Source organism: Bufo bufo, chromosome 9 (genome assembly GCF_905171765.1).
Source record: "Bufo bufo chromosome 9, aBufBuf1.1, whole genome shotgun sequence".
NCBI lineage: Eukaryota > Metazoa > Chordata > Amphibia > Anura > Bufonidae > Bufo > Bufo bufo.
In genome coordinates this window covers 172,481,957-172,626,135 of record NC_053397.1, presented here as the reverse complement: position 1 = coordinate 172,626,135, position 144,179 = coordinate 172,481,957, and the positions used below count along the sequence as shown (strand labels likewise).

Sequence of the window (144,179 nt, the reverse complement as noted above, 5' to 3'; positions counted from 1 at the left end):
AAATTTGGCAAAAAATTTAAATTCTGAAATTTCATCTCCATTTGCCATCAACACTTGGGGAACACCTAATGGGTTAATCATGTTTGTAAAATCAGTTTTGAATACCTTGAGGGGTGTAGTTTCTAGAATGGGGTCACTTTTGGTGGTTTCTTTTATGTAAGCCTCACAAAGTGACTTCAGACCTGAACTGGTCCCTAAAAAGTGGGTTTTTGAAAATTTCTGAATATTTTCAAGATTTGCATCTAAACTTCTAAGCCTTGTAACGTCCCCAAAAAATAAAATGGCATTCCCAAAATGATCCAAACATGAAGTAGACATATGGGGAATGTAAACTAATAGCTATTTTTGGAGGTATTACTATGTATTATAGAAGTAGAGAAATTGAAACTTGGAAATTTGCACATTTTTCCAAAATTTTTGTAAATTTGGTATTTTTTTATAAATCAAAATGATTTTTTTTAAATCCATTTTACCAGTGTTCTGAAGTACAATATGTGACAAAAAAAACAATCTCAGAATGGCCTGGATAAGTAAAAGAGTTTTAAAGTCATCACCACATAAAGTGACAGTGGTCAGATTTGCAAAAAATGGCCAAGTCCTTAAGGTGAAATATGGCTGAGTCCTTAAGGGGTTAAAGTGTAACCGTCATGCTTTCATAAAAGAAAAATCAATTTTAGCATATGTTACTGCTGCAGCAGCATTATGCATAAAGCAATCTTTAGTTTCTTCACAAACCACTGTTTTCCTTGAGTTTTTCCCAGTTACGGCTGTTTAAACATTTACAATATGAGGACCTTCTCAAAATGACTCCTCTGCCAGTTCTCTGAGGCCAAAACTGCCTTCCCTCACTTCACATACACACTTGCTTTAGCCAGCAGCTTCCTGCCAGCCAATTAGACTGGATTACTTAGAGACACGCCTCCTCACTCTGAAGCCTGATGCAGGCATGCAGTGTGAAGGACAGTCCCTCTGTCTTCTGTTTACATTAAAGGGAAGACAGAAAAGACATAGCAACAATCTTTTAAGGGAGCAGTGGAAAGGGACAGAGGACATCAATGAAAGCTGTTATTGTAAGGTAATTACAGATCTTTTGACAATCATTTACAGACAAACTCAGGTATACATGCCTAGCTCTAATAAACTAGTAAAAAAATAAAAAATGACAGTTACACTTTAAGTCTGGTTACTGTACTTTAGGACTGTCCTGGTATCCTTGGATGGGGTGCCGTCGACTGTTATTCCCCTCCTAACGCTCAGTAAAACTTATATTCAGTCGAACAACTCTTCCTCTTGCTGATTTCTCTTGGTGGCCGAAGAACTATTCCTCTGGCCCCTATGGCTTCCAGACATCTTTCTTCATGGCCAGCAGAGCTTAGGGTGCTCTGGCTGGCGTAGGCACGCCTGAGCATGCCCCTGCTCACACTCCACTCCTGTCGAGCTCAGAGCTAACCCTAGAACTAACTGGAACTTCTGCCCCACCCTTTCCGGCAAGAAGCAGATCTCGCCGCTTCTGCCCAAAGGGGGGAGAATGGAATGGTAAGTTCCATTCTCTTTAACTATAGCTCTGCCATTTGCGCTGCCACCTGCTGGTGAACCAGGCACATTACATGTAACAAAACAGTTGCATAAAGATATAATCATTGCACCATGTAGTGGACCTGGACAGAAATACACAGATGATATTCAGGTTAGCCCATTAGAGATAGTAGCCGGGTGCAAGAGTGGTAACACCACTTTGGGGTGTTACAGTTGCACATGGCTGTTTTCTTCCGAATACAGTGCCACATCTGTCCACAGTTTGTGTGTGGTATTGCAGCTCAGATGAGTCAGTTTAATGGAGCTGAGTGGAAATACATGACACAACCCATGCAGAGGTGTGGTGTGGTTTCCCAAAGTAAGCAGCCATGTTTTTTTAAGGCTACTTTCGCATCTGCGTTTTCTTTTCCAGTATTGAGATCCGGCAGAGGATCTCAAAACGGAGTGAAACTCTTCAGTTTTGTCCCCATTCATTGTCAATGGGGACAAAACTGAACAAACCGGAACGAAGTGCACAAGAATGCATTTCGCTCCGTTTTGTTGCGTTCTCATGCCGGACACAAAACTGCTACAAGCTGCGTTTTTGAGTGCATCATGGGATACTGATCAAGACGGATCCGGCATGAAGCACAATGTAAGTCAATGGTGCCAGATCTGTTTTTCTGGACACGGCGCCCATTGACTTACAATGGTTTTAGTGCCGGATGCTTCTTGGTCATTTTAGAGATAACACAACCCGATCCGTTCTGAATGGATTCTGCCGGTTATATTATCTAGACAGAAGCATTTCTGCTGATCCCTGCCGGATCCAGCAAAAAACGTGTGCCAGTAACCTGGTTGTATTATCATAACGGAAGCGTTTTTGCTGATCTCTGCCGGATCCAGTAGCCTTATTAATCTGTCTCCACCTCATAATTGAGCATAATATTAGTTAGACAACCAGTGGTCGACCTGGTGCTGGGATATTCGTGATAGGGGGCGACACTGTGAGATTGGCTGCTCTTGGGATAACCCACCTCCCTCATTTCTCCCCTAGTTGTTCTATACGGTGTATCCCCGCTCACGAGGTTTTGAGACAACATGCCCCCTAAATATAATAGGAGATCTGGGGGTACGGGATCCCCTAGGGCAGGTGATGGTAATAGTCCTCAGGCGAGAATGGATAGATATTTGAAATCCCCTCCACCTAAACAGCGGGGGGGGGGAGAAAAATACCAGACCCCGTGGAAGCACAGACAGATCCACCGGGACAGACAGAACAGTGCTTGAGATTTGATATGATTGAGAATAAGCTGGCGGATATACTATTGATTGTGCAGACCACCAACCAATCAGTTTTGGATATCTCTACCACTATACTGACACTGCAGACTGAGCTTACTCTCATTAGAGATGATATGAACAAAGTTAGGGCCGGCATCTCATCTGTAGAAACCGGGTTATCCAAGGTCCAAATAGAACAGCGACAGATGACCATAAAAATAGATGATTTGGACAAAGAAAATAAACGGATCAACGCGAGATTAACAGATATGGAGGATAGAGCACGCCGTAACAACCTTAGGATAGTAGGTTTCCCAGAGGGGGTAGAGGGGGGGAACCCTGTGGCGTTTATGCAAAAATGGCTGATTGATGCACTCGGACCCTGTGGGGATACTCCTGCACTACGTGTGGAAAGAGTGCATAGAATGCCTGCTAAAAAACCTCCACCTGGTGGCCCCCCTCGACCCCTCTTAATTAGGATAGTATCCTCTAGCGATAGAGACTGGGTGCTTCGACGTAAGAGGGAATTAGCAGATGTTGTTTTTAATGGTCATCTGATACAGATTTACCCCGACTTCTCCAAGGATACACAAAATAAGTGTAGGGAGTATTTTGATATTAAGAAAAGATTACGGGATGGAAACATCAAATACTCTATGTTATACCCCGCAAAGCTAAGAGTGGTTTATAGGGATACTGTAATGTTTTTCCATTCACCTAAAGAAACCCTGGAATGGTTAGATACTGTCAGGGACTAGGAATTGGATTTGACCCGATACGGCAGGAGATTGATCTAATGAAGGGGGAGGTAGAATAGTGGGGGTGGCCCTTGGACGGATGGGCGAATTGTGAGAGGTTGACAACGATGCTTTGCATCAGTGAACCAGTAAGGGGGATATGTTGGGGTGGGAAAAAAAGGGGGGGGGGGGGGGGGGTGGATCCTGGCCTGGCTGCGGTTGCTTTGGGGGGGCGACGGACGTCTCCTCTATAGCTTACAGCATGACCAATAATAGAGTGATGATATGGAATGTGCGTGGACTGGCTGATAGAACGAAACAGGTAGTGGTGTTCGATTTGATTATTCGACACCTCCCCGCAATAGTGGCCCTACTCGAAACGCACGCTGCACCTGATATCCCTGAATACCTAACAAAGAGGTGGGCGGGACATCAGTTCCACTCCGGCTTTTCGTCATATTCCCGAGGGATAAGTGTGTATGTACACCAAAGTATTGACTTTATTTTGTTAGATCAGTCGATCGATAGAGATGGGAGATTCATCTTCCTCTACGCCCAATGTAATGGTAGGAAGTGCGTCCTTGCTTTTCTGTATATCCCGCCACTTTTTGCAATGACAGTCCTAAATCAGCTGATGGTCTTTATCCATAATAGAGAGCGGTCTCCGGTACTAATATGCGGCGACTTTAACTGCGTGCTGGACCCGGTGCTGGATAGAATCTCAGTTGCGGGGAAAAGTGCACAGGGAAAACACGCCTTATTTCGAGGGTTCTGTGAGGAGTTAGGACTAATAGACGTCTGGCGATGGCTTTACGGTAATAAACAGGTGTTCTCTTGCTTTAGTAAAACATATGGTGCAATGTCCAGGATTGATATTGCCCTGGCCAATGGCGAGATGATCGATTCTATCTTAAAAATGACATATGAGATTCACGGTATCTCTGACCATTCACCGATTCTATTGATGATAAAGACTGGCCAACAATCTGATATTAGTAGATCGTTCAGATTGAACGAGCACTGGCTAACTATATTAAATGACTCGGTAGGGATTGATAAAGAACTCATACAATTTTGGCAAGAGAATATAGGTACAACACACGTTCATTATGTTTGGGATGCCATGAAGGCATTTATTCGTGGGCTATATTTCTCTAGAATAAAAAAAAAAGAAAAGAATTCTTTGAGGAGCAAAAAAAGTTGGAAGTAAACATTGCACACCTGGAAGGCTGTATTAGACTACAGAACGACGTGAGTACACGCACTAAGTTAAAATCCGCTAAAGATCATTATATAACCTTTATGAGGAAAAAAGCTCAGAATCAACTATTTTTTATGGGTTATAAAGATTTCTGTGAGGGCGGCACTCCGGGTAGGTTGTTGGTTTCTATTATGGTGAATCAAAAACCTCCCCAGAAAATTAGACAAATATTGACTGATGATGGGCGCAGATTGGAAAGGGGAGTGGAGATGGAGGGAGAGTTTTTAAAATATTTCGGCAATTTATATCGCTCTGGTATGGATGAAGTAGGGACTAAGACAGATGACTTTTTAGAACAGGTTGAGATCCCGGCCCTCTCGGACTCGGCCGCGGCCCCTCTGAGTGCTCCCATCTCTTTAGATGAGCTACAGATGGCTTTACATGAGACCCGAGGTACCTCGGCACCTGGATCGGATGGACTCCCGTTTGGTATATACAAGAGCCATGCGGGGGTGCTCCTGCCCGGCTTGCTGCAGGTTTTGAACGAATCCAGCAAATGCGGAAAGCTGCCCCCGTCTTTGACGGAGGCAACGGTCACGCTGATCCTTAAGAAGGGGAAAAGCGGCAATAAAGTTGAGGATTATCGCCCTATATCGCTGCTTAATGCAGACTATAAAGTAATTGCTAAAGTCCTCTCTAACAGGCTAAAAAAAGTTATAACCGGCCTAGTCCACATAGATCAGACAGGGTTTATCCCCGGGCGACAGATTCAGACCAACATACGCCGGACCATCCTTAATATTGAGATTGGCGGGGGGGAGGACCGCTCCATCCTGTCCTTGGACGCCGCTAAGGCGTTTGACCGGGTGGAGTGGTCCTTCCTCTGGCGTGTTATGTATAGGATGAATTTGGGCCATGAATTTATTGGATGGGTCAAGTTGCTATATAGTGAAGCAACTGCCAGAATTAAGGTAAATGGGGTGATTACCCCTGCCATTTCCCTTAATCGGGGGACAAGGCAGGGATGTCCCCTCTCTCCGCTGCTCTTTTCAATCTTTATGGAACCCTTCGCCTGTAGGATACGTGCCGACCCCTGCATAGTGGGTTTCGGGGGGAGAGGGATGGATGACAAGATCTGTCTATATGCAGACGATGTACTGCTTTACTTGAATGATGGATGGAGAAGTGTCCCGGACGTCATGCGGATAGCAGAGGAATTTGGTAGAATGAGATAAACTGGGGAAAGTCCGTACTCTTCCCCCTGAACCGGATGCCCCCCTTGAATGACCTTAGGGTCAGAATCATTGCTCCAACAGATCACCTAGATTACTTAGGGATAAAAATTAGCAATTCTATCAGGGATTATAATACACTAAATATCACCCCTTTGGTTGGGAAAATAAGGGAAAAAATAAGGGTCTGGCAGAAACTCCCACTTTCACAGATCAATAGGATCGCACTGATTAAAATGGTCTTACTGCCCTGGATATTGTACACGATGAGCTCCTGCCCTGCTTGGATTGAGGACAGCGTCTTCAATCTGATTGATCGATTGATAAATGATTTGATATGGGGCAGAAAAAGGGTCCGCATTAAGCTACAATATTTGCGAATGGCGGTACCTAATGGTGGCCTAGGCCTGCCCCATTTTCAAATTTATTATTTGTGCTCACAACTACAGTGGTGTATTAATACTGGGGATGGAGTATTATTATCCCATATTCTTGGGCAACGTCAACCGCATATATATAATATATTTAGTATACTGGAAACCGGGCTTCTTAAGCGTGCGGATGGTTCCTGCCCCATTGGGGCCGCGCTACAGAAGACCTGGAATAAAATCAAGGTGCTTATTCAGGCCCCTCAGGTCCTGGACTTCTCCCCAATATGGGATAACCCTGTGCTAACTGAATTCTTGACACTTAACGAAAATGATTATTGGACTCGAAGAGGTATCACGCTAGTTTCACACATATGCATGAAGGGGAAAATTAAATTAGTAGGTGAACTGTTTCAACAGACACCAATCACGGCAATACAACACTATAGATATTATCAATTACAACATGCAATTGCATGCACGTTCAAAAAAATACCCCTGACAACAGTCACTCAGCGGTTTTTACTATTTTGTTATAATATAGTAGGAAATAAGGTTAAGATCTCACCAATATATAGGAGATTTATTGAGGAACTAATTTAAAAGTGTTGATAAATGGAATGTAGATATAGGGGAATGTAGCCCTTCACAATGGCGGGAAATATATCAAAATATTAAGAAGGCTTCTCTCTCACGACAACACCGGCTGACACAATTTAAAATAATACACCGCTTATACGTCACCCCGAGTCTTTTATCTAAAATGTACAGTAATAAGGGCCAGGAATTTAGCTGCTCGAAATGTTCTCTTGTGGCCGCAGGATTTGTGCACATGCTGTGGGATTGCCCAACTATTAAGATTTTTTGGGGCAGCATATTTCAGGCGATGATGGTACAAGGTGGGAACAATCCCCCCCTTGACTATCCAAGTAGCCGTGCTAGGACTTTTTCCCCCCCGAGTATAAAAACAGAACTACCAAAAATGAACAGATTTACTGGTTGAAGGGATTCCTGCTGGCTAAGGTAATAATCCTGCGACAATGGGTGAAAGATAGATCACCAACAATGGAGGAATGGCAGGGTTTAATGGCAAGAATAATAGACTTTGAGGATATGAAACGGCGCGGGATGAACTATGCCACAGAAATAAGCTCATAGAGAGGGGAAATGACGAAGAGAAATCTCCGCACTGGAACTGATGACCACCCAAGTGTTGGGGCTATTCCCTAATACAATTCAATAAACTGTTAAGCTTTTTTCTTTAAATTATAAACATCAGTATGACAGTTCACATCAAACAGGATCTGATACGATGAAGGTTTGAGAAAAATCTAAGAGAAGGATATGGGCGCCCTAAAGCCCCCTCGCGGCAGCCGCACCAGGCCAGGTGTGTAGGGTGGGGGGATGGGGAGGGGGTGAGGGTGGGCCTCTCCGGGTGCCTTGGGGGGGGGTGGGTTTATGGGTTTTGATACGTGTGATAGAGAATCGATACTCTGGATATAGATATCTTTGTAGGTGTGTCGTTTAAGTACTGAAGTGATAAATTGCCTAAATGTACCTGCCATACGTGCCTACTTTCTGTGATCAGATATCTGTTTCATAATTTTTTCTTGTTATATGTAAGAAAAGTAATAAAGATATTTAAAATCAAAAAAAAAAATCTGTCTCCACCTCACTAGACTCTCCCCTCTTCAATCTATACTGAATGCAGCAGCCAAGCTCATCTGTTTGGGAGATAATACAACCAGATCCATTCTGAACGGATACAGACAGTTGTAATTATTAACCGGATGCGTTTTTTCTGATCCTTTGCCGGACCCAGCAGAAACGCAGATGTGAAAGTAAATTAATTGCAGAAAAAAGGACCCTTAAAACATCAACTTTATTTAGATTATATTAAAATTTAAACCCAAAGAAAAAAGGTCACTACTATGGGCTAAAATAGCCCAACTGATTCACATGGCAAAAGGTGTGCCAGTATCCCCCCCAATGTGAAGCATATAATAGATTTACCAACGGGGTGAATCTCCTTTTCCCAGTAGAAAAGTGGAGGTATTTTTAAAGGGGTTTTCCCATCTGAGATGAATGGGGGCATATGGCTAGGATATGCCGCCATTGTCTGATAGGGTTAATGGGTGATGTTATAAATAACCTGAGCCATCTAGGGCATTCCAGGGTCTTGTAAGACAGGTACAAGGACAGGGAGACCCCACCATCAGGGGTCGCCCCTGGGCTGAGGTGTTACTAGGTTCTCCATAGGGAAAGTGTTCCCCTCTGGACATCCCACTCTCCCCAACCTGCACTGCCCATTAACCCTGTGATTTTTTTTTGTCCATTTTACTCTATTATCTGTTTCTATAAGACCTGTTATCATTTGGATACTATATCTACTAAACCAGTTGGGCTATTTTGGCACATAGTAGTGACCTTTATCTTTGGGTTTAAATTTTAATATAATCTAAATAAAGTTGATCTTTTAAGGGTCCTTTTTTCTGCAATTAATTTACTCTTTAGTTTCTAAGGACACCATTACTATTTTTGATATCTTTATTTTTGTTTTTTGCAGATGTGAAATAGCCTAATCCAGATATAAAGAGCAGTAAGTGAAAGTGGTAAGAGCTTTTGTTTGTACTTTTGGAAGATTAGACTGAAAGAACTGGACCACATGCAACGTTACCGTATATTCTACCCATCAAAACAAAATCATAAACCATGACAGAACCCAGTTAAAATACCCAATGCCCTCTTTTATTTCATATTTACTGCTAAAACACCATCTATCAGGTAATAAATAAAATTGCTATTAAACAAGACATACAAGATGAGCAAATCTCCCAAACCCTGTGTGCAGACCGTCTTGGGATTTCCTGAAAGTAGAGTTAACTTCTTGAAACCAAGTTGTAGCATTCTCAACAAACTATTCCAAGGAGTGCTATTTTCGGTCAATATCCATTGTATTTGGCGTTTTAACTATCAGTTTGTATTAAAGGATATACACAGTTTAGCTTTCCAAAATGCTCAGCTATTGAGCATATGCTTGTAGGGGGGATGGGCTGATGGCTTCCGTTCCTTTTTCTGAAACTTCCCAAATCTAGGCACTACCCCCTCACGTCCCCCTGACCACTACCCCTTAGGGGATGCTATTCCTCAGCTTCATAGCAGCAATATTCGCAGCGTGTATGGCAGGTAGATACCAGAACAAATGAGACAATGCTAATTCAATGGCTTTAGGCATCATCCTGAATTGTCTTTTTTCATCTCAATTATGGTATTGGGCTTTAATTGTAACAAATCTGTCACTTCTTCACAGCTTTATGGGTTTCTACAGTTACATTCATTTTTGCCTTAAAAACTAGGCATTGATGACATAGCTGTATTCATATTTCAGATGTAATCTATTTATTGAATATAATTAGAAATATGAATTATGCAGTTATACAAATGGATAATAAAAGTGTCTACTTTTGGTTGATGATCTGCAGCCGTGGTAGAAACACACGTCACAGATTGCTCTACCAGCTAATGCAGCAGCTCATCCGCAAAGCCTCTTATACATACACTGCTCAAAAAAATAAAGGGAACACTTAAACAACACAATGTAACTCCAAGTCAATCACACTTCTGTGAAATCAAACTGTCCACTTAGGAAGCAACACTGAGTGACAATCAATTTCACATGCTGTTGTGCAAATGGGATAGACAACAGGTGGAAATTATAGGCAATTAGCAAGACACCCCCAATAAAGAAGTGGTTCTGCAGGTGGTGATCACAGACCACTTCTCAGTTCTTATGCTTCCTGGCTGATGTTTTGGTCACTTTTGAATGCTGGCGGTGCTTTCACTCTAGTGGTAGCATGAGACGGAGTCTACAACCCACACAAGTAGCTCAGGTAGTGCAGCTTATCCAGGATGGCACATCAATGCGAGCTGTGGCAAGAAGGTTTGCTGTGTCTGTCAGCGTAGTGTCCAGAGCATGGAGGCGCTACCAGGAGACAGGCCAGTACATCAGGAGACGTGGAGGAGCCCGTAGGAGGGCAACAACCCAGCAGCCCGACCGCTACCTCCGCCTTTGTGCAAGGAGGAACAGGAGGAGCACTGCCAGAGCCCTGCAAAATGACCTTCATCAGGCCACAAATGTGCATGTGTCTGCTCAAACGGTCAGAAACAGACTCCATGAGGGCCCGACGTCCACAGGTGGGGGTTGTGCTTACAGCCCAACACCGTGCAGGACGTTTGGCATTTGCCAGAGAACACCAAGATTGGCAAATTCGCCACTGGCGCCCTGTGCTCTTCACAGATGAAAGCAGGTTCACACTGAGCACATGTGACAGACGTGACAGAGTCTGGAGACGCCGTGGAGAACGTTCTGCTGCCTGCAACATCCTCCAGTATGACCGGTTTGGCATTGGGTCAGTAATGGTGTGAGGTGGCATTTCTTTGGAGGGCCGCTCCGCCCTCCATGTGCTCGCCAGAGGTAGCCTGACTGCCATTAGGTACCGAGATGAGATCCTCAGACCCCTTGTGAGACCATATGCTGGTGCGGTTGGCCCTGGGTTCCTCCTAATGCAAGACAATGCTAGACCTCATGTGGCTGGAGTGTGTCAGCAGTTCCTGCAAGACGAAGGCATTGATGCTATGGACTGGCCCGCCCGTTCCCCCGACCTGAATCCAATTGAGCACATCTGGGACATCATGTCTCGCTCTATCCACCAACGTCACGTTGCACCACAGACTGTCCAGGAGTTGGCAGATGCTTTAGTCCAGGTCTGGGAGGAGATCCCTCAGGAGACCGTCCGCCACCTCATCAGGAGCATGCACAGGCGTTGTAGAGAGGTCATACAGGCACGTGGAGGCCACACACACTACTGAGCCTCATTTTGACTTGTTTTAAGGACATTACATCAAAGTTGGATCAGCCTGTAGTGTGTTTTTCCACTTTAATTTTGAGGGTGACTCCAAATCCAGACCTCCATGGGTTGAAAATTTGATTTCCATTTTTTTATTTTTGTGTGATTTTGTTGTCAGCACATTCAACTATGTAAAGAACAAAGTATTTCAGAAGAATATTTTATTAATTCAGATCTAGGATGTGTTATTTTTGTGTTCCCTTTATTTTTTTGAGCAGTGTATTTCGAAGAATATTAGGGAATTGCATTTAGAGTAGTTGTCTCATATGTACCTGTTATATCATGCCCTTTATGAGCAGGAATGATTGTGGTAACAGGCCAGCAGTGGACTCTGTATCCAGCCTTGTAAGTGATAAAGGGGGTTTCTAGCTTAGAAAACCCATTTTTTTTAAATGTACTAAAATTTCTAGTGTATGGTAAAGCTATGGTCCTCTCCCCCAGTAAGATTTTTTGAAGTTGTTGATTGCTGTCAGTTTTTTTTAGATCTTATTGGGAAGCTCTGTAAATACTGATTCACATGGCAAAAGGTGTGCCAGTATCCCCCCCCCTCCAAATGTGTGCCAGTATCCCCCCCCCCCCAATGCATATAATAGATTTATCAACGGGGTGAATCTCCTTTACCCAGTAGAATAGTGGAGGCATTTTTAAAGAGGTTTTCCCATCTGAGACAATGGAGGCATATGCCTAGGATATGCCGCCATTGTCTGATAGGTGCGGGTCCCAGAGGTGGAGCAGGGGAAGTGGTGGCCACCACCAAGCACTCTCCCCATGGTAGTGGATGGGAGCGCACCACAATGGAAATAGGAGAGCCAGTGCTCGGCTATTTTCGGCGGCCCCATAGAAATGAATAGTGGGCGGCTGCGCATGCGCTGTGCTTCCGCCACAACTTTCGGGACTCCATTCTCGGCTTACGTGCGGGTCCCAGAGGTGGGACCCGCACCTATCAGACAATATCCTAGCAATATGCTTCCATTGTCTGAGATGGGAAACCCACTTTAATAAAAAAAAAGTGGTGCTCTACACCTTCCCCATGTCTATGTTTGAAAAAGTGGAAGAAATGCTTTTTAAATATATCATTCTTTATGAACATCATATTTCTCTATGTATTTATACTAGACAGCTGGCATAACTGCATTATTACATTTCCTCTATATCTATCTATTGTGGGGTCTTGCTCTGGTAGACAGGCTAGCGGATGCAGTATAGAGGCAATCACAAAGTCTTTAACTTAAACAGTTCGGTGTTTATTCACACATAAGGAAAAACAAAATGACCGTTCACAGTCTTGGTGTTTGTTCACACTGTGCAATGTCCATAGAACAAAATCTTCACCTGGTTAGCAGTTTTCCATCCACAGTCCACTCAGGCTTTAGGGGCCTGTTTCCCGGCATGCGGCTCTCAGCCCTTTAGCATGGCACAACTTCACAGGTCCCAAAACACAGAGACTCCCCAGCTTCTCTGTCAGATGGAGGATAAACCACACCCAGCTGAGACTGCTGGCTGGGTTTTTTATATAGGCCAAAAAGACCCGGCCTGGAGCGTGGGGAGCAGCCACCCACCCAGCACTTTGGTTACTCCCAGTAAGAGCCGGCCTGGATCGGCTTTACAGCCATACTAACAAAAAACTGTGTTAGTCAGCACTAGCTGCCGCTGACACTTAAAACTACCGGCTCTTACCTCACCGAGGCCAGGAATTGCGCCTTTCTACACTATCTATCTATCTATCTATCTATCTATCTATCTATCTATCTATCTATCTATCTATCCAGTGATCACTGCTAAAGAGTTAATTCACTGTTAAAAGGGTTAATCTAAAACAACACTTAAACCTCTCCAGTTTATTAAAATACCCTGCATATTTGGCCAGTATTAGGGTGCTTGCACATGTTTTTTTTTGTGTTGTTTTTTGCATAGGCACAGGCTCGAACTTGCCTAGCGGGGAGCTGGGGAAATCCTCGGTGGGCCCCGAACCAGCAAGTGAGCTTCCTTGCTTAGAAGCTGTCTGTGATAAGCTCCGCCCCCTGTACACAGTAGAATGCATGCTGCCTGCGATTCATCCTAAATGAAAAGGAGGGCTCCATACCGGAGCTGATTCATGGTAACGGACAAGTTTTGTGTAATCAGCACTCCTGGTCAGAGAAAGGCTGTTTCCACATGATCTGATTTTCATAAAATCGCATTTTGCCACGATTTTATGTAAATTAGATCACGTGGAAACAGCCTTACTGTGACCAGGAGTGCTGATTGGTCTAAAACCTGTCAGTCAATAGCACTGACAGCCTCTCCTCCAATGAGGCAGCTCTGCTAGAAGGACTGCTGCCTGTGTGATCCGTCTGGAGCCCAGCCCTGCTGCTGCGAGGGGGAGGAGTCTGGCTCAGGACCTGGGGACACAACTAGCAACTCAGAGGGCTATAAGTTGCATGTATTGTAATTGGTTTAGGCTACTTTCACACTACCGTTTTGGCTTTCCGTTTCTGAGATCCGTCATGGGCTCTCACAAGCGTTCCAATGCATTCTAAATGGAAAAGGAACCGCTCAGAATGCATCAGTTTTCCTCCGTTAAGTCACCATTCCGCTCTGGAGGTGGACACCTGTCCGCCATGTGATGCGGAGCAAGACGGATGCATCCTGAAACACAAAGTAAGTCAATGGGGACGAATCCGTTTTCTCTGATACAATAGAAAACGGATCCGTCCCCCATTAACTTTCAATGGTGTTCATCACGAATCCGTCATGGCTATAGAAGACATAATACAACCGGATCCATTCATGACGGAAGTATGAAATTGTATTATTGTAACGGAAGCGTTTTTGCAGATCCATGACAGATCCGCAAAGAACGCTAGTGTGAAAGTCATGCATGTATGACAGTGTGTGTATGCAAGAGTACATGCATGCATGATTGTATGTGTATGTAAGAGTACATGCATGTATGACAGTGTGTATATAAGAGTACATGCATCCGTGACAGTGTGTATACTGTGTATGTGAGAGTACATGCATGTATGACAGTGTGTGTATGTAAGAGTACATGCATGTATGACAGTGTGTGTATGTAAGAGTACATGCATGTATGACAGTGTGTGTATGTAAGAGTACATGCATGTATGACAGTGTGTGTATGTAAGAGTACATGCATGTATGACAGTGTGTATATGTAAGAGTACATGCATGTATGACAATATGTGTATGTCAGAGTACATGCATGTATGAATGTATGTGTATGTAAGAGTACATGCATGTATGAATGTATGTGTATGTAAGAGTACATGCATGTATGACAGTGTGTATATAAGAGTACATGCATCCGTGACAGTGTGTATACAGTGTATGTGAGAGTACATGCATGTATGACAGTGTGTGTATGTAAGAGTACATGCATGTATGACAGTGTGTATATAAGAGTACATGCATCCGTGACAGTGTGTATATAAGAGTACATGCATGTATGACAGTGTGTGTATGTAAGAGTACATGCATGTATGACAGTGTGTGTATGTAAGAGTACATGCATGTATGACAGTGTGTATATGTAAGAGTACATGCATGTATGACAGTGTGTGTATGTAAGAGTACATGCATGTATGACAGTGTGTATATGTAAGAGTACATGCATGTATGACAATATGTGTATGTCAGAGTACATGCATGTATGAATGTATGTGTATGTAAGAGTACATGCATGTATGAATGTATGTGTATGTAAGAGTACATGCATGTATGAATGTATGTGTATGTAAGAGTACATGCATGTATGACAGTGTGTGTATGTAAGAGTACATGCATGTATGACAGTGTGTGTATGTAAGACTACATGCATGTATGACAGTGTGTGTATGTAAGAGTACATGCATGTATGACAGTGTGTGTATGTAAGACTACATGCATGTATGACAGTGTGTGTATGTAAGAATGCCTGTATGAAGTACAGTATGTGTTAAGCTGGTACTACAAGGTGGCTGTGGCTACAATACATGTTGAGCAGCGAAAGACTGCAGCAACGCTATACTACATCGCAACGAGTAAAAGGAAATGTGGTCATGCACAGTCACACAAAATCCAACCTACTGGATTTCTTGTGACTTTCAGACTGTGATTGTAAGAAACATACAGGTCGCACCTATATTACACCTTTCATTTTAACTCACTGCAATGTACCAGCGTGCCGCTGTGATCCTTGGTTGCACGGCACATTGTGGGCCAAAATCATGATGCAGCCTTAAAGGGGTTATCTGATTTTTTTAATTTCATGTTCCAACATTGATTAGACTAACAACTTTTTAATTGGCACTTAATAAATATTGCTTACTGGGCCAGAGCTCCTTGGTCTTCCGGGATCATGTGCTGTACAGAACATGTGAAAGACTGTGCATACAACAAAACAGATACAGTCGTGAGCAGAAGGCCTAAAAGAGTGCCGGCATATGTAGCAGTATGCGTGTAAAAGAGTGTCGGAAGAAGTGAATGTATCTATACACACAGCTCGGTTCTGTTACTGTATCTATACACACAGCTCGGTTCTGTTACTGTATCTATACACAGCTCGGTTCTGTTACTGTATCTATACACACAGCTCTTTTCTGTTACTGTATCTATACACACAGCTCGGTTCTGTTACTGTATCTATGCACACAGCTCGGTTCTGTTACTGTATCTATACACACAGCGTGGTTCTGTTACTGTATCTATACACACAGCTCGGTTCTGTTACTGTATCTATACATACAGCTCGGTTCTGTTACTGTATCTATACACACAGCTCGGTTCTGTTACTGTATCTATACACACAGCTCGGTTCTGTTACTGTATCTATACACACAGCTCGGTTCTGTTACTGTATCTATACACACAGCTCGGTTCTGTTACTGTATCTATACACACAGCTTGGTTCTGTTACTGTATCTATACACACAGCTCGGTTCTGTTACTGTATCTATACACACAGCTCGGTTCTGTTACTGTATCTATACACACAGCTCGGTTCTGTTACTGTATCTATGCACACAGCTCGGTTCTGTTACTGTATCTATACACACAGCTCGGTTCTGTTACTGTATCTATACACACAGCTCGGTTCTGTTACTGTATCTATACACGCAGCTCGGTTCTGTTACTGTATCTATACACACAGCTCGGTTCTGTTACTGTATCTATACACACAGCTCGGTTCTGTTACTGTATCTATACACACAGCTTGGTTCTGTTACTGTATCTATACACACAGCTTGGTTCTGTTACTGTATCTATACACACAGCTCGGTTCTGTTACTGTATCTATACACACAGCGTGGTTCTGTTACTGTATCTATACACACAGCGTGGTTCTGTTACTGTATCTATACACACAGCTCGGTTCTGTTACTGTATCTATACACACAGCTCTTTTCTGTTACTGTATCTATACACACAGCTCGGTTCTGTTACTGTATCTATGCACACAGCTCGGTTCTGTTACTGTATCTATACACACAGCGTGGTTCTGTTACTGTATCTATACACACAGCTCGGTTCTGTTACTGTATCTATACACACAGCTCGGTTCTGTTACTGTATCTATACACACAGCTCGGTTCTGTTACTGTATCTATACACACAGCTCGGTTCTGTTACTGTATCTATACACACAGCTCGGTTCTGTTACTGTATCTATACACACAGCTCGGTTCTGTTACTGTATCTATACACACAGCTTGGTTCTGTTACTGTATCTATACACACAGCTCGGTTCTGTTACTGTATCTATACACACAGCTCGGTTCTGTTACTGTATCTATACACACAGCTCGGTTCTGTTACTGTATCTATGCACACAGCTCGGTTCTGTTACTGTATCTATACACACAGCTCGGTTCTGTTACTGTATCTATACACACAGCTCGGTTCTGTTACTGTATCTATACACGCAGCTCGGTTCTGTTACTGTATCTATACACACAGCTTGGTTCTGTTACTGTATCTATACACACAGCTCGGTTCTGTTACTGTATCTATACACACAGCTTGGTTCTGTTACTGTATCTATACACACAGCTCGGTTCTGTTACTGTATCTATACACACAGCGTGGTTCTGTTACTGTATCTATACACACAGCGTGGTTCTGTTACTGTATCTATACACACAGCTCGGTTCTGTTACTGTATCAATACACACAGCTCGGTTCTGTTACTGTATCTATACACACAGCTCGGTTCTGTTACTGTATCTATACACACAGCTCGGTTCTGTTACTGTATCTATACACACAGCTCGGTTCTGTTACTGTATCTATACACACAGCTCGGTTCTGTTACTGTATCTATACACACAGTTCGGTTCTGTTACTGTATCTATACACACAGCTCGGTTCTGTTACTGTATCTATACACACAGTTCAGTTCTGTTACTGTATCTATACACACAGCTCGGTTCTGTTACTTTATCTATACACACAGCTCGGTTCTGTTACTGTATCTATACACACAGCTCGGTTCTGTTACTGTATCTATACACGCAGCTCGGTTCTGTTACTGTATCTATACACGCAGCTTGGTTCTGTTACTGTATCTATACACACAGCTCGGTTCTGTTACTGTATCTATACACACAGCTCGGTTCTGTTACTGTATCTATACACACAGCGTGGTTTTGTTACTGTATCTATACACACAGCTCGGTTCTGTTACTGTATCAATACACGCAGCTCGGTTCTGTTACTGTATCTATACACGCAGCTCGGTTCTGTTACTGTATCTATACACACAGCTCGGTTCTGTTACTGTATCTATACACACAGCTCGGTTCTGTTACTGTATCTATACACACAGCTCGGTTCTGTTACTGTATCTATACACACAGCTTGGTTCTGTTACTGTATCTATACACACAGCGTGGTTCTGTTACTGTATCTATACACACAGCTCGGTTCTGTTACTGTATCTATACACACAGCTCGGTTCTGTTACTGTATCTATACACACAGCTCGGTTCTGTTACTGTATCTATACATACAGCTCGGTTCTGTTACTGTATCTATACACACAGCTCGGTTCTGTTACTGTATCTATACACACAGCTCGGTTCTGTTACTGTATCTATACACACAGCTCGGTTCTGTTACTGTATCTATACACACAGCTCGGTTCTGTTACTGTATCTATACACACAGCTCGGTTTTGTTACTGTATCTATACACACAGCTCGGTTCTGTTACTGTATCTATACACACAGCTCGGTTCTGTTACTGTATCTATACACACAGCGTGGTTCTGTTACTGTATCTATACACACAGCGTGGTTCTGTTACTGTATCTATACACACAGCTCGGTTCTGTTACTGTATCTATACACACAGCTCGGTTCTGTTACTGTATCTATACACATAGCTTGGTTCTGTTACTGTATCTATACACACAGCGTGGTTCTGTTACTGTATCTATACACACAGCTCGGTTCTGTTACTGTATCTATACACACAGCTCGGTTCTGTTACTGTATCTATACACACAGCTTGGTTCTGTTACTGTATCTATACACACAGCGTGGTTCTGTTACTGTATCTATACACACAGCTCGGTTCTGTTACTGTATCTATACACACAGCTCGGTTCTGTTACTGTATCTATACACACAGCTCGGTTCTGTTACTGTATCTATACACACAGCTCGGTTCTGTTACTGTATCTATACACACAGCTCGGTTCTGATACTGTATCTATACACACAGCTTGGTTCTGTTACTGTATCTATACACACAGCGTGGTTCTGTTACTGTATCTATACACACAGCTCGGTTCTGTTACTGTATCTATACACACAGCTCGGTTCTGTTACTGTATCTATACACACAGCTTGGTTCTGTTACTGTATCTATACACACAGCGTGGTTCTGTTACTGTATCTATACACACAGCTCGGTCCTGTTACTGTATCTATACACACAGCTCGGTTCTGTTACTGTATCTATACACACAGCTCGGTTCTGTTACTGTATCTATACACACAGCTCGGTTCTGTTACTGTATCTATACATACAGCTCGGTTCTGTTACTGTATCTATACACACAGCTCGGTTCTGTTACTGTATCTATACACACAGCTCGGTTCTGTTACTGTATCTATACACACAGCTCGGTTCTGTTACTGTATCTATACACACAGCTCGGTTCTGTTACTGTATCTATACACACAGCTCGGTTCTGTTACTGTATCTATACACACAGCTCGGTTCTGTTACTGTATCTATACACACAGCTCGGTTCTGTTACTGTATCTATACACACAGCTTGGTTCTGTTACTGTATCTATACACACAGCGTGGTTCTGTTACTGTATCTATACACACAGCTCGGTTCTGTTACTGTATCTATACACACAGCTCGGTTCTGTTACTGTATCTATACATACAGCTTGGTTCTGTTACTGTATCTATACACACAGCTCGGTTCTGTTACTGTATCTATACATACAGCGTGGTTCTGTTACTGTATCTATACACACAGCTCGGTTCTGTTACTGTATCTATACACACAGCTGGGTTCTGTTACCGTATCTATACACACAGCTCGGTTCTGTTACTGTATCTATACACACAGCTCGGTTCTGTTACTGTATCTATACACACAGCTCGGTTCTGTTACTGTATCTATACACAGCTCGGTTCTGTTACTGGATCAATACACACAGCTCGGTTCTGTTACTGTATATACACGCAGCTCGGTTCTGTTACTGTATCTATACACACAGCTTGGTTCTGTTACTGTATCTATACACACAGCTTGGTTCTGTTACTGTATCTATACACACAGCTCGGTTCTGTTACTGTATCTATATACACAGCGTGGTTCTGTTACTGTATCTATACACATAGCTTGGTTCTGTTACTGTATCTATACACACAGCTTGGTTCTGTTACTGTATCTATACACACAGCTCGGTTCTGTTACTGTATCTATACACACAGCTCGGTTCTGTTACTGTATATATGCACATAGCTTGGTTCTGTTACTATATCTATACACACAGCTCGGTTCTGTTACTGTATCTATACACACAGCTCGGTTCTGTTACTGTATCTATACACACAGCTCGGTTCTGTTACCAGTGGCGTACCTCCAATAGAGGCAGACCACGCAGCTGCTATGGGGCCCCTGGGGGAAGGGGGCCCGCAGTGGAGGATAGGCCCCGCCCACTAATTACACTTGTATGGCTACCTGAGAAAGTAAGAGGTGGAGAAGGACCTTTGGTGATGTCATCAACCATGTGACCAGTGCAGGAAGCCAATGAATAGCAGAGCAGCAGAAGTCTAAAGGACCTTTGGTGATGTCATCATCATGTGACCAGTGCAGAGGATTGGTGAAAGACCTGTGGCATATCACTGTGAGGGGGCGGAGCTTCTGTGTGGCGCCTGAAGGAGAGGTTAGTGGTGTTCTGGGATAACATAACATCCTAGAAAAGCTGGGAGTTGTAGTTTTGTCGTATTATATGTTTCTCAATGTAATTTAAACGTATGCCCTAGTACAGGCTGGTAATGCTGGGAGTTGTAGTTCTCTCCTCTTATACCCTCTCTTTGGAATGTATACTGATGACCCATAATAAGTCTGGCCATACTGGGGGTTATAGTTATTTCTTTTTGAAGCTCTTACCTGGTACAACTAGATGATGTCCTATAATCTGGACATGCTGAGAGTTGTAGTTCTCTTTTCTTAGGCTGGATTCTCATCACAGTTTAGTTTTCCGTTTTGCATGCAGGACTTTTTTCTGTCTAAAATAACGGATCTCCGACAGAAATGGCATAAACGGATGCCAAATGTGCAGAGCTGATGCTTGAAATACAGGATCATTTTTTTTCCTTTATTTTTCTGTTTATCTGACGGATCAGAAGAACTGAAAACTAAACGGTGATATGAACCCGGCCTTATACTCTGTGTAATATCTACTTGTATCTGATCATAACAGCCTGGACATGCTGGAAATTGTAGTTCTCTCCACTTTCACCTCTCCCTGTGTTGCTCCCTAATTTCCAATAATAATCTGGTGATGATGAGACTTGTAGTTCCCTTGTCACTATTATAATGTTCTGCAGCAGCTGAGGTGTGTATTACTTGTTCACTTCTGTGCTGGTGACGTTCGCTGTTCTGCCGTCATAGGAGCACAACAACGAAAATCACTGCAGTTCCGGATCTGGCACTTCATGGACGACAACACCTGACGGATCCCGCTGACTATGATGAGATCTGTCAGGTTTCCATCTTCCAGGCTATAAAATTGTGTCCAGCATTTATGACCTGATCCACGAATGAGGCCCCAACACAGGTGTGAACGAAGCTTTATATGTTCTGCAGCAGCTGAGGTATGCATTAGGAGGTTCTGACAGTTCATAAGGCAAGGGGGGCTATGGTGGCACTGGTATACTATTATGCCAGCACCACCATAGCACCCCCAATGAGCTGTGCCTGTGTGCTGCTTATAGTGGACAGTGCCCTGAGACAATGAATGGGGACAATCAAAAGCGGGTTTTTTCCCGGTATTGAGACCCTATGACGGATCTCAATACCGGAAAATAGAAACGCAAGTGTGAAAGTAGCTCCTAATGTCTACACGGCTGCAACTGCTGGGGGTATGGCAGGGGAGAAGCCAGGGCAGGTGGTGGGATGGGCCAGTGGACGGAGTTAGTGGGGCCCCATTAAGATTCTTGCTATGGGGCCCAATGATTTCTATGTACGCCCCTGTCTGTTACTGTATCTATACACACAGCTCGGTTCTGTTACTGTATCTATACACACAGCGTGGTTCTGTTACTGTATCTATACACACAGCTCGGTTCTGTTACTGTATCTATACACACAGCTCGGTTCTGTTACTGTATCTATACACACAGCTCGGTTCTGTTACTGTATCTATACACACAGCTCGGTTCTGTTACTGTATCTATACACACAGCTCGGTTCTGTTACTGTATCTATACACACAGCTCGGTTCTGTTACTGTATATACACACAGCTCGGTTCTGTTACTGTATCTATACACGCAGCTCGGTTCTGTTACTGTATCTATACACACAGCTCGGTTCTGTTACTGTATCTATACACGCAGCTCGGTTCTGTTACTGTATCTATACACACAGCTCGGTTCTGTTACTGTATCTATACACACAGCTTGGTTCTGTTACTGTATCTATACACACAGCTCGGTTCTGTTACTGTATCTATATACACAGCGTGGTTCTGTTACTGTATCTATGCACACAGCTCGGTTCTGTTACTGTATCTATACACACAGCTTGGTTCTGTTACTGTATCTATACACACAGCGTGGTTCTGTTACTGTATCTATACACACAGCTCGGTTCTGTTACTGTATCTATACACACAGCTCGGTTCTGTTACTGTATCTATACACACAGCGTGGTTCTATTACTGTATCTATACACACAGCTCGGTTCTGTTACTGTATCTATACACACAGCTCGGTTCTGTTACTGTATCTATACACACAGCTCGGTTCTGTTACTGTATCTATACACACAGCTCGGTTCTGTTACTGTATCTATACACGCAGCTCGGTTCTGTTACTGTATCTATACACACAGCTCGGTTCTGTTACTGTATCTATGCATGTAGCTTGGTTCTGTTACTGTATCTATACACACAGCGTGGTTCTGTTACTGTATCTATACACACAGCTCGGTTCTGTTACTGTATCAATACACGCAGCTCGGTTCTGTTACTGTATCTATACACGCAGCTCGGTTCTGTTACTGTATCTATACACACAGCTCGGTTCTGTTACTGTATCTATACACACAGCTCGGTTCTGTTACTGTATCTATACACACAGCTTGGTTCTGTTACTGTATCTATACACACAGCTTGGTTCTGTTACTGTATCTATACACACAGCTCGGTTCTGTTACTGTATCTATACACACAGCTTGGTTCTGTTACTGTATCTATACACACAGCGTGGTTCTGTTACTGTATATATGCACACAGCTTGGTTCTGTTACTGTATCTATACACACAGCTCGGTTCTGTTACTGTATCTATACACACAGCTTGGTTCTGTTACTGTATCTATACACACAGCGTGGTTCTGTTACTGTATCTATACACACAGCTCGGTTCTGTTACTGTATCTATACACACAGCTCGGTTCTGTTACTGTATCTATACACACAGCTCGGTTCTGTTACTGTATCTATACACACAGCTCGGTTCTGTTACTGTATCTATACACACAGCTTGGTTCTGTTACTGTATCTATACACACAGCTTGGTTCTGTTACTGTATCTATACACACAGCGTGGTTCTGTTACTGTATCTATACACACAGCTCGGTTCTGTTACTGTATCTATACACACAGCTCGGTTCTGTTACTGTATCTATACACACAGCTCGGTTCTGTTACTGTATCTATACATACAGCTCGGTTCTGTTACTGTATCTATACACACAGCTCGGTTCTGTTACTGTATCTATACACACAGCTCGGTTCTGTTACTGTATCTATACACACAGCTCGGTTCTGTTACTGTATCTATACACACAGCTCGGTTCTGTTACTGTATCTATACACACAGCTCGGTTTTGTTACTGTATCTATACACACAGCTCGGTTCTGTTACTGTATCTATACACACAGCTCGGTTCTGTTACTGTATCTATACACACAGCTCGGTTCTGTTACTGTATCTATACACACAGCTTGGTTCTGTTACTGTATCTATACACACAGCGTGGTTCTGTTACTGTATCTATACACACAGCTCGGTTCTGTTACTGTATCTATACACACAGCTCGGTTCTGTTAATGTATCTATACACACAGCTCGGTTCTGTTACTGTATCTATACACACAGCTCGGTTCTGTTACTGTATCTATACACACAGCTTGGTTCTGTTACTGTATCTATACACACAGCGTGGTTCTGTTACTGTATCTATACACACAGCTCGGTTCTGTTACTGTATCTATACACACAGCTCGGTTCTGTTACTGTATCTATACACACAGCTCGGTTCTGTTACTGTATCTATACATACAGCTCGGTTCTGTTACTGTATCTATACACACAGCTCGGTTCTGTTACTGTATCTATACACACAGCTCGGTTCTGTTACTGTATCTATACACACAGCTCGGTTCTGTTACTGTATCTATACACACAGCTCGGTGCTGTTACTGTATCTATACACACAGCTCGGTTCTGTTACTGCATCTATACACACAGCGTGGTTCTGTTACTGTATCTATACACACAGCTCGGTTCTGTTACTGTATCTATACACACAGCTCGGTTCTGTTACTGTATCTATACACACAGCTCGGTTCTGTTACTGTATCTATACACACAGCTCGGTTCTGTTACTGTATCTATACACACAGCTCGGTTCTGTTACTGTATCTATACACACAGCTCGGTTCTGTTACTGCATCTATACACACAGCGTGGTTCTGTTACTGTATCTATACACACAGCTCGGTTCTGTTACTGTATCTATACACACAGCTCGGTTCTGTTACTGTATCTATACACACAGCTCGGTTCTGTTACTGTATCTATACACACAGCTCGGTTCTGTTACTGTTTCTATACACACAGCTCGGTTCTGTTACTGTATCTATACACACAGGGTGGTTCTGTTACTGTATCTATACACACAGCTCGGTTCTGTTACTGTATCTATACACACAGCTCGGTTCTGTTACTGTATCTATACACACAGCTCGGTTCTGTTACTGTATCTATACACACAGCTCGGTTCTGTTACTGTATCTATACACACAGCTTGGTTCTGTTACTGTATCTATACACACAGCTCGGTTCTGTTACTGTATCTATACACACAGCTTGGTTCTGTTACTGTATCTATACACACAGATTGGTTCTGTTACTGTATCTATACACAGCTCGGTTCTGTTACTGTATCTATACACACAGCTCGGTTCTGTTACTGTATCTATACACACAGCGTGGTTCTGTTACTGTATCTATACACACAGTGTGGTTCTGTTACTGTATCTATACACACAGCTCGGTTCTGTTACTGTATCTATACACACAGCTCGGTTCTGTTACTGTATCTATACACACAGCGTGGTTCTGTTACTGTATCTATACACACAGCGTGGTTCTGTTACTGTATCTATACACACAGCTCGGTTCTGTTACTGTATCTATACACACAGCTCGGTTCTGTTACTGTATCTATACACACAGCTTGGTTCTGTTACTGTATCTATACACACAGCGTGGTTCTGTTACTGTATCTATACACACAGCTCGGTTCTGTTACTGTATCTATACACACAGCTCGGTTCTGTTACTGTATCTATACACACAGCTCGGTTCTGTTACTGTATCTATACACACAGCTCGGTTCTGTTACTGTATCTATACACACAGCTCGGTTCTGATACTGTATCTATACACACAGCTTGGTTCTGTTACTGTATCTATACACACAGCGTGGTTCTGTTACTGTATCTATACACACAGCTCGGTTCTGTTACTGTATCTATACACACAGCTCGGTTCTGTTACTGTATCTATACACACAGCTTGGTTCTGTTACTGTATCTATACACACAGCGTGGTTCTGTTACTGTATCTATACACACAGCTCGGTCCTGTTACTGTATCTATACACACAGCTCGGTTCTGTTACTGTATCTATACACACAGCTCGGTTCTGTTACTGTATCTATACACACAGCTCGGTTCTGTTACTGTATCTATACATACAGCTCGGTTCTGTTACTGTATCTATACACACAGCTCGGTTCTGTTACTGTATCTATACACACAGCTCGGTTCTGTTACTGTATCTATACACACAGCTCGGTTCTGTTACTGTATCTATACACACAGCTCGGTTCTGTTACTGTATCTATACACACAGCTCGGTTCTGTTACTGTATCTATACACACAGCTCGGTTCTGTTACTGTATCTATACACACAGCTCGGTTCTGTTACTGTATCTATACACACAGCTTGGTTCTGTTACTGTATCTATACACACAGCGTGGTTCTGTTACTGTATCTATACACACAGCTCGGTTCTGTTACTGTATCTATACACACAGCTCGGTTCTGTTACTGTATCTATACATACAGCTTGGTTCTGTTACTGTATCTATACACACAGCTCGGTTCTGTTACTGTATCTATACATACAGCGTGGTTCTGTTACTGTATCTATACACACAGCTCGGTTCTGTTACCGTATCTATACACACAGCTGGGTTCTGTTACCGTATCTATACACACAGCTCGGTTCTGTTACTGTATCTATACACACAGAGTGGTTCTGTTACTGTATCTATACACACAGCTTGGTTCTGTTACTGTATTTATACACACAGCGTGGTTCTGTTACTGTATCTATACATACAGCTTGGTTCTGTTACTGTATCTATACACACAGCTCGGTTCTGTTACCGTATCTATACACACAGCTGGGTTCTGTTACCGTATCTATACACACAGCTCGGTTCTGTTACTGTATCTATACACACAGAGTGGTTCTGTTACTGTATCTGTACACACAGCTTGGTTCTGTTACTGTATTTATACACACAGCGTGGTTCTGTTACTGTATCTATACATACAGCTTGGTTCTGTTACTGTATCTATACACACAGCTCGGTTCTGTTACTGTATCTATACACACAGCTCGGTTCTGTTACTGTATCTATACACACAGCTCGGTTCTGTTATTGTATCTATACACACAGCTCGGTTCTGTTACTGTATCTATACACACAGCTCGGTTCTGTTACTGTATCTATACACACAGCTCGGTTCTGTTACTGTATCTATACACACAGCTCGGTTCTGTTACTGTATCTATACACACAGCTCGGTTCTGTTACTGGATCAATACACACAGCTCGGTTCTGTTACTGTATATACACGCAGCTCGGTTCTGTTACTGTATCTATACACACAGCTCGGTTCTGTTACTGTATCTATACACACAGCTTGGTTCTGTTACTGTATCTATACACACAGCTCGGTTCTGTTACTGTATCTATATACACAGCGTGGTTCTGTTACTGTATCTATACACATAGCTTGGTTCTGTTACTGTATCTATACACACAGCTTGGTTCTGTTACTGTATCTATACACACAGCTCGGTTCTGTTACTGTATCTATACACACAGCTCGGTTCTGTTACTGTATATATGCACATAGCTTGGTTCTGTTACTATATCTATACACACAGCTCGGTTCTGTTACTGTATCTATACACACAGCTCGGTTCTGTTACTGTATCTATACACACAGCTCGGTTCTGTTACCAGTGGCGTACCTCCAATAGAGGCAGACCACGCAGCTGCTATGGGGCCCCTGGGGGAAGGGGGCCCGCAGTGGAGGATAGGCCCCGCCCACTAATTACACTTGTATGGCTACCTGAGAAAGTAAGAGGTGGAGAAGGACCTTTGGTGATGTCATCAACCATGTGACCAGTGCAGGAAGCCAATGAATAGCAGAGCAACAGAAGTCTAAAGGACCTTTGGTGATGTCATCATCATGTGACCAGTGCAGAGGATTGGTGAAAGACCTGTGGCATATCACTGTGAGGGGGCGGAGCTTCTGTGTGGCGCCTGAAGGAGAGGTTAGTGGTGTTCTGGGATAACATAACATCCTAGAAAAGCTGGGAGTTGTAGTTTTGTCGTATTATATGTTTCTCAATGTAATTTAAACGTATGCCCTAGTACAGGCTGGTAATGCTGGGAGTTGTAGTTCTCTCCTCTTATACCCTCTCTTTGGAATGTATACTGATGACCCATAATAAGTCTGGCCATACTGGGGGTTATAGTTATTTCTTTTTGAAGCTCTTACCTGGTACAACTAGATGATGTCCTATAATCTGGACATGCTGAGAGTTGTAGTTCTCTTTTCTTAGGCTGGATTCTCATCACAGTTTAGTTTTCCGTTTTGCATGCAGGACTTTTTTCTGTCTAAAATAACGGATCTCCGACAGAAATGGCATAAACGGATGCCAAATGTGCAGAACTGATGCTTGAAATACAGGATCATTTTTTTTCCTTTATTTTTCTGTTTATCTGACGGATCAGAAGAACTGAAAACTAAACGGTGATATGAACCCGGCCTTATACTCTGTGTAATATCTACTTGTATCTGATCATAACAGCCTGGACATGCTGGAAATTGTAGTTCTCTCCACTTTCACCTCTCCCTGTGTTGCTCCCTAATTTCCAATAATAATCTGGTGATGATGAGACTTGTAGTTCCCTTGTCACTATTATAATGTTCTGCAGCAGCTGAGGTGTGTATTACTTGTTCACTTCTGTGCTGGTGACGTTCGCTGTTCTGCCGTCATAGGAGCACAACAACGAAAATCACTGCAGTTCCGGATCTGGCACTTCATGGACGACAACACCTGACGGATCCCGCTGACTATGATGAGATCTGTCAGGTTTCCATCTTCCAGGCTATAAAATTGTGTCCAGCATTTATGACCTGATCCACGAATGAGGCCCCAACACAGGTGTGAACGAAGCTTTATATGTTCTGCAGCAGCTGAGGTATGCATTAGGAGGTTCTGACAGTTCATAAGGCAAGGGGGGCTATGGTGGCACTGGTATACTATTATGCCAGCACCACCATAGCACCCCCAATGAGCTGTGCCTGTGTGCTGCTTATAGTGGACAGTGCCCTGAGACAATGAATGGGGACAATCAAAAGCGGGTTTTTTCCCGGTATTGAGACCCTATGACGGATCTCAATACCGGAAAATAGAAACGCAAGTGTGAAAGTAGCTCCTAATGTCTACACGGCTGCAACTGCTGGGGGTATGGCAGGGGAGAAGCCAGGGCAGGTGGTGGGATGGGCCAGTGGACGGAGTTAGTGGGGCCCCATTAAGATTCTTGCTATGGGGCCCAATGATTTCTATGTACGCCCCTGTCTGTTACTGTATCTATACACACAGCTCGGTTCTGTTACTGTATCTATACACACAGCTCGGTTCTGTTACTGTATCTATACACACAGCTCGGTTCTGTTACTGTATCTATACACGCAGCTCGGTTCTGTTACTGTATCTATACACACAGCTCGGTTCTGTTACTGTATCTATACACACAGCTTGGTTCTGTTACTGTATCTATACACACAGCTCGGTTCTGTTACTGTATCTATACACACAGCTCGGTTCTGTTACTGTATATACACACAGCTCGGTTCTGTTACTGTATCTATACACGCAGCTCGGTTCTGTTACTGTATCTATACACACAGCTCGGTTCTGTTACTGTATCTATGCACACAGCTCGGTTCTGTTACTGTATCTATACACACAGCTTGGTTCTGTTACTGTATCTATACACACAGCGTGGTTCTGTTACTGTATCTATACACACAGCTCGGTTCTGTTACTGTATCTATACACACAGCGTGGTTCTATTACTGTATCTATACACACAGCTCGGTTCTGTTACTGTATCTATACACACAGCTCGGTTCTGTTACTGTATCTATACACACAGCTCGGTTCTGTTACTGTATCTATACACACAGCTCGGTTCTGTTACTGTATCTATACACGCAGCTCGGTTCTGTTACTGTATCTATACACACAGCTCGGTTCTGTTACTGTATCTATGCATGTAGCTTGGTTCTGTTACTGTATCTATACACACAGCGTGGTTCTGTTACTGTATCTATACACACAGCTCGGTTCTGTTACTGTATCTATACACACAGCTCGGTTCTGTTACTGTATCTATGCACATAGCTCGGTTCTGTTACTGTATCTATACACACAGCTTGGTTCTGTTACTGTATCTATACACACAGCTCGGTTCTGTTACTGTATCTATACACACAGCTCGGTTCTGTTACTGTATCTATACACGCAGCTCGGTTCTGTTACTGTATCTATACACGCAGCTTGGTTCTGTTACTGTATCTATACACACAGCTCGGTTCTGTTACTGTATCTATACACACAGCTCGGTTCTGTTACTGTATCTATATACACAGCGTGGTTCTGTTACTGTATCTATACACACAGCTCGGTTCTGTTACTGTATCTATACACACAGCTCGGTTCTGTTACTGTATCTATACACACAGCTCGGTTCCGTTACTGTATCTATACACACAGCTTGGTTCTGGTACTGTATCTATACACACAGCTCGGTTCTGTTACTGTATCTATACACACAGCTCGGTTCTGTTACTGTATCTATACACACAGCTCGGTTCCGTTACTGTATCTATACACACAGCGTGGTTCTGTTACTGTATCTATACACACAGCTCGGTTCTGGTACTGTATCTATACACACAGCTCGGTTCTGGTACTGTATCTATACACACAGCTTGGTTCTGTTACTGTATCTATATATACAGCTCGGTTCTGTTACTGTATCTATACACACAGCTCGGTTCTGTTACTGTATCTATGCACGTAGAGTGGTTCTGGTACTGTATCTATGCACACAGCTCGGTTCTGTTACTGTATCTATGCACGTAGAGTGGTTCTGGTACTGTATCTATGCACACAGCTCGGTTCTGTTACCGTATCTATGCACGTAGAGTGGTTCTGGTACTGTATCTATGCACACAGCTCGGTTCTGTTACTGTATCTATACTCACAGCTCGGTTCTGTTACTGTATCTATACACACAGCTTGGTTCTGTTACTGTATCTATACACACAGCGTGGTTCTGTTACTGTATCTATACACACAGCTCAGTTCTGTTACTGTATCTATACACACAGCTCGGTTCTGTTACTGTATCTATACACACAGAGTGGTTCTGTTACTGTATCTATACACACAGCTCGGTTCTGTTACTGTATCTATACACACAGAGTGGTTCTGTTACTGTATCTATACACACAGCTCGGTTCTGTTACTGTATCTATACACACAGCTCGGTTCTGTTACTGTATCTATACACACAGCTCGGTTCTGTTACTGTATCTATACACACAGCTCGGTTCTGTTACTGTATCTATGCATGTAGCTTGGTTCTGTTACTGTATCTATACACACAGCGTGGTTCTGTTACTGTATCTATACACAGCTCGGTTCTGTTACTGTATCTATACACACAGCTCGGTTCTGTTACTGTATCTATACACACAGCTTGGTTCTGTTACTGTATCTATACATACAGCTTGGTTCTGTTACTGTATCTATACACGCAGCTCGGTTCTGTTACTGTATCTATACACGCAGCTCGGTTCTGTTACTGTATCTATACACGCAGCTTGGTTCTGTTACTGTATCTATACACACAGCTCGGTTCTGTTACTGTATCTATACACACAGCTCGGTTCTGTTACTGTATCTATATACACAGCGTGGTTCTGTTACTGTATCTATACACACAGCTCGGTTCTGTTACTGTATCTATACACACAGCTCGGTTCCGTTACTGTATCTATACACACAGCTCGGTTCCGTTACTGTATCTATACACACAGCTTGGTTCTGGTACTGTATCTATACACACAGCTCGGTTCTGTTACTGTATCTATACATACAGCTCAGTTCTGTTACTGTATCCATACACACAGCGTGGTTCTGTTACTGTATCTATACACACAGCTCGGTTCTGTTACTGTATCTATACACACAGCTCGGTTCTGGTACTGTATCTATACACACAGCTTGGTTCTGTTACTGTATCTATATATACAGCTCGGTTCTGTTACTGTATCTATACACACAGCTCGGTTCTGTTACTGTATCTATGCACGTAGAGTGGTTCTGGTACTGTATCTATGCACACAGCTCGGTTCTGTTACTGTATCTATGCACGTAGAGTGTTTCTGGTACTGTATCTATGCACACAGCTCGGTTCTGTTACTGTATCTATACACACAGCTCGGTTCTGTTACTGTATCTATACACACAGCTCGGTTCTGTTACTGTATCTATGCACACAGCTCGGTTCTGTTACTGTATCTATACTCACAGCTCGGTTCTGTTACTGTATCTATACACACAGCTTGGTTCTGTTACTGTATCTATACACACAGCGTGGTTCTGTTACTGTATCTATACACACAGCTCGGTTCTGTTACTGTATCTATACACACAGCTCAGTTCTGTTACTGTATCTATACACACAGCTCGGTTCTGTTACTGTATCTATACACACAGCTCGGTTCTGTTACTGTATCTATACACACAGCTCGGTTCTGTTACTGTATCTATACACACAGCTCGGTTCTGTTACTGTATCTATACACACAGCTCGGTTCTGTTACTGTATCTATACACACAGCTCGGTTCTGTTACTGTATGCCAAGGTCATCTTACCCATTTCAGAGACTGCGGATTGACTACATTCAGAACAAAGGTGGAACAGTGTGACTATGTCTGTGTCTATATTGATCTCTTTCCAGGATATTCGGAGATTTGGCCTGTAGCAAAGGCTACAGCTAAAAGATACTGACTGAGGTGGGAGTACCTATCCCTGGGGTTTTTCTTCCTCCGATATACATCTAACCGGAAGATAGGCCTAAGTCCTTATGAAGTACTCTTTGGGAATGCTCCTGAATTAGGTGTCTATTTCCCCAATAGTTCCAGATGCAGCATAGTAGTTTTCCAAATTATGTTGTCTGTTGCACAAGTTATTGTCGAATGTGTATTTCCAAGTTTTAGTTGTTTCCTAGAATCCAGACTGTATAGAAGCGATTCATTCTTCACAATCAGGAGATTGGATAGTGGTGAAACAAGAGACGGGTGGAAAGTCCTAGAGCTACGGTTTGAAGACCTACATCAAGTCCTGATAACCGCCGCCACTGCTGTCGAATTGCAAGGAAAAACTGATCGTATTGCAATCAAGTGTCAGGACTATAAGAGCCATAATGTTGTTTCATGCCTTATTGTTTGTTCCATATTGTACAAAGGGGAAATCACAGTCAAATCAAATTCCAACGGTGTTATATTATCAAGATGAGTCAGGAACAACTAAGTTGACTTTTGCAGTATAGTGGACTGTAAGACAGATGACAGATAGGACACTTGGTTTTGGTCTGATAAGTACATCTGTGTGACGGGGACTGACCCAGTCTATGGTAATTGTATTTAAATATGACCATACCAACTGTGGATATTGGAAATTAACAGAATGGAGTACTAGTCTAAAATGTTAGAAATATAAACTAGTGGAAACTACCTCTAGAGTCAGTAAAGCTGAAGGTTTGTCGCAAAGGATGACTATCCTGAAGGGAACCCCACAAAACAGTTGTAAACATGATGAGTGTAATCCTCTGTTCCTGTCCATTAGAAATCCTATACAACAGGATTCGGGGATATATGTGTTAGGAGCATGTGTAAGTGACCAAGATCCCCTAGGCAAATCTAGAATGTTGGTAAGGGAGAAATCTCAAAGTTCAGTAGCATCTGTGACTCCTACATCCTTACCTATAGTTGGCATTAAATATTTGGCCAAATTTAAAATATAATGACAAACTGACCTTAGAGACAGGATTTATACAGGAAAGCCCTTTGGTGTTTTCCCTCCAGGATATTGTTCTTACATAATTCAGCTGAAGAAGACAAGTAGTGACTCTAACGTTTACTCTGACAGTTGGTTTATCAACCAAAATGATCAAAACGCAGATATCTGGTGATTGTGTGGAGATTTGAAACTCCGAACCAGGATGCAGGTGGAATGAAGTGGTCAATGTACCCTGATCAAGTCCTGATCGGGTACTGATGCCGTTTGTTCTATTCTCACCTCCTGAGTGGGATCAAATCAGAAAACAATGTCCGGTCACGACTAAGGAGGTCACTGCCTACATCTTTTGACTCACGTTTATACATGGATACATGGATGCCATAGGAATCTGTAGAAGAGTTTCTGATGAATTTAAAGCAAAAAGTCAGATAGTTGCAGGATTTGAGTCATTAACTCCCATGATTAGTAAAAATAAAAAATATATAATAATAATTTTTATTGGATTAACATATCTATTGTCATCAACAGAGATTTGTGAATTATATCTGTGATGCTATGCAAGGAATGGTGGAACAACTGAGCTCTTTTCCAGTGATGACTCTACAGAACCGACTGGTCCTTGACAGCAGAAAAAGGAGGGGTCTACAGGAACTGCTGCATCTACATTCCGGACAACACTGCCCCTGATGGAAGGATCACCAAGGATCTGAAGAAACTGATGAACTTTATCAAATGAACTGATGGGAAAAATTCTGAAATTAATATCATGGCCAGAATAATGTTTTGGGAACTGGTTCAGTGACTACAATGTTATTAGAATTTGGTTTTAATGGGCTGTCATATAGTTCTACATTTTAGGAAAATTGTTTTGGAAAATGTATAATACATCCATGCCCACACTATGTATATGTGCTGTGCCCCTGTCAAAGACAAAGATTATTCCATCCTTAAACAAATGAAATCTTGTTGATAGTTGCGGAATAAATAGAACCAGATGAAGGCAAACCCGAAAGGGAGTTGGGGGGACCTGGTGAAGCAATAAGGAAAGTCCAGCTCTTCGCCGTTTAGGGCGTTGGGAGAGTACCTCACATTGCTTATTCATCTTGTATCTATTTACCGCAAAAAGGAGGGATTTGTGAGAGACAAGATTTGATTTCTCCATGTAGTACACATTTGTCTCCACTAGATGGCCGCAAACCATATGTATGAGAAGGTCAATAATGGAGGGGGAAGAGGGGATTACATTACAGTCTTCAAATACACCTATAGACTCAGTGAAACCACTCCTATCAGGTTAAGGAGCCAATAGTCTCTTCTTAAGGAACACCCCTTTTGTGATGTCATGTCTGCTATTTAAGTGAATGTACTGTGAATAAAAGGCTCTCGCCGGCTCTTCTACCAAGGCTCAGGGAGATGAGAAGATGCTATCATGAAACCACCTAGAGTGTCTGGTCTCATTATAAGGCAGTATGGTGTACACATACTTATTCTTCTAATTGATTTGGCACCACACAAAGAAGAAGGAGAGTTGCATGAATTGCGACAACAATCTATACACACAGCTCGGTTCTGTTACTGTATCTATATACACAGCTCGGTTCTGTTACTGTATCTATATACACAGCGTGGTTCTGTTACTGTATCTATACACACAGCTCGGTTCTGTTACTGTATCTATACACACAGCTCGGTTCTGTTACTGTATCTATACACACAGCTCGGTTCTGTTACTGTATCTATACACACAGCCTGGTTCTGGTACTGTATCTATACACACAGCTTGGTTCTGTTACTGTATCTATACACACAGCTGGGTTCTGTTACTGTATCTATACACACAGCTCGGTTCTGTTACTGTATCTATACACAGAGCTCGGTTCTGTTACTGTATCTATACACACAGCTCGGTTCTGTTACTGTATCTATACACAGAGCTCGGTTCTGTTACTGTATCTATACACACAGCTCGGTTCTGTTGCTGTATCTATACACACAGCTCGGTTCTGTTGCTGTATCTATACACACAGCTCGGTTCTGTTACTGTATCTATACACACAGCTTGGTTCTGGTACTGTATCTATACACACAGCTCGGTTCTGTTACTGTATCTATACACGCAGCGTGGTTCTGTTACTGTATCTATGCACACAGCTGGGTTCTGTTACTGTATCTATACATGCAGCTCGGTTCTGTTACTGTATCTATACACACAGCTTGGTTCTGTTACTGTATCTATACACACAGCTCGGTTCTGTTACTGTATCTATACACACAGCTCGGTTCTGTTACTGTATCTATGCACATAGCTTGGTTCTGGTACTGTATCTATGCACATAGCTTGGTTCTGTTACTGTATCTATACACGCAGCTCGGTTCTGTTACTGTATCTATGCACATAGCGTGGTTCTGCTGCTTTATCTAAGTACAGAGCTTGGTATTGTTATGGTATCTAAGTACTGAGCTTGAAGGGGGTGCCTAAGTTCAATTTTTTTAAGCCAAACTACAAGGAGGCTGTTAATTAAAAAAAACACTACTCTGTTCTCTCCGCCAGGCTGCAGCTGGGACATAATATCTTTGCTTGACTGCAGCGGTAAAATGCCTGAGTACCGTACTTGACTGCTGTAACTAATCAGTGGTGTACAGCACCAAGGCCAGTGATTAGCTGCAGCGGTCATGTGCTCTATTACACTACAGCTTCCTACTGTATATAAAGGAATATCTTTAAGGATGTTGATGAAAATCAGAAAACCCCCTTAAAGGGTTTCTGTCACCAGAATTAACCCTATTAAACTGGCTGACATTAGCGATGTGCTAATGTCAGCAGACCCTAACTCTCCTAATCTCATGCTTATGGATGCCCCGATTACTGCACAATTTTAACTTTGATGATATGCTAATTAGCCTCTAGGAGAGGGGGGGGGGGGGCGTTGCTCCTGCTCCTAGAGGCTCCGTTCTCCCACCTCAAGTCACGCCATGCCGTCCTTGATTGACAGGGCCAGCGTTCGTCTTCTTCTGCCGACCCTGTGCGCTGGATAAATCTTGTGCCTGCGCAGTCCTAGCACACAGGGCCGGCAGGAGGAGACAAACGCTGCCTGGCCCTGTCAATCAAGGATGGCAGGGTGTGACTTGAGGTGGGAGAACGGTGCTCAACCTGCGGCCCTCCAGCTGTTGCAAAACTACAACTCCCAGCATGCCTGAACAGCCTACAGCAAGGCATTGTGGGAGTTGTAGTTTTACAACAGCTGGAGGGCCGCAGGTTGAGCATGCCTGCTCTAGGAGTAGGGGCAACGCCCCCCCTGCTCCGAGAGGCTGATTTGCATATCATCAAAATTAAAATTGTGCAGTAACCTGGGTATCCATAAGGCCCCCTGCACACGGCCGGTTTTTTTCCCCGTTTACTGCCCGTTTTTTGCATTCCGTATACGGAACCATTAATTTCAATGGTTCCGCAAAAAAAAAACGGAATGTACTCCGTATGCATTCCGTTTCCGTATTTCCGTTCCATTCTAACATAGAACATGTCCTATTATTGCCCGCAAATCACGTTCCGTGGCTCCATTCAAGTTAATGGGTCTGCAAAAAAAACGGAACACATACGGAAATGCATCCATATGTCTTCCGTTTCCGTTCCGTTTTTTGCTGAACCATCTATTGAACATGTTATGCCCAGCCCAATTTTATCTATGTAATTACTGTATACTGTATATGCCATACGGAAAAACGGAACAGAAACACAACGGAAACAAAAAACGGAACAACGGATCCGTGAAAAACGGACCGCAAAACACTGAAAAAACCATACGGTCGTGTGCAATAGGCCTAAGCATGAGATTAGGAGAGTTAGGGTCTGCTGACATTAGCACATCGCTAATGTCAGCCAGTTTAATAGGGTTAATTCTGGTGACAGAAACCCTGTAAGTATCAATATTTGCATGAAACTATAGGGTGGGCCCCTAGAGTCACTTCTACTGGTGGGCCCTTGGCTCCCCAGTCCGACACTGCATCGGCATATATTAACATGATTTTTTTGTGGGGAAAACACAGCTCCAGATTTTAGCTGAAGGTCTATAGGAAATATGAAACACAGGACAAGCCGTTTTTTTTTTTTTTGCTCCTGGCTAGTGTTGAACGAAGCAAGATTCGGATGCTACATCTGAAGTCGCTTTGTTCAAAACTTCGGATTAATAATGTACGACGATCCGTCTCCGTACAGTATTAGAATGTATGGGCTCCGATGAGCCGGTCAGTTATTCGCGAAGTCGCACGAGTCTTCATTGAATAACTTTGGGTTCTTTTCCCCCTTGCGCTGTCTCTAAGATTCGTCTAATTTATGATGAGGCGCGCGCCTCGTCATAAATTAGGCGCATCTATGGCAGTCCTTGCCCCTGGCTGCTGTCATTTTTTGCCAACACTTACAACTGTTTGCAGACAGTAAATTTGCTGGGGCCAGAGAATACAATGTAAACGGGCTACGTGACTATTGTATATCTTGCTCCTGAGGAAGGGGACATATATACTTCCCCGAAATGGAATAAAGCAACCCTTTGATGCCACATCCTTTGAAGTCCCTGTCTACCATTCTGGGATAAGGAATCCATCACATCTGTAAAGTGACCTTGGCGAGGGTACGAGTGTATTGAGTTTATCTGGTAAAGTAAGTGGATAATATACCCTCCTAAACTATACTAGACTTCACTCGAAATTATATAGTTTCATCTTTTATATACAACTACCAACCAACCAGTAACGCACTATCTCCTTATATTGGCATTTCTTTGGCGCCCCTACACATTTTATACACTTCGTTGTAAACCTTATTTTATCATTTTTATCCCTCATAATATACACAGTTCACCCATCTTGGTTGAATTGATCACGTAGGGTGCAGCCTAAATGTCCAATTCCCCCCAATTCTTCCTACATCTTTGAGTATTCCCTTGGCGGTCTCCCCCCCCAAAAAAATAAAAATCTTCCCTCTTCCTAATTTCCTACCCTATCCCTTTCTAACTCCTTTTTTCTACTCAACAAACAGTCTCCTGAAGTGAGCATCCCTCACTGCTGAGTATTTGGGGCACCGCAGCAGGAAGTGGGCCTCTTGGTGGCACTGCTGGCACAGGCTGCTTCCACTGGGCTTGTAATTCTGCCGGTGCCGCCCAGATTCGATGAGCAGGCTGTTGGCGCTGAGTCTGTCAGTCTCTGGGGTCGGGGAGCTTATCCAGATATGGAGTCAGTTTGTACTCCCTCTGCAGCCTCTGGTAGATTGTCAGCTTCTGTGATGTACTTATGTCATTCCTCCAGATGCTGATATATTTATCTTGTATTGCCTTCTGGATTTCAGGCCGTACTGGTTGGTGGCATGGTCAGGCTGAGTTTGAGTGACTTGTTCCTGGGCGCTGTGTTTTTATGGGGCTTCTTAGTGCAGCAAGGCTTTGTGGTGGTAGGAGCTGGGACTCCTGCTATGTAGCTGGGCTCTGAATGACAGCGCCCTCTTCTGGAGAGCAAAGTATAGTAGGAATCTGCCTTTTTGTTCGGGGTTTTGGTCCTCCCTCAGGATGTCTTTGTAAAGGTCCTCAAAGTACTGGAGACAGATGTTGCCGGTTTGTATGTGGCGGGTAGTGTTCTTACTCTTTTTGTCCATGTCGTTCCATAGTTCCCGGAAGGAGTTGTCCTGAAGAGCGTCTTGGAGTTGAAGGAGCTTGGAGAAGATGCGGCCTTGCTTTTTCTTTCTGAGGATAGTCTTGTATCGCCATTGTATGTTGTTGTAGGTTTCCCTCAGACTGGGGTTGTTTGAGTCTTGGTGTTTTCTGTTTGAGGCCGTTCTTAGTGCCTTCTTTATAGCTTTACACTCCCGGTTAAACCAACCTTTGGGTTGTTGCTCTCTTGGCCTCTTTTTGTTGCAGTCGTACATTTCTGCCATGGTGTAAAGTATATTAAAGTATTTTACTGCAAGATTTACTCCTTTTGGGTTTAGCTCCACACTTGATTATGTAAGCTATGGAGTATGGATTTCTGCTCTGTTTATGGTCTCTTTGAATTTTGGGGCCGACATCTTGGACCATTTAAAAGAATGGAGGTAGGCTGGAGAGGCCGGTCTGCTGTGGTGTTTGTGCAGGTAGTTTGCTTGTGGATTTAGGGGGTAATTTTTTAAGATCAGCGTTTTAGACGCCGGTCTTAACTCCTATAGCTGGCGATGGATCCACATAGCTTTGGGGTATCCAGCACGAGCCTCAATATCAGACAGCCTCCTAGCTATCTTACATTTAGACCATTTTCTATGTCTAAAACAGGCATAAAAAATGATGAATGAGACAGGCCCGCCCCTTCCCTGCTCACACCACGCCCACTTTTTTGGACCTGGCGTGAGCGGGGAAAAGTTGCAAGGTTATTTGTGCCGCAATCTGCTCTAGAAATGTGCCTAATATAGGAGTATTTCTGGATAGTAAATGACTCCTTTAAAGGAGTCATTTACTATCCAGAAATACTTCAGTAAATGGCATTTATCATGTAGGAGGAGGTTAATACAAGGCACTTACTAATGTATTGTGATTGTCCATATTGCCTCCTTTGCTGGCTGGATTCAGTTTTCCATCTCATTACACACTGCTCGTTTCCACGGTTACAACCACCCTGCAATCCATCAGCGGTGGCCGTGCTTGCACACTAAAGGTAAAAGTGCCGACTGTATCTGATAGCTGTGACTGTGGAACCGCACATGGGCTGGTGCTTTTTCCTATATTGTGCAAGCACGGCAACCGTTGATGGATTGCAGGGTGGTTGTAACCGTGGAAACGAGCAGTGTCTAATGAGATGGCAAACTGAATCGAGCCAGTAAAGGAGGCAATATGGACAATCACAATACATTAGGGGTGACACCCCCCTGTCATTGATTACACCCCTGTCATTGATCAACCCCCTGTAAAGCTCCATTCAGATGTCCGCATGATTTTTAAGGATGCACTGATAGATGGATCGGATCCGCAAAACGCATCCGGACGTCTGAATGAAGCCTTACAGGGGCATGATCAATGACTGTGGTTATCACCCCATATAGACTCCCTGATCACCCCCCTGTCATTGATCACCCCCCCTGTCATTGATTACCCCCCTGTAAAGCTCCATTCAGATGTCCGCATGATTTTTACGGATGCACTGATAGATGGATCGGATCCGCAAAACGCATACGGACGTCTGAATGAAGCCTTACACGGGCGTGATCAATGACTGTGGTTATCACCCCATATAGACTCCCTGATCACCCCCCTGTCATTGATTACACCCCTGTCATTGATCACCCCCCTGTAAAGCTCCATTCAGATGTCCGCATGATTTTTACGGATCCACTGATAGATGGATCGGATCCGCAAAACGCATACGGACGTCTGAATAAAGCCTTACAGGGGCATGATCAATGACTGTGGTGATCACCCCATATAGACTCCCTGATCACCCCCCTGTCATTGATCACCCCCCTGTCATTGATTACACCCCTGTCATTGATCAACCCCCTGTAAAGCTCCATTCAGATGTCCGCATGATTTTTACGGATGCACTGATAGATGGATCGGATCCGCAAAACGCATCCGGACGTCTGAATGAAGCCTTACAGGGGCATAATCAATGACTGTGGTGATCACCCCATATAGACTCCCTGATCACCCCCCTGTCATTGATCACCCCCCTGTCATTGATCACCCCCCTGTAAAGCTCCATTCAGATGTCCGCATGATTTTTACGGATGCACTGATAGATGGATCGGATCCGCAAAACGCATACGGACGTCTGAATGAAGCCTTACAGGGGGGTGATCAATGACTGTGGTTATCACCCCATATAGACTCCCTGAAAAACCCCCTGTCATTGATCACCACCCCTGTCATTGATCACCACCCCTGTCATTGATCACCCCCCTGTAAGGCTCCATTCAGACATTTTTTTGGCCCAAGTTAGCGGAATTATTTTTTTTTTTCTTACAAAGTCTCATATTCCAATAACTTGTGTCAAAAAATAAAATCTCACATGAACTCACCATACGCCTCACGGAATCCAAATGCGTAAAATTTTTTAGACATTTATATTCCAGACTTCTTCTCACGCTTTAGGGCCCCTAGAATGCCAGGGCAGTATAAATACCCCACATGTGACCCCATTTCGGAAAGAAGACACCCCCAGGTATTCCGTGAGGGGCATATTGAGTCCATGAAAGATTGAAATTTTTGTCCCAAGTTAGCGGAACGGGAGACTTTGTGAGAAAAAAATAAAAAATATCAATTTCCGCTAACTTGTGCCAAAAAAAAAAAATTTCTATGAACTCGCCATGCCCCTCATTGAATACCTTGGGGTGTCTTCTTTCCAAAATGGGGTCACATGTGGGGTATTTATACTGCCCTGGCATTCTAGGGGCCCCAAAGCGTGAGAAGAAGTCTGGTATCCAAATGTCTAAAAATGCCCTCCTAAAAGGAATTTGGGCCCTTTTGCGCATCTAGGCTGCAAAAAAGTGTCACACATCTGGTATCGCCGTACTCAGGAGAAGTTGGGGAATGTGTTTTGGGGTGTCATTTTACATATACCCATGCTGGGTGGGAGAAATATCTTGGCAAAAGACAACTTTTCCCATTTTTTTATACAAAGTTGGCATTTGACCAAGATATTTATCTCACCCAGCATGGGTATATGTAAAATGACACCTCAAAACACATTCCCCAACTTCTACTGAATACGGAGATACCAGATGTGTGACACTTTTTTGCAGCCTAGGTGGGCAAAGGGGCCCATATTCCAAAGAGCACCTTTCGGATTTCACTCGTCATTTTTTACAGAATTTGATTTCAAACTCCTTACCACACATTTGGGCCCCTAGAATGCCAGGGCAGTATAACTACCCCACAAGTGACCCCATTTTGGAAAGAAGACACCCCAAGGTATTCCGTGAGGGGCATGGCAAGTTCCTAGAATTTTTTATTTTTTGTCACAAGTTAGTGGAATATGAGACTTTGTATGAAAAAAAAAAAAAAATCAGCATTTTCCACTAATTTGTGACAAAAAATAAAAAATTCTAGGAACTCGCCATGCCCCTCACGGAATACCTTGGGGTGTCTTCTTTCCAAAATGGGGTCACTTGTGGGGTAGTTATACTGCCCTGGCATTCTAGGGGCCCAAATATGTGATAAGGAGTTTGAAATCAAATTCTGTAAAAAATGACCTGTGAAATCCGAAAGGTGCTCTTTGGAATATGGGCCCCTTTGCCCACCTAGGCTGCAAAAAAGTGTCACACATCTGGTATCCCCGTACTCAAGAGAAGTTGGGGAATGTGTTTTGGGGTGTCATTTTACATATACCCATGCTGGGTGAGAGAAATATCTTGGTCAAATGCCAACTTTGTATAAAAAAATGGGAAAAGTTGTCTTTTGCCAAGATATTTCTCTCACCCAGCATGGGTATATATAAAATGACACCCCAAAACACATTCCCCAACACGTGACAAAAAATAAAAAGTTCTATGAACTCACTATGCCCATCAGCGAATACCTTAGGGTGTGTACTTTCAGAAATGGGGTCATTTGTGGGGTGTTTGTACTGTCTGGGCATTGTAGAACCTCAGGAAACATGACAGGTGCTCAGAAAGTCAGAGCTGCTTCAAAAAGCGGAAATTCACATTTTTGTACCATAGTTTGTAAACGCTATAACTTTTACCCAAACCATTTTTTTTTTACCCAAACATTTTTTTTTTATCAAAGACATGTAGAACTATAAATTTAGAGCAAAATTTCTATATGGATCTCGTTTTTACAACTGAAAGTGAAAAATGTCATTTTTTTTGCAAAAAAATCGTTAAATTTCGATTAATAACAAAAAAAGTAAAAATGTCAGCAGCAATGAAATACCACCAAATGAAAGCTCTATTAGTGAGAAGAAAAGGAGGTAAAATTCATTTGGGTGGTAAGTTGCATGACCGAGCAATAAACGGTGAAAGTAGTGTAGGTCAGAAGTGTAAAAAGTGGCCTGGTCTTTCAGGGTGTTTAAGCACTGGGGGCTGAGGTGGTTAATGTATACAAGCGGCTGGTTATGTTCTGACAGGTATGGGGGGACTATGAAGCCACCATTTGTGGGGTCCATATATGTGATGGCGTAGTGTACATGGGACTTTAGGGTATGTCTGTAATCTGCCACCTTATGTCACAGCTCCCCTGGACCAGACCTGTGACAGGTCCCAGCTTTGCACTTTAGGATTAACAGACCTCAATCTGACTCCTGGCAGGAGGGGCAGGCACCCCGCGGCAGCTGAAGGGTTACAGGCGTGGCAGACGAGCCTCCCGTGTGTGTAAACAGAGCCCTGTGTGAGGGTGTGCGCCGGGATCTCCTCCCATCCCCGACCCGTCCTATGGCGTGCGGGAGCCAGGCCCCTGGGAGGGTCCTCCAGAGCTACATTCCTCGGGTGCCCCTGCCCGGGCTGTAATAAGGAGGGGGCAGTCACACATGGCAGCAGGCTGGTGGCAGCTGCACTGAGACACACACACAGCTGGGAAGAGCAGCATGCAGCAGGAAGGCGCTGCCCCCGGCTCCCCCATAGCTCCGCTCCGAGGCTGACTCTGGAGGGAACGGCGCTGCTGCAATGAGGGGCAGCGACGGCAGCAACACCGGGAGGGGGCGGAGAGGTAAGGGTTAATGTGTACGTGCTGCTGGGCATGTCAACACGTGTGTGTGCGGCTACATGCTACACGTGTGTGCGGCTACATGCTACACGTGTGTGCGGCTGCCTTGTGGATGAGGGGTCCATATGCATCCTTCATTGCTTTCCTATTCTTGTCACTGACTCCTATAATCTATAGAAATACATGTATTATGTGTAGACATAGGAGTGTGTATATATACGTGTGTACACTTCTATACATTTGTCAGGCTGTGTGTTCCTCCATGTCCCGTGCCCTATATTCCCGCATCTCCTCCTGTGGAGTCGGTACAACAGGTTCCGCCGCTTCTCCTGTTGTTCCCGTACAGTCGCCGTGCCCTTTCAGTGGGGCCTGCAGAGACAGTATTACATGGCGCCCATACACTGCCCGCGGTTCTGACAGAGATGCTCCGGTCCGTGTAGACAGGACGGTGACTGGAGTGACGTGCGGCTCAGTCACTGTGTGAGGCGTTATTTGCATACAGATTCTGACGGGTGCGGGGCGGACCATGGGCCACGGGGGCGTCTGATACAGTTTTAGAGGCTACGTGTTGTCGGCCTGGATTGGATCCAGCTTGCACGCCCCCTGTGGTGGTAAACACCAGCGGCCCGGCCCCGCACACACTGCCTTTGTTTACTGACTCACAGCAGTTATGTACGAGTGTTTATTCCCGACAGACTGGATAAAGTTTATATAAAAAAAAAAAAAAAAAACACAACAAAGTAATTGCGCTGTATTCTCTATCCACAGCATGCTCAGTGTATGGGACTGTTTGCTGGAGACTGTATAAAGTTTGTAGGGGGGAAAAAAAATAGTATTTATATGCATTAGATCTCAGAAGACTGCATAAAGTGTTTTTTTTATTTTTTTTTAATGGTGGGGTCTGTGAACTGTGACCCCTGCATATACCGCCATTGAGTGATACTAGCATAAGAATCTCCGACTGAATCCAAATATGTTTAGGTGTAGATCATGTATAGGGTACACTGCCCCTTCCATCAGGGAAGAGACCCCTTGTACTACATCTCTTGGCAGTCACTGATGTGATGATTTGATTGTGGACTTGCCCTTTAAGGTGTCACGCATAAAGCCGACCCGTGTGCAGAGCCAGCGTCACGCTGAGACCCTTCAGATTCGTATCATGGAGCCATTGGCTCTCAGTGTGCTGCTATATTGTGCATCCAGACTACAGGGAGATCTTCCTCTAAAACCATTGCATCGAGAGAAGAATCCGCTAGGGGACATCTGAAGATAGTGCTGCTGTCGGCCATCTTTGGAATTCCTATAGATTTTGAAGAGACCATGGTTGACCACCCCTCTTCTTGTGTCTGATCAGTCCCAGTTGTCATTCCATTTATTATTTGCTCATTACCTATCCTTCTGGGACACTCCTATCTTCAGGATTCCGGTTTGACACCTGGCACCCATCTCCCCCCCCCCCCCCCCCCCCCATCAGCTGTTTGAAGAGGAGGTGGTGCTCCATGCGAGCGTCCTTCCTGATCATTACACTGACCGTCATCTTCTGTGGAGTGCCGGTGTAGTGTAATTACAAGTACTCGCTCCATTCAAGTGAGCTGAGCGAGTACTCGTCATTACACTGCACTTCTGAGACAGGCAGGAAGCAACACTTGCATGGAGCACCGCCTCCTCTTCTAATAACTGATCGGCGCCCCCGCCGATCAGATATCGCTGACCTATTTAGATAGGTCATCAATGTATATGGTTGCACAACCCCTTTAAAGGGTAACTAAACCTTTGCTGTAAACACGATGGCCCAGGCGCCCCGCTCAGAGCACTGCTTGGATTTTCGAGGTGTGGAGTACAGATCTGAGGGCATGCTATTGCCCCTCTGCCCCTGATCCCATGTATTTTCCAATACAATCTTGATCAGTCATGGTGAGGACGGCAGACCGCACCTGCGCTTAGTCATTTCCACTTCTGGGAATTCTGCCACATTGGGTGTTTTCATGTAATGCCTGTCTCTTATGTAATAATGCAAATTTCCTAGACAACTATATTTCTGTACCAGATCCTATACACTGCAGCATTATGTAGTATGTTAAAGGGGTTGTGCAGCAATTTATAGTGATGGCCTATCCTCAGGATAGGTAATCAATACCTGATCGGCTGGGGTCCCACAACCGACACCCCCGCCGATCAGCTGTTTGAATAGGAGGCGGCGCTCGATGCAAGCCTTGCTTCCTGTCCATCACACTGCACTTTGTCTCGTGTAATGCAGTGTAATGATGAGTAATTAGTAGTATTTGTAATTACACTACGCCGCCGATCCACAGGAGATGGCGGGCAGTGTAATGACCAGGAATCGGTACTCAAGTGGAGCGTCGCCTCCTCTTCAAACAGCCATTCAGCGGGAGTGGCGGTTGTCAGACCCCCACAACAAATATTTAGAGATTTATCAAAACTGGAGTAAGGGAAAACTGGCTTAGTGCCCTTAGCAACCAATCAGATTCTACCTTTGGACCAGTTTTGATAAATTTCCCCCGTTTATCTTTACAACTGGTAGAACTACCGAATCTCCATGGAAACGGTTGTTTTCTAGCGGTAGCTGCCATCTTGGTGAGTCTTCATTACTAGATATGTTTTGTATATTACGTCTGAGAATTGATCATCTTTTTCCTCTACGTTTCCCTTTGGCTATCCTGTTGTCATTCTAATGACCCCTGTAATCTCTTTAGAGCGGCATGTGTGATCCGCCTATAAATAGCTGTCCCAGGACACCAGGCACATGGCATTCCTAATATATACTGTAGTATGGAGCGACTGTCTGGGACGTAATACTGGGCGGTTTTTCTTGCCTCTACTAATAATATTTGGAGAGCTTTATCTCCTTACGCCATTTTTCTGGCAAAAAAAGTCATGAACACAATGTTTGCCGCTTTTTAAACACCATTGCAAAAAAAATGTTGTCAGTGAGGCTTCCACCCTCGGCAGTTTTTTGAAAGGTGCGTGTCCTTTGGACCTATCACATTTATCTTCTCTTACCCCAGTTTTCTGGTAAAAAAATAAATAAAAAATGCTGAAATTTACGGCAACTCCGAGCTGCTGTAGATTTCAGATTAGGAGCACAGACTGCCGGCCGATGCACTAAACATGATGAGGCCTGCGTCTTGCCATAAATTAGGCGCATCCTCCAGAGAATATCATAGACCGCTATAAAAAGCTGGTCTATGCTGAATCTGCCCCTAAGTTACTTGCTCTTTTCCTGCAGTCTCAGAGGATGCAACCAAAAAGGGGCGACACGCTGACCTATAGTTTGACAGAAGATCGTAAACACTGGAGCCATTGTGTGACAAGTCTGTGTGTAGCCCGCCAGTATTTGGTCAGTGTTTTTAATTAGTATTTGGGCCCATGCACAAGGCTGTAGTTTTGGTCCACATCTGATCTATGTTTTTTGCGGCTGTGATGCAGACCCGCTCATTTGAAACAGTCACAAAAGATGCGGTTATCCCATGACTAGTGTAAAAAACAAAAATCAGACATCATAAAGTACACAAATTACTAACAAAGCTAGAACCAGCCCTGTACATCACATGGATCCGGAGATCTCTCCATTCATTGCTCTGCTAGATTTCTGCTGGAGATCAGGGGGCGTGTCCATGTTCTCCGTATCACAGCTCAGGAGGCGTGTCCATGTTCTCCGTATCACAGCTCAGGAGGCGTGTCCATGTTCTCCCTATCACAGCTCAGGAGGCGTGTCCATGTTCTCCCTATCACAGCTCAGGAGGCGTGTCCATGTTCTCCCTATCACAGCTCAGGAGGTAGTTGAAGGATGAAACTGAGCATGTGCGGCCATCTCAGTGAGCAGGACAAAGAAATAAGAAAAGGACCAAACAGCAGGTGGTGCTATAGAGATACATTTTATTGAATATCTCAGTGGCTATGCTATATTTTTTCCATCTTATGGACTCAAGTCTACATGTATTGCTTCCGTAAGGACCAGTTTATATGGAGTTTTTTCAGCACTAATTTTGGAGCGTTTCTGCCTCAAAACAGCTCCCCCCATTCATTTCAGTGGAAAGCAACACTTGCTTTTATTTCCACATGGAAAAAAGAAACTTAGAACAAAGAAGCAACACGTCTTATCTTGGGGCGGGATCCACGCTGAATCTCCCTTTGAAATGAACAGGAAGCATTAAACGGATCCATGTGTGTCCGTGCATTTTCTGCATGGTTTTGGTGCAGATCGGTGCCAAAAACCATGAGCTGAAAATGCAGTTTTGTATTGAAGTGCACATCTATTGGTTAAAAAAAACTTGTGCGTGTTTTGTAGGCAGATTTAGAAAATCCGTTGTGTGAACATACCCTAAGGCACAGAGACTTCCCCAGTAATGCTATACACTACAAATGTTCCTCAGAGATTCCTATGGAACGTCTGTGTATCTGTATAGATTCAGGAAGACATGGAGGTATAGTATAGAGGGCCGAAGAGTGTCAGATATTCTACTGACGCCAGAGAAAGACGGAAAGATTGCAGCCATCAGGGAATTATTGGAGATTGTTGGACTGCGAACAGGCGTTCTTCATGCACAAGGTAAATGGGGTTGATGGTCACCTCATGGATCCCCGCTGCTGTCCTGATGCTTACCAGGCCCTCGCAGGGGATGGCTTCTCAGGCGAGCACTGTGTCTCCCAGGGATGAGCAGAGCCGGCCTTTCTGGGCATTTCCTGCACGAGGAGGAGCGTTGATTCTACCTCTGAGCTCTTTACAGAGGGTTTTGCCCCCAAAATGTTCCACTTGAGGTTCCTCTTTAAAGATTGCGAAGTTGGCACAGGTCATAAGATGCACAAATTTCTGCACAATGTGAAGACTTCTTGCAACAGTAGGAGTATAAAGGAAGTAGTTTTGGCACAGAAAGCTGAAGACACCCAGTTGTAAAGTAATGATGAAACAGATTTTCTAAGCAGTTCTGAGGATGAGCAACCAATAACCAGCGGTCATCCTGATGGGTCAGGCACCTGGAGAAGCTGCACATGGTCCCTGCAGCGGACATGTTTATGTAACGTCCCCCAGAGCAGGAAGGGATCGGTGATGTCCATGTAACCTGTTTGGAAAGCAGTTGCCTCAATGGGATGTGTCAAACTGCTGTACCCAACAAATAAAGGTGGCCAAACACTAGATAATGGTTGGCACAGCTATTGCTCTATATACCCGCAGGAAAGCATGTCTTTTCAATGGGGAGAGCTTTTCCTCACGTTTCTTTACTGATAATCTTATTCGTTTGCTGCACATAAAATCACTGCCGGCAGCAGATCGTGAGAGGGTATGGGGGTGAATGATCGCAGCAGTAATGGCTTAAAGGGGATGTACAGCCTTTTTAAAGTGATGTCCTAGCCTCGGGATAGGCCATCACTAGTTGATGGTCCGGGGTCCAGAACACTTATCCAATTAGCTGTTGGGTGTATCACCATCAAAATTGTAGTGGACAGCCCTGGTCACTGCAACGCTGCTGCCATTGACTTAGACCTCTTGCACACGGCCGTGTTTCCCCCATGGCCGTATTGCGGCCCGCATACGGCAGGTCTGCAATACATGGGGCACCAGCCGTGTGCATCCGCATTCACTTGAATGGGTCCAGAGATACGGAAGCACTACGGAGTGCTTTCGTGGGGTTCCGTTCCGTGCTTCCGTTCTGCAAAAAGATGGGACAAGTTCTATGCTTTTGCGGAACGGACGGATAGTGAACCCTATTCAAGTGAATGGGGCCATGATTCGCATGCAGCATCCCCGCGGTCAATGCCTGTGCATTGCGGACCGCAATTTGCGGTCGGCAGCACGGTCACGGCCAGCGAGGCCTTAAGTGGGAGCTGCACTGTAGTAGCACTCTCCCTCCACTACAGTGTTGATATGCTCTGTACCTCCAGCACCAAGTTTCGGTGATGGAGCTAGGCCAAATAGCTGAACAGCGAAGGTGCAAGGTGCCAGGTCCCCACCAGTCAGCCATTATATGCCATCACTTAAAAAAGGTTGGACAACCTTCTTTAATGCATCTGTCACCTCTGCTAACAATCAGGCAGTTATCAGGAGCGAATGGTTCATTCCTGATAATTGCCCGTGCTTCTGCCCGCATGGCCTTATCTATAGTGAGTATTTCCTACGCCATCTTCTCCAGGAAGTTGTCATTTATAAGTGCCCATACGTGCTATATTGGCTGATATCACATCGTCCATAATGATTAAATAAACAATCATCAGTTCGAATACTGGTCGCACCAGATCTTCATTTATTCCATTTAATGAGTTGATAGAAAGTAACATAAAGGGATAAAGTAACGAATAAACAGTAATAAATGCGAAAGAGCAGATGTCCTCATAGGTTTGTCTTCATACATCCAATCAGTCATTACTGCTCCCACGCAGCTTGTCATCCAGCTTTAGGCCTCATGCACGTGACCGTATCAGTTTTGCGGTGCGCAAAACATGGATCCCAGTCGCGTGCATGCCACCATTTTTTATTTTTTTTCCAAACTTCTGTAGAAATGTCCTATCCTCGTTCACAAAACGGACAAGAATAGGATATGTTCTTTCTTTTGTTCAGGGCCGCAGAATGGCCATGCGGATGCATACTGCACAGTCTGCTGTACGCATCTTCTGCGGCCCTATTGAAATGAATGGGTCCGCATCTGATCTGCAAAAAATGCGAATCATTTTGGATGGAAAAAAGTTGTGTGCATGAGGCCTTGTCAAGCTATAAAGTCTCGTGCACTGGGCAGAGCCATACTTGAAGGTCCTTTAAAGGGGTATTCTGGTTACATAGTTATCTCCTAACTATTGATCAGTGGGGGTCCTACTGGTGGGACCCCAACTGATCACAAGAACGGGAGCTCCATACTCCCTGCAGCCCCCTGAAATGAACAGAGCGGCTGATCGGGCATGTGCGTGGCTGCTCCATTCAGTTTTATGAGAGTTCCAGAGATGGCAGAGTGTAGCGCTCGGCTATCTCTGGAATTCTCATAGAAGTGAATAGAGCAGCAGAGTGCATGCCCGACTGACTCGACCGTTCATTGCAGGGGGTACGAGCCCCCCGGTTTTTGTGATTTGGTGGGGGACCGTCACTGATCTAATAGTTAGGTAGGGGATAACTTGATGTAACCGGAATACCCCTTTAAATGAATGCTTTTCCAGCAGAATGTCTCCATGTCAGACACGGCACATTTTCTATTTTGTGAGATGTGGTGATGTGAATGAGAGATGGCAGAACCTTTTAGCACTTTATACAGTAGGACATAACAAAACTTTTTTCTAGTTTTGAGTGAAGGCTGGCTTCACATAGTTTTTTTTTGCTGAAATTTTCTGCACTTTTGCATTCTTAGCGGCGTCTTCCAGTTTGGACTCTTCCGTGTCTCTTGTCACACATACTGGAGAAAATTCCCCTGTTTTTCCAGACTTTCAGGGAATTTACAGAGGTAACGGCTAGTTCAGTAGTGCTAGACAATGTCTCCATGTGGCACTGCCCTAAATGCCCTACAAGTCTGTTCATGGAGTCTCCATCAGTTGTTGTAGCCATGTTCTGGTTCATAACAAGAAGTCAATCCAGCAGACAGAAGAAACGTCTCCAGGTACTTGTGTCCACATTACAAATATAAAGTTTAGCTGAGCGTCTTGAATCCCCATTAAAAGGCCATATGCATCTCGGGCAAACATGGCCGTGATCCGAATAACCCTTGTATGCCTTGGCCAGCGTTTCGGAAACCTTTTGATCGGCTGTGGTACGTGGGTTCCATAACGCCCATAGAAGTGAATATAAGTTACAGAATGTTTGGCTAAGAGTACAATATCAATGACCTATCCTCTGGAAAGGTTATCCATATATGATCAGTAGCAGGTCTGACTCCAGACACCCCTGCCGATCATACAGTTCTGATCAAAAGTTTAAGACCACTTGAAAAATGGCAAAAAATCATATTTATCATGGCTGGATCTTAACAAGGTTCCAAGTAGAGCTTCAACATGAAACAAGAAGAAATGAGTGAGACAAAACATTTTTTTGAGCATTCAATTAATTGAAAATAACTATTAAACTGAAACGGGCTGTTTTTCAGCTGATCAAAAGTTTAGGACCACACCTCCAAAAAAAACTAAACCCCCCCCCCCTTTCCCAAAACAGAAATCCAACTTCCAAACATGAACTCAGTAATGAGTAGCTCAGCTGTTATTGTTGATCACTTCACAAATTTGTTTCGGCATGCTTGATGCAAGCGTTTCCATGAGGTGAGTGGGAACATTTCTCCAAGTGGTGAAGATGGATGCTCGAAGGCCATCTACTGTCTGGAACAGTTGTCCATTTTTGTAAACTTCCCTTGCCATCCATCCCCAAAGGTTTTCAATTGGATTTAGATCAGGGGAACACGCAGGATGTGCCAAAAGAGTGATGTTATTCTCCTGGAAGAAGTCCCTTGTCCTGCGGGCATTGTGTACTGTAGCGTCGTCCTGTTGAAAAACCCAGTCGTTACCACAAAGACGAGGGCCCTCAGTCATGAGGAATGCTCTCTGCCACATCTGGACATAGCCAGCGGCCGTTTAACGCCCCTGCACTTCTTGAAGCTCCATTGTTCCACTGAAGGAAAAAGCACCCCAGACCATTATGGTGCCCCCTCCCCTGTGGCGCGTAGAAAACATCTCAGGTGGGATCTGCTTGTCATGCCAGTAACGTTGGAAACCATCAGGACCATCAAGGTTAAATTTTTTTCTCATCAGAGAATAAAACTTTCTTCCACCTTTGAATGACCCATGTTTGGTGCTCTCTTGCAAAGTCCAAACGAGTGGCGTTCAAGGAGACTAGGTCTTTAAAGAGGTTTTTTGTTTTTGAAGCCCTTCAGTCTCAGATGCCGTCTGATGGTTATGGGGCTGCAGTCAGCACCAGTAAGGGCCTTAATTTGGGTCGAGGATCGTCCAGTGTCTTGACGGACAGCCAATTGGATCCTCCGACTCAGTGCTGATGAAATTTTTTTGGGGTCTTTTACTTGACTTTTTTGTTCCATAACCCTCAGGATCATTTAAGAAATTCCAAATGACTGTCTTACTGCGTCCCACCTCAGCAGCGATGGCGCGCTGTGAGAGACCCTGCTTATGCAGTTCAACAACCCGACCACGTTCAAAAAGGGAGAGTTTTTTTGCTTTTGCCATCACAACGTGTGACTACCTGACAGAAAATGACAATGAATCCACATCTTTGCACAGATTTGGCCTTTTAAAGGCATGTGGTCCTAAAATTTGGATCAGCTGAAAAACAGCCTGTTTTTGATCAGGACTATATGTGAAAGAGGTCTGAGAGCTGCGGGCTCTTCACAGCTTACCAAGAATAGCACCACACATTGTATATGGCTGTTTTTGGTATTCCAGCTCTAGCCCACTCAAATGGGATTGAGCTACAAATAAGCCATATGACGAATGTACGGTGACATCGCTGGCCTAGGAAGAGGTCCCTGCACTCCCTGGAGGGCCGCAGCCTCTTCAAACAGCTGATTGGCAGGGGTGCTGGGAGTCAGTCCCCCAACTATCTGATATATTAAAGGGGTTCTGCAATTTGTTTAAACTGATGATCTATCCCCTGGATAGATAATCAGCATCTGTTCGACTGGGGTCCGACACCGGGGACTCCCGCCAATCAGCTGTTTGAGAAGGCGGTCTAGCGCAGTCCAAGTGACGTCACAACTAGTATCAACTGGCCTGGGCGCGGCTAAGCTCCATTTAAGTGAATAGAGCTTAGCCCCACCCAGGCCAGTGATACTAGTCGTGACGTCACTGGGCCAGCGGTAAACAGTGAGAAGGCCGCGGCGCTGCTGCCTTCTCAAACAGCTGATCGGCGGGGGTCCTCGGTGTCGGACCTCCGCCGATCAGATGCTGATGATCTATCCAGAGGATAGATCATCAGTTTAAACAAACTGCAGAACCCCTTTAATGACCTATCCTGAGCATAGGTCAACAGTTATTGCAAGAAAACCCCTTTTAAGGGCCCTTTTACACTGGCTGATTGTCACCTGACGAATGAGCAAATGCCTATTTGTCGGGTGACTGCGTTTTTCTCATGTGAAACATTGCAGTGTGTGAACAGGGCATGTGCTGCTGACAAATGAAGATTGTATTACTGATCTTTCGTCCCCATACTAATATAATTGACACGTGCAGAGAGCGATGGTTGACGTGTTGTCATCATTGATCGCGCTGGCAGCATATCTGCCTGGTAAAAGAACCCTAATGGTGCATTTAGACGTGCTGAGTGAGCAGGCGATTATCGGGAAGGCGCTGTTCCATCCTGATAAGTGCCTCCTTGTAGGTGGAGGTTAAGAGCTGCATTTACCTCCACTGTATGAGGGCGAGTGATGGCTACACAGCACGATCTGCTGCCTAGAAACGATTTATTGTAGTGCATGAAAGATCAGTTCACCTGATTGACAAGCGTTTTGCCCGTTCATTATGTGATTGGCAGCACATTTACATGGGCAGATTAACGGGAACTAGCTTTTGTAATTAATTTCCGACAATTGTGTAAATTTGCCTTAAGACCCCATTCGCACAGCCGTATGTTTGGTCCGCACCAGATCCAACTTTTTTGCGGATCCGTTGTGGACCCATTCATTTTAATGGGGCTGCAAAAGATCCAGACAGCAAGTGTGCTGTCCCCATCCACACATCCGTTCCGTTTATACTTCTCCTTCGTGGTGGATCCACTTCTGAAAAAAAAATAAAAATCTGCCTCAAAACCTCCTCCAAAAAATAATGTGTGGCCGCACCCAAAGAGTTAAAAAGATAGGTCATCTTTTAGCTGAATATTTCATTGTCACATGAAGACTATTTCAGTAAAGTCTCCACGTGGCCCTACCCTGGTGTGCAATAGCTTTGTTTTTGGGTTTGTATTGTTTTACTCTCCTCTTTTGATGAGCTCATGATATGACGTAACAGTCCTCGCAGAACAAGAATAGGAGTCCCATAAACGCATTAGATTTTAGGCTGGATCTCCTGGTGATCTATGTATGGAAGGTGTGCCTGCTCGCAATTAGCAGAGTACAGTGCATGACTCTGAGCAGCTTATCCTTTTTCTCATTCTTGGCCCCCTTTTTACTCACTGAAAATGTATCTTTATTTTATTGTACCAGTTTGCACTAGCGGAGTACACAATATTCATTTATTTTTGACTCCTCAGATTGGTGGTGACGATCAGCAGCTGAAGCCCATTGTTAATGGTCATAAGTGGACTTTGATCCCAATTTTAGGATAAATTTGATTCGACCGCAAACCCAAATTTCTTCTTGCTTCACGGTAGTGAATTGATTTTTAACCTGAAATTGTGTAAACAAAAAATAAAGTACTTGCCTGATCCATTCACTCGCGATGGGCCGGCCGCCTGGCGTTTCAGCTTTCCGTTTGTGAGATCTGTTCAGGGCTCTCACAAGCGGTCCAAAACGGATCAGTTTTGCCCTAATGCATTCTGAATGGAAATGGATCCGCTCAGAATGCATCAGTTCAGTCTCCATTCCGCTTTGGAGGTGGACACCAAATCGCTGCTGTCTTTGTCTGACACTGAGCCAAAATGAACGGCATCATGTACGGATCAGTTCAGAACAGATCCGTTTAACATAGCCAAGACGGATCCGTCTTGAACACCATTGAAAGTCAATGGAGGACGGATCCGTTTTCTATTGTGCCCGATTGTGTCAGTGAAAACGGATTCGTCCCCATTGACTTACATTGTGTGCCAGGACGGATCCGTTTTCACTGACACAATCGGGCACAATAGAAAACGGATCCGTCCTCCATTGACTTTCAATGGTGTTCAAGATGGATCCGTCTTAGCTATGTTAAACGGATCTGTTCTGAACGGATCCGTACATGATAGATCCGCACAAAACGCGAGTGTGAAAGTAGCCTTCCTTGAAGATCTCGGCCGAAATCCCATGCACGTATGAAGTCCTAACCGGACCATCCGTTGCGAGCAAATGGATCAGCTTTATTATTATTAATAATAATAATAATATTAATAATATTATTATTATTTTATTTTACACTGTATTCTTATCAGATCCACAATCCGCTATGAACTCCGCATCTGAGGGGTGGGGTACAATGACGGGGAGCGGTGCAATCGCTGCTCCCTGTCATTGCACCCACTACATACAAAGAAATGTGCTTCGTGACAAAGTAATTCACCGCAAAGCGGATTTCTTTGTAAAATTTGAAGCAGCTGAATCGAATCTTACAAAACTTTTCTCATCTCTGTTCATGATGTATTATGTTTGGCCTGAATTTTTTAATTCAAGATGGTTTCATGATATAACTATCGTTATGTGGCATACACTTTTCGAGCAGATTGTTATGAAATTGACCCTTGGGGATAAGTGCCTATATGGCAGCCTCTGACACCCCAGCTCCACAATTATGTGTAAGAAAAGTGCATTACAAATGGTTGTTGTTGTTGTTGTTGTTGTTGTTGTTCCCACAAGTATCTGATAAATTCTAATCATTATGTTGCTCTGTTTTGAGACATTTAGACCTGAAATGGACAAAACTGACCACAGATCATTCCACTCAGGAATTCTCGTTTCTTTGCTTGTGGTTATCAAAAACGGACAGACTTGCTTAGTGCGGAGAACCTCTCATAAGGAAGGGGCTTGAAGGGGTTTTGTCTCACTTCAGCAAGTGCCATTTATCATGTAGAGAAAGTTAAGGCACTTACTAATGTATAGCGATTGTCCATGTTTCCTCCTTTGCTGGCTGGATTCATTTTTTTTCATCACATTATATACTGCTTGTTTCCATGGTTACGACCCCCCTGCAATCCAGTAGGGGTGGTCGTGCTTGCACAGTATAGGAAAAAGTGCTGACCTCTCCGGTGGGAACATGGGAGCGCACATAGGCTGGTGCTTTTTTCTGCAGTGTGCAAGCACGACCACCACTGCTGGATTTCAGGGTGGTCGTAACTATGGAAAGGAGCTATTATGTGATGGGGAAAAATGAATCCAGCCAGCAAAGGAAGCAATATGGACAATCACAATACATTAGTAAGTGCCTTGTATTAACGTTCTCTACATGATAAATGCTATTTGCTGAAGTGAGACAACCCCTTTAAAGGGTGCCTAATTTGTCCCTATGACACTGGCTGACCTGTTAGGCTCCATTCACACGTCCGCAATGTGTTTTGCGGATACACGGAGCCGCGGATCCGCAAAACACGGAAAGCGGCAATGTGCGTTCCGCATTTTGCGGACCGCACATTGCGGACCGCACATTGCCGGCACTAATAGAATATGCCTGTTCTTGTCCGCAATTGCGGACAAGAATAGGACATGTTCTATTTTTGTCCGCAATTGCGGACAAGAATAGGACATGTTCTATTTTTTTGTGGAACGTAAGTGCGGACCCGGAAGTGCGGATCCGCAATTCCGTGTCCGGGCAGCACATCATGCTGCCCCATAGGAATGAATGGGTCCGTAATTCCGTTCCGCCAAATGCATAACGAAATTGCGGACATGTGAATGGAGCCTTACATGTGCACTTAGCAGCTGAAGACATCTGTGTTGGTCCCATGTTCATATGTGCCCGCATTGCTGCGAAAAATGAAGCTTTAATATATGCAACAGGTCATCCAGTGTCATAGGTACAAATCTTCTGAGAGATGCCCAAAATGACTATATATCTATGATGATGAGGATGGTGGAAGGACACATTGCACGTGCCCCAAGCTTCAGGACTCTAGCAGCGCAGAGTTAATATCCTGGTTGAGAGGTGGAGACAAATGTGTGGCAATGAAGAAGCCTACAGATTTGGGGATGAGTCATTTACAGAAGAACAGGAGTTTGGTTGACCTACGTGCAGTCTCTATGGAAACTGTCTCCGAGCCTAGCATTCTTTAGGCCCTTAAAGCAACAGGTACATGTTGTTTTTCCTCTCCTGTTTGGTTCCTTTAACCTCCTAACAAACATGAATGTGACCAAACTACTCATGGTAATGAAGCTGGTCACACAATAAAGAAGGAAGTAACATGAAGTTCTTCAGTGACGGCAGATCACACAGGCCGTTCTGAAGCCATGTAGATAGAAGAGCATACCAAGCTCTCTGTAAAGAGACCAGTCTACAAAGAGTATTTATATTGGATAGTCCATCAATACTGTGAAGCTGGAGTACCTCTTAAAGTTGCCTGGAGATGGGGCTTTCGCACTTTTCCGAATATCTTGTCATCTTGCAGACCAATCCTTCAGCCTGCTCCTTCTTATGTAGGTTTCTGGGCATTGCGTTGCATGGGAACCAGTACAAAAACAACTGCCCACTGTGGCCTGTAGGTGTAGAAGATGTGGCTGGACCCACGGTGATTGAGCACGCAAAAGTTCGACTGACAGCTATTGAGTGTTTATGGCAGCCTTAAAGGGGTTGTCTGACCTGAGACATTGGTGGCACATCTCTAGGACGAAGGTCCCAAAGTGAACAAGAGCACACTGCTCATGCGAGGCCACCCTCTATTCACTTCTGTGGAAGTGCCGAAAATTGTCAAACTTCACGCTTAGATATCTTCGGAAATAATTAGAGGGCGTAATGTGCAAGCGCGCACCACCACCACTCCATTCATTTCTATGGACCTGTCAGAAATAGCAGAGTCAGCGCTCCCTTAGAAATGAATGGAGGGCGGCCGCTCATGAGCAGTGTGCTCTTGTTCACTTTGGGAGCTCTGTTCTAACGATGGGTGCATGCCTCACAGGGGTAGATTGGCCATAGACCCTACAGGGAAATTTCCTGGTGGGCCGATGCCCCAGGGGGCCACCCAAGTCCTCCTCTCTGCCGCTGACTGGGTGCATAATGAGCTCTCAACAGTAATTAACGCTGTGAGAATCAGGTACTCATGTACCCAGCCACATGCCCTTCTGAATTTAACTGCTGCTGTGGCCCACATCTCACTTCCTAAGCCCCCTGCTCCATAGACACCTGGAGGAGGACAGAAGATGGTAGCTATTCATGGCCACCACAGAGGGCCAGCTTTTGGGACAGTATATTGTGCTACACTGTGGTGTTTGGTTCTGCTGGGATGGTATTTTGCACTATGGTATTGTTGACCCCGCCTACTTATGTTGCCCCGCCTTCAGTTAATTTGGGCGTGCCTACAAAATGGGGCCACTTTTAGTTTTTATTTCCAGGGCCACTTAAAGTTTCCAGTCCGCCCCTGGGGCCTCACCTCTCACCTGCACCTATCTGACATTGGTGGCATATCCTGGTGATATGCCACCAATGTCTCAGGTGGAACAACCCCTTTAAAAATGCCTCCACATTCTGATTTGCAACCTCCTCCTCCTCCTCCCTGCTGCTATCTCTAACACAGAGAAGGGAAGAAAAGAGAGCTGACGCAGAGAGTATGACTATGCTGTTTGATCCATGTCCGAAGCAGCAGGACAGTTAATTATGCAAAGTTCTTGCACAGACTCTAACCGCAGCAAAATGTTTGGACATTTTTGAAGAAGACTATTTAGAAAAATAAAGGGGTTCTACAGTTCTTTTAAATGGATGATCTATCCTTCTGGATAGATTATCAGCATCTGATTGGCAGGGGTCAGACACCCGTGACCCCCGCCTATCAGCTGTTTGAGAGGGCAGCGGCGCTCCAGCCTTCTCACTGTTTACCGCAGGCACAGTGACGTCACGACTAGTATCACTGGCCTGGTCGGGGCTAAGCTCCGTTTACTCGACTAGAGCTTAACCGCGCCCAGGCCAGTGATCCTAGTCGTGAGGTCACTGGGCCTGCAGTAAACAGCGTGAAGGCGGCAGTGCTACTGCCAGTGCCGCTGCCTTCTCAAACAGCTGATCGGCGGGGGTCCCAGGTGTCGGACCCCGCCAATCAGATGCTGATGATCTTAATGACTGCTTAACCATGAGATTGACCTCTGTAGGGGCAGGAACACAGAGTTTAAAAGGCCACTACCCACTCTCGCCCCCAGTGTTTTTCTGTCCCTTTGGGGCACCTCACGGAGAGACCTCCTGTGGGAGGTGAAGATTTTTTGTTTTTACCTGTGTTGGGCTGGTTTCACACGGGCGTTGCGGGAAAATGTGCGGGTGCGTTACGGGTGCATTACGGGTGCAAAACATTGTAATGCGTTTTGCACTCGCGTGAGAAAAATCGCGCATGTTTGGTACCCAAACCCGAACTTCTTCACAGAAGTTCGGGCTTGGGATCGGTGTTCTGTAGATTGCTATTATTTTCCCTTATAACATGGTTATAAGGGAAAATAATAGCATTCTGAATACAGAATGGTAAAAGATCATGTGATGACCGGAGTGACGTCACCACAGATCCTTTACCCAGGTCCTAAAGAAAGGACACAGAAGGACATGCCGGGCCGCGGTCAAGTGGATTAAGGTGAGTTAAATTAATTTTATTTATTTTTTAACCCCTCCAGCGCTATCTTACTATGCATTCTGTATTCAGAATGCTATTTTCCCTTATAACAATGTTATAAGGGGAAATAATAATGATTGGGTCTCCATCCCGATCGTCTCCTAGCAACCCTGCGTGAAAATCGCACTGCATCCGCACTTGCTTGCGGATGCTTGCGATTTTCGCGCAACCCCATTCACTTCTATGGGGCCTGCGTTGCGTGAAAAACGCAGAATATAGAGCATGCTGCGATTTTCACGCAACGCACAAGTGATGCATGAAAATCACCGCTCATGTGAACGGCCCCATAGAAATGAATGGGTCGGTATTCAGTGCGGGTGCAATGCGTTCAACTCACGCATCGCATCCGCACGGAATACTCGCCCGTGTGAAAGGGGCCTTAGGCTTTCCCTCTGCCCTTCTTCAGGTTTATTCTAAAGCTGAGGCAGAGGAGGACATATGGGAGTAGATCTCGTCCCTGTAAATCTGGGGCCTGTTATCACTCCTCATGCGCAGGGTCCTCCTTCCCTCTTTCGGTGAAGCTGACCGCACAAATACAGGACACTCTGCACGCCGACCTCAGCGCGAAGCCGCAGCGCTGTAACCTGTTCCTGGCCTGTGGGGGGCGGAGCTTGGAACCCACGTGTGTGTGTGCGCGCGCGCTCTGGCGTCAGACGCGACGCCAGCATGTAAAAAGCAGCAGATTCAAACAGCAAACCGCTACCTCCAGTGTGGTGTTTCCTTCTCCATAGGATGTCAGCCCCTGATACCCCTGCAGGCCAGGTGGATCCTACAGACCCCCCCCCCTCGGCTACTCCAACCATGAATTCCTCTATGGGGAGTATGTGTATCACTTTTGACATGCTTATGTGTATGGTCTCCTGATACCTGGTTGCTCCTCTCTTATAGGGAGTGAAAGAGCCCAGAGTTAAATCCAGAGTCTCTAGATGTGCGACTTGTACCAAGAGACTTCCTGAAAACCATAAAAAGAAGCTCTGTCAATCTTGTATAAATGAGCTTGTAAAAGAAGAGCAACCATCGATCCTTATGGAAGTAAAATACATGATCCAGAACAAAACAAAATCCTCCCTGGCCTCCCTAAGATCCGTTCCTCCTGCTCTACCTGCAAAAAAATCTAAGGTGTCTGTTCCATCCTCCTCTGAAGCAGAGGACATGGACGAGGAGGCTTCCACCTCTAGACAGAACATTGATATGGATGTTCTGTCGGAGGGAGAAATTACGGAAGATAATAAAACATATTATTTCTCCTCCGAAGATATGGAGGAATTATTGGGAGCTGTAAGAGCTACGATGGGCATTGAGGACATACAGAAGCCCTGGTCAGTCCAGGATGAGATGTTTGGGGGACTTAGCTCAAAAAAATCCAAGTTATTTCCAGTAAATGAAAATATTAGAGATGATTCTGGATCTGTCCACTCGTCCAGAAAGGAAATTGGGAGTTCCTAGGGAGTTCAGGAACAGACTGCTGTTTGAGAAAGCTGAAGTAAAGATCTTTAATGAAACACCAAAAATTGACGTCCAGGTAGCAAAGGTCATCAAAAAGACCTCCCTTCCTTTCGAGGATTCCTCTTAACTACAGGATCCAATGGAAAGAAAAGCCGATGCTCTACTGAAAAAATCCTAGGAGGCATCCATGTTTGGAATAAAAACAAACATAGCGGCAACATCAGTGGCTAGATCCATGTATTTTTGGATCAATTAATTAGAAAACCATATTAAAAACAAGACTCCTAAAGAAGAAATACTAAACTTTATTCCCCTTCTCAGGTCAGCCACAGCATTTTTGGCGGATGCTTCTGCTGAATCTGTTAGGTTCGCTGCAAAAGATGTGGCTCTCTAATTCAGCGAGAAGAGCATTGTGGATGAAGGCCTGGGGGGAGATAGAACTTCTTCTAAGGCTAAGTTATGCTCTATTGCTTTCTCTGGAGAGTATGTGTTCGGTTCGGTCTTAGACTCAAAAAAAATAAAAAATCAGCTGATAAAAAGGGTTCCCCCGAAGAGAGTAAAACGAAGCCCTTTCGTGCCTTTAACCCTCAGTCTAGATCCTACAGGGGCAAAGGGAAATCGGGGAGGTGGAGCTATGAAAAAGGAGGGGGGGGGGGGGGGGAAGGCAGAGGTTTCCTGCTCAATCCCCAGAATAAACAATCTGATAAACAATGACGCCAAAGTTGGGAAGGTTGAGGTTTTTTTATCCCAGTGGCAATCCATGACGCGGAATCCCTGGGCCTTGGACATTATAAAAAAAACTGTTACAGGATAGAATTCTCCTCTACCCCTCCAAAGAAATTCAGAATAACTTCACACAGCCAGAGCATGTTAGAAAAAAATTTGTCAGGGAGTCCTAGAATTAATAGACTCAAAAGTGGTAACAAAAGTCCCTGAGCTAGAAAAGGGAATGGGTTATTCAAACCTTTTTCTAGTCCAAAAACCAGACGGGTCTTCCCGTACCATTATAAATCTAAAAGGGTTAAACATAGCCATTACCTACAGAAAATTCAAGATTGAGTCTATTTCTTTCATTATCCCTCTAATCAAAAACTGAGCCGTCATGTATAGATTGAAAGGACGCCTATTATTGCGTCCCCATACACGTCAACTCTCAAAAATACCTCAGATTTGCGTTAGTAGACAACGCCGGTGTGGTAAACCATTTTCAGTTCACTGCTCTTCCCTTCGGGATATCTTCCGCCCCAAGGGTATTCACAAAGCTGGTAGTGGAAATGATCTCCCCTCTCAGGTCAGAAGGATTAAAAATCTTTCCATACCTAGACGACTTCCTTTATTATAGGAAACTCTGAACCAGAAACATCCAGGCAAACGGATTACCTAATTCACAAATTCACCAATTTGGGCTGGTTAATAAATCGGAAAAAATCTTGTCTAGCACCATCCACTCAAATAAAATTCCTAGGGGTGATGCTAGCTTCTATTACCCAAATGTCATCTCTTCCAAAAGAAAAGTTGGTATCATTCAGGGGAAAGATAAGAGTTTCCAATCCCAAAGTCAGTGTTCTATCAAGAGTGCCATGAGCCTTCTGGGAACGATGACCTCGTGCATCACCGCAGTGGCATGGTGCCAGGCCCATATCAGTATAACTCAATCCTGATACTAGGGAAGTAGGACAGAAAACAACCTTCCCTAGAGAAAGATAACAATCCCTTTTTGTGTAAAATCGGATTTGAACTGGTGGACGGAAAAAAAGAATGTCAAGGGGCGTAACCTGGTTAAAAAAAATCCAGAAGTCCAGATAATTACAGACGCAAGCGGTACGGGATGGGGTGCAAAGGTAGCCTCCTCAAACTGCCAAGGAAGATGGTCAAACGAGATGGGACAAAGATCATCGAATTAGAGTCTCCCAGACAGTTCTCAATTCTCGGTAAAAGTATCCCAAGAACTATTATCAGGAAAACATCTAAAGACATTCTCCGACAATGTGACAGCTGTGGCCTACCTAAAACACCAGGGGGGCACAAGGTCTCCTACCCTAGGCAGTCTGTCAGAAGGAATATTCTCCTGGGCAGAAAGAAACGTACTGTCAGTCACAGCAACCCACCTAAAAGGTTCAGACAACATAGAGGCCGACTACCTGAGCAGGAAAATTTTAGACCCGGGGGAATGGTCCCTAAATCAAGAAATTTTTCTGAGAATCGCAAAAAGATGGGGAGTTCCTCAAATGGACCTATTCGCGTCAAAGAACAACGCAAAGGTGGGGTGTTTCTGTTCCCTAAATCCCAGAGAAGAGCCATGGGCAGTTGACGCCTTTTCAGTCAGGTGGACCTGGAACCTTGCTTATGCTTTTCCTCCCTGGGCCCTAATCCTGAGGGTACTGCAGAAAATAATAACCGATCCTGTAACAGTAATACTGGTGGTTCCCTTTTGGCCAAAAATAAATTGGTTCCCCGTCCTGAAGGAAAATACCTCTCCAGAAGGACATTTTATCACGGCCCCATCCTTCACTAAAATCCCAGCCTGTTCACATTATCCGCATGGATCCTGAGCGCGAGATCTTAGAAAGTAAAGGTCTTTCAGATAAAGTTATTAATACTCTAAAATCCAGTAGGAAAAGTGTTACTTCTACAATCTATCTCAAGGTCTGGAAAAAATACTGCAGTTGGCTGGCACAAGATTCACCAATAAATTCTACCTCGAATATCGCAGATTTTAGATTTTCTCCAGAGGGGGCTGGATATGGGCCTCAGACCCAGTACACTAAAAGTACAGATATCCGCCTTGGGGGCATGCTATGATACAGATCTAGCCAGCCATAGGTGGATAAGATTTGTAAGAGCTGCTTCTAGATTAAGGCCATCTATAGCGCCAAGGATTCCCCAGTGGGATTTAAACCTGGTCTTGAAGGGCTTAATGAATTCTCCATTTACTCCCTTACAGAACATTTAAATTAAACATCTTACTTTCAAAGCTGTGTTTCTAATAGCTATAACATCAGCTAGACTCCTGGCAAGAGAGCCTGAATCTCTTCCAAGAGCCCTATTTCTCTCTTTCCAGACAGGATAGTTTTGAAACTGGATCCAGGTTTTCTTCCGAAAGTAGTCACAGAAATCGTCCTCCCCTCTTTTCCGGAAGATGTAAAGAGTTCATCTAAGGAACTATTTCAACTCCTGGATGTCAGGGAGACCATTATACAATACCTGGCAACAACAATTTTTTTTCCCGGGGGGATGACTATCTCCTTATTCAGTTTGCTGGACAAAACGAAGGTAGAAAAGCGTCCAAGGCTTCTATAGGTCGCTGGATTAAGTCAACTATATCCTGCTGTTACCAAATGTCAGGCCTTACTAGTCCCACAAATATAAGAGCCCATTCCACAAGAGCAGTGGCTTCTTTATGGGCCGAAAGAGCGGGCGTTTCCCTAGACAAGATCTGTAGGGCTGCCACCTGGTCTAATGTAAATACATTCATAAGACACTACCGTATTGATGTGTCTGCTTCTGCTGATTTGACCTTTGGACAGAAGGTCTTGCAGACTGTCTCCCTCCCTTCTAAGTAATCTGATAGTTCTCATGGTTAAGCAGTCATGGTGGACGAAATGGAAAAACCGTAATTAGACTTACCAGTAATTCTGTTTCCTTGAGTCCACAATGACTGCTCGTATATCCCCCCCCCCCCCCTCCCTGAGATTATAAGATGGGCTAGAGTATGAAGTAATACTCAGGAAAAAAATAAAATAAAATAATGTGACTCCCGGCCTGACCTCCCATTGCTGCCAGGTGCTGCAATGTGGACTCTCTGCAGGAGGAACGCTCGTCTGCAAGGGGCCTAAGGCCTCTTTCACACGAACGATATGGATTGTGTCAGGATGCGTTCAGTGAAACTTGCACCATTTTGCAAACAAGTTCAGTCCGTTTTTGTCTGCAATGCGTTTCTTACTAAAGCCCCATTGACTTCTGTGGGGCTAGGGCTGCGTGAAAAAGACAGAATATAAAACATGCTGCGATTCTCACAACGCAGAAACGAGGCGTGACAAACACGGACCCATTGAAATGAATGGGAAAGGATTCAGTGCGGGTGCTATGTTTTCACGTCAAGCATTGAACCCCCGCGGAAAACTTGCTCGTGGGAAAGGGGCCTAAATGTTCTGCCATATGGAGGATGGAAGAATCGGGCATTTTAGAGAAAATAATTATAAAGTGGCCAAGAGAGAAACGGAATGAGTAGGTTGCCAAGAAGAGATGGGAACTTGGGTTTTTTCATAAAATTAGCGTAAATGACTATTGAAATCTACTCTACATTCAGGGGCTGGAGTAGATTTCAATCTAAGTGCAGGGACTGGAGGAGGATGCACCTGATTTAAGACCCCGTCATAAATTGGACGCATCCTCTGGCCATGCAGGGGGTATAAAAAAAAAAAATGCGTAAAACACTGATCTTTGCCCTAGTAAAAAAAAAAGTCGTTATTTTTTTATTTTTTACATCCAACTACAGTTAAAATAATACAAAATCTTAAACTGACCTTCTGAAGGCCCCTCTGATCAAGTTCTGTCGTTCAATCTTCTCAGCCAGGCTGCAGCTGTGATCTATCATAATAGTTTGACCACTAAATCTTATAGATTGACACTTTTTTTTTTTTTTTATTATCAACAGGATAGCTGATTAGTTTTTTTGGTGGGAGGGTTTGACTGCAGAGACCCCCCACCGATTGCGAGGCAAGTGGTCATATATCTCCTGTTCAAATGGAATGGCAGCAGAGCTCCATTCAGTCTCTGTAGGACAGTAGAAGATGGCAGAGTACAGCGTTCGGCTATCTTCCACAGTCCCATGGACTTTAAATGGATCTTTACAGCCGTCAAGGGACACAGCTCACCATTCTCATGATCAATCGAGGCTCCAGTGGTCGGGCTACCATTGATCAGACACTTGTCACCTATCTTATGGGTAGGTGATGAGTGTCCGTTTTGGTACAAACCCCATTAAAAGCGTTACACTGTCCGTGAAAAAATCCCTGAAAAGCAATAACTAGAATCAAGTCCTACAACTGGTGAGCACATTTACTGACTCTAAAGAGGAATTTTGATGATTGCTGAAGATAAATTGTAATTTACTTCGTTTACTTATTTTTCTTATAATCGCTCAGCGCCACTTATCATCCAAATGAAAACGTTTTATGCAAGGTGCCAAGAATCCAAGACTCTAGCAGAGGTGGTGTTACATTTCCCAATAAAGTGATTTACATGAGCAAATTTGATGGTGATTTAATATAGAAACATAAAAAAAATCAATCCGTACAAAGTCATTTAGGTTGACTTTTTATGGAATGTTTTTAGGTCAGACATCCGAGTTAGAGTAAGGTATGAAATGGCAAAGGACTGTTTCTGTAGTGAAATGGTTAATTATACATGGGAAGTCTCTTGCAGTGTGGGATATTCAGGCATATAGTAGTCTGGACCTCCGCCAACACCGATCCTTGTGACCTTTCCTCTAATTCCATGTAATAACAGCTCTGGAAAGACACCAGCTCTTCACTAGCAGGTTCTAACACTTTTGGAAAAAGACTGCTCACGTTGCCGTCCTGGTGACCTTCAAGCCACGGTTATCCATAATGCAGACTACAGGCTGCTCGTACTACAGTGGATGCTGTGACACAGCCTTCATCCAGAAAGCTGCCATTATACTCCCCTCAAGACCCACCTCGAGAGAGGTCTGCTTTTGATCGAAATGTCGTGCGACATTAAAGGGGTTTTGTCACTTCAGCAAATGGCATTTATCACATAGAGAAAGTTACTACAAGGCACTTACTAATGTATTGTGATTGTCCATGTTGCTTCCTTTGCTGGCTTCATTAAATTTTTCCATCACATTATATACTGCTCGTGTCCAGGGGGTTACTACCGCCCTGCAATCCAGCAGGGATTGTGTGCGCTCCCACGGTCCTGGCTACTAGAGAGGCCGGCACTTTTTCCAATAGTGTGCAAGCACGACCACTGCTGCTGGACTGCAGGGTGGTCGTAACCCCGGAAATGGGCAGTGTATAATGTGATGGAAAAATTAATCCAGCCAGTAGAGGAGGCAATATGGACAGTCACAATACATTAGTAAGTGCCTTGTATTAACTTTCTGTATATGATGAATGCCATCTGCTGTGAGACAACTCTTTTAATATCTGGATTATCTTATATGGCATTGTAAACATTTGGATGAAGCATATATGTACTGTATTCTTGATGTTGGAATCTAAACACAGTGGGGCAGTAAAAAGACCAAGATGCGCCAAATTTATTGAGAAGCAGGCCCCTCCTGCTGTGCCTCCGTCTCTTCTCACTGTCTATATAATTTGCGATTGTGTTTGTAGTCATATTCATCCCCATTGAATTTGCATAGGAAATTGCATTGTCATAGGAAAATATCCTTTTTATGGCTCATTCACACAACCGTAGGGTCGCCGTTCCCATGCTGCGGACCGCAAATTGTGAACTCTATGCTGTGGTGCGGACTTATTAACTTGAATGGGTCCACGATCCACAAAATATGGCAGAAGATACGACATGTCCTATCTTTAGCGGAGCAGAGGCACGGACCCCGCATAAAAGAGCTAAGCGCCTAATTGAATGTTTGTCGGCTGGTCGCTGAGTAACCCTGTGCAACAACTGGGCACGGGTGCTCTTATGAACGCTCATTTGGCCAATCATTGGTCCTTGTAAAAACGCCCAAACAAAGGGGACATGCTCACAAGAAAACTTCTGTTGAGAGGTTTGCAGAGCAGCCGAGTGGATAAGCCATGGTGGCAGACGTCCAGTTTCTTGTGCCCGGCGTGTGTTCTTCTCTTCTGACTTGTAGCTGTTTGGCTGCTGTTCTTTTGGATGGGGGAAAGACTAATTATGGCCTTCTGCTTGTTGATAATTTGTTCATTTTGCTTGTTATACTGCACTAGCAGAAGGACCCGGCTTCGCATGGGTATATATCATCTATTTCACTTCATCTTTGTGTGTGTCGTTAAAAGATATCGACAGTATCCCCCATAACAGTGACCTTCACAGCCCCCACCCCTTAACACTCACCTCCCTCCCAGTATCCCGCCTCCTTAAAATGTGACTTCCACAGCAGCCCACCCCCTTGACGTTGAGCTCCACAACACCCCACTCGCCCCCCCTAACAAAGTCCTCCACAGCGGCCCGCCCTCTTAACTGTGACCACCACGGTGGTCTGCTCCCTTAACAGTGACCTCCACTGTTCACTACCCCTTTAACAGTAACCTCCACAGTGCCTGCCCCTTTAACATTGACTTCTACAGTACTCCATTGCCTTAACAGTGACCTCCACAGCGCCCACCCCTTTAAAAGTGATCTCCACAGTAGCCTGAGTGGTGTAAATGTACCACCATGGCCTGCAGTGTCTTCAGACTTGTGTGGATATCATTGGTCGACAGGTGCAAAGGATCTTGATGATTTACGTGCCCATGTGCATTCAGAGTGGCAGAGCCTTCCTCAGACAACCATTAATAACCTCATTGATAGCATGCTAAGGAGTGTGGCGCTCATACTACGGTAGATACTGTATAAGTTTAGATGTTTTGAATATTTTGTTTCCTTTTTTATCATTTACATTTCATTAACATATCTATCGATCAATTGATTTCCATAATTCCATGAAATGTAATTCTTGGGGTTGCAATTTCAATGTCGAGGGGTGTATGTTGCCAACAACAAAATACCTTTTTATATAAAATGCAGATCTCAGGTTGACGTCCTGTCAATTATCTGGATGTTGGTTTACTAAAGGGGATTACAGGGGTTAAACCACTCTAGGCTGGTCATACACAACACATGACTGCTGTGTTACCCGCCATGCGTGTTCCGCTTGGCTGAGCACACTTGTTATTTCAGTATGAGGAAGGGTAAAGTGTATGGGTGTGAGGTGTGTTTTTTTTTATTTATTTATTATTTTTATATAGTTTTATTTTGTTAGAGTAACTAAACCCTTGACTAAAACAAGATGTCCCTAATGCCCTAATAAGTTTTTCTAATATACAGTACTTTATTGTATTTTTATTAGACTTTTCCCTACCTAAAGCACATAATTCCCTGTGCGCTTAGTGGTGTATGGAGGACGGGCTGTGAAGTTTATGAATGGGGCCGCAGCAGCATTGCGTACGGGCAGGAGCGCATATTGCTGCTCCTGCCCATGCCCCACGGAGGTATACTAACTCCTGGCTTAGCACATGGGTACCTTGTACCCATGTGCTATGCCAGGATTAGCTGAGCGGAGCGGGCTTTTGCCTGCTCCGCTGAGGCAAAGTCCACAACAATGGATTTTATTTTATTTTTTTGTTAAAGCTTCATTCACACGTCCATGCTTAAATATTTGAAAGGGTGGTCAGTGATGCCTCCGTGAAGATGCCCATGAAGGATCCATGTGTGATCTGTGTTTTTTTTCCCTGCCCGTGTATCATGTGTTTCATGGACCCTATGCAGCTGAAAAATTATTTTCAAAGCATCTCTTCCTAATGATCCGTGAAACACGGATGGCATCCGTGTTTTTCACAGACCCATAGACTATAATGGGAGTTATGGATCCATGGACAAAATGCAGCATGCGTCTGTGCTAAAAACACGGACCGCAGTAAACTGATTAAAATGAATGGGAAAGTGTGCTGTCCGTGGAGAACACTTACAGTACAGCACACCTATGTGGAACACTGACGTGCGAATGAGGCTTAATGCTGGGGTTCTAGTCTGCTCCGTTTTTTATGCGGAGTTCCAAATTCCCCTGTTATGAACTTTAAAGGGGATTTCTGAGATTCAGATATTATATCAGATCGGCAGGAGGGTTGGTGGTCAGTCACCTGGGATCAGCTGTTTGAGGAGGCCATGCCAGTCATGTCTCGTTCATCAATCCCATGACCTAGGCACAGCTTACTCCTATTCAAGTGAATGGGGCTGAGCTGCGGTACCAATTACATCCGCTATACTCTGTACAGTGCTGTGCTTGGGAGGCTGCGGCGCTCACTAGAGCACCATGGCCTCCTCATGCAGTTGTGATGGGGGGAGGGTGCCAAAGCACGATCTGATATTAATGACCAATTTTAAAGATATGGAAAAAGTAGTATAGACAAACTGCTCACTCCCCTTACAATTCTGGATTGGGTGCTCTAGTCTCAAATTGATTCACTCAAATCAACAATGGCGTAATAAAAAGTATATATTATGTAGTATGAGACTGGCACTCCCTCGCATGGAAATATAGTAATAGTGTTACACAATATTTAATTGGCAAAATATATTAAAATACAACATCACAATACAATATTAAAATAACCATCGCTGCAGCGGAGACAAAATCAGTCCCTAAAAATACCTAAAATCTAAAAACTTCAATAAAAACTCAAAAAAAAGTCCAAAAAAGAAGGGGACCATACGTCCTGAATGTGCAAAAAATATCGCAAGCCAAATATGTCAGTCTATTCCTTATAATAGTATTGGCATTCCTTTCTTGTATGCAATATAACATGCAAAATCCATGCAAGGCACCTTTTCAAATATTCGGAATTGTCCGATATAAATATTCAATAAAGTATCCAATCGGACACCAAGTTGTTACTCACAGGTGAATGGCGATTATCCTGCAGTCCCAATATTCAATCCTTTTGATTTTTACTCCCGGTATTTATTCACGTGGTTCTCAGTGTTTAGCGTCCCACCTGGTTCGTTCGCCTCTGGTCTCTCTCGAACGTTATCCACAAATCTCAGATCCGGTTCTACGATCAGGGTGTGATATCGCGAGGGGTGAACTTAAACTTGTACTGACCAGTTTAATTGGCTGAAAATCCGGGTCTTTATCTTTGGAGTGCTCCAATTTCTGTGTATCTCCGGATATTAGTAGCCGAACTTCGAGTGGGGGTCACTTGTTGGGGGATTTCTTTGAAAAGCATCAAACGCGTTTCGGGGGATCTCCTTTCCACTCCACCATTCACCTGTGAGTAACAACTTTGTGTCCGATTGGATACTTTATTGAATATTTATATCGGACAATTCCGAATATTTGAAAAGGTGCCTTGCATGGATTTTGCATGTTATATTGCATACAAGAAAGGAATGCCAATACTATTATAAGGAATAGACTGACACTTTTGGCTTGCGATATTTTTTGCACATTCAGGACGTATGGTCCCCTTTTTTGGACTTTTTTTGTTTTTATTGAAGTTTTTAGATTTTAGGGACTGATTTTGTCTCCGCTGCAGCGATTGTTATTTTAATATTGTATTGTGATGTTGTATTTTAATATATTTTGCCAATTAAATATTGTGTAACACTACTGCTCTATTTCCATGCGAGGGAGTGCCAGTCTCATACTACATAATATATAATTTTAAAGATATGTCATCAGTATCTGAATTTTGGGAAAACCCCTTAAAAGGAAATATGTCATGTATTTTTTTTTATTTTTTTTAAACAAGCTGTTTGAAAATGATATCGTTACTACATTGATTTAATTTTCGTTTCATTGGATATATTAGTCAAATTAAAATATACACTGACCGGTTATAACATTAAAACTACAGAGAGGTGAAGTGAATGGCACGGATATTATCTTGTGACAATGGCCGCTGTCAAGAGGTGGGATATATTGGGCAGCAAGTGAACAGCCAGTTTGATGTGTGGTCATCTGCTTCTGTTTCCATTGTGTATTTTGCCTTGTGAGCGTAGCCTTGTGGAGTGCCAAATAGGGGTCAAGGCGCCTCTCCTCCTCCTGATATATGGGGGACCCAGAGATGGCCACGGAGCGCAGCCGTTAGTATTTGACCACCCCAGCTCCTGATTAGAGTCAAAGGGCTCTATTTATCATAGACCAGCGGCGTGCGCCAATCTAAGAACTTGTGCCCTGCTGGAGGTTGCACCTAATTTTCGGGAAAGTGGCGAAGGCTGTGGACTAAAACGCGTCTTTTTTAGGGTGGCCCATCACATCCCCGGATCTAACTCCTTTCCATATATAGCCGATTTATAATTTCCTGAACCTGATCCTCCACCAAACTCTCCTCCGCACCCAGAAGCACTTCGTATATTGGCTGCTGACGGCTCATGCAGCTTTATATCTGCTCCCCCTATTCTCCCAAGATGGCTGGACCATTGTACATAACAAGCACTTCTACCTTCTGTGTCGCTCCTTTCCCCTCCTAGATTGTAAGCTCTTGCGAGCAGGGCCCTCATTCCTCTTGTTGTAATAATCGACTTGTCTGTTGCTATGTTATTAATGACTGTTTGTACATGAACCCCTAAATCGCAAGGCGCTGCGGAATATGTTGGCGCTCTATAAATAAAGATTATTATTTAATAATAATAATAAAGGGGGTCATAAATGGCCATTTCCAACCTGTTGCTCTCCATCTGTTGCAAAACTACAACTCTCATCATAGCTTGATAGCCACTGGCTGTCAGGACATGATGGAAGTTGTAGTTTTGCAACAGGTTGGGGAACATTGATTTAAAGAGGACCTTTCACCGATTCTTACCCTATGAACTAACTATACAGACATGTAGAGCGGCGCCCGGGGATCTCACTGCACTTACTATTATCCCCGGGCGCCGCTCCGTTCTCCCGCTATGTCCTCCGGTATCTTCGCTCACTAAGTTATAGTAGGCGGAGATACCAGTCCCTAAGTTATGGTAGGCGGAGTCTGCCCTAGCGCTGGCCAATTGCAGCTCAGAGCTCACAGCCTGGGAGGTTATTTTCTCCCAGGCTGTGAGCTCTGCAATGCGATTGGCCAGCGCTAGAGCAGACTCCGCCTACCATAACTTAGGGAACGGAGATACCGGAGGGCATAGCAGGAGAACGGAGCGGCGCCCGGGGATAATAGTAAGTGCAGTGAGATCCCCGGGCGCCGCTCCACATGTATGTATACCTAGTTCATAGGGTAAGAATCGGTGAAAGGTCCTCTTTAATACGGGCAGCAGATTTCAACATGCTTTGTTCTTTAGCGCTTTGTTTCGGCTTACTTCCTCAGACAGTGAAATGCGTGCTCAGCCGATCCAGGCTCATGCACACAGCTGTGTTTTGAGTCCACATCCCATCCGCATTTTTTTGCGGGTCGGATGCGGACCCATTCACTTAATTTTACTCGTCTGCTCTCCGCATCTGTATTTCCGTTAAAAATGGAGCATGTGCTATTCTTTTCAGTTTTACGGACAAGGATAGGACCGTTCCATAGAGGCCAGGACATATAGTTCCGCAAAATGCAGAACACACCTGGACGGTATCGGTGTTTTGCAGAGCGCAAATATGGCAACGGCCGTGTGAATGAGCCCTTAGTATGAGGGAGCTGGAGGCGACAGTCGTCAACTTATATGTATGGCTGGCGTAATATGCTTCACTAGACACATCTAGTCTTTGCCAGCACTTCATGGCGATCACTTACTGCACCAACTTGAGTTATCCACTAGATGGTGCAAGAGGACCATGTAAACATGAGGGACTACAGTGAAGAATGGCTTTCTAGAGGGGGGTTCCTCTCGAAGATGTGAGCCAATATACCGTACACCGTCTCCTCAAGTGGCCTTTTGATGAGGTTTTACTGTAATTACATTGTGTCACAGGCACATATACAAATGTCAGCATTAAATTAATTGCACCATTATTACGTAAACGTAACCTTTTCCACTGCAAATTGAGATCAGGTGGAACGATGGCATTTTCCCCTTTTGATTTCATCTATTCATTGTATAAGAAGAAGAAGAAAAATTTGAAAAAAATGCCACAAATTATATTGGGGGAGGGGTAAAATCATGCAGTGTCTGTCAGCATGAGGTTTCTTCTCTGAAGGTTTATATACAAGGCAGGACACTCAAAGGGCTCAGATTCATGTGGTGTCTATGGAAGTATTTAAAGGGGTTGTCCCACAAAAAATATTATACATTTTTCAAACCAGCACCTGGATCTGAATACTTTTGTAATTGCATGTGATTAAAAATGTATCATAGCCGCTGAGCTATTCGATAACCTGTATCTGTATAGCGCCACCTGCTGTTTGTTCTTTTTCTAAATTCTCAGTCCAGCTCACTGAAGTTGGCCTACAGCCTCAGTTCTATCCTTTAACTGCCACCTGGTGCAGCGCGGGTAGGACCCCCCCCACCCGATCTGCCAGTCTCAAATAAATCAGGCAGAACAATTAGCGCAATGAATGGGGAGATTGAGGCCGTATATTTTAATGCTGTACGGAGACGGATCTCTGTACAGCATTAATCCGAAGTTTTGAGCGAAGCGACTTCAGATCTAGGATCCAGAGCTCGCTTCACTCATCACTACTGAGAAGCAATACCACACACATCCCATAGACAGGGGTGGTGCTGTTTTTGGCAGACTGCATCAATGCACAGTGCTGGTTGTCAGGAGAACATTCATGCCTCTTTAGTTCCGTATACAAAGAGGGATAAATGGCTGCCAAATATCCAGGGTGCCGCTTATCTGCCTGCGGAAACAGGATCAGACATGTCTAGATCTAGTCTGACCCTGACAACATCAGTGGGATCCAACCCCAAAAGCTTCACTAATAACAGACTGTACAGTAATCTAAACAGTAGTCTGATCCTATCAGCTTTAGGGTCCATTCACGGGTCCGTGAATGTGTCCGCACCCGTTCAACAATTCTGCAGAACGGGTGCGGACCCATTCATTCTCTATGGGGCAGGAATGGATGCGGACAGTACACAGTGTGCTATCCGCATTTTTGGAGCGCGCCCCTGATCTTCCAGTCCGCGGCTCCGGAAAAAAAATAGAACGTGTCCTATTCTTGTCTGCAATTGCGGACAAGAATAGGCAGTTCTATGGGGTGCTGGCCGGGTGTGGATCCGCAATACACTACGGACGTGTGAATGGACCCTATAATGGGGTTGTCCGACTCCTTGCATCAAGTGTTTAAAAACAAGGCACTTTTTATTTATTTTTTTATTATAAGAGTCTGAACACTTTTAATTTACTTTTAAATGGGAACTCTACATATACTGGAAGTATACAGGCTCCATAGAAGTCCATAGGAGAGAGTGTGATATATGTGAGTGCTTCTCTCCCCTCGTTCTAGGGATCGTGGGGGTCTCAGCACTCAGACCCACACTGATCTAAACTGTTGATATGTTGAGCTGATGGCACTGGGGTGGGGGAGAGCTGATGGCACTGGGGTGGGGGAGAGCTGATGGCACTGGGGTGGGGGAGAGCTGATGGCACTGGGGTGGGGGAGAGCTGATGGCACTGGGGTGGGGGAGAGCTGATGGCACTGGGGGATAGTGGAGCTGATGACACAGGGGGTCTAAGTTTTTTAAATGAAAACTGTCTATTTATTTTTTACGATTTAATAGATAGAATACTCTATTTCTAAAATAATCCTAAAATGGACCCTTACGGACAAGGATAGTACTGTTTTTGCGGACCTGATACCACAAAATACATACGGTCGTGTGCATGAGCCCTTATTGGGAGTTATAAAAGTAGCCATATTGGTGACACTTGGCATTTCCAAAAACACTTGGAACATAGGCCTAACGCCACAATTTTAGGGCTTGTGCACACAGCCGTAAGTGTTTTGCGGTCTGTAAATCGCTGATTTGCAAAACACGGCTTCCGCCCATTTATTTTTTGCTCCGGCAGAAATTTGCTATCCTTGTCGGACAAGAATAGGACATATTCTATTTTTTTGCGGAACAACCATGCGGTCATACGGGCACGGAATGCACACAGTGGTATTTCCTTTTTTTGCGGGCTGGTTGAAGTGAATGGTTTTTGCATACGGGCTGCAAAAAACCCCAGAATGGACACGGGGAGAAAAAATGCATTTGAGAGACATTGGTCACTGCAGCCTTACACATTTCCAATAATTGAGAGAAAACTGGCCCAAATTATACCTGAAACGAGATGCAACACATTTATTGAGACATGCGCTACACAATAAATCACTCCAGCGGGCTTCTTACAAAGAATGACATGTGAGACCGCAGCCCTTATTAAATGAACTATGGTGTTTCAAAGCCTGTTCTAAACTTATAGCCGCGCCTTCCAACAGGTGGCGCTAGAGGCACAGCTTTATTTCTTTGTAAGATCTCTAGTTTGTGTATCTTTCAGGCCCCTTGCAGACGAGCGTGAGCGGCTTAGGTCTGGATGCGCTGTGGATGCGTTCAGTGAAAAATGCGCGACTTCGCAAGCAAGTCCATTTTAGTTTTGTTTGTGATCGCGTCTGGGTTTTTGCGCGGGCGCAATGCGATTTAATGCGTTTTTGCATGCGCGTGATAAAAAACTGAATGTTTACAAACAACATCTCTTAGCAACCATCCGTGAAAAAACGTATTGCATCTGCACTTGCAGATACGATGCGATTTTCATGCAGCCCCATTCACTTCTATGGTGCCAGCGTTGCATGAAAATTGCAGAATATAGAACATGCTGCCATTTTCACGCAACGCACAAGTGATGCGTGAAAACCAACGCTCATGTACACAGACCCATTGAAATGAAAAAATTCAGTGCGGGCTCAATGCGTTCGCATCACGCATTGCACCCGCGCGGAATACACGCTCGTGTGAAAGGGGCCTTACTCAGAAGAGCACAGTATGGGCTAATATTGGCCATACACATGAGATAAAAGTTGGCTGGAGTGGCTGATTTGAGCCGACTGCTACTTGAAGACTAGCTTGAATGTTCGCGATGCTGGAAATTTTGTCTGTCGGCCAAAACGGCATGTTTATGACCCGATCAGCTGAATTCAGAACACCATTTGCCATTCTGCTGAAGGACCAGGGAGCCGGGTTTTTAAAAGCTGAATCCCTGGTCGACCAGTTTAGTCTGGCATGTTGCTGGCGGGATCATTTATACAAACGATCCCACGGACAACTGATTGGCCACAATGTCTCAAATGTACATCCCCTATAACGCTAAGAAAGCTACCACACAAGTAAATATTATCAATTAAATACTTTACTGGACATACATATACAACACGCTGATTATGTTCATTAAAATACATAAAGCAGCAACCATGGGAACACAGAAGTGTATCAGAAAATGTAAAAAAGAATAGGCTCCAGGCCACAAGGGACTAGTATACAAGCAACTAGTAGTATCAAAACTGTGGGGCTCATATAGCAATCGTGCATCTATCTACAATCACCGCACAGTACTAGGACCGTGAAGGGCGGTGATGTTTCTGTGCACACCTACAATATGAGGCTGCTAAAAAGAGTCACATTAAGGCTCCATTCACACGTCCGCAAAATGCGGAACGGGTGCGGACCCATTCATTCTCTATGGGGACGGAATAGATGCGGACAGCACACAGTGTGCTATCCGCATTTGCGGTACGCGGCCCCGATCTTTGGGTCTGCAGCTCCGCAAAAAGATAGAGCATGTCCTATTCTTGTCCGCAGCTTGCGGACAAGAATAGGCATTTCTATGGGGGTGCCGGGCTGGTGTGTTGCAGACCCGCAATTTGCTGTCCACAACACACCACGGACGTGTGAATGCAGCCTAAATAACATATATTACTGACCCAGTCTGGAGCGTCCGCCCGACGATCGTTTCGCTTCCTCTCGTGATCAGTGAGGGTCCCAGCAATAGAGCTCCCACTGATCTAATACCTTTCTGCAACCAGAATACTGTTTTATACTTGATGACTTATCCTCACTATAGTTCATCAATATCTGATTGGTGGAACGGAACCCCACAGAAGCATTCCGTTCCGCACTACATCTTCAAGTGAATGGGTCCACATCCATAATGCGGAATGCACACGGCCGGTGCCCCGTATATTGCGGACCCAATGTATGCGGGCCTCAATATGACCACGGCGGGGCAACGGTCGAGGGCATGAGCCCTTAGGGCCCATGCACACAACGTATGTATTTTGTGGTCCACAAAAAAAAAACGGATCCGCAAAAAATCCAGATGACGTCTGTGCGCATTCCGTATTTTGCAGAACGGAAGAGCTGGCCCCTAATAGAACAGTCCTGTCCTTGTCCATTATGCGGACAATGATAGGACATGTTCTATTTTTTTGCGGAACGGAAATACGGACATATGGAAACTGAAAGCACACAGAGTACATTCCATTTTTTTTGCAGACCCATTGAAATGAATGGTTCTGCATATGGTCCGCAAAAAAAAGGAACGGACATGGAAAGAAAATACATTCGTGCACATGAGGCCTTAGGCTGATTTCACATCTGCCATGTAAATTCCAGCAGGCTGTTCTGGCAGAGCTCTCCCGCCGGCCCCGATCCAGCGGAGATCTGTATGCATTCGGGCAGACAATGCGGGGGATCGGTCGGACACCTCTGAACGCTGCGGTTTGTGTCTGGAGGATTCCCGTCATTGTCTGCTGGAGTTCATACCGCAGGTGTAACGTTAGCCTTTCTGTACTCCTATCATCCTGTGAGCACAGTACAACAGACCCACCATCAGATGGGAACTGACATTCCTGTGTAGGGGCAAACTTAAAGACGGCCTGGAAAAAAAAAAGAACTTATGGTGGCCCCATATTGTAGGTGGGGGTCAGTATGACAGAAGGCGGGACAACCGAAGTAGGCGGGGCCTGCGATACTGTAGTGCAGCACAAAATACCGCCCCAGCAGAACCAAATACCAGAGTGCAGCCCTAAATACTGCCTCCTGTACCCCAGTATGAAACAGTATTATTGTCCTGAGGATGGCAGTACACCTGCGACTACTGGCCAGGTGCCTGATACTGAGATCTCCAATAGACGTATACCTTCCGTGTGCACTCCGCATTTTGCGCACTCCCATCACTAGAAATGGCAATTTTTTCACAATCGTGACCAGGATCGGACATGTTCTAGACGGGAAACCCAGATCCGCAAAAAATCTGCATGTGTGCGTGACCCAATAGAAGTGAATGGGTCAGTGTGCCATCTGCAAAAAATGCGGCTGGGATATGGATAAAGCCTGTTTTTCTTCCTTCCTCTGGATGGCATAATGGGGCTGGTGCAGGATCCCTAAAGATACTTCGTTTTTTTTTTCTCCACTTGTTGCAGTTATTTCTGATGTGTCCTATGCAGACAGTTCTATTTACACAGGTAGTCAGACGGTGCGCTTCTTTTAGGAGCAGTACGGCCGGTCACAGCGAGTGCTGCGCCGCTATAGGCGCCCCTGTGGTAACTGGCCCCTCCCTTGGGCGGAGCGTTCCGGCTCGGCCACTCTTCAGGATTTGCGGGCGCTGTGTTGATGGTGTGATGTGTGCGGTGCGGACGCTGCGTGACTGAGCCGTGTGCGGTGTGTGCGCCCCCCCCCCAGTCATGGCGGACTCTCCGCGGGAGCTCACCCAGAACCCTCTGAAGAAAATCTGGGTCCCGTATAACGATGGCCGTCCTGTGCAGCACAGCGCCCAGAGGAGAGGTAACCAGCCATGTGCGCCCTGCGGGGACCGCAGTCATGTGATGCGATAGGCAGCTGGCACAGGGCACTGCAGGGTTAATGTCTGTGTGCCCATGCAGAGAGCTGGCACAGTAACCCGCCAGGTAAGTGCCCCCTGGGCTGCCTGTGTCCTCAGGATGCATTGGAGAAGAGCTGTGGGTTGTTGGCTGGGACTGTAGTACTGCCATCTCTGCACCTGTATGGTGGGTGACCTGAGTGCCCGTATGAGCCCTGGTATTGATGAATGCTCCCCGTCTTTCTGCCTGGTGACGCAGGATTTTGGGAAGGGGAGGGTGGCGGTGTCGCACGCTGCAGCAGGACCGCTCTAGCACCAGCATTCTGCATGGCTGTAAACGTGAACTTTGCCGGTGTGCCCATCAGCACCACGTCGGTCTTCCGTCAGCGGGCACCTTGATTGCCCTGCGAGGTGCTGACTGGACCAGAGTCCCATCCCGTCCAGTGCTAAAGACAAGCCGGGGATGTGGCACCCCCTGAGCGCTGCCAGTGCCCGCATCGTGACCATTTCAGCCTCCTCATTAGCCGGTGCGGAGAATAGTCAGCGGGGTTCATGATCCACCTCCTTCTAGTAGGTGGAAGCGTCGGGTCAGGAGGACCCCACTACGTGAGACGGGGGGACGGACAGTACCACAGGATGGTGCAGGTGCTTAAAGGGTCTTACCATCCTATACGCTTATGGAATAGCCACACCGTCCCACCTCTGGGAGACTCGCCTATTAGTAAAATGGGGTGCTTGACCCTTGTTTGTGGATCCTCTGTGGTGCCCCCCCCCCATTAATTGCACTAGGAGTTTGGCGAGTGTGATGATTAGTGATGAGCGAATCAAAGTCCAAATTGCGATTCACCGCAAAGCCGAATCTCCCTGAACGGTGGTAAAAAAACAAATAAAAATCATACTCTCCTCATCCATTTACTCACCACGGGCCGGCCGCCACCATCTTGATTGAAGATCCCGCACGAAATCCCATGCGCAGTGGCTTATGACGTCACCACGCCGGTCGACGCCATCGCGGGCTGCTCGTGATTTTGCGCTAGATTTTCAATCAAGATGGCGGCGACCGGCCTGTCGCGAGCAAAGTATGATTTTTATATATTTTTTATTTTTGTTTTATTACTGTCGGATGCCACGGTCATCTATGAATGCGGAATCTGAGGTGTACAATGATCCGGGGTGGGGGAGGGGCACCCTCGCCGCTCCCTGTCATTGCATCCCTTACTTACAAAGGAATGCGCTTTGTGACCAAGTAATTTGTCACAAAGCAAATTTTTTTGTTTTATAAAATTCAGCGAAGCAGCCGAATAGAACTTTTGAGTACTTTGCTCCTGTCTAGTGATGACCGTATTTCTCTTGTAGACACCCGCCATGTTGCAATGTGGATTTCTCCGCTGTTTATTTGCTTTTTACTCCTAGCCCTCTGTTTCCAGGATGTAGCTCGCTCTTCCGATATGTACTGCCGGCTTCCTCCAGCCACGTGACTGCTTTTCCTGCAGGCCTGTGTCGGATATGCTGACGGGGTTAAATGACCGTGTCCGCTGGATTACTACCGCTGTAACCTGTAGTCTAACAGCTCTGCGGGTCAATGTTCCGGGTTTATAATCCCCCCCCCCCCCAATAACTGAGATGTGACCATGAAGAACAGACCGGCGGAACCGGACATCTGCTGTTTGGTGGACACTGGTATTTTTTACCATTTCCAGGCAGTGGGTGGTCGGTGGGTTAGACTAGAATATCTCCGAACCATGTAACGTCTGTGGCTCCAGAGGGTCACCGAATTGTTTGATATGTCAGAGACATAGCAATAGTTTTGGTGGGGGTGAGAGTGCTGAGACCCCCAGTGATCACTAGGTTGTAGCGGAAGAAGAGCTCGCAGTGAGGAGAGAGTAGGATATGTAAGCACTTCTCTCTCCTCGTTCTAGTGATCGGGGGAGGAGGGGGGGTCTCAGTACTCAAAATACATTTTTGAATCGTCTCTCTGAAAGAAAAAGCTTTTTGAAAACTCAATGACCCTTTAGATGACCGTCCTTTTCCCCATAGGATGTGGTTTTGACCGGCTCTCCTTGTCTCTTTGCAGTATGTATGACCAACTGCCCCACTCTCATTGTGATGGTGGGTCTCCCGGCCCGAGGCAAGACTTACATCTCCAAGAAATTGACCCGCTATCTGAACTGGATTGGGGTTCCAACCAAAGGTAATAAATATTTCCCAGTGTGAACGCGCAATGCTTTTACGCCGGCAGTAACTACTAGTAGAGGTCACTAAACCTGAAGTACCTGCGAATAAACTATGAGGACCATCCGGTCTGGCCACGACCCCCAGGTCCCTGCTCCATCAGAAGAAGCTGGAGGTGGCTGTCATGGTGCAGGTGGACAGTGCGGGATGGTTCGTTGCTATAGGTAGTTCTCTTTTTTGCTTGCACTGTCTTTTATATTTGGCTCCTTACCCTGAGACTTAAAGGGAACCTGTCACCGGGATTTTGTGTATAGAGCTGAGGACATGGGTTGCTAGATCGCCACTAGCACATCCGCAATATCCAGTCTCCATAGCTCTGTGTGCTGTATCAAATCAGTTTTTTTACACAATAAAAGCACACAGAGCTATGGGGACTGGGTATTGTGGATGTGCTAGCGGCCATCTAGCAACCCATGTCCTCAGCTCTATACCCCAAATCCAGGTGACAGGTTCCCTTTAAACATCACAACAGATTTTTCACAGTATTAGATGAGACCTGTGACTATGGGTAATGCCCATGGTCATATTAGTAACAGACCCTGCATTGCTACGTTACTTTACAGTTTTTTCACTTTTACTGAGGTGGTTGGATACATGCACATTAACTTGCGGTAGTTGATTGCCTCAGCGTTTGTTCAGTGACTTCTGCCACCAGGAGACTATGCTCCCCTATAGAGAGCAGCTGTACAGTGACCGTCTAATGCTATTACCAGACGGCCATAATGCTCTGTCTTACTTAGGCCTCATGCACACAAACGTATTTTCATTCCGTGCCTGTTCCATATACGGAACAATTCATTTCAATGGGTCCGCAAAAAAATGGAAGGTACTCCATGTGCATTCCGTTTCCGTGTGTCCGTATATCCATTCCGCAAAAAAATAGAACATGTCCTATTATTGTCCGCATTACGGACAAGGATAGGACTGTTCTATTAGGGGCCAGCTGTTGTGTTCCGCAAAATACATACGGTCGTGTGCATGAGGCCTTACCTCTAGAGAAATCACTTCACTCCGATCAGCTGTTTTGAGAAGGCACTGTCGCTTATGTGGGTACCGCCTTCTCCCTACTCACCAAGCACAGTGCCATACATTGTATAGTGGCCATGCTAGGTATTGCAGCTTAGCCCAATTTGCTTCTGTGGGGCTGAGCTGTACCTAGGCCTTGTGACCAATGAATGTGTCGCCACTACCCTAGGAAAAGCTGGAGAAGGCCGCAGCACTACTGAGTGTTGGTGCATTCTCAATCAGTTGATCAGCGGAAGTCCCGGGTGTCGGACTCCCATCAATCGGACCTATCCAGAGGTTAGGTCGTCAGGGTTAGGCCTCATGCACACGACCGTTCCGTTTTTTTTTTTTTGTGGTCCGCAATTTGCGGAACGGAACAGGTGGCCCATTGTAGAAATGCCTATTCTTGTCCGCAAAACGGACAAGAATAGGACAGGTTATATTTTATTTGCGGGGCCACGGAACGGAGCAACGGATGCGGACAGCACACAGAGTGCTGTCCGCATCTTTTGCGGCCCCATCGAAGTGAATGGGTCCGCACCCAAGCTGCAAAAACTGCGGCTCAGATGCGGACCACAACAACGGTCGTCTGCATGAGGCCTAAGTCTTGGAGAACCCCTTTAAGGTAGTCCACATCAGATACAAAGGAGGGATGCAATCTTTATAACTCAGTCCACTGAAGTGTGTAGAACTGCATGATTTGATGGGTTTGTTTTATCTCTTGTAAAATTATCTTGTTTGTTTAAAAGGGTTTTCCGAGGTTTTACTACTGATGTCTTCAGGATAGGTCATCAGTATCTGGGATCCCCACCGATCAGCTGATTGGCGGTCCCTGGTGTTGGACCCCCAATGATTTGATACTGGTTACTTATCCTGAGGATAGGTCTTTAGTATTAAAATCTCAGAGAACCCCTTTAACATCTCCACAGCAATTTTTTTCCTTAAAGCGATTTTATATTGATAACCTGTCCTCGGGATAGGTAATCAATATCTGATTGGTGGAGACCTGGCACCCCTGCTGATCAGCTTTTTGAAGAGGAGGTGGTGCTCCATGCGAGCATCGCTTCCTGGCCATTACACTACGCGTCATCTCCTGTGGTACGGCGGTCTAGTGTAATTACAAGTACTTTCTCCATTTAAGTAAATGGAGCGAGTACTTGTCATTACACGCACTTCTGAGACGAGACCGCTGATGGGCAGGGATCCCGGGTGTCGGCCCTCCACTGATCCGATATTAATGACCTATCAGTCTCTGCAAACTAATGATTGGCGGGGGTTCCAGGAGTCAGATCCCTGCTGATTTGATATTGATGGCCTTTCCTGAGGATAAGCCATCAAAATCTCGACCAACGCCTTTAAATGGCTGTTGGCTCATTCGGCCGACCACTATATCTTCTGACCCTTCTGTACACATGCCAGCTCAGGTGAGCATGCATGTGTCTGAATGGGGAGAGGGACCACATCCGCTGCCAGACACGCCTAGCAGTCAATTTACAATAGGAACAGCAGTTAAAATCTGACACAACCCTTCTTTCCCCCCAACATCTGCCATTTGCCCCCACAAGCTGACACTTACCCAATGCCTGTGCCCAGCTTTATGGGCATCAGAAAAAAGTTGAGTTTGGTATATTTGACAGTTGGAGCAGACACTGGTTACAGTGAATATTCCCACTTTATGCTGCATAAGACCATGGCTGTACTCCTTAGAACTAGGACATTGTGTGTCCTATGATTTCAGAACTGGAGATCACTTTTAGGACTGTTCAGTGGGTGTTTTGCATGTGGTTTGATTTGGGGGCATCTAGCAGGTCCATTTTCATATACAGTGAGAAACAGAAGTATTTCAACACCCTGCAATTTTGCAAGTTGTCCCACTTAGAAATCATGGAGGGGTCTGAAATTCACATTGTAGGTGCATTCCCATTCTAAGGGACAGAATAAAATAAAAATTCAGGAAATCACATTGTATGATTTTTAAAGAATTTATTTGTCTTGCACTGCTGAACATAAGTATTTGAACATCTGAGAAACAGCAAGAATTCTGGCTCTCAAAGACCTGTTACTGTGCCTTTAATTTAAAAAGTCCACCTCTACTCCACTCATTAATCTAATTTAGTAGCATCTGTCTGAGCTCTTTAAAGACCCCTGTCCACCCCACAGTCTGGTCTTGCCCATGGTAGTAGTTGGCGTCTGACTAAGAGCTGTCAAAAGACACCAGAGACAAAATTGTGGACCTCCACAAGGCTGGAGAGGGCTACGGGGAAATTGCCAAGCAGCTTGGTCAAAATAGATCAACTGTTTGGAGCAATTGTTAGAAAATGGAAGAGGCTAAAGATGACTGTCGGTCTCCCTCAGACTGGGGCTCCATGCAAGATCTCACCTCGTGGGGTTATCACTGATGATAAGAAAGATGAGGCATCAGCCCAGAACTACAAGGGAGGAGCTGGTCAATGACCTGAAGAGAGCTGGGACCACAGTTTCAAAGGTTACTGACGGTAGAACACTACGCCGTCGTGGTTTCAAATCATGCATTGCACAGAAGGTTTCCCTGCTCAAGTCATCACATGTTCAGGTCCGTTTGAGGTTTGCCAATGACCATCTGGATGATCCAGAGGAGGCATGGGAGAAAGTCATGTGGTCAGATGAGACCAAAGTGGAACTTTTTGGTCTAAACTTCACTCGTCGTGTTTGGAGAAAAAGAAGGATGGGTTGCATCCCAAGAACACCATCCCTACTGTGAAGCATGGGGGTGGTAACATCATGCTTTGGGGTGCTTTTCTGCGAAGGGGACAGGATGACTGCATTGTAATAAGGAGAGGATGAATGGGGCCATTTATTGTGAGATTTGGAGCAACAAACTCCTTCCCTCAGTCAGAGCATTGAAGATGGGTCGTGGCTGGGTCTTCCAACATGACAACGACCCGAAGCACACAGCCAGGATAACCAAGGAGCGGCTCCGTAAGAAGCATATCAAGGTTCTGGAGTGGCCTAGCCTGTCTCTGGACCTAAATCCAATAGAACATCTTTGGAGGGAGCTGAAACTCTGTGTTGCTCAGCGACCGCCCCGAAACCTGAAAGATCTGTGTGGAGGAGTGGGCCAAAATCCCTGTGTGTGCAAACCTGGTCAAGAACTACAGGAAACCTTTGACCTCTGTAATTGCAAACAAAGGCTTCTGTACCAAATATTAATACTGATTTTCTCAGGTATTCAAACACTTATGTTCAGCAGTGCAAGACAAATGCATTCTTTTAAAAATCATACAATGTGATATTATTTTTTTTATTCGGTCTGAGTGGGAATGCACCTACAATGTGAATTTCAGACCCCTCCATGATTTCTAAGTGGGAGAACTTGCCAAATCGCAGGCTGTTCAAATACTTCTGTTCCTCACTGTATGCAGTGTGTGATGTTTGGTAGTCACTCCCTCCCTTTCTTTCTTGCAGAATTTAATGTCGGGCAGTACCGCAGGGATCTTGTCAAGTCTTTCAGGTCCTTTGAGTTCTTCCTACCAGATAATGAAGAAGGCCAGAAAATACGGAAGTAAGTGTATCGTTCCTTTATAAGCCATAAAATTAACATCTTTCCAACATAATCCAGGGGAATATATTAAAATTGTAATCATCTGTATAGTCAGAACTTTATACAGCAGCGAAAGCTGCAATGAATGGGAAACAACATCCTGGATATAGTGTTTTTAAAGGGGTGGTTTATTTAGGGGTGCACAACCTGCCTGCACTGTTAATAATAAGGGGCTGTAGGGCTACACTTACAAAAAAGGTGTCGGGTGCTTTAAAGAGTCTTAGCTGTAAGTGAGAGCTACTAAGGAGACTGTCTTCAGCGTTCTGCTGAGTGCTGAAGACGCCTGTGTATAACAAGTCAGATAGGTAGGGTGGTGGGCAGTGAGAGATGTGGCACATGTCCATGGTCAGGGACTGGAAAGCCTCTGTATGTTGCACACAGACGTGCATAGCCCTATAGATTAATGAACCAGTGTGCTCTCTTCAAAGAATATGGATAGCACACAGATGGGAAGTATGGTAGTGTGCATGAGGCCCAACACACGGCATCTCCTAGCAGCCATCAGTGAAAAATGGACTGTCCTTCAGTTGTGTTTTTCACACCTAACTTGACCTAACTTGCACCTAACTTGCCCAATCAAGTCAGTGGGTCAGTGAAAATTTTTTTTTTTGGATTTGGGTGGATTTGATTTAAATCAAACTGATTTAAATCACTAGTCAGTAAGGTTTGATTTAAATCATAGTTCTACATAAAGACTAATTCTTGCTGGTATAACTTATAATATGCAAGTAGATGAAGATTTTTAGAATAACAACTTTTCATATGTGAAGGGTGATTCATTTTAGACCAGAGCACCTCACCGTGACTGTGAAGGGGTGAGCTATTTCCCATAACAAAAACCTTTTTGAACTTTTCATATTAGTTTGATTAGGTTGATTCTGCATTCATAGGTTTGTAGAAGTTAGGATTAAGTTTTTTTTTCTCAACTCTGTTCATGTTATAACATTTTTGCTGTGAAGAAGAGGCATGTGATCTCTGCTGAGTCAAATTCAGTTTTGAGAACTGCAAAAGTAAACCAAGGATCTGTGATAATATCTTGTAGGCAGAGAAACTGCCCAATAATCTTACAAAAACCTCTGGAAGAGCATGACATTGTGAATGGATTATTGGAATTTATTTACCAAAAAAATTAAACCTATACAGCCTTATTCTACATAATTTAAAAAACTAATCTTTATTTCATGATGGAATAACCTTTGGATGGTAATCTATTTTCCTCAAAAAGCATTTTATATAAAAAAAAAATTAAAAAAGAAATATCAGATTTAAATTTTTTTTTAAATTTTTTTTAAAAATAAAAAAATCATTGATTTTTTTTTTTTTATCCACCCTGAATGCAGAGCAACTGAGAGAAAAAGAAATTGTCCTGTGCATAAACCCATTGACTGTAATGGGTCAGCTTTCAGTCCGGGTACTTGCAGGTTTTAAACATGAATGAAGATCACTTGTGTGCATGAACTCCTGAACACCACCTAGAATCCTAGATACTAGCGCGGAAGGGATTGTAATACAGAATTAGAATTTACAACTATTTAGTTCTGATAATCCAGTACAGATATCGCGTTTCTAGAGTATTGGAAGGTAAAATGAGAAGCCTCTAATATGGATACGTGAAAATAATTTACTCTATATGGTAGATTTCACAGTAAGGGCCAGTTCACGTACAGTTTTTTTTGGTGCTGATTTTGGAGAGTTTCCACCTCCAAAATCGCCTCATAAAAGCCTCCCATTCATTTCAGTGGGAAACTGCACTTGATTATTTTTTTATTTTTTTTTTCACTTGGGGCGTGCTGCTTCTTTTTTCTATCTTGGGGCAGAATCTGTGCTGAATCTTATATTGAAATGAATGGGAAGCATTAAAAAGCAGCTCCGTAAGTGTCCACACGTTTTTGGCTTAAATACAGACCTGAACCTGAAAATGCAGTATTGCGTTGACGTAAACACTCATTGGTTAAAGAAAAAAGTTCTAAAAACACATGTGGATTCCATGATTAATTTTGTAGGCAGATATTCAAAATCCGTTGTGTGAACATGCCCTAAAGAAAGCTACAAATCTACACATCCAAGGCCCATATTGAAGAAATAGGAAAACATTGCTGGACCTTGAGTTGGAGAATGCCAGAAATGTGTTCTTCAGGAGCCTTCAAGCCCCCCGCACTGTGACCCAGATTACAGACAAAGCTGCTTCTGTCTTACTTGGCCTTAGTCAAACCCAGTCTGTCGAAAGCCCCCTCGCTACTAAATATGTATAAGACTGCACACATTTATGTGTTTGTCCGTGGTATCTAGACATAGACATAGATAGAATTTTCTATACTCTTTTTCCAGACAATGTGCCTTACTGGCTTTAAATGATGTCAAGAAATATCTGGCAGAGGAAGGTGGACATGTAGCAGTAAGTATTGTATATGTACAGCATGGCGATAACGCACCCCCGTACTTTTACTGGAGAAAGGAAAAATCCAACTTGTAAGACTCTCTACGGACTCTTGGGGTACTTTTGCCAGAACTGCCTTCCGGCAATCCAGATGCAAACTGATGGCATTTGTCAGACTGATCCGCATTGCAATACCGGACCCGTCTCTCCGGTGTCATCCAGAAAAACTGATCCGGTATAAATTTTTTATTTTTTTTTGCATTTTTAAAGGTCTGCGCATGTGCAGGCCAGAAAGCTGTATCCTTTTTGCCGGAACACTTCAAGCCGGATCCAGCACTAATCTGGCACTAATGCACTTCAATGTAAATTAATGCCGGATCTGGCAAGTGATCAGTATTTTTGGCCGGAGAGAGAACTGCAGCATGCTGCGGTATTTTCTCCTTACAAAAAAACGTAAGAGACTGAACTGAATGCTCTCCATTCAGAATGCATTAGGATAAAACTGATCAGTTTTTTTTCCGGTATTGATCCCCTGTGACAGAACTCCATACCGGAAAACAAAAACGATAGTGTGAAAGTACTCTTATTTACTTAAGATCAGATTGTCCATGTTGTGCATTTAGGGGGAGACTTGTGTCCCTTGCGCCAGAAAAGTGGCTTTAAGAAGTCGCTAGCAGTGTCTGTGACTTTTTGATCCTGAATTAGGCACATGCTCCGGGAGCGCGGGGATATGAAGACCAGCACAGAAAGCACTGGTCTTGAAAAACCTCTTCCTTAAGGGGATTATCCAACCCCAATAATGCCCCCCCCCCCCATGCCCAGGCACTTCATATAAGTTATACTTATCCTGCTCCCTGCATGGCTGCCGTTGCATTGCAGGTGATGCTAGGGAGGCTCATCCCCATTGCGGCTTAAAGCTGTTCTATGGGCTACAGATATTAATGGCCTTTCCTCTAGATAGGTCATCATTACCAGATCGATGGGATTCAGACACTGGCATCATCACTGATCATCTATTTCATGCCATCGTGGCACCGGAAATTCTACATTGTATGTAGCTGGAAGGAGAAGACTTAATACACTATGTATTGGCCGTGCTGGTGTGCTGCACCTCAAATGAATGAGCTCTGAGGTTCAATACATCGATGCTGGAAACTACCTTCTGCTTCCACACTATAACTGCTAGCTATGGGCTCCAGCAGGGCTTAAAACAGCTGGTCAATGGAAGTGCTGGGTGTCAGACCCCATCAATCTGATATTGATGATCTATCCTGAGTATATCTCATCAAGATCTGTTGCGCATGAGAACCCTTTAATCAGCGGGAGTCTGCCTACAGAAATCCCAGTGCTAGTTAATGTTTTCGCTCCTTCATAAGGCGGATCTTCCTGTGCAGAATATGCTGGGATTCTGCGGTATAATTTCCAATGCGGATTTGCCTTGGATTTTACGCTATGCATCGCAAAGGGGGAAATCCGTGGTTTAATTTTGCAGCATAAATTGACATGCCGTGGAATTCAAATCTGCACTGCAGGTGATTTAGGACTTTTTACGCAGTGTGTGAATGAGACCCTCATCCAGTTTGCTGCTACTGTAAAACGCACACGTTCCACCCTCATTAAGGCGGCAACCTTCGAGGAGGTCCATGCAGAGTTTTTTGGCGGAGGTGTTGAGGTAGATTTTCCTGCAGGTTTTTTAGCCGAAGTGGATCCAGCAGGGAGGAGAGTTATAAGGCCCTTTTATATTTCGGATTCCTTTCAAATCCCTTTCTGGTTTTGGCTGAAAAATCTGCCTCAAAACCTCCACCAAAAAAACTCCTTGTGAACCTATCCTCACAATTTCCCTGCACAACTGCGTTGCTGACCACACACTGCTGCACCTTCATTCTATGAATTCAAGGGGTCCCAGAGGTCCGATACCCCTCCCTATTGATTAGATTGTCATCGTATAGCCTAGCATTATTCCCTTACCTTCTATGATGGAAATACCCCTTTAAAGGGAACCTGTCACCGGGATTTTGTGTATAGAGCTGAGGACATGGGCTGCTAGATCGCCGCTAGCACATCCGCCTTACCCAGTCCCCATAGTTCTGTGTGCTTTTATTGTGTAAAAAAACCCGATTTGATACATATGCAAATTAACCTGAGATGAGTCCTGTCCCTGACTCCTCTCACATAAATCGTTTTTTTTACACAATAAAAGCACACCGAGCTATGGGGACTGGGTATTGCGGATGTGCTAGCGGCCATCTAGCAGGTTTCCTTTAACATAAATATGTGCACGTTATACTCCTATACAGAGTGTATGTAGGTGGCAAATGACAATGATCCAGTTGGCATTTCTCAGAAAATGTTCAAAGCAGTTTTGAAAACTTGAGTTAATTACTCTGTAAAATCCATGATAATAGCGGTAACTTTCCTTGCCATTTTTCCGCTGCAGGTTTTTGATGCAACAAACACAACCCGCGAGCGACGGGAAACCATCCTTAAGTTTGCTGATCAGCATGGCTTCAAAGTAAGAGCTTTCACTAACAATGTGGCGCACACAATAAATGCACAATCTCCTATAAAATAGAAGTGACGTTTTGTTGGCATAAGACTTGCTCCTTCAGCATTTTGTACAATCCTTCCAGCTACAATCTTTTAGTCTTATTATCTTCTAGGGCTTTTACATAACTCGAATTAGTGGAGCAGCTGATGGCCTTTAAAATAGCCCGGTCTCCTTAATGGAGAAGGTGTAGGATCATGAGAATGGAGGTCCTCTGATCTCTGCTTGAGTGAAGCAACAGTGGCGTATGTTCTGAATGTGGGACTGCCGGAGACAGCACAGGACAGCAGAGTTGAATGGAGAGGCAGCGAACTTGTGATTGCCGCTCCATTTATAACGGGGTTCACAGGAACCCCATTCTTGTGATCATTAGGAGGCCCCAATGGTCAGACCCACCGACCAACCAGTTATTCCCTATCCTGGTAATTGGGAAAACCCTCAATATGGTAGATGTAAGGGCCCTTTTACACAGGGTAATTTAAGCCCTGAAAGAGTGCTGACAAACAACGTGCAGGACCAGACGATCATATGATTGTTCATCCCCCATTAAGTTTGCATATTGTCAGCAGATATTTACACGAGGCCAAGTGCTGCCGGCAAACGACAATTTTTGGTGCCGCAAGAAAGATGCCATCAGCCGACCAAATAGTGTTGTTCTTTGTTGGCAACGAGTGTTTTCATTCCCAAATGACGAATCGTGAAAAAGGGCCCTAAGGCGATATATCCAGGTCATGTATCCATATGTAAAGTGAAGGATGCTAACCGGCTGAACCAAAATTTTAAGTGTTAATGCACACGGCCGTTGCCTGGCCCTGCCCTTATTGCAGTCTGCAAACAGCGGGTCCGCAATTTACAGGCATCGGCGGTGTGCACCCCGCATCCGGAAGGTCCGGTGGGGAACGGAGGCACGGAACCCCTACTATTTTGCAATGCGGACAGATCACGGAATCCGCACAGATATTACCCGTGCATTAGAGACGGCAAATTGCGGTCCCCGATGCGTGGAACGGCCGATTAATGGCCTTGTGCATGAGGCCTTACCTAGTGACTAGTAAGATTACATTTATCCTCAGTTCTGAGTGTCTATAGATACATTTAACGAAATGATGTGCGGTTACCGAGCTCCGAACCTTCATCTTCACTTTTGCCCTGCTTATTAGAATCTTTTTCGTAGCCTATTTTCCTAATTTCACTGTTCTCTCACATAGAACTCAATGCACACAACTATTTGAGTGGACATGGCTTGTCTGGCAAGATCTCAATGGCTTGATGAAGATGTCCAAGATTAACCCTATAAAAAAAAAAAAGACCTACAAAACCCTTGACTAAATGTTACGCATTCTGCACTTAATCTAGCATCGCAGACAGATGCTAAAATAACAAATTAGAAGCATCTACCACATTGAAATGGCCTCATCTTATAACATATTTTTTTTTATTTTGTTTCATGTTCTGCTGAAGACTTTCTTTGTGGAATCTGTGTGCGTGGATCCGGAGGTTATCGCTGAGAACGTTGTGGTAAGCAGTGCTTTAGGTCCTCTATCATCTATGGTGTTTAATTTAAAGGGGTATCCAAGATTTTTATACTGAGGACCTATCCTCAGTATCTGATCAGTGGGGTCCAACCCCTGGGACCCCCACCGGTCAGCTGTTTTGAGAAGGTACAAAGCACAGCAACGTAATTAGTATAACAGTTGAGCTTGCGATCGCACTCGGCTCCATTCACTTCAACAGGCCTGAGCGGCTCCTAGGCCACGGGACAGATGACCTTGTCATCACTGGCCTAGAGAAATCGGAGTGAAGGCCGCGGTGCTGGCAGAACAGCTGATCGGCGGGGGTCCTGGGTACCGGACGCCCATGGATTAGATACTGATGACCTGTCTAGAGGTAGGTCATCAGTATAAAAATCTTGGAAAACCCCTTTAAATTTTCAGAAAGTACGCTGGATATTCAGTTTCCAAGGAATTTGGGCTCATTTGTCAGGATACAGAGGCCCCTTAACAATACAAATCCCTTTACACATGCAGATTCTTATCCTGTTCCATGCAGAGGTCATGTAGTAAGTACATAGTCACCCTGGGCACAGCAGAGTCAGGATGCACTAATCTTCAGATGAAAGAGGGTTGTCCAGTTTATATAATACCTAGGGTGTTCATATCATATTAGTGATGTATTCTTAGCATATATGCTGCAAAAAACTCCCCAGCGTACAGGTTAACCTTATCCATAGGGTCCCATTCACCCATCAAGGGGACACTTGTTTAACCTGCCAGGCCAGGATTTGATGCTGTACTGCAGAAAAGAGAAATATGGGGAAGTGTAGTAGACTGAGAAAGTAAAAGAACATATATTTAAAGGGGTTGTCTCCTCATGGACAATGGGGGCATATCGCTAGGATATGCCCCCATTGTCTTATAGGTGCAGGTCCCACCGCTCAGACCCGCACCTATATTGAGAACCACGCACTGCAAGTGAAGGAGGGCACACTGCGCATGCGCAGCTGCCCCCCATTCATTTTCGATGGAGCCGGCAAAAATAGCAGAGCGCTGGCTCTGCTATTTCAGTCAGCCCCATAGAAATTAATGGGAGCGGGGTCCGCGGGGCCACCACCTTGCGGGGCTCTGTTCTCGATATCGGTGCAGGTCCCAGCTGTGGGACCCTCGCCTGTAAGACAATGGGGGCATATCCTAGCGATATGACCCCATTGTCCATGATGGGACAACCCCTTTAATGCAGTGATATGTCTCCTGACATCAGCAAGATGTGGGTAGTGAGATGTGTCCTGGCATCGGTAGGACATGGGCAGTGATATGTCTCCTGACATTCTCGATATAGGTGCGGGACCCGCACCTATAAGACAATGGGGGCATATCCTAGCGATATGCCCCATTGTCTATGATGAGACAACCCCTTTTAATTGGACAGCATGCACCATCCTGCTACTGTTCTTTTGCAGAATTCAGACTTGGGTGAAACGATCAGTAAGAATATTGCATTCGTTCCGTTCTTATGAATTAGTTTGTGCCGTGCGGTCGCTTGATCTACCTGAGAATTGATGAGTTATCTGTTCTTCCTTTCCCTCTCAGCAAGTGAAGTTGGGCAGCCCAGACTATCTGAACTGCACCGGTGAGGAGGCCGCAGAGGATTTCATGAAGAGGATAGAGTGCTACAAGAATTCCTATGAGACGCTGGATGAGAACCTTGACAAGTAGGTCTCTTCCACACCAACGGGCTATTTTTCCATCACATAACGCCTTAAAACCGCATGGTATCGAATAGCCACGCAGCCTTTGTTCTGTAGAGACAAAAGACCAGCACATTAATGGCGACTACCCAAAAGATCTAACGCCATCTGGTATGGAAAGCTCCTAAGAATTATTCGGCACGTGACCGATCTTTCTGTGTCATAGAATCACTTCTGTAGAAAGAAGCTCATGTCATCAATTTTATGCTGTCTTCACTGAGGGCAGCATAATGCATTTATGGATATTCAGATTTTAGCGGCCTTTCACTCATGAGCGACTATTAAAGGAGTTCTGCGGGTTCAGGGCTGAACCTGGATATAAGCTCATCTTTGTTTCCTGAATACATATTAACGGAGCTTTTCCTTGCGCCAATGCTCCCCCTTGCCACGCTGCATCGTGCAGCTCAACGCTCTGTTTGTTTTATGCCGAGTGCAAAGTAGCATAGTACCCGCCTCCAAAACTGCTCCTGGCAGCGCTATAAACCACCCATCTCGCTGCTAGGCGGAAGTGAGCATAGTGAGGAGAAGCCCGGTCCATCACCGACACAAAGCCAACAGAACCTTACGCTGCTCGATGCAGTGTGGCAAGCGGGAGCATCATAGCTGGGAGATTTTCTCACGTCCCCTTTCCCACCGCTGATCTGTTATTTGATGATCATGTAGGATCTCTTTAGTAGTAGCTGAAGCTGCTCTGGACGGTGCGTGCATTCACCAGAGAAGCATAGAATGTACAGGAAAACTATTAAAGACGTTTATGTACATTTCTTAACAAATGGGAAGTAACCCATGCTAACCTTCTCCGATTCCCTGCGGACCTGTCAGCGGAACACAGGCTGTTGGGTTTTGTAGAGGAACTAAATGGTTGATGGTGTCTTATATTTTGTTTTTTTTAGGGAGGTGTCGTACATTAAGATCATGGATGTTGGCTGTAGATATCTAGTTAACCGAGTTGTGGATCATATCCAGAGCCGGATTGTTTACTACCTCATGAATATCCATGTGACCCCACGATCCATCTACATGTGTCGACATGGGGAGAGCGATCTGAATGTGGAGGGGCGCATTGGAGGAGATTCTGGCCTGTCTAATCGAGGAAAGGAGGTAATGTGCAGATTTCTTCTACGATTTTTACATTTGAAAGCCTGGAGGGAGACTCCTTTCTGTGATCCATCTAATGAGCACCTAACTGCTGAGGCCAATGATTAGCTGGAGCGGATCAGCGGACTGTTATGTGAATGATGGACGTGACGTCATCACTGCAGGACTGATGGAGAGGTGCGAGTTTGAACGGGTGACGATAGGAAATCTCTTTATTTTATACACATGGACATCTCCGATTGTCAGTCTTCGAAAAAAGCCTCTGTGTGCGTACCAAACTATTTTATTATTTATTTATTTTTTCCCGTCTTCACTCCCATCAATAGAAAAAGGCTAATCATTTAATCTCCACCACAAAAGCAGACCAGAATAGGACCTGCAGTGAGGTTCTCGGGTTGGGCACATGGGATCCTTGAAAAAAAGTGGATGTTTGCATAGACTTGCATGTGTCGGGGTGCAATCAGTTTTTAAAATGGATAGCACGTTGAAAAATTTGGTTGTGAGGCCTTAGCCGGACGTCAGAGAATCCTGGACCACCCTTTAAGTGCCGCAAAAAATGACAATTATAAATTACTTTTTTGACCTGTTTATGGTTATATTCTGTTCTGCTGTAGTGGGTTTCTTTTTTTTTTTTTGTCCTCTGCATTTCTAATTGTCTTTAGACTGGTGGCTTGTCACTAGATCTAAGCACAGACTGCCACCAAGAAATAGAATTAGTGGTCAATCTAGAATAGTCGACGACTGACCAAGTTGAATGGTATTTACTGTAGTGGTGTAATTTCCTCATAGTTGGATCCTTCTAAGCAGGTAAGCTGGAACCTGGGAGAGTCGTGGGTTTTTTTTTTTTTGTTTTTTTTTGCATTTAGGTAAGAAGTCAGATTGCTCAATATTAAGACCCGAGTGTGTGTGTTAGCAGATTAGAGTTGTGCATTTCACAGTTTCTTGGGAAGATCGGCTAATCATTCTGCACAAGTGCGGTATCTGTTCAGGAGACCGTTGTTATCCTAGAGTCCTTGCTTTATTTTATGATCCAGAGCAAAGGGAGACTGATAGAAATCATCTGAACGTCTGCACACCAGGAATGAAATCTCTCCGACGCCCTAATGAGATAGTACAGTTTGTCTTGCAACGTGGAGCTCGGGCTGGCGGCCAAGGTTGTTGGATTAACCCTCTGCACTGGAGCAATGTGCAGTCAGTGGGGCTGATTACTAAAGCCTCATTCACACTTGGTGTAATCCAGACATTCTCTGGAGTTTACCCAGACCTTTTCTCACAGTGGGCCATGCCTGACGTTCCCACCCCTTGCATAGGCATCTGCTGCGGCTCTAAACACAGAACATGTGCAGATCTTTCCCTTCTACCTTATGTCTGTGGAGGCTCCAGTCCTGGTTTTGGCTCACAACCACTGATGGAAATCACTGACATGTGAATGAGGCCTTACTCTGTAATGAGAAGACACCTTACATGGAACATCTCCGGGGTGACGCTACATGTGTGAAAGGCCAACTCCAGTAAATCTCCGGACCTGATCAGCAGGAAATATTCCAGAGTTTAGGGGTAAAAAAGGCTTAATTCTTTCTGATATTTAGAGTGTGTAAACCTGTGCCCGGGTAGTCTAAAGATGCGCCAGACCCTAAAATCTGAAATAAGACAATACGTTTTCCTAAGTTGCTGTTCCCCATGCAGATGTCACCGCTCTTCTTAAATCCTATTGATGTAACTAGACTACAGGCTGCATTTACATTATTTCTATGGCAGAAAAAGAGACCTCGTATTGCTCGTGCATAACTAGTGCTGATCAGATGGGACGGGGGCATCCAGTTGCTGGACAATACACTGTACAATGTTGCGACCTTTATTTTAGCGGGTTGGGTCCGGATGCGTTGCGAATGCGTTCAGTGAAAAAATTGCGATTCCTCAAGCAAGGGCATTCAGTTTTGTATGCGATCGCGTTCAGTTTTTATCGGATGGGTGCAATGCAATTTAATGCGTGATAAAATAAACTGAAGGTTTACAAACAACATCTCTTAGCAACCATCCGTGAAAAACGCATCGCATCTGCACTTGCTTGCACGCAGCCCCATTCACTTCTATGGGGCCAGCGTTGAATGAAAATCGCACAAGTGATGCGTGAAAAACATCGCTCATGTACACAGCCCCATTGAAATGAAATGAATGGGTCCGGATTCAGTGCGGGCGCAATGCGTTCACCTCACGCATTGCACCTGCGCTGAATTCTCGGTCGTGTGAAAGGGGCCTAAAGTCTGGTTTACTCGGGTCGATGGAACGGCCAATTATCGGGAAGGAAGCGGCTGCTCGTTCAGTGAAGAAGACCGCTGTACTTACATGTAATGAGCGACTTTTACATGAGGACAAGTGATGGCTACTGCAATCCCCATACAGTATCATTGTTTCTGGGCAGCAGAGCACTGTTTAGACCCTAAGATCTGCTTCCCAAAAACGATGATTGATTGTGGCTGCACGAACAGGCTCACCCGATCATCGGGTGATCGGCGGCACATTTAGATTATTATTGATTCGTCTGAAACCACCTTAAGGGCTGGATGCCGTGCGGGTAATCCGCTGCATGAAAGAGCCAAGCCATGATTGATAACGCTCCGTGCCTCTCTAATCTTTTTACTACAAAATCGCTGTGACAACTTTATCTCCCTGTGATTTTGTAGTAAAAAGGTCAGAGGCACGGAGCATCATCAATCATTTTAATGCTCCGTGCTTCTGTCCGCAGCGGGGTTTGGCACTCTTTCACGCAGCGGATTACCCGCACAGCATCCGCTCGTGTGAAAGAGACCTAATACAGAATTGGAAAGGATGATAGTGGGTCTGAATAATCTGATTGTCTTGCAGAGATCGGATCAGGAGTAGTGTGCTAATCAGAGATGATTCAGTGTAGAAAATTGTCCCACATAGGTGTAAAACCTTCAGGCTTTATTTCATGTTCAGTTAAAATACACCTCCACACATACCATTGTGTTCATGACCAACGCGTTTCGATCAGACAAAAGATCTTAATCATGGCGCCATGCTCACTTCTATGGGGCCAGGGCTGAATATAGAACATGCTGCGTGAAAAAAAAAAACACACTCATGTACACAGACCTATAGAAATGAATAGGTCAGGATTCAGTGCGGATGCTATGCGTTCACGTCACGCATTGCGCTCGTGTGAAAGGGTCCTATCTGTGGAATTGCCTGAAGTGCAGACTCTTGAAGACCAAGTCTCTGGGAGTGTCCAGCCATAGAGAAGCCGTGGAGGGAAGTTAGTTCGTTTATTATGGGGGTTTGGGAAGAAGTCTCTCCACTTTGCTGTTTACCTTATGTTTCTATGGACCCGCATAGTAGTGATTCGTTAGTTCTTTGTAATGAAGGGGTTCACCCTACCATTTTGGCCGCAAAAAACATAAAATGTATCCTGCGACTTTGGCTGGAGCCACAACCCCCGATATTGGATGAAGTAATACTGTTGCTAAACAGCTGATTGTTTATAGACAAGTTGGACACGGTAAGAGCAAAGTAACGTGGCTCAAAATACCTCTTTAGAAAACTGCGGAAGTTTATTGACCACACTGCTGTGCACCCCTGTACTACTTGGTATGACACTCAAAAGGAAAAGGGTACCGTGGGTCGATTGCAGTGGAGGGGAAAGAGGGCTCCAGAGGTCACCACTGTTATAGAAGAGAGTGGGGGGGGTTTTCTATGTAGTTCAGCCTATTCGAGTTCTTATGTCCATTTACAATAGATATTAGAATAGAAAAAAAGGGGTAGGATGAAGATATCTGAACGATGAGTTGGACGAGGAGACTGCAGTTATAGACTGGGTACAGCGGTCTACAGAAAAGGATAAAACAATCCTGACAATGATTGCAGTGTATTGGATATAGCTTTCTCAATAAAATATTGTTTTAAAAAAAATGACATTTAGGAAGCCTAAAAGTTCAACCACACAGATATGAGTAGTTATGTGACGTCCCAAAGATCTAAACACCATAAGCAAAGCTTTTAGTATATGTAGCTGCATCTGGACAATAAGGGGCAAACACACTACATCTGAATATTTCTGTAGGGAAGTTGTTACAGAAAGAAAAGGATTAAAATGACAATGGAGACGTGGAACTAACAGGATAAGGACCAAGCCACCACAAAGTGTCCTTGTAGGTGCTGCGCCTGAAGGTTACGCCACTGAACACTAGCGATTAAATTGCAAATCGGAAGCATGAATCATACTTGGGTTATTTGTTTGTAGAATTAACTTAAAGGGGTTCTCTCGCTTCAGCAAATGGCATTTATCAGGTAGAGAAGGTTAATACAAGACCCTTACTAATATTGTGATTCTCCATATTGCTTCCTTTGCTGGCTTGATTCATTTTTCCATCACCTTATACGCTGCTTGTATTCTGGGGTTATGACCACCCTGAAATCTAGCAGTGGTGGTCGTGCTTGCATGATGCCGTGGTCTCGACCACCAAAGAGGCCGGCACTTTTTTCCTGTAGTGTGCAGGCATGACCACCACTGCTGGATTGTAGTGTGGTCGTAACCCATGGATACGAACGGTGTATAATGGGATGGAAAAATGAATTCAGCCAGCAAAGGAGGCAATATGGACAATCGCAATATATTATTAGTAAGTGCCTTGTTTTAACTTTGACTACATGGAGAATGCCATTGGCCGAAGTGAGATAACTACTTTTAAGTCTCTTATATGAACTAAACTGCAGTATGAAGACATGTAGACAAATCCATGTTGTTTCTTGGCTCACGATATTGTGTTGATTCATTTCTGATTAATAGCTTTCACTGCTCGTGGTTTTTCTAGTCAGAGCAACAATCTGCACAGACATAAGAATCAAATTTACCATATCTGCTTTCCGCCAGCCACCACTAGAGGGAGCTCCCTGCATACTACCTAATAGCAGTATACACTGATATCATCAGCTCCCTCTAGTGGTGGGCAGCATAAGAGGTGACTGGTTCCTCTTTAATGAGAGTTAAACTATTTTTCTGTTCACGGGAGTAGTTGCTGATCTTGTGTCTGGGTAACGTGTGTGTGTGTAGGGGGAGGGTGTCTGATTTACATGCACATGCTACCGCTAAGTGAATATATGTAACCCTGGATCTCATGCATTTGAACTTCACAACAGAATGATAAAAGAGGAACAGAGAACATATATAAGTATATCAGTCTGTGCATAATCTTGTAGAGAGGGAAGCAGTTGTTATTAATGTTGGGAAAACTAGGTTATTGCCAACTGAGCAGTGATGAAACTGGCTGCGTTACGTAAGTGGATGTAGTTTGGGTGTGCACACAAGGCAACTGTTCTGCTGTAATGTTCTCAACCTGTTGTAACACTGGTTTCCAAAGCTGTCCTCATTGCTGTATTGCTCAAAGTGGAGCTTGCCCTGAAAAAGAAGATATAGATGTATTGCCATTTTCAAAAGGATCTGTCATCATACTGTGCTGTTCAGTTTTACCAGAGTTTTTTTTTTTTTTTCTTTTCTTTTCTTTTTTGCGTTATTTTTCTTCTCCATCTTCCTTGAGCCTTTTTTTTTTTTTTTTACCCTCATGGAGCAGATGATTTGAGGAGAATCGCTCATTTCTTATGTTGGCCTGCAACCTGCTGGCCAAAATAAGAATTGCAGCTTCAATACCCTGGGTCTCTTCAGAGAGACCCAGCGTATTGAAACCAATTACCGCCATCCTCATTGGCCGCAGAAGATGCCAGTATGAAGCCTGGATGCAGTGCATTGAACATCTACAGTGTGTCCAATTTAAAACATTTTGTGTGTCAATTGAAATAAAATGTTGCCCACCCCATCACAGGGATGCCCAACCTGCAGTCCAACCAGCTGATCAATTATGACCCATTATATATGTGTTAGTGATTAAGTGTTAGCCACCCAAACAGCAAGTTCCTCCGCTAGCTACAGCTCCCACATGCAGCGTCTAGGCTCAACGCGTTTCATGTAAACAGATTCATCAGGAGCAATCACCAAAGAAAGATTAAAGAGCTTGTAGTAGAATTAGAAGACGCTGCCACACGTGTGTAGTGTGACAGCACAAACCGGCACTGTGGCGGACGTGAATCGGCCGCGCAAACCGGGGAGGCAGGAAAAAAGCAACCAATGGGACACGGACGGGGAGGAACTCCTTCACTCTCTGCCACCGAGGCTGCGTACAGTAAGGCCTGCATCTCCCTGGACATTTAAACAATAAATAGGGACAGCATGGGCCGGTAGGATGGTGGACTTGACTATAAACAGGGAAAGGGACAAGGAAGCAATGTGCAGACAGGCAGGAACTTCGCCGCTGCACTCGCACAGTGAAGCTGTAAATGAAGGATATTCTCATGTCAGTAGATCGGTGCACTGTAAAAGATACATGACTACAAAGGTTGATCAGACATAATGTATCGACCCCCAGTGTGGTTTGTAATGCTTTATATCAAAAGTACATGTGTAACGTATCCAACAACTGATTCTAGATGCCATTAAGAAATGCAATGGCTGTTTGTTCCATTTTGATTACCCAGTGCATATATTAATGAAACTTCATGCTCACCACTTCGTTCCAAAATGATGTATCTCCGTATAATACAAAGCTATAGATGCTCCTATTAGCTTCATCAAGGCCTTCATCTTCTCTGTGGTACAAACAGAAAGCCTTACTGACAGCAGGTCTACTAGATCACAATCTAATATTGCTCTTAAAAGGATGCTTCTCTGATCTTACATTTTTACTTGTTTTATCCCTAGTTTGCAAAGTGCTTGGCTGAGTACATCCACGAGCAGAACATCCATGATCTGAAAGTGTGGACGAGTCAGATGAAGAGGACTATACAGACCGCAGAAGCTCTTGGAGTCCCGTACGAGCAGTGGAAGACCCTGAATGAGATTGATGCTGTAAGTGTGAGGTCACCATGGGGTCTGAGCACTTCATAGGGTGATCTAAAGGACCTTTTTGTGTGGGCTGAGGATTGGGGATATTATCAAGAGCACTCCTTCCTGATAATTGGCTCGTCTAAAGGTGCCGCTGATCACCTGACACAGCACATCAGGGACATACTGCCAATAAACGAGGAAACCTAGGGATGAATGATTGTAGTAATGATTACTCCTCCCCAGTCGGGTCCATATTATGACCACAAACCCATATTATTTGGTCATAATATGGACGCTAAAATCTGTCCTGAAGGCAGCCTAATGACTCCTGTCATATTAAGACTTCACTCAGAAAGCTGAAGAAAAACTGAGAATTTATCCATTGAATTATTATCTTTTACTATTACACGACAGAATCTACAAGGAGCCATGGTAAGGTTACTGCACATATTATATCACATAGTGGGGTTTGAGGAATTTAGGAAATAAAGCTCATTCGTTTCCCAGTATACTGTATCCGTTCCCTATTGTTTTCAAGATCTCTGCTTCCTGTTATTCATTGTGTTCCCTTTAAGTGGGTAGAACTCTACCCGGGTCTTGTAAGGATTACGCGCGTTCACAACTGTGACCGGTTTATCGGGTAGCGAGTCAGCATTGAGAAGCAGGGGGCCAGCTGTATGATATACAACTGGCTCCTGCAGGTGATGGTGGGGGGCCCTGCTTCCCACAGCAGGAATGGGTTAATGCGTCTTTGGCGCTCAGTTTTACCCTAGACTTGTGCTTCTAATTGCCAGTGTCCTGTTTCTTCCAGGGCGTGTGTGAAGAGATGCGGTATGAAGAAATTCAGGAATCCTTTCCTCTGGAGTTTGCTCTGCGTGACCAAGATAAATACAGATACCGTTATCCAAAGGGAGAGGTCAGTGGTCTAAAGGGCTTGGGACTGGTTTATATTATAAATGCGGTGACTTGTAGTCCCTTTGTGATGCTTCTTTTTGGTATGTGTTAAATGACACAATTTCAGTGGCACACCCGACATTACCATATGTTACACCGTGTATATTAATTATATTGTATGTCAGGACATGGATATGTATGGGATGCATTTCACAACATGTTACATGGGTACTGCCCTGTGTTGGCAGAAGAATTCATCAACTATAGATCATTTCCAAAAATGCTGCAGAAGTCCTCCCACGTCATACCGGTGGCCTTTCCTTTGCTGAGGTCATAGACACTGCTGTCTCCTGATGGTGGCTGCATCGTCCTTCCCCTGTTCTGCGCAGAGTACTGTACCTGTGTAATACTCCTGCCCAGCCAGCTTGTCTGTGGGCAGGCGCCCTACATTATATTCCTGCTCTTCTTAAATATTATTTTGCTTTTCTGATATCATACGAAGTGCTCGGTTTTCCACGCACCCCCCAGCCTGTTCACATTTACAGTATTCTGTATGCCAAGGGTCAGCAACCTCTGGCACACTGGCTGTTGTAAAATTACAATTCCCAGCATGCACACTTACCGTAAGCGGTGTGCTGTCACCATCCTTTTAAATTAATGGGAACGGATGCGGACGGTCGTGTGAATGTAGCCTTATCCTGTTAAAAAAAAATAAAAATAAAAAATAAAGTGTATGTTGACAGAAAAATAAAGTTATGACTCTTGGAATGCAGCAAGTTTTAATTTTATTTTTTTCCCATAAAATGTTTTATTGTGCAAATTGTAGCAAATACTAAAAATTGGAGGAACTACTGCCCCCCCAGAATAAAAATGGTGCCATTGAAGAATACAAATTCTGCATAAAATAAAAAATGCCCTCTCGTAGATCTACATAGAAAAAAAAAAAAGATAAGAGTCTTGGAATGTGACGAGGAAAATACAAAAATATAATACTCGGTCAATGAGTGACAAACAGCCTGGCTGTTAAGGGGTTAATGGATTCACTGTATGGATCCCTTGGATCTAGTACATGTTAACCCATGGCATAGTCATGCTTTTGCTAGATGTCCGTTGGTACAGTCTGTTCTTTTACTATGTGATTTTCATGGTTGAGAAATGCAGAGGAAGCTTCTGTCATAAGTGCCTTGCGGTGTATAATGTGTCGGGGTCGATTAGGACACAGTAACAGCTGCTTGTTGTTTTATACCTGCATATTTGCTCCATTAACTGACCTGGTTAATGGCTGTAACACGGCGACTATCTGCTGTGAAGATAATGTGTTCACCTTTAATTACTACGTATAAATGCAGCTCTCTCCTCGCCTCACAGCCAGGCAATTATCGGGAATGAACAGTTCATTCCCACTAATTGCCGTCTGTGTAAATGGGCCTTTAGTTTGATGAGTGGAGGGTCTGGGGCCCATGCTCTTCCTTCACAGGTATATCCATGCGCTGGGGGAGTATATAGCATGCACTGTATTTCCTTTGATAGTATAGATGCACCTGTGTTGGATATATTCAGGGGAGATGTGGCGGTTCACTCTTTTCACAATGTTGATCGCCTCTCTTGAAGCCAGTGTAATTTGTTTAGTGTCAGGTAACTCATCCATTTTCACAGTTTTGATAATGCCATCTACCTGCATTATAATCTAGGGAGCCCAGTGTGTATATGGTACAGTATGTAACAAAATGATCTGCTTTTCAGTCTTATGAGGACTTGGTGCAGCGTCTTGAGCCAGTCATTATGGAGCTGGAACGGCAGGAGAACGTGATGGTTATCTGCCATCAAGCAGTCATGCGATGCCTGCTGGCCTATTTCTTGGACAAAACTGCAGGTGAGGACAGGGCACCTATTAAAAATATATATAGCACCACTTTATATAGCATCCGCTTTTCCCTGTACTATGGTGACCTGACCGCCGTGCAGGAAAAGACGAAAGGGGTGGCCCTTTTTAAGTGGTTCTTTGGGATTTACATACTGGTGACGTAGGATAGGTCCTCAATAGAAGATCGGTGGAGGGCCTTCACCCAGGATCCTTGCCAATCAGCTGCACAAAAGGCCGCGGTGCTCCTTGAGCACTGAGGTCATGTGACATCGCGTTCATCGCTCACGTGGCCTCGGTGCAGCTCGGTCGCATTCAAGTGAATGGAGCCAACTTGCAATACAATGTACATCGCTGTGCTTGGTGAGCTGTGAGGAAGCTGAGGCGCTGAGACGCTGCAACCTCCTCAAATATCTGATTATTCGGGGTGTAAATCTCAGAGAAACCCTTTAATTCTCAGCATTTTGGGGTTCCAGAGGTCAGGCCATCAACATTAATAAAGTGATAACATAACCTATCTATATCACAGGGGTTCTCCGGACTCTCCTATATTTGACCTATCCTGAGGATAGAAATGGTTTGGGGGTGCACTCGCTGTCCAAAAGATGAGGTGCTTCGGTGGAGTGGATGTGATCCAAACATAAAAGAAAACCACCGCACACTCAGGGATTATATGCAAATAAAGGGGTTATTCATTTTGACAAATCCTCCAAAAGAAGCAAAATTACAAAGAACAATTGCCAATAATTGGAATGTGACTGTTTTCTTGACGTTTCGGTCACAAACTGACCTTGGTCACAGGAGTCACTGAAGGAAAAAGGAACACATTAACGAAGAGAGAAGATAGTGGGATTAAAGTAGAGGGCAAATAAGTGGAAAACTAATGTATAAGAGAAAAGATAAATAGAAACCGACATTAGATCTAGCCTGTGTGTAGGCTAGAGGGCGATGGCCTAGATTGGAGCTACAATACAATTCCAGAGCTGGGGTCTTGGATAAACTGATTGTAGTCATCAGGTGTAAGCGGCTTAACAAATCTCAAGAGCACATAATAATAAAACAAAGCATACTTAGTAGTAGGTCATACTGGTGATGAAGTAGGAAACCATAAATCATAGAGATGTGCGCAAGGTAAGAGATGAGCCTTATAATAGGGAATAGTGGTGGGTAATAGATAAGTCACCTTTTGAGCAATATATAAGCAACTTTTAAGAGTGGAAATAGGCAAAAGAGCTGACGATCAAAAAGTAATATATTGTTAATTAATAGCCAAATACAGATAGTAATGATGGGCCCACACCTTGCCCTGCTTTTCACTCTCTCTCCCTTCTCCAAAATGTCTGCATCATCTTCAATGAGACCTCACAAGATCTCGCAATCTCCACACGGCTCAACTCACTGGAGCACGCGGGATTTCACGTACTCGGGCCGTAAACACTGCCTTATAGACGCCGCACTCGGCTTCTCACACACACGCCTCCATCTCCCCGCAGCTCCCACACGCTGTGCCACGTGGACCACCTCGTTTACCTCACATTCTAACCTTGGTATGCCTCCTTAATCTCCTCTGCCGGCGCTGGGGCTCCTGCCCTCTCCTACTACTCCACCCTAAACCACCAATATACCATTAATTACTATCTGTATTTGGATATTCATTAACAATAGATTACTTTTTGATTGTCAGCTCTTTTGCCTATTTCCACTCTTTAAAAGTTGCTTATATATTGCTCAAAGGTGACCTATTACCCACTATTCCCTATTATAAGGCTTATCTCTTACCTTGCGCATATCTCTACGATTTATGGTTTCCTACTTCACCAGTATGACCTACTACTAAGTAGTCTTTAGGTTTTATTATTATGTGCTCTTGAGATTTGTTAAGCCGCTTACACCTGATGACTACAATCAGTTTATCCAAGACCCCAGCTCTGGAATTGTATTGTAGCTCCAATTTAGGCCATCGCCCTCTATCCTACACACAGGCTAGATCTAATGTCGGTTTCTATTTATCTTTTCTCTTATACATTAGTTTTCCACTTTATTGCCCTCTACTTTTAATCCCACTATTTTCTCTCTTCGTTAATGAGTTCCTTTCTTTCAGTGACTCCTGTGACCAAGGTCAGTTTGTGACCGAAACGTCAAGAAAACAGTCACATTCCAATTATTGGCAATTGTTCTTTGTAATTTTGCTTCTTTTGGAGGATTTGTCAAAATGAATAACCCCTTTATTTGCATATAATACCTTACCTGAGTGTGCAGTGGTTTTCTTTTCATCTATCCTGAGGATAGGTCATCCTTTAATTCAAAGGGCTATGCCCACAAGGCCAGAACTAGTAAACTGTACAGTTGCATGATTCACATTAACTGGGGAATGAAGAGAACACCTCCTTTTCATCTTGTTAGTTGCCGATCTGCTAATTCTCAGGCTCCTCTTCTGCCATCCAAGATGGCTGCACCGCTTCTCAGACTGTCTGCTACACACTGTGCATCGGTAGCCCAGGACGCTTCCTACTTGTCCTGCCCAGGTCTCGGATTGGCCAGCACTGTTCATGTGAGCAGAGCTGGAGAATCCAAGGACTAGAAAGTGTCTTGGGCTACCAAATGCACAGTGTGTATCAGACAGTCTGAGAAGTGGTGCGACCATCTTGGATGGCAGAAGAGGAGCCTGGGAATTGACGGATCTCCAGCTAAAAAGATAACTAGGAGCTCACCAGGTAAGTGTTCTGTTCCTACCCCACTTATTGTGAAGTTTTTATTCTTGAACCGGATTTGCTTCCATGTACGGACAGATGGCACCAATCGACTTTTCTCGCCCATATTCCTTGGGGGACACAGGAAACCATGGGTATAGCTCTGCTCCCTAGGAGGCGTGACACTAAGCGAAAGCTGTAAGCCCCTCCTCCATCAGCTATACCCTTCAGCCTGGAGAAGAGACTGCCAGTTTTTGCTTAGTGTCCAAGGAGGCAAGACACCCCCTGCTTATGCAGGGTTGTTATCCTATGATTTTTATTTTTACGTATTTGTTGTTTTTAACTCGGTTTTTTTCTACCTACAGGGACAACAGAGGCGCATTAGACCCCTCTGTTTCTCCCGGGGTTGAGTTGCGCCAGTGCCGGTAATTCCGCACTGCCGCCTCCCCCACAGAAGACAAGGTGGACCAGGGCAGCCTCGCTCCCCTGCGTCCCGCCAGCTCAGGGTCGCCCGCACGCCAAGTCCCTCCCCCGGCTTCCTGCCACCGCGGTGCCAGGAGCTGAAGGGGCGACCCCCGCTGGATGGACTGAGGGCGAAGACAGCGTATGGTGAGACTGGCTGCTCCAGCCTCCCCTTCCTCCCTCCCACCGCTGCTACCAACATGGCCACTGTTACATGGCCACTGCTACAATCCCGGACAACCCCCCGCCCCCCCCCCCGCATATCGGGACGTTACCGGGCTTAGTTGGAGGGCAGTTTATCTGGGCAAGTCCTAGAACGCTGCCTTACAGGGGACGGCTGCAGACATGCAAGCCGTCTGCTACATCTAGGCGCGGTGGGAGCCGTTTTCCTGGCATGAACGGCGCCATGTCATGGCCGGCACTTCAACATCCTTGGGGGTTAAAATCATTTTGCCGCGCGCGCGCGGCTCTGCTTCGGCTTCAGCACGGCAGAGGGGGGGCGGAGCTTCCTTACACATTCAGCTCCGTGCTGCTGCGCTCCGCTACTTCCGGGTTCATCTCTCTGCCGTGCGATCCTGAAGCCATTCAGCTCCGTGCTGCTGCCTCTCCTCCACAGCCTCCTCAGTCTGTTCCCCTTACAGCTGCCGCTTGTATCTCCGGGTCTGGTAGGACTGTTTAACCCCCTCCGTGCCACAGTACTGTTGCTTGGTTCTCACTTTTAAGTGCAACATCTTTCCACCATGTCAGACCCTTCTGCAGCCGCCAAGCCATGGTACCATGCCTGTACTGCTTGTAGGGAACCCTTTCCCCGGGGGCAGTCTGATCCGCACTGTACTGCATGCCGAGCTCCACCGCAGCCTCAGTCGCCCGCTGTGTCGCTCCCTGCTTCCTCTGACCCGCCTGACTGGGCTAGATCCCTGTCCCAGGCCGTGGAAAGCCTCACTCATGTCGTGGGCCGCCTAATAGACAGGCCACCTACCCCGCAGGACGCCACTCTGACTGTCGCGCCCTCCGGGTCCACTGCTTCTGCCGCTGCAGCGGGTTCACCCTCTCCTAGTGACCCCTCCCGAGCTAGGCACTCTCAGAAGCGTATTAGAGTAGAGCGAGCCTCCTCCTCGGATGCCTCCCTCTCCCCGCCACGCGTGCGCACCCAGACGAGCCTCTCCTCTCCAAAGGATTCGCTCTCTGAAGGTGAATTGGCGGCTTCAGATTTGGAAATGGACTCGGCCCTGCCGTCCAAGCTAGCCTCAGCGATGGGTCAACTCATCTCTGATATACGTGACACCTTTAAGGTGCAGGATGACCCCCCTAGCTCGGACGCAGCTAGCGTCTCCTTTATCAGACCCAGGCAGGCCTCAAAAGTCTTTCCAATCCACTCTGATTTCTCCTCCGTGGTGTCTAAGGCTTGGGCTCGCCCGGACGCCCGTTTTGTCAACCCAAAGAAGCTGGACATTTGCTATCCTTTTCCAGCCGATGTCGTGGCCACCTGGTCTTCCCCACCCAAGGTGGACCCCCCTGTGGCCCGGCTGTCAAAGAACACGGCCATCCCTGTTCCCGACGGGTCCTCTCTTCAGTCAGCGGAGGACCGTCGCATGGAGACCCTGTCCAAGGGCATTTTTGCTGCCTCCGGTTCTGCCCTCAGACCGGTTTTTGCCTCTGCTTGGGCAGGGAAAGCAATCTCTGCTTGGGGTACGCAGCTGGAACAGGAGTTGGACTCGGACATCCCCATCCAGGACCTACGTTCCTTGGCCCAGCTTATTATTCGGGCCGGGAATTTTGTCTGTGAGGCCTCCCTTGATGCGGGAGCCCTTATTGCACGCTCCTCCGCCCTGGCAGTTGCCGTCAGGAGGGAGCTCTGGCTGAAGGTCTGGAAAGCGGACGCTGCCTCCAAACGTTCCTTGGCGGGGCTACCGTTTGCGGGTTCCCGCCTTTTCGGGGTCCGCTTAGACGAACTTATTTCAGAGGCCACGGGTGGTAAAAGCACCCATCTTCCTCAACCCCAAGCCAGGGGCGCCCCCCGCGGACGCCCTGGTGCGTCTCGTTTTCGGTCCTCCCGCAGGGCCTCTGGGGCTCCCACCACAGCTGCCGCTTCGGCTCCTCCCCAGGACAAGCGTAGGAAGCCGTTTTTTCGGGCGCAGCCCTCCTGGCGCAAGCCGCAGGCTGCCCGCACACCCGCAGCAAAACAGTCCTCTGCCTGAAGGCGCGCCCCCACCCACCCGGGTGGGGGGCCGGCTCCTCCTTTTCAAGGACGTCTGGATGGCTCACGTCTCCGACGCCTGGGCCCTCGAAATTGTGTCCTCCGGATACAAAATCGAATTTGCATCCTTCCCTCCGGATCGGTTCTTTCGCTCCCGCCCCACGCGAGACCCGAAAGACGCGGCTGCGTTCTCCGCGGCCGTTCAAGCCTTACTGGACAGGGGGGTGATTACCCCCGTTCCTCTAGAGGAAAGATTCCAAGGGTTCTACTCGAACCTCTTTGTAGTTCCCAAGAAGGGAGGTTCGGTGCGGCCCATTATGGACCTCAAAAAGCTCAACCGTTTTCTCCTCCTTCGACGGTTTCGGATGGAGTCCCTCCGCTCCGCGGTGGCTTCCCTGGAGCAGGGAGATTTCATGTCTTCCATCGATATACAGGATGCCTACCTCCATGTTCCGGTAGCCCAGTGTCACCATCGCTTCCTTCGATTCGCCGTGGGGGACCTCCACTTCCAATTTGTCGCCCTTCCCTTTGGACTGGCAACAGCCCCCCGGGTGTTCACCAAGGTCCTGGCCCCGGTTTTAGCCTTACTCCGTTCCAGGGGTGTTTTTCTGCTACCGTACTTGGACGATATCCTCATCAAGGCTCCGTCCCTTTCTCAAGCGGTTGCCAGCGTGGATCTCACTCTAGAGACTCTGGCGAGGTTCGGTTGGGTCATCAACTTCCCCAAGTCCTCCCTTCCCCCCTCCAGACAACTCGTCTTCCTGGGAATGCTTTTAGACACGGGAGCGGCGGAGGTACGTCTTCCCTCGGAAAAACGTCTGATCCTCCGTGGGGCGGTTCGGGGTCTCCTTCTCCACCGTCGACCGTCCTTCCGCTTCTGCATGCGGGTATTGGGGCAGATGGTTGCCTGCTTCGAGGCGATCCCATTTGCGCAGTTTCACTCCCGCCCTCTCCAACGGGCGATCCTCTCCTCCTGGGACAAATCGCCGCAGTCTCTGGATCATCCCTTCCATCTTTCGCCTCCGGTGCGGTCATCTCTCCGCTGGTGGTTACAGTCCCCTCTTCTGGGCAGGTCCTTTCTGCCACTCAACTGGTTGGTGGTTACAACCGATGCCAGTCTCTCGGGCTGGGGAGGCGTGTTTCCTCCCCGATCCGTCCAGGGCATTTGGTCTCCATCGGAGTCCAAACTCTCGATCAATGTCCTGGAACTGAGAGCGGCCCTTCTGTCTCTACGACACTGGACTCATCTGCTGAAGGGTCATCCAGTTCGTGTACAATCAGACAACGCCACGGCCGTGGCGTACATAAACCACCAGGGGGGCACTCGCAGCGCTGCAGCGATGCGGGAGGTCACCAGCATTCTCCGTTGGGCGGAAGCCCACGTCCCGGCCCTATCTGCAATTTTTATTCCAGGGGTGGACAATTGGGCGGCGGACTTCCTCAGTCGCACCACCGTCGACCCCGGCGAGTGGTCTCTTCACCCGGAGGTATTCGAGGCCATTTGCCTTCGTTGGGGCATTCCGGACGTGGACCTCATGGCCTCAAAATTCAATCACAAGGTCCCCGCCTATCTGTCCAGGGCCAGGGATCCGGGAGCTTGCGGAGCCGACGCCCTCGTTCTTCCTTGGCGAGGCTTCGCGCGCCCATACATATTCCCTCCCATCCCTCTCCTGCCCAAGGTCCTTCGGAAGATCGCGGCGGAAGGCGTCTCGGTGATTCTGGTCGCTCCGGACTGGCCCCGCCGGTCTTGGTATGCCGACCTCATGCTGCTCCTGGCAGACGCGCCCTGGCCACTGCCCGCCAGGGAAGATCTTCTCTCTCAGGGACCGATCTTCCACCCGCGTTTAGGGTCCCTACGTTTGACGGCGTGGTTGTTGAGACCACCGTCCTGACACGTAGGGGCTTTTCTGCGGACGTCGTCCGCACCATGATCCGCGCCCGTAAGCCGTCCTCTTCTAGGATCTATTATAGGACCTGGAGGACTTTTTTGGGGTTCTGTGCCGATCTGGGGATTCCTCCGCTCCGCTTTTCTCTCCCCACCGTTTTGTCCTTCCTGCAGAGCGGACTGGCCCAAGGTCTAGGCCTTAGTTCTTTGAAGGGTCAGGTATCTGCGCTGTCCATTTTGTTTCAGCGCCCACTGGCCCCCCTTGGTCCTGTCAAGACCTTCCTTCAGGGCGTGGCTCACGCGGTTCCCCCGTATCGCCCTCCGGTACCGCCCTGGGACCTGAACCTGGTTCTCTCAGCGCTCCAGGCTTCTCCTTTCGAGCCTCTGCGGACGGTTTCCTTGCGACTTCTGTCCTGCAAGGTTATTTTCCTTGTAGCCATCACCTCTCTTCGGAGGGTGTCCGAATTGGCTGCACTCTCCTGTCTGGAACCTTTCCTAGTGTTCCACCAGGACAAGGTGGTTCTTCGTCCGGTCCCTTCCTTCCTTCCTAAGGTGGTCTCCGCCTTTCATCTGAACGAGGACATCGTTCTCCCCTCTTTGTGTCCTTCCCCTTCCCATCCGCGGGAGAGGAAGCTTCATCGCCTGGACGTTGTCAGGGCGCTCAAGATTTACCTGGAAGTAACCAGCTCTTTCAGGCATACTGACTCGCTCTTTGTGGTCCCGGAAGGGTCGCGCAGAGGGATGGCGGCATCCAAAGTTGCTATCGCTCGTTTTGTCAAGATGGCTGTTACTGAGGCTTATCTCGCCAAGGGCAGGGTTCCTCCCCTTGGTGTTGCCGCTCACTCCACTAGAGCGGTCGGGGCTTCCTGGGCTCAGAGAAATCGGGCTTCTTCGGAGCAGATTTGCAAGGCGGCCACTTGGTCCTCCTTGCACACCTTCACCAAGTTCTACAGGGTGCATACTCATGCGTCGGCTGACGCTGCTTTAGGCCGTCTGGTGTTGCAGGCGGCAGTTGATTGATGCCTCTGGTGTTGGTTGAGTTTGTTCTGGTCCCTCCCTTCTGGGACTGCTCTGGAACGTCCCATGGTTTCCTGTGTCCCCCAAGGAATATGGGCGAGAAAAGGAGACTTTTGTATTACTTACCAGTAAAGTCTCTTTCTCGCTCTTCCTTGGGGGACACAGCACCCGCCCTTCATTGGGTTACAGTTGTGGTTCCGGCTTGGTTGCCCCCGTTGGGGCTCGACAGTTCTTTTTCCGGTTGGTGGTTATCTTTCACTACTTGGACACGCAACTGGCAGTCTCTTCTCCAGGCTGAAGGGTATAGCTGATGGAGGAGGGGCTTACAGCTTTCGCTTAGTGTCACGCCTCCTAGGGAGCAGAGCTATACCCATGGTTTCCTGTGTCCCCCAAGGAAGAGCGAGAAAGAGACTTTACTGGTAAGTAATACAAAAGTCTCCTTATCGGGGAATTATAAAGTTTGATCGCTGGTCGGATGCTTCTACTAAACACTGATATGAATGGTGTGAATACTTTTTAATTGCATTATATTGTGTGTTTTTTTTTAAATATATTTTCTTACATAAAATGCACATTATAGAAAAAAAAGCATAATGGTTATATTTATATTTTCCACCCAAACTGGAGAGAGGGATAAAAAAAAATATATATCTTATTTTCAAACATCTGAAACTACTTCAGATAATGACTGATGAGATCCTTGGAGACCCGGCTTCTTTGTATTTATCATACTATATATAATGTACTACATAACCCTTGTTTCAAACCGCAATAGAAGTAATGCATGATATTGTATTATATAATAGTGATGCAGTACTATGTAGAACATTTACTGAATGCCGTTTTATATTCCAGATGTACTGCCTTACCTCAAGTGCCCCCTACACACTGTCCTGAAGCTTACCCCTGTAGCTTACGGTAAGATGTTTCCTAAAATCTTTCTTCCTTGGGCCCTACACAAAGTGATCACTGATTGCCATTCTCAAAACAAGCGGCACATTGAGCCTATCGGTCGTGGAGAACATAGCATTTATTTCAGTTTCCTAAAAAATGTCTTTTAAGAAAGGCAATCGGCCACATTTTTCTTAATCCTGCAAGTAAAATGCAAATCCCTCTAACCTCCTTATCTGAGTTCTGAGTATTTAGTTAAAGGAGTTGCGCCATAAAAAATATTTAATCTTTCAGATCAACACCTGAATCTGAGTACTTTTGTAATTGCATGTAATTAAAACATTCAGTGTAGACACCAAGCTTTTCAATAAAATGTATCTGTATGGCGCCACCTGCTGTTTGTTCTTTTCCTTATTTCTTGTCCACCTCACTGAGGTCGCACGTTCTCAGTTTAAATCTTCAACTGTCACCAGCCAGAAGCAGTGACTGTTATAGGTAAAGAGCTACAGCAGAAAGGACATGCCCACTGAGCTGCCAGTCTGAAATAAATCTAGCAGAACAATGAATGGGTAGATCTCTGGATCCATGTAAGGGAAAAGGGCTGGTTCTAGATTTGTTAGAAATTGCCGTGCACTATATGGTCTCTGATTTTCATTTCTTACATCAGTCATGGCGTAACCCCTTTAAAGTATTTTCTTGCGCATTGCTCCAGACTCTTCAGCCTACCTCGGATGGCACTTTAAATATGGGCATCCATTGGGTTTATTGCTAGCTGCCTATAGTTTCATTGTGTGACAGCTGCTGTGTGCTTACGGCAGAAGTGGTCTGTGACGTTCCCCACCCAGAGTCTGGCGGGATTGGGTGCAGCTTCTGCAGTCCTAAAGGAGGTGTTGTCGGTGCTTTGTGAGGAGCAAAACTGATGTACATGATTATCCCATTGAGGCACCGCCATCCCCTTCAATGGCTTAGAGCCAGTAGAACTTCTAGCGGATCCACTGTCCGGATTCTCCTGTTAGTTTTGGTGTAATGTATGTCATACAGCTTGGTGTACTGGTATAACGTGTAGTATAAAATCTCATGTGTTATGCCATGACCCAGGTAGCCTCTTAATTTTAATTGGATCTATGAACCTTTTTAGTTTTGTAAAGTTACTAACTTGTCGGTGTCCTCTAACAGGTTGTAAAGTGGAAGCCGTCTGTCTAAATGTGGATGCAGTAAACACGCACAGGGATAAACCCGAGGTAAGGGACTCCTCATCCATAACCTGGGCCTGAATGTAAACTGAACTGTTCCTGCATTATTACTGCATTTATAGAAGGGACATCCATGTCACCCCTGTGGGGAAAAAAAACATCCTTAAGGAATTTTACTAAATTATTGTTTTCTGCTGTGATGCTGATACATTAGTAGGCTTGTGCATAACCTACAGCTTTAGGTCCTGCACCTCCGCTGGGTTTATGTGCACACTTTGTCGTGACCAATCCATTCCGACATTATTTCATGCATTTTTCATTTTGTGGTCTCTTCATGGAGTCCAAGTTCTGAGGCAGTAAAGTGCTCCTGCGCCATCACAACACCAGCACGTCTTACTCCTAATACTCTCCCTTTCCCATCTTAGATTGTGTTCTCTCCCTCACTATCCTCCAATAAATCCCATTTTATTTCAGTGTCTTCCGTATTTTGGATTCTTGAGCAGTGACCTTAGATCAGACCTGGCCAAACCTGAGCCAGCTTCTAAGGTTAGAAGTTAGGTACTACGCGTCGTAGAGCAGGGTCAACATAAGGCTACATTCACACGACCATATTTTCTGTCCGCGTCCGATACACATTTTTTTGCAGATTGCAAGCGGACCCATTCATATCTTTGGGGACACAGAGAAAATGTGGAAGGCACACGGATGTCATCCGTGTGCTGTCTGCGTCCGTGCAGCCATTCCGCAAATTCTAGAACATGTCCTGTGGGCGATGTCCGTATTTTGCAGATCTGCATTTTGCGGACCACAGAAAGAATATGGGCGTGTGAATGTAGCCTAAAGGGGTTGTCCGGGCTTTTTCTATTGATGGCCTATCCTCAGGTGCCGGGTGTTGGACCCCCGCCGATCAGCTGTATGAGGAGACGGCACGGTTAGTGTGCACGTGCCATCTCCCTCCTCTTCCTGTCCGCTGCTGCTGTCCCATAAGCCTACACTGGAGAGAGCAGGAAGAGAGAAGGGAGACTGCACATGCGCACTGCTTGCGCCGTCTCCTCAAACAGCTGATCTGCAGGGGTGCCAGGCGTCAGACCCCCGCTGATTTAATATTGATTACCTATCCTTTGGAAAGGTCATCATTATCGGAAGTCCGGACAACCTCTTTAACTCGGATGAGGAGCAATCGCCACACAATTATGGCCAGCTATGCAGCAATGTGTGATCGCTTCTGCAGAGAAGAACAGGACCTCAAACCCGGTCACCTAAAACTCTAGTTGCCCTGATGAACACATTTTGTCCAGGTCAGCCTGAAACGACAGGGCCGGCAGTTTTATACGTATTTGCTTGTTTTTTTTTTTAGGGACTTTCCGCGTCTGATTTTGCTGTGTTCTGCAGTAATGGATCACAGTAACTACTCCACATGGGTCATATATGGGTGTAGGAAATAAATGCAGTAATGATGCAGTAATATGTTTACCCCATTTCTATTCATATGTTATTAGTTATAACTGAAACGTATCTAGTAATGAGACAATTTGAATAGGGGAAAACTGAATTAAAAGATGTGGTCATGTGCCAAAAATATTGTATTTGGGTGATGTCCAGCTGTGGGTCTTAGTTTTATATTTTTTCAAATCCTGTAATGCAGGGCTGGCCAACCTGCCGCTCTGCAGCGGGATGCAAAACTACAACTCCCACCATGCCCTGCTGATGGCAGTAAGCAGACTGGGCATGCTGGGAGTTGTAGTTTTGCAGCATCTGGCGAGCCGCAGGTTGGCCATCCCTGCTGTAGTGTAAGACGGGGTGACAGTGACCTCACGATGGCCTTTGCACAGATGCACATGTTCTCTATACGGCAGCTACTTGTAACTACTTTGACGTCTTTTTATTGCCAATAGATAAGTTACTCATTTACCATTCTGCATCATCATTGTCTGATATTCTGCTCCTTCAGAACGTAGATATATCCCGCTCGCCCGAGGCAGCCCTGATAACTGTGCCTGACCACCGTGGACCCAATAATGGTGCCTGTATTCATGTTTAATAATCCTGCCATATGTAATACCAATCCTTGGTTAATTTCACTCACTTTTATTCTAATTTTAAGCCATTTCATGAAATTCTATAATTTGAGAATACAAAAAAACCCACAGCCGTACAATTCTAGTTGTGGATCGTCTGAAGTTTTAATTGATCTCAGAATCAAATCTGCAGCTAATTAACTTGCTGTTCTGTTCTCCATTGTATATGTGCAAGGCCTTGTACTCCAGCTGCTGATCTGCTGCAGTACGTGTGCCATGTGTGTGATTGCTAGAATATTAGGCCTCTTTCACATGGGCGTTGCGGGTGTGTTGCGGGAACATGCGCGATTTTTCTGCGCGAGTGCAAAACATTGTGATGCCTTTTTTTTTTTTTTTTTTTTTTCATTTATTTTTATTTATTTTTTCTCACGAGCAAAACGCATGTTTGGTACCCAAACCCTAACTTCTTCACAGAAGTTCGGGCTTGGGATCGGTGTTCTGTAGATTGTATTATTTTCCCTTTTATAACATGGCTATAAGGGAAAATAGCATTCTGAATACAGAATGCATAGTAACAATAGCGCTGGAGGGGTTAAAAAAAAACCTAAAAATAATTTAACTCACCTTAATCCACTTGATCGCGCAGCCCGGCTTCTCTTCTGTCTTCTTCTTTGCTGTGTGCAGGAAAAGGACCTGTGGTGACGTCACTCCGGTCATCACATGGTCCATCACCATGGTAAAAGATCATGTGACGGACCATTTGATGACCGGAGTGACGTCACCACAGGTCCTTTTCCTGCACACAGCAAAGAAGACAGAAGAGAAGCCGGGCTGCGCGATCAAGTGGATTAAGGTGAGTTAAATTATTTTTTATTTTGTTTTAACCCCTCCAGCCCTATTGTACTATGCATTCTGTATTCAGAATGCTATTATTCTCACTTATAACCATGTTATAAGGGAAAATAATAATGATAGGGTCTCTATCCCGATCGTCTCCTAGCAACCGTGCGTGAAAATCGCACCGCATCTGCACTTGCTTGCGAATGCTTGCGATTTTCACGCAGCCCCTTTCACTTCTATAGGGCCTGCGTTGCATGGAAAACGCACAATTATAGAGCATGCTGCGATTTTCACGCACAAGTGATGCGTGAAAATCACCGCTCGTGTGCACAGCCCCATAGAAATGAATGGGTCAGGATTCAGTGCGTGTGCAATGCGTTCACATCACGCATTGCACCCGCGTGGAATACTCGCCCATGTGAAAGGGGCCTAAGGGGTAGTGTTTGGGGACCTCACCATTTATAGAAGCAGGAGAAAAGGAACCAGCCTTTTAGGGCACTATACCACCGGGATCAGCAACTTCCAGCACTCCAGCTGTGAGAACACTACGACTCCCAACATGCATATTTGCATAGCTGTACTTGGAAATCCTATACAAGCATATTGAGCATGCTGGGATTTGTAGTTTTCCAACAGCTTGAGTGCCGGAGGTTGCCGACCCCTGCTATAGCATTTCATTTCATCTTTATTATACGATCAAAACTTTAGATTGGACGATATACAGTAATGTTGTTGGCAATGGCTATCAATGTCAAGCCACAACTGATGATAGAGGCACAAGCAAAAATTCCAGAGCAAGGATGGGCAACCTGCGGCACTCCAGCTGCTGTAAAACTCCAACTCCCACCATGCCCTGCTGAAGGCTGATAGCTGTACGCAGTGTGGGCATGCTGAGAGTTGTAGTTTTGCAACAGCTGGAGAGCCTCAGGTTGGCCATCCCTGTTCCAGAGCTACAAGAAATGTACAGAATAGTCGTGCAGAGACACATTCATTATAGAAGCGGAATATTCTGTAGTGACCTCCACTGTCATTAAAGAGCATTGCATGTCACCACAGTCGCCAAATAACCCCCTAAATGACCAGTGCGGCCCAGGGTGTATGGATGAAGCATTTTGATAGTTGTAGTTATGTAGTGACCAGTTACATTGCCCACAGGCTAGATTTTTGTCACTACATGCTATTTTAATGCCCCTCAAGCAAAACCTAAACCTAAATTGGGCAGGATTACGTTTTCCTAACTAATTCTGTTTTAAAATAGACCTGCATGTTAATGTGGGAGTTGGAAGTGTGACCCATATTTAGGCTATGGATTGAAAATTCTAAAAAAAAAACTTTTTAAATTCAGTCTGCCTGCTGCTACCAATATGGATTTTTACCGTTCCCCTTCAGCTTAGTAATGAGTGTGCTCAGATCACCCCCTAGTGTCCACTCAGAGATCCACAGTTACTAATGTGAGTGCTTCTCGATTCTGGCACACCACCTTTCCAGCAAAGCCACGTCACTTTCAGTTAAAGGTTTGACCCATCTGGACATTTAGGCTTCATGCACACGACCGTATTTTCCATCCGTATTTTTTGTGGATTGAACACGGGCCCATTAAAAAAATAAAATGTACAGCACACAGTTGTCATCCGTATGTCCGTTCTTGTCAGTTTGACTAACAAAAATAGTAATTTCTCGCAATAGGAGTGAGAGAAATGCGCATTGCACACAGAAGGTATCTGTATTTTACGGATCCGTGGCATATGGCATAATGATAGAATATGCCATAAATGTCTGATAGGCGTGGGTCTCCCCTCTGGGACCCACCTCCATCTCAAGAATAGGGACCCGCCAGGAACGGAGAACAAGCTGTGCATGTACATTGACCTTTCCATTAAAGGGGTTGTCCGATTTATGAAATAAAAATAATATAGCACTAAAAATCTGATATATAACTGAGCTAAGCAAGTTTTATGCAATTTTTTTTTATATTTCCTCATTTCCCTGGTTCTTTTCTGGCCCTTTGTTTACATGCAATAACAACAATCTCTGCCCCTCCCCCTGCACTGCTAAGGGAGTGAATACAAGATCTGCCCTGAGTGACATGTCTGCCTGCTGGGAGACTCTGCAGCATGTTGTATGTGTAGAACTAAAAGTCCCAGCTGTATAATGACACTGCTAATACACATAGGATCTTCCCCCTACCTTCTTGTGCAATGCTTTCTCTAGTATGTCAGCTCCAGTGCCCAGCATTGTCTCCTCACTGCCTGCAGAGATGTGCAGCTGAAGGGGTTAAGAATCCTAGCAGAGAGCAGACGGCAGTGAAGGGGGGTGTGGCCAGCACAGTGACTTCTCGTTTACAGGCTTGTAAACGACCTTTATCAGAGCAGGGAGATAAGCTGACATCACAGGTCATGTGACCCTCAGTGAAATCTGAGAAACCAGGCACTGCAGATAAAGTGAGTTAATTGGAAAGCTGTTATATTTTTGTTTAGTTAGGAATATAGAACAAAAAAATGCATCTGACAACCCCTTTAAGGCTTCTTGACGACATGTGTCGCGTGACACATGGGGCACAACTACACTGCAACATGTGTTGCGTGACATTGATGTCGCACCAGTGTCGCGCAACAATTTTTATAATGATAGTCTATAATGTTGCGACGCGACAGTCGCAGAAAAATCCATCTTGGATGGATTTTTCTGCTACTGTCGTGTCGCAGCATGTCGCAGTGCGACACCATAGACTATCATTATAAAGATTGTCGCATGACATTGGTGCGACAAAATGTTGCGCAACAAATGTCGTGTAGCCCTAGCCTAATAGCTATGGGACTTCTGAAAATAGACCAGCTCTAGGTCGGCTATTTTGAGAAGTTCCATACAAGTAAGTAGAGAGCCACACATCCACGTCTGGCTTTCCATACATTATGGGGCTTGATCCTTGAGATAGCAACGGGATCGCTTTGTGGGAGAGAATGATCAGTTTAAATAGAATCCTACACAGTATGGATAACCAGTGCAATGATTGGCACAGGGCGGAGGCATCAGAGTAGCGGTTAGACAGATAAATGAGCCTGGCTGCTGCATTCAGGATTGATTGGAGAGGGGATCAATGACACTTAGGGAGCTTGTTTCCTGCTGGATATTTTCAATGTCGTTGAAATAGGAGGCCAGGTCTTCAGCACAGAGGTCTGTACTAGGTACCTGCACTTTTTAACTAAGTAGGGAGTGAAAAGAGACTTTTGATTATTGGATAGAGAGGAGATCGGGGTTGTGAAGTAGGTCTATTTGGCAGGGTGAAGGGCAGAATTATAATTTGTCAGCATAATATAATGGAAGAAATCTTGAGGTGTGTGTTTTTCTCCATAGGCGCTTTTGGAAAATTGCTGGAGAAAGCGAGTTTGAGGTCTAAACCTGGGTTGCTTGGATCTGTTTGGAGGTTCTGAGGAGGGAAGAGGGGCAATACTGCATCCTGGGTGTCATTATAGTGTTTTGCAGCCAACTCTCGACAGGAGAGAGAAGAAATTGGAGACAGTTTATTGGTGTCAATGGAATCTAGATTTCTGAATGTCTGATAAGTAGGAGTGTGCTGAAATGGATAAGGACTTGGGACACTGAAGGAGAAAAGGTTGTAGGTAGAGTGGGAGAGGAGAGTTGGAGTACTTTCACATTAGTGGCAGGGGACTCCGGCATGCAGTACTTTTAGTCCAGCTGCCTTTCACCGTGCGCTGCCGCCGGAACTCCACCCCCGCCCCATTATAGTCAATGGGGACGGTGAGATAGTCTAGGGGCACGCGTGAACGAGCGTCAGGACGGATCCAACAGGCTGTTCGCCTGCCGGAGTCCCCTGCCGCTAGTGTGAAACTAGCCTTAGTAAAGTCAGAAATGGAGCAAAGCCGGAAGAAGACTAAGTCAAGTGTGTTACCGTCTTTATGGGTCTGATTAAAAAATTGTGAAAGTCCTAGAGAGCAGGGATGTCTATGGGGATGTTAGTTACCCAAAATGAGAGTTGGTGGTTCTGAGGACAAGTGTGGCAGCCAGACAGCAAAGGGATCCAGATGGTACTGGGGGAATGACCTGGAAAGTGCATTGTTGGGAAAGAAGTATGCTGACTCCACCACCATGTCTGTAGTCAGGTCTGGGGTTATGCAAAAAATGTAGGCCACCATAAGAGAGCAGCAGAAGTGCCAGATTGCTGAATTTAAGTTTCGATGAGGGCCAGCAGGTTAAGAGAATTAGTAAGAAGGAAGTTATGAAGTTAGGGGAGCTTGTTACACACTGATTGTGGATTCCAGAGCACACAGTTGAAAGAGGAAAGAGAGGACACAGTGAATGTTTAAGATTAGCAGGGTTGCTATGTGAGTTGGGGAAGGGGTTGAAATTAGAAGAGGGTGGGCCGGGGTTAGGAGAGATATTCCCTGAAGTTAGAAGCAACAGTATAAAGAGAACGTTTAAATGGGTGTGTGATTTGTAAGAGTGCTTATTGTGCTGCACCCTGGGACATGATGGGTTGAGAAGAATCAGGAAAGTGAATAATGCATGTGAGTTGTACATAGGGGAGGAAAGAAGAGAGCGAAATGGAGGTGTAATAGGGTGGCGAGTGTGATGGAAAGGAGCTCATGATAAAATGGACAGAGAGACAGTGAAAATAATTGTAGAAAAGGATGAGAGTATATATGAGGGTGTCTTGTATTACATAGCAGGAGACAGGTATCATATTTTTGCACGCTTTACTGGCCCTGTCCATCAGTGGCTACTAGAACGGTCTTTCTTAATTGACCATTATGGGTCCCAGGAACTATAGTGAGTAGTAGTATGTGTGTGTATAAAGACTGGTGTATAAATCGGGGATCATTGCTGCATGAATCCTCAGTCTGTATGCTGTTGACTGCCCATACGGGATATTGGCTCTATTTTATAGTGAGTGGAGTGATACATGACTTTTCCTAATCATTCTGGAGGATTGGTTATTGATTTGACTTCTGTAGGCCAGGTTTGTGTTTTCCCAATTCTAATGTTTTGTCCATTTTCTTTCAGAATGTTGATGTTGATCGCTCCAATGAAGAAGCGCTGAAGACAGTACCGAACCATCTTTAGCCATATCCTCCATTTCTTATTACAGTGCAGTACCCTCTGGCAGCTGGTGGGGTTAAAGCATATAACCTCTATAGTCATTGCTGCTGTTTAGCAATGTTACTACAGGCACCGTTTTAGTGTTCAGGTGGTATATATGTTTTTGTTTTTTTTATAGTCACAAATATTGTGATCGGTTTAAGCACTCCTTTTTATATATCGGGAAACATATATTGATGTCGTTTTCATAGCTTTGTTTGGCCATTTCAATGCATTTTCCTCTCTCAAACTATGGAAGCTATGCCATCTCGCCACATCCAGGTTAAAGGGAGTCTGTCTCCAAATTTTCACCCATTAAACTATCAGCAATGGCCAGCAGAACGTTGCCCAAGCATGCTAGACATACCTTCTGTTGTTTCTGTCTGTAGTGAATGTCCTGGAAAAGCAGTTTTAATAGTATGAGACAATAGATGTAAAGTGTTTTACTTTTCAAAGTGCCCATGCCGTCAACCCGTCCCCGTGCTGTGTTCCACTCTGATGCAACCCTTCCTTGCTGCTTGCTCCTCCTGTAAGCTGTGCCTCTCATCCTCCCCCTCTCCCCTGATGTCAAGGAGATGCTTTGGCAAACCTTGCTGCGCTTCTGTCTTCTGCATAGAACATTCCCTCTAGTGGGGAGTTGCCTAAGGGAATTGCCTGCACAAGACTTTCCGAAGCACCTCCCTGACATCAGGGGAGAGGGGGAGGATGCCAGGAACAGCTTACTGGAGGAGCAAGCAGTGGAGAAGCACTGCATCAGAGGGACTTTGGTGGAGAGGGGAGGAAACTATTGCAGCTTAGGGGAGGTACACAGCGCGGAGATGGGCAGCAGGCTTTGGCAAAAATTGGAGTCCTTTTTCCATACAATTAAAACTGCTTTTATAGGACATTCACTAGAGACAAACAGAGTAAAAATTTGGTAACAGACTCCCTTTAAAGGGGTTATCCAACTGCCTATAATGACCCTCCCCCTCCCCAGTGCCCCTCATATAGGTTTATACCTACCTTGCTCCCTGCACAGGCGCCGCTGCATCTTCCTGTCACGTGGATCATCTTGGGTTAGCCAAGAGCAGGCAGATATCACCCGCTATGCTATTGGCGACACACACCCCCACATGTCGCCAGTTGTTTTGATCTGTGCAATGGGGCGATGCATTGGCTGCAATACGGCGATCAGAAGTGACGCTGGTGCTGGGGAGCAGGGTAAGTATAATCTATATAAGGTGCCAGGGCATTGGGGGTGTCATTATAGGGGTTGGATAACTCCTTTTAAGAGCACAAGCAACCTATGAATTTCTTCTGCCACCAGCGAATCACCAGTGGAGTGCTGCTATTCTGCCACCAGAGGGCAGACACTTCACATTCACTGTGCAACTGCAGGCTATATGAAGTGTTGTTTCTGAAGCTCTCATTTATGTTGCACTATACCAGGGGTCAGCAACCTTTGGCACACCAGATTTTGTGAAACTCCCAGCATGCACAGTTGCTCAGCTCTTGGAATTCCAATAGAAGTGAATGGAGCATGCTCGGAGTTGTTGTTTCCCAATGGCTGGAGGTTGCTGATCCCTGCACAATACTGTGCCATGCAGAGCGTTTGGTGTTCACAGGAAAATTGCATTGCCTTGTTAGTTTAAGCCATCTGATACCTAAATGAAGGCATGCAGCAGAGGTAGGGTGCTTGGACCTCTTGTGATGGGCATTTTGGATGATGAGCTCTACTTTCTGCCATAATTACGATTATGGTAGCTTTATATAAAAGGAAAAATCCAACTGTATGAGTTAATATTTTGTTTTATATAGTTCTTTTACCCATCCTGGTTTGTCAGACTGACATATGGAGTTGCAATCATTGCAGTGTAACACAAGCTTTCTTGTAACCCCTTTTAATTGCATTGCCGAAAATGGTTACTAGAATTACAGGTCATTGCGTGTAAAGCACAAGAAGGGTTTGCAGAAAGCATTTGTGTACATGCCTCCACACGTCTGCAAAACTTACTCCCGGAACAGTCCACACAGACTCCGTCCAATACGGTCGTGCACTGATACAACTGGTTCACGTGCAGATGTTTGTAATCTGAACACTGGCTTTCTGTGAACAGCGGTTTGTAATTATTATTTTATTTTTTTTCCTTTTTATATACATCTATATTTTTATGGTTTACTTGTGCTATGAGATGGCTTAACCATTCAGCAGCTGGATGATGAGGACATTGGGGCTAGCGAGCAATGTGCAATATGTATAGTACTGTTCTCTAAGATTCACCACCATCCTTGCATAAAAGGTATGAAACAGGGATATTTTTTTAATGTAGTTTTTGTTTTTAATTGGCCCAAAGTTAAGCATAAAGTCAGTTCCTCCTAAATCGGTAGATACAATATGGAAGATTTTTAATATATAACATTGAGTTGTACATATGTTGTTAAAGGAGAACGAACACAAGATCTATACTGACGACCATTAGGTGTGTTTTATGAATGTAAATAATATGTAAAGGTTATATATAGGGATGAGCGAACTTTATATTTTGAAGTTCAGGTTAGGGTATGTGCTGAATTGCATTATGGATTCCGTTCCCACGGACCATAGCGCAATTCAATGACTGAATGCCTTTAGAGGCATTCTGTTATTCATTCCGTCATCAAGTCTATGGCCTGCATAATGGATCCGTCCGGTTTCCGTTATGCAGGAGAGGACTCCAATTTAACGTAACTTCTGTTATGACTGAATGGATAACGGAATGCATCTAAAGGCATATCATCATAGAATTGCGTTATGGTCCGTGGGAACGGAATCCATAACGCAATTCAGCACATACCCCAACCTGAACTCGAACTTCAAAATTCGCTCATCCCTAGTTATATACATCATTGCAACCATTTTTATTGATTCAATTTATCTAAAATGTAAAATGTAGTCTGATCCTGTATGAATACCATTTTCCACATGTCCCCATGTTCTTACGAAGCACCTCGAAGTTAACAAGAAATAGGAGGCAAGTAGATGGTAATTTTAATTTAAAGGGAGCTCAAGCATTGGTGGCATATTGCTAGGATATGCCACCAATGTCTGGTAGGTGCGGGTCTAAGAGTTGGGACCTGCACTTATCTCTAGAACAGAGCCCGCAAAGTGAAGGAGAGCGGACCGTGCATGCGCTGCCGCGCTCCATTTATTTCTATGGGCCTGTCAAAGATGGGCTACATCCGTCAGCCCTATAGAAGTGAATTGCTTGTGCAGTGCGCTTATCATTCATTTCTGTGGGACTTCTGACAACAGATGAGCTCAACGCTCGGCTATCTTCGTCACTCCCGTAGAAATGAATGGAGGGCGGCTGTACATACGTGATTTGCTCTCCTTCACTGTGTGGACTCCGATGTAGAGTTGGGTGCAGGTCCCACATAGTGATAAGCCACCAATGCGTGAGATGGTCCAACTCATTTAACTGCAGGATCAGACTACACAGGGTTTTCTTGTAGTCTGTTACCATGGAGATGAGTCTGCATTGGAACTGTAGATTCAAAATGATAGTCTTTAATTAAAACTTTCTTGTTTTGAGTTCATTTTAGATACAATTGGAACAATTCAAATTGGTTGTGAAGACCTAGCCTTTACACATCTTATTCCTGACTTGTTTGATGGCTTTTATTTTATCTGTGCTAGAAAAACTAATCTGCAATGTGCGGCTGAGCTTGGCGTTCTCATTTGGACCTTATTGCATCGAAAGAGAAACCAGCTTTTCCCGATTCTAGCACAGGCCAGAAAAGAAACTGTTCAGACATGTCAGGTTGTCGTAACGTGCCAGATCACCGGGGCTGTCTGAGCATAGTGACCATGTGTGTTCTCATGGGGGTATAAAGAAGCTTTCCTTTTAAAAAAACCTTTATTTTATCCTGTTTTCAATATATGGTATATATTTCCTAACTTTTCATATTTTGATCAACATTTTCTTTGATGTATATGGATATGGTTGATTAACTGGGAGAAGCGGTGATATTCCGTTACCATATGACCCCCCCATTCAATGTATTTCCAATAGAGGTACATCTATAGGGCCACTTTGAAACTCAGAGGCACAAGACCTGCATAGTATTTATCGTGTGTAGCACAGAGCGTTGTAAATGTGAATTGATCTTAATGAAGCCTCAGTATATTTTTTACCATGTGCTGCATTTTATTTTGTATAATGACTCCTAATGAGCATTTGTCACCACCCCGAGTTATAATCAGTTAAAAGGGATTTGTCTGTCCCCGAGCGAGGGATTTGACGAATCGCATTCACTGTCGCTCATCAGTGAATGTGAGGTCACAGGACAGAAGCTTCTAAACTTGATACGGTGATCCCCTTAAATTACATCTGTGTAAATAATATGAAGCATATACTACTTATGCAATATGGCATATCCATTACATTATTTTATTATTTAATTAGGATTGTGGTGACAAATGCCCATTAAAACGTCAACCTATACCATCACTTACATATGGCGGAGGCTACCATTTTGTCATCTTAACCAGTATTTACTTGGTGCCTCAGTGTCACACAGAATATGGATGGAGCTCACAAAACGGCTGCCAAAGTCACGTGTAAGAAGATGGGCGCGCTGTAAAGCTGTTTTTATATTGAACCATCAGTGATGATGTAGTCCACATGCTATCTGCTGCCCTGTATATGGGGTTTCCAGTAAGGCAGGTGTTAAATCACTAAAATGAGTTTCTTTATATTGTACAGAACACAAATCTCTGGGAATGTACCGCCGGTTCCTGCTTTAACCGCTTTGTGTAAATGTCATTACGATGCTGCTTAGATCTTGAATGAAATGGTTAAATACAATCAATCTTTAACTGTGGCGGCTCAGTGTCTTATTTGTGAACATGAATAGCGTTGGGAAGACTTCATAATATACCTTTTTAGGGTACAGTACATGGAAAATCTGCGGCGTCTACAGTGGCAGTAAGGCCTCTTGCCACGTCCGTATGGCTTTCAGTATTTTGTGGTCCACAAAAAATACTGATGACATCCGTGTACAAGTTTTTTTTGTGGAACGGAACATCGGTCCCCTGATAGAACAGTACTATCCTTGTCCTATTATTGTCCACATAACTGACATGTTCTATCTTTGAACAGAAACAGAAGGCATACGGAGTACTTTTTTTTTTTTTTTTTTTTTTTTTTTTTTTTCGCGGATCCATTGAAATGGTTCCTTATACGGAAAGCAAAAAAAACGAAACGGAAATGGAAAAAAAGTTTATGTGCAAGAGGCCTAAAGTGGATGAGCTTTTTTTCATTCAGACACTGCAAAAAATTTCCACAATTAAATCTTTAAATCCAAAACATGTCAATTTATGCCATGGGTTTCAGCCTTTACAACCTGCAGCACGTTCCCAGCACTTGTGCCATGAATTCTGCAACACAATCCACTTAATTTGCTGTGGATTTTGCTCATGCACATACCCTAGGACAGGGGTAGATAACCTCCCGCATTCCAGCTGTTGTGAAACTACAACTCTCAGCATGCATACTTGCTCTGCTCTTCTAAGAACTCTCCTAGAAATGAATGGAGCATGCTGGGAATTGTAGTTTCACAACAGCTGGAGTGCTGCTGACCCCTGCCCTAGGAGAATCTGGACATTACAATTTCCCTTTTCAGTAGAAGGGCTCATGCACACGACCGTTGTTGTTTTGCGGTCCGTTTTTCACTGATCCTTTGTTTCCGTATCTGAGGTTTTTTTTTTCTCTGATTTAAGTCCTCTTCCGTTCCGTTATTGCACAAAACATATCCGTATGGTTTCCGTATTTGATCTGTTTTTTGCGGATCGTAAACAGAAACCGTAACTTCTTAGTCCCCAAACGCAAGCAATATGGGCTGGGCATAGCATTTCTACTGTATGGATCTGCATAATACGGTGTTCCGTATAGGTTTTCCGTGTGCATTCCGTATTTTTTGTGGACCCATTGACTTGAATGGGGCCTCGGACTGTGATTTTCAGACAATAATAGGACATGCACTACTTTTTTGCGGAATGGCCCCATTGAAGTGAATGGTTCCGCATACGGTCCGCAAAAATACCCGGAATGGAAGCGGGAAGAAAATACGTTTGTGTGCATGAGCCCTAAGGCGTCTTTCACCTCAAAAAAGGATTTTCAGTACTGGTGTAATGTGTTAACTGAACACATTGCACCTGCACTGAATCCTAACCCATTCATTTATATGGGTCTGTGTACATGACCGTTGTTTTTCACGCATCATTTATGCGTTCAGGAAAAATCGCAGCATGTTCTAAATTCAGCGTTTTTCACGCAGCCCTGGCTCCATAGAAGTGAATGGGGCTTCAGTGAAAAACGCATTGGATCTGGATGCAATGTGTTTTTCACTGATGGTTGCTAGGAGATGTAGATAGTTATTCTTCTTATTTTCTTTACTGAATGCAACTGCAGACAAAACTGACCGAACTTGCGTGCAGAACAATCTTTTTTTTTTTTTTTTTTTTTTTTTTTTTCCTGAACAGATCCCGAGAGAATCCTCATCGTTCGTGTGAAAGAGGCCTAAGGGCTCATGCACATTTTTGTAGGTTGGATGCGGATCGTTTCACTTCAATGGGGCCGCAAAAGATGTGGACAGCAGACAGTGTGCTGTCCGCATCTGTATGTCCGTTCCTGCAACATATAGAACATGTCCTATTCTTGTCCGCATTGCGGACAAGAATAGGACTGTTCTATAGAGGGCAGGACGTTCCATAAACTGTGGAATGCACACAGCCGGTATCCATGTTTTGTGAATCTGCAATTTGCAGACTGCAAAACAGCCAGCGGTCATGTGCTTGAGCCCTAAGGGAGGCTCAGTCTGACACTAACACCACTGTGTAGGGCCAAGCCCTCATTGACAAGGTGAATGATGAAAACTGACCGCTGGGTGCTAAGAGAAATAGCAGGAATGACCATGCAGACTTTTACAAAGTCATGATTATATTATGGGTAATACAAGTCAAGAGATCAGACTGGTCCTTTTTGAAGGGAATGTCAGGTGTTTGGGTAAAAAAATAAATAAAGAAAACTGTCCTATACCTATTCCAACCCAGCCCCATTGCTCTGTGTTCTTCCTCTGTCTGCAGCCAGTGAGGTTCTGTTGTGGCTGCAGTGGTGATATCCGGTATACTACTGAGCTAATCATCTGCCACAACAAGTCTCACACCATGCGCGGCTGAGGCAAGTGATTGGCTGCAGCAGTTTATGGAAATTTACCACTGCAGCCAAGGGAAGAGGATGGAGTGGTGGTGTTGGATCTTAGGAGGTGCAGAAAGATAAGGTTAGTTTATTAATTTTTATTTTTTTTACACTGGCAATTTGGTAAAAAAAAAAAAAAAAACTTACAACCCATTTAACCAGTTTAAAATGTGGGTTACACATTATAAAAGGAAATTTTAACATCCATATGATTGGACAGCCTGGAGTTCTAGTGAGGTCCTCATGGCTCTACAGTGTCATGGCATAGGTTCCTGTATAGCATTAGCCAACATTTATAATATACTGTGAGCTTCATACATATGTGGACCATGTTATCGATCTGTGTTTTGTAATATAGGGGTAATTGCATCCACATAGTGTTAATGGTGTAGGAATTAACCTCCTCAGGACCGCCGTACGCAGGATTGCGTCTTTGCGGCGGTCCTGTTGTTCTGGGTGGACGCGCCGGTGCGTCCTCTCGCGAGACGTGAGATTTCGTGCATTGCGCATCGCGGGCCGGCAAAAGTTAAAGAAGTATTTCGTCACCAGCCTGCCAGCCACGATCATTGGCTGGCAGGCTGGCGATTTTCAAAAAATCAAATCAGGAGCCAGATAACAGATCATATTAGTAAATATGATCTGTTATATGGCTTCTCTGCTGGTCCTTTTCGTCGGTTGGATCCAGCAGAGATCACTGTGAGTACCCACCAACACTACACCTTAGCCCCAGATCACCCTCCATCATCCTAATTAACCCCTTGATCACCCCCTGTCAATCACTTAGTGAAAGACAAAAAGTGATCAGTGTAAACTGTCACTTTTTTTTTTTTTCACTGGTATTGGCTGTTAGGTTTTAGGATAGTTTAGGCCCCTTGGTTAGGTAGTTTAGGGATCAGTTAGCGCCCAGCCCACCGCACCGCAGTCCCTTATTCGCTGATTAGTGTATCGCTAATCAGCATTTGTACTTTTATAGTATCTGTAAGTGATCAAAACTGATCACGGTCAGATCTATAATAGTATTAGTGTCACCTTAGCTCGCCCTCCACTCAAAACGCAGTGTTTGCCCGATCAGGCCTGATCGGTCGCCCACACGTGCGTTCACCCACGCCCGCCCCACCGCAGTGACAAAAAAAAATTTGTTTTTTGATCACTGCACATTCACTTTACACGCACTGTGGCGATAAAAAAAATCAGTTTTGATATTTTTTATCAACCGCAGCGGCCTCCGGTACTTCGCTAGCCTCCCCTTTGTAAGACAGGCTTGCTTTTTTTCTTGGGTAGTCTCAGGGAATACCCCTAAATTTAGTAGTCCAAAATGTCAAACAGGGGGTATTCTTCTGAAGAGGCCTACAGGATTCTGACCCAGTCGGATGAGGAGTGGGAACCCTCATCTGACGAATCTAGCGGGTCAGAATATGAACCTGTGGAAAGCAGTGGCTCTCTGACCCGAAGTTCGGACGAGGAGGTGGAGGTCCCTGGCAGCACCAGGCGTACCCGGCCCCGTGTCGCTAGACCACAGGTTATGCAGGATCCGCTTCAAGAGCAGCAGAGTGGGGCTGTCGCTGCCGGATCACGTGGTGAGGCATACACCAGCAGCGCAGCCCTTCCAGGACCTAGTACCAGCACTGCCGTACAACATGGTGACGTGGCGAGCACCAGAAGGGCAGTTGAAGCTGGTACGGTGGCACGTGCAGTAGTTACCCCGTCGCAGCCACCGCGCAGACAGGCCCGTAGAGCCCCTAGAATCCCTGAGGTGCTGGCAAACCCTGATTGGCAGTCACCAACTTCAGCCGCACCTGTAGGTCCCCCTTTCACCGCCCAGTCTGGAGTTCGGGTTGAGACGGCTCAAATCGGTTCGGCCCTGGAATTTTTTGAGCTGTTCTTGACTGCGGAGCTCTTGGACTTAGTCGTGGCAGAGACAAACCGGTATGCCACACAATTTATATCCGCCAACCCGGGAAGCTCTTATGCCCAGTCTTTCCGGTGGAAACCAGTCCAAGTTTCCGAACTTAAAATTTTTCTGGGCCTTCTCCTCAACATGGGTCTAACTAAAAAGCATGAATTGCGGTCATATTGGTCCACGAACCCGATTCATCACATGCCCATGTTCTCTGCTGCTATGTCCAGGACACGATTTGAGACCATCCTGCGTTTCCTGCACTTTAGCGACAACACCACCTCCCGTCCCAGAGGCCACCCAGCTTTTGACCGGCTCCACAAAATTCGGCCCCTCATATACCATTTCAACCAGAAATTTGCAGATTTGTATACCCCTGAGCAAAACATCTGCGTAGACGAGTCCCTAATACATTTTACCGGGCGCCTTGGCTTCAAACAATACATCCCAAGCAAGCGTGCCCGGTATGGGGTCAAATTGTATAAGCTCTGTGAAAGGGCCACAGGCTATACCCACAAATTTCGGATCTATGAGGGAAAAGATCAGACCATGGAGCCGGTCGGTTGCCCTGACTACCTGGGGAGCAGTGGGAAGACAGTCTGGGACTTGGTGTCACCCTTATTCGGCAAGGGGTACCATCTTTATGTGGACAATTTTTACACAAGTGTGGCCCTCTTTAGGCATTTGTTTCTAGAACGGATTTGCGCCTGTGGCACCGCGCGAACTAGTCGCGTGGGCTTCCCCCAACGGCTTGTAACCACCCGTCTTGCAAGGGGGGAGAGGGCTGCCTTGTGTAACGAAGAACTGCTCGCGGTGAAATGGAGAGACAAGCGTGACGATTACATGCTCTCCTCCATTCACGCAGACACGACAATCCAAATTGAAAGGGCAACCCGTGTCATTGAAAAGCCCCTCTCAGTCCACGACTATAATGCGCTCATGGGAGGGGTGGACTTCAATGACCAGATGTTGGCTCCCTATTTAGTTTCCCGCAGAAACCAGACGCTGGTATAAGAAGGTGTCTGTATATTTAATTCAATTGGCTGCCTATAATAGTTTTGTTCTCTACAGTAAGGCTGGGAGAACAGGATCCTTCCTCAAATTCCAGGAAGATATCATCGAGAACCTCATTTATCCGGGAGGTTCCGTGGCCCCATCCACCAGTGTAGTTAGCCGTCTACACGAGCGACATTTCCCCAGTGTCGTTGCTGGTACCTCAACCCAACCGCCACCCCGAAAAAAATGTTGTGTCTGTAGCAGGAGTGGAATAAGGCGTGACACCCGCTATTTCTGTCCTGACTGTCCGGACCACCCTGCCCTATGCTATGGTGAGTGTTTCCGGAAGTACCACACACAGGTACACCTAGCATAGGGATCACATCTCACCAGGACAGGCACACAGGGCTATTAGGGCCCTTTCTCTCACAGCTGCTGCAAACCTCTCCTTTCACCTGGGATAAAGTGCATAATGTACTTCGCCACATCTTTAGGCGATTTGCGCTTTGCACATTGTCCCATGGGGAAGGTGAGGTTTGTTCTATAAAGGTAAAAAAAAACTAAACAAAAAAAAAATTACCGGTAAGTAAAAAAGTTAAAAAAAAGTTAATATGTTCTGTTCTAAAGTTAATAAAGTTATTGCTTTGCGGCCTGGTTTTTTCTTTTTTGTTTTGTTTTTTTACCTTCCAGGTGGACCAACCGATCGACTAGCTGCAGCACTGATGTGCATTCGGACAGAAGCATTGCGCTGCTGTCAGATTACACGCAAGTCGGTGTATGCGGCGCTGCAAGACGAGATTTCTCCTCTGCAGTAAAAGATACGTTTGCCGAGGCATATGAGCTGAGGAGGTGGCGGTGTTCATATACTTTGGCAAACACTTTGTATATATAAAAAAAAAAATCCCGGCAATGATTTATTCATCCACATCGATTGATGTGAATGGAGAAATCTGGTTTGCCAGGGCATACGAGCTGAAGTGGGTATGGATGTTGGGCGGAGCTCCTATGTCCTGGCAGACGCCTTTCCCCTCCTTTTTTTCTTTTTTTGGCAGAGATTTTTTCATCCACATTGATCGATGCGAATGAAGAAATCTGTGCCATTCATTTTTTTTTTCAGCCCAGAGGCTGAACGGAAAAAAAAAATCTCATTACCCGTATGCTCAATATAAGGAGAATAGCAGAAACTCCTAATGCTGGGCATACATGTAATGATTGCGGAGACCCTCAAATGCCAGGGCAGTACAAACACCCCACAAATAACACCATTTTGGAAAGAAGACACCCCAAGGTATTCGCTGAGGGGCATATTGAGTCCATGAAAGATTGAAATTTTTGTCCCAAGTTAGCGGAAAGGGAGACTTTGTGAGAACAAAATCAAAAAAATCAATTTCCGCTAACTTGTGCCAAAATTTTTTTTTTTCAATGAACTCGCCATGCCCCTCATTGAATACCTTGGGGTGTCTTCTTTCCAAAATGGGGTCACATGTGGGGTATTTATACTGCCCTGGCATTTTAGGGGCCCCAAAGCGTGAGAAGAAGTCTGGTATCCAAATGTCTAAAAATGCCCTCCAAAAAGGAATTAGGGCACCTTTGCCCACCTAGGCTGCAAAAAAGTGTCACACATGTGGTATCTCCGTATTCAGCAGAAGTTGGGGAATATGTTTTGGGGTGTCATTTTACATATACCCATGCTGGGTGAGAGAAATATCTTGGTCAAATGCCAACTTTGTATAAAAAAATTGGAAAAGTTGTCTTTTTCCAAGATATTTCTCTCACCCAGCATGGGTATATGTAAAATGACACCCCAAAACACATTCCCCAACTTCTCCTGAATACGGCGATACCACATGTGTGACACTTTTTTGCAGCCTAGGTGGGCAAAGGGGCCCACATTCCAAAGAGCACCTTTCGGATTTCACAGGTCTTTTACCTACTTACCACACATTAGGGCCCCCTGGAAAATGCCAGGGCAGTATAACTACCCCACAAGTGACCCCATTTTGGAAAGAAGAGACCCCAAGGTATTTCGTGATGGGCATAGTGAGTTCATAGAACTTTTTATTTTTTGTCACAAGTTAGTGGAATATGAGACTTTGTAAGAAAAAAAAAAAAAAAAAAAATCTTCATTTTCCGCTAACTTGTGACAAAAAATAAAAAGTTCTATGAACTCACTATGCCCATCAGCGAATACCTTAGGGTGTGTACTTTCCGAAATGGGGTCATTTGTGGGGTGTTTGTACTGTCTGGCCATTGTAGAACCTCAGGAAACATGACAGGTGCTCAGAAAGTCAGAGCTGCTTCAAAAAGCGGAAATTCACATTTTTGTACCATAGTTTGTAAACGCTATGACTTTTACCCAAACCATTTTTTTTTTTTTACCCAAACATTTTTTTTTTATCAAAGACATGTAGAACAATAAATTTAGAGCAAAATTTATATATGGATCTCGTTTTTTTTGCAAAATTTTACAACTGAAAGTGAAAAATTTCATTTTTTTTGCAAAAAAATCGTTAAATTTCGATTAATAACAAAAAAAGTAAAAATGTCAGCAGCAATGAAATACCACCAAATGAAAGCTCTATTAGTGAGAAGAAAAGGAGGTAAAATTCATTTGGGTGGTAAGTTGCATGACCGAGCAATAAACGGTGAAAGTAGTGTAGGTCAGAAGTGTAAAAAGTGGCCTGGTCTTTCAGGGTGTTTAAGCACTGGGGGCTGAGGTGGTTAAAGACCTGCTACCCCCTTTTTTTTTTTTTTTTTTTTTGCACAACTTGCTGTTTTCTAACAGGGAGCTTAATGGCAAAATTTACAATAGGTATTTTACCCATGAATTGCCCAATAAATTTCCTAGGTTCAATTAGAATTGGTATTTTAAACAGTCCTCATCATGCTGTTCACTGTCACAACGAGGTGTGGGAGGGTGGAACTCATATGCCCCCAAAGAACGGCGACTTATCAGTGGACTCCTGTCTACAGTTATTTATAGCAAACTCGGTCAAAGCCAAGAACAAAGGCCACGCCTCCTGGTTCCCAGAGACAAAACATCTCAAATAAGTCTCCAGATTCTGATTCGTGCGTTCGGTCTGTCTATTCGACGGAGGATGAATGGCCGAAGAGAAGGACAATTGTACCCCAGACAAGTACAGAACGCTTTCAGAATGTGGAAACAAACTGAGTCCCTCTATCAGACACCACATCAGAGGGAATACCATGTAGTTTCACGATGTTGTCGATGTGTTTTAGCATTGGGAAGACCTGGTAATGCTATAAAGTGTGCCATCGATCAATAACAACCAGAATCACAGTTTTCTCTGAAGAATTGGGTAAATCTGTGATAAAAATCCATGGATAATTGAGTCCATGGTCTGGACAGGATGGGCAGTGGAAGCAAAGACCGGGAAGGCTGAGTATGTGTCACCTTAGCACGTGCACAAGTACTACAGGCTGACACATAGTCCTCAACCCCGGCCACTAGAATCTATGAGATCAACAGTGGATCTGCTCCCAGGGTGTCCTGCGAGAACAGTACAGTGATGTTCCTCGAACTGTGACGTAATTCAGATGGAACAAACAACTTCCCCAGAGGACAAGAATCCGGTGCATCTCCCTGAGCCTCCAACACCTCTGCCTCCAGGTCGGGAGATGGGGCAGATATAACTACCCCTTTGGACAATATCGGACCAGGATCTTCCAAATCACCTCCCCCAGGAAAGCTACGCGACAAAGCATCGGCCCCAGGGCGATAGGTGACAATGAAATTAAAGGGAGTCTGTCATCACAGTTTCACCTTTTTAACCCTTCCCATAGCTTTCTAGCAGCATTACAGTTGATAAAAACGTTACCTGTATAAGCAATCGTGGACTTATAAAACTGGCAAAAATCATCTTAGTAGGATATGCAAATGAGGGCTCGCAAGTGCCCAGGGGCGGCGTCAACCTCTTAGGTGCCCAGGCAGCTCTGCCTTATCGTCACTTCACCCCGCCCAGTCTTTCCCTCTGCCCGCCCATCTTCTTACTTCTTGTGTGCCTCCGCGTTTTTTCACGGTCCCATTGACTTGAATGGGTCCGCGAACCGTTTTCCGTGAAAAAAAATAGGACAGGTTATATTTTTTTGACGGACTGGAACCACGGATCACGGACGTGGATGACAAACGGTGCATTAGCCGAGTTTTCAACGGACCCATTGAAAGTCAATGGGTCCGCCGAAAATCACAAAAACGGAACAACTGACACGGAACACAACAACGGTCGTGTGCATGAGGCCTAAGCCAGATTTTTGTGATCAGTAAGCACAGTAATAGGATGGATTGCTTCTTCCAACCTTTGACGCCATATATCAAAAACCAACTTAATGGCCAGCAATTCCCTATTACCCACGTCATAATTTCTTTCAGCAGTCGAGAGTTTCTTAGAGAAAAATGCACATGGGCACCATTTACTGGGTGAAGGACCCTGCGATAAAACTACTCCCACCCCTACCTCGGATGCGTCAACCTCTACAATGAATGGCTGAGACATGTGTGGTTGCACCAGAATTGGGGCAATAGCGAAACACTCCTTCACAGCTGAAAAGGCTTGTAATGCCGCATCAGACTAAACAAAGAAATCAGCACCATTCCTAGTCATGTCTGTTAAAGGTTTAACCACAGTCGAATAGTTCAGGGTAAATTTACGGTAGTAGTTGGTAAACCACATAAGCGCCTTCAGATTTTTGGGTCGATCCCAGTCCTGCATGGCACAGACTTTCTCGGCATCCATATGAAAACCTGAGGATGAGAGCAGGTAACCCAGGAATTGCACTTCCTGAACTGCAGATACACACTTTTCCATCTTACCATATAACTTATTCTCTTAGGATCTGTAACACCTGTCGCACATGATCCTGATGAGTCTCCATATCAGGAGAATAAATGAATATGTCATTCAGATATACAACAACAAACCTCCCCACCAGGTGATGGAAGATGTCATTGATAAAGTGTTGAAAAACCGCTGGAGCATTGGTTAACCCAAAAGGCATGACCAGATTCTCAAAATGGCCCTCAGGGGTATTAAATGCAGTCTTCCACTCATGCCCCTCCTTGATCCTTACCAGATTATAAACCCCCCTCAGATCCAATTCAGAGAACACATTGGAACTGACAATCTGATTAAACAAATCCAGGATTAAAGGAAGAGAGTAAGGCTCACGGACGGTAATATGCTTGAGCTCACGGAAATCCAGACATGGCCTCAGGGTACCTTCCTTCTTTTTTTTCTTTTTTTTTTTTTACAAAGAAAAAGACAGCAGCTACAGGGGATTTGGATGTTCTGATATGTCCATCCACCAAACTCTAGGGTATATATTCTCGCATAACCTTTCTTTCGGGTTTCGAAAGATTATACAACCGAGATTTGGGCAGTTTAGCTCCGGGAATAAGATTGAAGGAACAATCACATTCCCAATGCGGAGGTAACTCCTGGTTACCACTCAGAAAATACGGAAACGAACAAGGGTACAGTTTTAGTGGTGACCACAGAGAACGATGTATTAAAGACAGTTGTCTATGCAAGATTCACTCCAATCGAGAATCTGTCTCGCTTGCCAATCGATGGTACGGTTATGTTTGCTTAACCACGGTAGACCTAACACCCACGGAGCAGGCAGATCCTCCAACACATAACAGGAGATAGATTCCTGATGAAAATCACCCACTCTTAAATGAATGTCATTCACCACCTGCGACAAGGCATTTTTAGGTAAGAGGTGCTGAATCAATTGCAAAAACAGAAATACTTTTCCCCAGTGCACCAGTAGTCAAACCATGCATACGAACGAACTGTCCATCAATCAGGTTAACCCCTGCCCCACTGTTGATAAATACTTTGATTTCCACAGTTTTGGACTCTAGCGCCACCTCGGCAGACAGGAGAAATCTGGTACTACCAGTAAAAGACAAAAGTAAGTTTTCTTGCTCTCCACCCACACCACCAATAGTAACTTGAAGATTAAACGTCTTTTTCTGGTTTTTACCTTGACGCTGCAAGAACGGACAACTATTCACAAAATGTCTTCTTTCCACAACAAAAACAGACCCCCTTCATATGACCAAAGCTCTTACCAGCAGTCTTAGGAGTAGCTCCCCCTAGCTGTATAGGCTTCTCACAAGGCGTAAACTCGAGAGTCTCTCCAAAGTATCAGAGGGAGCTGCCATCTCATATGATAGTACCTCTCAGATAATCCATCAGATAACTGGTCGGACAACCCCTGTAGTTGTCCAACCAGTGCAGGGATTGGATCTATTGCTGCACTGATGGCAGTCTATAATGTCACGACGAGGTGTGGGAGGGAACACCATACCAAACACATGGGCTGTATCTGGCCTAGAAGCTAGGGAGAGGAAAAGGTCACCACCTAATGAATCTGAACCCTAGCCCTGACTGCTAACCAAATGAACGGACATCAGTGGTAGGACCATTCATTCACTGGAACCTAAAGCCTGACTTACCCTGTAATGCCCTGAGGTAGTGATAGGGCTCAAAGACGACCCGTTCCTTAAGCTGAAGGAACAGGGGTCTTGACTCAGACCAGATACCAGAAGGCAGAGGAAATCACACAAAACAAATACAAAGGAATGAGACACTTAACTCCTGAAGTATAAGAGCAGGCACACCAGAGGAGACAACACACATCAGCTCTTCCACTTGCAAATGAAGCTATACACTGCAAGGAGTGAAGGGAGTAGCCAGACTCAAATAGTAATGACTACTATGCTGCACCTGACTAGAGGTGTGTTCATACCATCAACGACAAAGTGAAATTTAAGGGGGCTGTCCGATGACATCACGTGCAGACAGCCTCTCCGACCTTCTAACACCTAGCCTGGGAGTGACCGTGACATTCACATTTTGACATAATGAGACAAAGCCGCCACCTACCAATTGATCAACAGCACCTTGCCATTGCAAGGCTTCAAGCAGGATGTTCTCAGATGGAAGTGGCCACTGAGCTTAGAGTGTCAGCAGCAGGTTGCAACAGGGAAACTGGAAGAGTCACAGAAAGGCATAGAAGTGGACGTCCTTTGGCCCCATCCCACACTGATTACCGCTTCATTGAGAACAATGCCCCGCGGAACTGGATGGTGAATGCCACCCTACTCCAGGCACATTTAAGGGAGGTGAGAGGCACCCAAGTGCCACGTCAGACAATTTGAAACCTTTTACATTCGCGTGGTCTGCGTGCTAGACAACCTGACCACACCACCAGGCACAGGTGTCTTGCTTGGGCCAGGGAGCATCTACGCTGAGGGACCAGTGGGCCTCAGTGCTGTTCACTGATGAAAGTCGATTCATGCCAAGCAGAAATGGCCGCCAACGATGTTGGAGACGTCAAGGAGAGCACTATGCATCAGCCACTGTTTGCCTTTAGTGGTGGTGGTGTTAGTGAGGGCAGGTGTGTCTAGTCAATACAGAACTGCCCTACACTTTGTGACTGGTACTACTTGAATAACATCATTAATCCAGTCATTGTGCCTCTGCATGAACAACACAGGCCTAATTTCATCTTCATGGACAACAATGCACCAGCTCATCGAGGTCGTATCATTAGGGAATGGCTGCTGAAGACTGGGGTACCTCAAATGGAGTGGCCTGCAATTGCTCCAGACCTGTGTCCCATTGAAAACCTATGGGAGTCGTCTTGTAGAGACTCAATCTGTACCCCAGAACATCAATGACCTTAGGGGCGCCCTTCAAGAAGAATGGGATGCCATGCCTCAGCAGACAATAAGTTTACTTGTGAGCAGCATGAGACTTTTTTCATCAAGGTGTAATTGATGCTCAAGGCCACATGACAAGTTTTTGAGACATTGATATTTTTGTGGGGTTACACTGTCATATATCTATATAAAAAGAATCTTCATATAAAAGAGGATAAAATGTCCCTGTGCATGTGCCTAGGTCATACTTCCGAGAATTACAAAAAGGGCTGAACAAGTTTATATGGCAAGCCAGCAGACTGCAGAAACAGGTCCTGACTAAGCAGAAATCCTTAGGAGGTTTTGGCCTCCCGGATATGTCCATCTATTATAGTGCAACTGTGCTCACCAGACAGAGATTGGCTACATAAAGACTCTCAGAAATTGTGGGTCGGCCTGGAACAATCACTATCTCCTCTGTCTCTTCAGGCATTGCCCTGGATTGCTTTAGATGATAGACCATCCACTGATAGATGGCCATACTCGGTAAGGCATGCCCTGGCTATCTGGGATTACTGGTTATCTGCATAACAGGTATTCACCAGACCCGGTCCTATGACTCCGTTGCATAGCAACCCGGCATTTTCACCGGGTCTAGTCCCCTCCTCATTAAAGTCGCTCGTGACGGTTTCCTGAGGGTTAAAGACATGATCACCTCTGGTCATTTATCCTCAATAGGGACACTCCGACAGAACGTAGCCTTCACAGCTGTTTCATGGCTGGGATATGCTAAAGTAAGGTCATTTTTTGGACTCACGTTTTCAGGTAGAGTGATAGGCCAACTGACAGACTTTGACAAACTTTACCTAGCTCCAGCAGACGGTCGAGGTACAATATCAACCATGTATCAGGTCCTATTACACCTCCAAAATGGAGAGAGAGCCCCATTTATTGATAAATAGGAGAGAGATCTACAAATTACCTTTTCGGCAGATGAAGTTCTGTATGCTCTCCCATGGAATGTCAATGGCGACTCAAGTTAAAGAAAAGAACTATAAAATGTCTCCAGGTGGTACTATTGCCCTACTACTCTACATCAGATGTTTCCTTCAGTTTCTGATCAATGTTGGCGGTGTGAGCGGGAGAAAGGCTCCATGCTTCATATTTGGTGGGACTGCCCGCTGATAAAGCCTTTCTGGGAACAGGTTTTAAAGATATATTCTAGTTACTCTAGTAAGCCTATACCTAATACACCCCAAGTCACTCTGCTATCACTCCTTCCGGGATCCATTTCACAAATTAAAAAGGGGGCATTAAGGCTCTTTTTGAAAAAACAGTTCCCCCCCCCCCCCCCCCTTCCCCACGCTGGTAGAATTGGCTAATGAATTGAAACACATTTTAAGGATGGAAGAACTGATGGCAGACAGCCAAGAAAGGGGCGAGATATTTCAGAACAGATATACCTCTCTGATTTTATTCCTGGATTCTCAGGGATTTAAGGATTTGTTGTGATCCTTAGTTTATTCTTATTCAGTTTCCTGCAAGGGTGTCTCGATACTACTTATACCCTCCCTCCCTTACCCTCTTTCCTTTTGTGTCTTATATGTCTTGTTCTAATTGGGAATTCACTTTATACAACTGTATGCCAGATGCTTTCGCTCAAAAGATCGCAGGCTTATGGCGAGTTTAATAATACTAGGAGTTGATATTCTTCCTTACTTAAGGTCCCTGGTTACACTCGGGACGATACAAGTTTATG

General features: G+C 44.9%; 1 protein-coding gene across 3 annotated transcripts; it reads left to right on the top strand.

Annotated features, from left to right (window-relative positions):
* The first annotated feature begins 44,121 nt into the window (after positions 1 to 44,121).
* On the top strand, positions 44,122 to 126,599 carry LOC120978761 (6-phosphofructo-2-kinase/fructose-2,6-bisphosphatase 4-like). Of its 3 annotated transcripts, none has more exons than XM_040407091.1 (16): positions 44,122 to 44,336; positions 82,692 to 82,808; positions 87,299 to 87,395; positions 89,763 to 89,829; positions 92,249 to 92,323; positions 93,818 to 93,874; positions 95,443 to 95,564; positions 96,494 to 96,701; positions 103,468 to 103,614; positions 104,405 to 104,509; positions 106,231 to 106,360; positions 115,455 to 115,517; positions 116,667 to 116,731; positions 118,635 to 118,704; positions 124,564 to 125,674; positions 125,706 to 126,599. In XM_040407091.1, exons 1-15 carry the CDS (start codon positions 44,294 to 44,296, stop codon positions 124,569 to 124,571), a joined length of 1,374 nt encoding a protein of 457 aa, XP_040263025.1. In that variant the 5' UTR covers positions 44,122 to 44,293; the 3' UTR covers positions 124,572 to 125,674; positions 125,706 to 126,599. The 3 variants fall into 3 exon arrangements, with proteins under 3 accessions (XP_040263025.1, XP_040263023.1, XP_040263024.1); XM_040407089.1 differs by lacking the exon at positions 44,122 to 44,336 and adding an exon at positions 80,405 to 80,583; XM_040407090.1 differs by lacking the exons at positions 44,122 to 44,336; positions 118,635 to 118,704 and adding an exon at positions 80,405 to 80,583.
* The last annotated feature ends 17,580 nt before the right edge of the window (positions 126,600 to 144,179 follow it).

Excerpts from the sequence above, each read along its gene's own strand:
- LOC120978761 (XM_040407089.1), top strand. The coding sequence starts at position 80,484 with ATGGCGGACTCTCCGCGGGAGCTCACCCAGAACCCTCTGAAGAAAATC. Across the intron at positions 95,565-96,493 it reads CTGGATGAGAACCTTGACAA|GGAGGTGTCGTACATTAAGA; the intron begins GTAGGTCTCTTC and ends TGTTTTTTTTAG. Across the intron at positions 96,702-103,467 it reads TGTCTAATCGAGGAAAGGAG|TTTGCAAAGTGCTTGGCTGA; the intron begins GTAATGTGCAGA and ends TTTTATCCCTAG.